This window comes from Pteropus medius, unplaced genomic scaffold (genome assembly GCF_902729225.1).
Source record: "Pteropus medius unplaced genomic scaffold, Ma_sr-lr_union100, whole genome shotgun sequence".
NCBI lineage: Eukaryota > Metazoa > Chordata > Mammalia > Chiroptera > Pteropodidae > Pteropus > Pteropus medius.
In genome coordinates this window covers 15201280-15345458 of record NW_024351729.1, presented here as the reverse complement: position 1 = coordinate 15345458, position 144179 = coordinate 15201280, and the positions used below count along the sequence as shown (strand labels likewise).

General features: G+C 35.5%; 1 protein-coding gene and 2 pseudogenes across 6 annotated transcripts; 2 read left to right on the top strand and 1 right to left on the bottom strand.

Moving 5' to 3' along the window:
* The first annotated feature begins 3643 nt into the window (after positions 1–3643).
* On the top strand, positions 3644–5829 carry LOC120587734 (lysine--tRNA ligase-like; annotated as a pseudogene).
* A 57842-nt stretch (positions 5830–63671) lies between these two features.
* PTH2R (parathyroid hormone 2 receptor) lies at positions 63672–142253 on the bottom strand. 6 transcript variants are annotated; one of them, XR_005649029.1, is made up of 14 exons: positions 142040–142253; positions 129192–129294; positions 122602–122712; positions 122373–122494; positions 114671–114768; positions 110659–110848; positions 109321–109474; positions 103007–103067; positions 97128–97194; positions 86975–87069; positions 80110–80248; positions 78616–78657; positions 76756–77522; positions 63672–63682 (listed from the first exon to the last, which is right to left on the bottom strand). XR_005649029.1 is itself a non-coding variant. In XM_039844609.1 (13 exons), the coding sequence occupies exons 1-13, from the start codon at positions 142112–142114 to the stop codon at positions 77145–77147; spliced, it is 1635 nt and encodes a 544-aa protein (XP_039700543.1). In that variant the 5' UTR covers positions 142115–142253; the 3' UTR covers positions 76755–77144. The 6 variants fall into 6 exon arrangements, 1 of the variants encoding a protein (XP_039700543.1); XR_005649032.1 differs by lacking the exon at positions 142040–142253 and adding an exon at positions 141801–141884; XR_005649031.1 differs by lacking the exon at positions 142040–142253 and adding an exon at positions 129724–130062.
* LOC120587788 (uncharacterized) lies at positions 113522–113640 on the top strand (annotated as a pseudogene).
* Positions 142254–144179: the final 1926 nt, after the last annotated feature.

Below are 144179 nucleotides of genomic sequence, written 5' to 3'. Positions count from 1 at the left end.
TGGACTCTTGGATCCTGTGAATGTCTCTGGAGGTTCTTTCATTTGGCTTCTGTTGTGGAACTGACATTCTGTGAGATTAATGGGCTGACCTAATTGAGGTCACTAATGAGCTATTCTTCTCTCTTGAAGGAACGTTTCATCCGATTTCTACACATACATTGCACAGCATCAGAGACATTCATTTTTCTAGCTTCTTTGCCTTATGATAGGATTGAGTGTCTTGGGAATTATTAAAAGCTTCATCATATATACATAGACATGTCATCTGCCTGGCCTCGGTAGGCATTTGCATCTGAGACTCACTATTAAAAAAGAGTAATGAGAAAGAGACAGGAAATTGCTAACCTGTAGTTTTTGACCTATTGATCATAGTAGATATGGAAACAAATCTTGGCTAACAACAGATATTCTTTTCTTAGGAAGAATTGGGTCAGTAGTGATCAATTTAATGGATGCAAAGGTTGTAGGGCATGAAAACCTTGATATCTTTTACACAATAAACCAAAGAAAGGTAATTGCATAGTAGCTATTATATTAAGTATTAGGAAACATACAAAGTACAATGAGTTGTGATTCTTTTATTTTAATAGTGGTATCTATGAGAAGAAAGAAGATATACGGGTATGAAAATTTATGCAGCAAACAGTAGAAAATAAAATAGTAAGGAAAGAAAACATATGACATAGGGAGCAAGAGAAAGTGATCAGTTATCAACAGGCAAGAATTTAAGTGTTTCAGGTTCACAAGAGAAACAGAGGGCTTCAAGCTGGGGGTGACAGCAGGTTACCTGTCAATCTTGAGAATGTATAAATCCCAAGTGAGAAGACACTTACAGGGGGAAAAACTACAATGATGAGAGAAAATAATTATATAAAAACTGTTATTCAAATAGTCCAGGAAATATTAGAACACACATCAGACTCCATAAGTGCACATCCGTTCATATAGAAAAGATTAATTTTAGAAATTCAGTATTTAATGTTGAAATTAATATTTGCAATATTAGGCACAGCATTGGAGAAATAGAAGATCAGAGATGATTAATAATAACAATCTTAGAATTGAAGTATGTGAGATTTAGAGTAATTTTGATGCAAGAGGCGTATTACTAGGACCATCAGTGAGACTTTACGATAGCAGTTCTTAACCTTTTTTTTTTTTTTTGCCAAAGATGTCTTTGGTATTCTAAAGAAAGCTTTGTTTCCTCTCTTTTTCAATATTTCCAAGTTCGTGCATACACATTTCATTCAATTTGGAGTGTTCACGTGTTCTCTGAAACTCACGCACATATTCAGGATTAAGGAATCCTGCTCATAAAATTCTGTCAAGCCACCAATGGTCTATCACCACAGAGATTCATTTTGACTGTGACATGCCAGCAGTGCTGGACTCTGCTTCACAAAGTGAGGGATGGGGGTGAGGCAGGTCCTGGACACATTGGTCAGATTCTAATCATAAAAAGCTTTATTGTTAAGCTATTTCCAGATAGTCTATATTCTAAAGAAGAGAGAAGAAATGCTTGTCAGGCAGCACCATTAAAAATGCTCAGCTCTGCCACTCCACTCATGAGCTATGGTTTCATTTCTGATGCCCAAATTTTCCCATTGTAGTTTACACTCATTTCTGTGACTATTTAAATCTTCAGTAACCATTAAAGAGTATACTTTGAGATGAGCATTATTTAACCTTTATATTTTTACTATTAATATGAGTACTATGCTCATATCAAAATAGTCTACTTGAGTAATCTTGATTTCAGAGCTGGCCAAACCGAAACTGAGTTTTTTTAGATTGTTAATAACAACTCTGTTTGGCCTGTTCTGGACTGGGTAAGGAATCCGTATCCTATATACCTTTGTACTGCCTTTTCCATTTTATGGCCACTTGATTCCCAGACCACAACAATATGAAAAGCTCTGAATGTACTTGTTCATGGAAGATTTTGAAACTAGGTTTTAAATGATTATTTAATTTATTTTTTCCACAATAAAAACTTATATTTTATTATTTTTTTAAATATTTTTTAAAATTTTCCCCCTCCCTCTCCCCATTCCCTTCCGGTAACTATTAGTCCATTGTCCCCATCCATGAGTCTCTGTTTGTTTGTCCTATTCATGTGTTGCTTTTAGGTTTATATCCTACATATAAGTGATATCATGTGGTTTTTCAACCTTTTCTGTATGGCTTATTTTGCTTAGTATGATTATTTCAAGGTCCATCCATGTTGTTGTAAATGACAGTATTTCAAGCCATTCTGAGAAAAAAGAACGAGGCTGGAGACATAACTCTGCCCAACTTCAAATTATACTACAAAGCAACAGGAATCAAAACGGCATGGTATTGGCAGTAAATCCATATTTATATGGGCAAATAATTTTAGACAAAAAAAGCCAAAAACATACAGTGGAGAAAGGAAAGCCTCTTCAATAAATGGTGCTGGGAAAACTGGAAAGCCACCTGCAAAAAAATGAAACAATTTCCACACACCAAAATCAACTCAAAATGGATTAAAGACCTGAACATAAGACCTGAAACTAGGTTTTTATAATTGATTTATTAAATCTTGATTTCAGTCTAGGAAATCTGTGTGTTTTTTTCTTAATATAGAGCATAAATTGATGGTGTTTGACTTTGTTGACCTATCCCTTCTTTCACATCTTCCTCCTTTTCAGGGCCTTCTTTATTTTCAGATCTCCTAAGATCCCATGCTGCCAAATTTTACCCATAATAAATAACCATGGGATAAACTCAAACTACTATAGAATAAGAATATTTAGCTTTTTGTGCTAGCTTGAATACTTACCAAGTGAACACCCATAGGAATCTGTCTTAAACTCACTATACTTCATCTGTAATATAGGGATTATAATAACTATTCTGAGAAACTTATTGTTGGGTTTCTGGTTTCCAGGTCCTCATGTAAGGAGCTTGGAAGTCACCACTCTGTCCTAATACCAAGTGAAGAGCTGAACAGACTGAAAAATTAAAAACTCTTCTTGGATCTTGATTATCATTTTAGATGAGTATATACATTTACTAAAATCCATCAAATAATATACTTATATTTTGTGCATTTCATAGTATAAACATTAAATGTCAATAAAATTAAGGAAAAAAAATTCTTCTTTTTCTCTATGCTGGATCTAAATCAGAATCTCTAATGTCATTATGTTTATCTAAAATAGAAATCTGAAGTATGACAGTGAGAGTGAATACGTAGTTTCAGCTATAATTCTTATTTATATGTAGTTTTAACAATAGTCATAGGGTCTTAAAATATCATGTTCCTTATTTTAAGAATCTAATGTAAGGAACTCATAAAATGCATCCTGAATCACTCAAGTTTTAGTGTCACTCTTAGGTTCTGTCTCAGCCCAACATGTGACAGCTGAATCATAACTATCTTCTCCCTAACAAATTGATTTCCTCTCTAGTATTTGACATTTGTATTTTTTAATTACAAATTTAATGATAGTTGCTACATTAGTGGAACCCACTCCCTGCTTGCCAATCTCTCTTTCACACACTCATATCAAACCAATGTGTCTTCTCTGTTTCATCGCTATTTGTCAACTTAACAGGTGATACAACTCTGAAGTTAAAATGAAAATGTTGCAGCTTTCAGGTCAGCATGTCTGGAGATATGGCTGTGGTATAGGAGGCTGAGGTGAATGTGGATGGCAGTGAGCCCAGGCTGAGCAAAAATGAGCTAAAGAAACGCCTGAAAGCTGAGAAGAAGGTAGTAGAGAAGTAGGCCAAGCAGAAGGAGCTCAGTGAGAAACAAACTAAGCTAAGCCAATGCTGCTGCCACCAACTACACCAATAACAGCAACGTCGGTGCCCAGTTAGAGAGCCTGGACCCAAACCAATACTACAAGATCCTCAGTCAATCAGCCCACCAACTAAAGGTTAATGACTGGTACCCATCCAGATTCCATATAGACATCTCACTCACTCGCTTCATCCAAGAATAAAGTCACATGTAACCTGGGGACCACCCAAGTAACAGCATCTTAAAGGTGGCAGGTAGGATCCATGCCAAAAGAGCTTCTGGGGGAAAGTTCATCTTCTATGGTTTTCGAGGAGAGGGCGCCAATTTGCAAGTCATGACCAATTCCAGGAATTATAAATCAGAAGAAGAATTTATTCCTATCAATAACAAACTACATTGGGGAGACATAATTGAATTCAGGGGAATCTTTGGAAAACCAAGAAGGGTGAGCTAAGCATCATTCCCTATGAGAATACACCAAGAACTCCTTGCTTGCATATGTTACCTCATCCTCACTTTGGCCTCAAAGACAAGGGAACACAATATCGTCAGGGATACTAGGAGTTGTTTCTGAATGACTTTGTGAGGCAGAAATTTATCATTCACTCAAAGATCATCACATATGTAAGAAATTTTTGGATGAGTTGGGATTCCTAGAGCTTGAAACTCCCATGATAAACATCATCCGAGAGGGAGCTGTGGCCAAGCCTTTTATCACTTACCACAATGAGCTGGACAAGAATTTATATATGTGAATTGCTCTGAACTCTACCATGAGATGCTGGTAGTTGGGGGCATTGACCAGGTTTATGAAATTGGACACCAGTTCTGGAATGAAGGAACTGATTTGACTCACAATCCTGAAGCACTATAGCCTATGTTCTACATGGCCTATGCAAAATACCATGATCTCATGGAAATCATGGAGAAAATGATTTCAGGGATGGTGAAGCACATTACAGGCAGTAAAAAGGTCACCTACTACCCAGATGACCCAAAGGGCCAAGCCTATGAGATTGACTTTACCCCACCCTTCTAAAGAATCAGAGTAGAAGAGCTTGAGAAAGCCCTGGGAGTGATGCTGCTAGAAACTAACCTCTTCGAAACTGAAGAAACTCACAAAATTCTTAACACCTGTATGGCAAAAGCCATTGAATGCCCTCCATCCTGAACAGCAGCCAGGTTCCTTGACAAGCTTGTTCTGGAGCTACTGGAAGTGGCATGCATCTGTGATCACCCACATATAATGAATGAGCCCTTTGACAAAACAGCACTGTTCTAAAGAGGGTGTAACTGAGTGCTTTGAGATGTTTGTCATGAAGAAGGAAATTTGCAATGCCTACACCGAGCTGAATAACCCCATGCGGCAGTGGAAGTTTTTCGAAGAACAGGCGAGGGCCACTGGCAATGAGAAGGCCATATACATAGATGAAACTCATATGCGAGATATAAAATTGAAAGTAACAAACAAAGACGAACAAATGAAAACTCATAGACACCGACAACAGTTTAGTGGTTACCAGAGCGAAAGAGTGGGGGAGGGAAGGGTAAACGGGGTTAAATGTATGGTGACAGAAGGAAATTTGACCTTAAGTGGTGAACACACAATGCAGCGTACAGATGACGTTATTAATTGTACACTTGAAACTTATATAATTTTATTAGCCAATGTCGCCTCAATAAACTTAATAAAAAAAGAATTTAAAAAAATGTCTACAGGAATAGTAGGAATGTTTGATTTTATGTAGCCAAACTGGAGTTATATATGCTGGATTAACACAAGCTTCATTAAACATGTAGAGATATGATTAAAATAATAGATACTTTAGTATAGTTTTCTCTGATATGCAGACTAATGATTGAAGCTCTGTAACAGATGTCAGAACAATATTTCAAGTATTCCATTTTCCTTTCTTGTGGAATTTCTAAATAAAAAGGCAAATTATAAAGAGAAAAAAAAGAGGAAGTACTTATGTTTCCTGCCATGAAACCTGAAGAAGGAAAATGTAGCAACTGCTAATACATTAGAAAGCACAACATGTGGCACTTTTGTCTAGAAAATAATAATTGCAAGTCACATAACTCAGACATCTTTTCAATTCTGTAAAAATCAAGAACTGCAAGTGAATTCTTGTATGTTGCTATTCATTTGGCTATAACAGTCCAGTCACCAAAAGAGAGAAAAGGAATTAAGAATTCTTTTTTTTATTCCTTGTTACCAAATAAACCATTTGTCTCTGAAAAAGAAAAGGAGAAGGAGGGGGAGGAGGAGGAGGAGGAGGAGGAGGTGGAGGAGGAGGAGGAGGAGGAGGAGGAGGAGGAGGAGGAGGAGACAGAAAAGGAAGGAAGAAAGGAAGGGGGAGGAGAGGTGGGGGGGGGGAGAGAGAGAGAGAGAGAGAGAGAAATGTTGCTTTTTAGCCAAGAGGTGGTTTTGTTCTCCAAAAAAAAAAAAGACAATGCATTTTTCTCTGGTGACTCAAAAGTTGTTTGTGTTAGGGAAATAGAGACAGTGACACGCTAAAACCAGGTGTGCTGTCAAACCCTCGCAACAGACAGAATAAAGCCCTTCATGGTGCTGGTCCATGTGCTGCCCTCTATGGGGGTCTCGACCAATTCTTCTAGAATTACTCCTGCTAGCTTGGGGTCCTATGACGATCATCAAATCCATTTTGTAGTTTGCAAGGTCTGTGCCTTCTTTTCATGAGGAAGTACTTGCAAGCAGTGGATAAAACTTCTAATTCCATTTGGATTTCTTTTCTAACACTCTGGGGCTAGTAGTCCACAACTGGTCATTCAAAATGTATCATATGTAGATATATTAAAAAACTACAATAAATCTGCTTGCTTTTCGAAGAAAATAAATAAAGACAATGTATTTAGGTTAAAGTTAACTTAGCATCCAAATATAATATAAGAAATTTTATTTACCTTCTTTGAAAAATAAGCTATTTTTGTGGTGTTTTCTTTACATCATTACCTACTAATTTAACATAAGAAAATAACAGATAAAAATAGGTTAAGTAATTGGCACACATTTTCCCTAGGCTTCAAAAATACTTTGATATTCTTGCTGATGTCTGTGTCATGGAGAAGATTCTTCTTTTTTTTTTTCATTTATTTTTTTATTTTTTTATGGTGACTTTGGTTAATGAAATCCAATGTTTCAGCCGTACATTTTAACAGTAAGGCATATATATGTTTACACTGTGTGTTCACCTTCCACAGTTAGATTTCTTTCTGTCACTACATATTTGACCCCCCTTACCGCTCCACCTCTTCCTTCCCCCCTCCCTCCACCCTCTGGTAACCACTAGTCTATAGTCCATGTCCATGAGTCTCTGTTCGTTTGTCCTGTTCATTTGTTGCTTTTAGATTTATATCTCACATATAAGTGATATCATGTGATTTTCTACTTTTTTGGTTTGGATCATTTCACTTAGCATGATTATCTGCTCACCTCATCCATGTTGTTGCAAATGGCAGTATTTCATCTCTTCTTATGGCTGAGTAATATTCCATTGTATATATGTATTACAACGTCTTTATCCAATCATCTATTGTAGGAGAAGATTCTTCCAAGGACATGAGTGCTGGTCGTTAAAAGAAGTGGACTGCCAGATGAGAACTTGACTTCTACTGAAATTCTTATTCACAGTTTTATTTCTCTTGAGCCTGACTACCAATCACTAATTCTGTTCTCTGTGCTTTTGTTTTTCTCGATTCCATAAAATAATATGAAATAAGATAGTTAAAATTTATTACATTTTGATCCTTTGGTTAAAATAGCTTAGCAATTATAAAATTGAATAAAAACATAATTTAATTTGTTCTCTTTTTTTTTATTATTATTCTCTGCCTTTGCCCCTATCTGCCATAATGTCAAAATTTCTTTTTGGTGAATATATTTTCAACACAGGTGCAGTTTGTTTTTCAAACACTAGAGTATTGTATGATCCAATGCCCTCATTCTGACATCTGATTTTCAATGGCTTGCAAATCAAAACTTCGTTTTTATTTTCATTATCTTTCTTAGTACACTGATGCAAAGAACAAGATATTATATACATTTTGGGGGTACTGCGTACTTCATAATGTTTATCATACATTAACTCAAGCAGGAGTTTGATGGTTAACCCATAAACAGTTCTGAGAAGTCTAAAGAGAAACTAGGATAAACCATGGAGATGGGAGTAGTTTACAAACAGTTAAGAGAGGCTTCTGGTGATCTAACTAAAATAAATTGATAAAAAAAATAATAACTAAATGGCAAACCAGTTAAAAATAAACATAGAGGAGGAGTTATATAATCTGGTAATTGTTAAAAGTTTCAATAGCATAGTAAGGCAAGAAATCAATTGCAAATGGTTAAGAAAACTCAGTGTCACTTTAACACGCAGCCTTCTTCCTCTCTGTCCACTGTACTCATTCAGCTACCATAACAAGTCAGATAAGGTGTAGTCCAATTAAAGACTCTTGGAAACGCTATAATTTTAAGCTTTGTGAGACCAGGAGGACAACTTGTCAAACTAGGAACACAAAATGCTCCCTGCCCTATTGCTTAGTCTAGCACATCTGCAGGCTTTGCCCAGTCCTCACAATGAATTCCCATTCCAAATGTGGAATGACAACAAAATCCTGCTTCTCACCCCAAAAGCAAATTCAAAAGGAGAGATTTTTTTCCTTTAAAGATGTGATATTTGGGATATGTCCCAGTAACTTGTGTGGTCTGAGATATTTGTCATATAGTTGGATGAGAGCAGTTTCTTATGGAACTTGATATATGAGAATTCGGCTTATTTGGGGAAATCTATGGGCAATTTATTTCCATGTTCATGTTGATAAAAACTTGAGTTTTTGGATGCATGAGGTCTTAATAAACAGTAGCAGTTTATGATTTGAACAAAGTGCTGATATAGCAAAGGCAAAGCAAAAAGACGTGTCAAAATGGGAAATTTTTTTGCATCAGCTGCTGGTGTCTAAAACTCTGTTCAAGTAGTTTATTTAACAAGATGTAGGCTGTAGAAAGTTGAAGGATGTTTAATGTAAACATGCAATTATTTTCTCCCTGTAACCTTTGTACCCTAGGGGGATGCTGTCAGACTTGCTGATTGAAGGAACTCTTCCCAGCCAAGAAAACAGGAATTTTGATGAATATTTCTTGAATGCTGCTAAATTATTTACAGCACTGGAGATGTAAATAGCTGACCTCTTGGAGACATGGCATTTGCCTTCTGACAAAAATTGGGTAGTGAAGTTCATTTTTTATTTCATTTTATTTCTTAGTTTTATGTAAAAATTCCTTTTTTTCTTTTTATTATAAAAAATTTGATACTTTAAAACTTTCCTGCTAATCCATCAGGCACTGCTTTGTTCATCTAAACATCTCCAGCCATTAGTTCAGTGCCTGAAACATGACAGAGGTCCAATAAATATTTGCTAAGTTGAAATAAACTAAAAGGTAATGGTTAGCATAGTTAAAATGATCCACCTTAATGGTAATTATTAATATAGAAACACAGTCGTATAACTTTCAGATCTTGCTATAAAAACAAGACTTCTGATTCAAATATACTTATGGGTATTAAAGACATTCTTATTAACATGTAATTTATACAATAATGCTAAAGACAGGGCAGCCTAATAAGGTCTGAGGAAAGCCCTAATTATTTCTTTTATAATTGCTATTTTACATTGAAAATGCCCTGATATTGACATCATATAAGAGAATGAGAAAGAGCATGCAGAGAGGAAGATGGGATTAACTCTTCCAAAACGATTAACACTTCACTTACTATTTTGCCTTTATGAACACAAAGGTGTGGAACATTTTCTGAACCACCTTCTCAGGACTCACATCTTAGCCTACGTGGGGAGAGGACATAACACATTCCTCAGTCTATAAATTTATATATGTCTGTTCCATGCCCTTGTCATTAATTGCTCCTAGGTGCTTTGCTATTTTACAAAATGATATTTAAGGTTATTAATAACTTAGTCCCAATAACAATGGTACATTGTAGTTTTGTAGTTTTAACTCAGTTGATGTAGCTTTCACATAGTGGAGCAAAGTGGGGTCAGAAGTATCTGGCTTTAATTCCATGCTCCTCTATTCACATCCATGTGATCTTGGGCTTACTACCTAACTTCTCAAACTTAGTTTCCTCCCTAGGGGGAAAAACGGGGAATTGTAAGATACCATATATGAAACTGGCCAGAATGTACCCGGTGAAAACTGTGTATTCAATAAGTGTGGATGATTTTTCTGTCCTCCCTGAAAATGATTGCCATATTAACCTGGGGATGCATGATGAAACACACTTAAAGCCATTGGAAAATTCAGCTCAGCAGGCTGTACGGACTGATACTGGTTTGAACTTAGGTGGGTTGCTTAACTTCTTTGAGGCTTGTTTCCTCATTAAGAAAACAGGGATATTGAGAGAAGTAAAGGGACCTGGCACAGTGTCTGGCACAGAATAAGTGCCCAATAAATGTTACATTAATTTCTTTTCTTTATTTAGAATCAGTGTACTTGAAACTTATAACTGACTGTATTAGTTTGATAGGACACTTGAAAACTAAAAATTAACCCACTATATAGTTAGTTTTCCCTGAACTGCCATCATGGACTGACACAATTTTAAAAAATGGCTCAAAGCAGAAATTCTTGGTTCCCTAAACACTGATAAGGCTTCACGAGATATTGATAGAATTTCACCCAATGCATTTCTATTTTAAATTCATTAGTAAATTATTTCACAGTCCAGGAAATGCTCTCATAGTACAATAACCTTAGGGTTTAGCATCCACTTTTAGAATTTCACTCATGCTAGCTCTATTCTTTTTTTAAAACCAGAAACATGATGGTCTAATCGGGGGAAGAAAAGGAAGGAAATAAGCCTGAGGAGTTCCACAGGGAACAGACAGTGAGCATTAGAACTGAAGCCTGGTTTCACTGAAAAACAAAATTCTTGTTTTTTTTGGTTTTTTGTTTGTTTGTTTGTTTGTTTTGGGTTTTGTTGGTGTTTTTTGTTTGTTTGTTTGTTTGTTTGTTTGCCTTTTAATCACAGACACTATTGTCGGTCAGTTTGATAAAATATAAAATGAGTACTAGAGTGAAAGGAAATTTCCTTTTTTCAGGGATCGGGGACTAAATACTGAAGAAATGACTATGCATTCAGCAGAAACCTCTTTCAGGACAAAAGTTGGGACTGAACACGGAAGAGCTGGTAATTACTCAAGATCTAAAAAAGCATTTCATTTCATCAGGGACTGTCAAATTTTGTTCCAATTACTCCTCTTAGGACTCACCAAGGTCAAGGGGAAGAAGTAGCAAGTTGGAGAGCGGTAAAAGGGTGTCTCTGCAACACAAGAAGGTCGCTTTTTGTCTGCCGTGTTTGTGCTCACTCCACCACAGGATCCAAGACTAAAAGACGATCAGTTGTAAGAAAACGGTTTAGACGTCATAAAATCAGATAATAATGGCAGTAAATACAATAATTTTAATGATAAAACATACATGGTGTATTATGTGTGTAGTTTATTTGTTCGAGGCCTAGTTACATTTTTTTCTCACTAATGTGTCATATCCAGTCTTAGCATGTCCTAACACTCAAATCAAAACTAGGTGAGTGGTGATTTTCTTTATAACTTACTTGAAATTGAAATGTTTAAGATTTTTTTTTAAGAGTGGTTAGTCTTGAGATTTCAAAATCTTCTAAGGTAAAATTTTATACTTATTACCAACCAAAACCTGATGTGAAAACCTACATTGTTGTAGGGCCATTTGTTGTCAATCTTCCCATTAGCCACTCGACTCTCTTCTCTGAATTTCCTGACTGTGCAGTTGCTAGCAGTGTAAAAAAGAACTCAAATTCTATTCTAGCAGTCAATCCTCCCCCTTTCTAACTGATAGGGAGCTAAAAGCATTTTTCTCAAATCTTTCAATATATTTCTCTAAAAATTTATGTCAAGTTTCTTTCTGAAAGTAAAAGAGATTGCTTAAAGATTGGAATACTGTGAAGTTAAAAAAAAAGCTTTTCTGGCTAAAATGGACTTGAGTCAATTTGACATAAAATAAATATATTGAGCAGATTTAACACATTTGAGTGATGAGTTTGGTTTCACTGTATAACTTTTATTTCTGACAAGTAAGAGCAGACTCAGGCATTTTTAGAAATAAATTGTTCATTAGAGTGACACTCCAGTAGGTATTTACCATGGGGCTTGTGTTTACAAAACGAAGGACATGGTGCTTTATGTGACTGACAGGGGCGTGTGGAATCTGGACACTAGGGGATGCTTTCCTTAGTCAAATAAAAAAACCCTGTGCAGTGACTCGCAGTCCTCAAACAGTACCATGATCAAAATCAAAGAACGCTTCTGAGTATTTTCATTACTTTTCTAAGGTCAAAAAGAGTTTGAGATTTACACACGTTATAATCCAACACAAACTTATTCCAGATAATCACTTTTTCATTTCTTCCTCTCCAAATTGATTCTTAAATTTGATCCTTTAGCTTCCTGATAATGCCAAGAAAGTTTACTTTCTGGATAAATAGAGGGCAGAATATATATGTGGCTTACACAAGATCCTACTTGATTTGTAACAGATGTGAGAATAAAGTACAAGTTTTCTGATTTCTATCCTAGAGCTTAGTGTCTAGCCACACTCTCCTTCTGAGTGCTACAGCAGAAAATCAAGCCACAAATGAAATGACCTCTACAGAAACATTTCTCTCTGTGAAATTATCATCTCCCAGTTGGTAAATTCACTAGGTGGCCCTTTCAGATGAGAGAGATTGAGAAGACACAGATTGATTGTAACAGTCGCCTAGGTGAAAGCAAGGCCTACCCCTGACTTTCCTCCACACCCACTGTGGTAGGGAGAATCCTAAAATGACCCCAAAATGACCTTTACCCTTGAATAACTTTCTCTCTGAGTGTCCGCAGAACATGTGACTAAAATTGGGGAGATTATCCAGGTGGGCCTAACCTAATTACATGAACCCCTCACAAGGAGAGGGTTTTCTCTAGCTGGTTACAGAAAAAGAAGTCAAAAAGATTTAAAGCACAAGAAAGATGTGACATATCTTTGCTGGCTGTAAAGATAGAGGGGGCTACATTGAAAGAACTTAATTATAGTTTCTAAGCGCTAAAAGAAAACCCCAGCCAACAATCAGTTAAAAGCAACAACAATAACAAAAACAGGAAACTGTCCTAAAGCCATGACAAACTAAATTCTGCCAACAGTCTGAATGAGCTCAGAAGTGAATTCTTCCTCAGATCCTCTAAATGAGAAAGCAGCTTGGCTGACATTTTTATTTCAAACTTTTAAGATCCTAAGCAGAAAATCCTGTCCAGCCCACCTCAATGCTGACCTATAGAACTTGAGCTATTTTAACATTTTGTTAAATGTTTTTTTTAAAGGTGTTATTTTAAGCCACTATTTTGTGGCAATTTATCAGGTAGCAATAGAAAGTTAATATACCTACTCTATTAAAAACATTGAATTTTAGAACCATAATATATATGTATTATATATTATGTAAATATATATTTAATATATGTTACATATTAAAATATATACACATATGTAATATACATTACTATGCGATGGAACACAAATATACTCACTCTATCAAAGACACTGAAGTGTAGATAAGGGTGAAGGGGAACAAATATACGGTGATGGAAGGAAATTTGATTTTGAGTGGTGAACACACAATGTACTATACAGATGATGTATTATTGAACTACACACTTGAAATCTATATAATTTTATTAACCAATGTTGCCCCAATAAATTTAATTAAAAAAATTTTTTAACCTCATATATATGTATACTGAATAGGTTTTTAAAATAAAAGCCAAAGAGTTTAAAAAAAAAAAGAGAGCCTGAATTTTAGAACCATATATATATTATTCTGTGATGGAATATGAATAACTAATAGAGAACTTAAATTTAGAAAGAAAACCTAGCTAATCAGAGGAGAGTTCAGACCCAACAGATCTGGAGGATTCGCACCTCACAAAATATTACATTTTAATATTTGAGAAAAATATAAATATGCATATGAATGCCTATCTCTAAAGAAGAGCTTGAAACACTTTGCTAACATTCTCTAACATCCTCCATACAAGGATTCTTTAATATATTTTGTAGTCTTTGATTTATTTTCTTTGGTTCTGATACCTACCTATTTTATAAGAGCCTCCACTGCTATAAAGAAATACCCAAACACCTTTATTAGGTCATAGTAATTCAAATTACTATATAATTTAAATTACTTATAGAGGCAAACTCTCAAATTGTGTCATTATGAGCTAACATTATGTCTGTTGGAAAGCCACTAAACAAATGGCTTCTTACCATTTGCTACAACATGAATGGACCTAGAGGGTAATGTGTTAAGTGAAATAAGTCAGACAGAGAAAAGCAAATACCATATGATTTCACTTACATGTAGAATCTAAAGAACCAAATAAACAAACAAACAAAAGAAAAACAGACTCATAGATACAGAAAACAAACTGATGGTTGCCAGATGATAGGAGACTTGGGGAGCTGGGTAAAAACGAGAACAAATTAAGAAGTACAAATTGGTAGTTACAAAATAGTCACAGGGATGTAAAGTACAGCATATGGAATATAGTCAATAATATTATAATAACTATGTTTGGTGCCAGGTGGGTCCTAGATTTATCAGGAGGATCAATTCATAAGCTACATAAATGTCTAACCAGTATGCTATATTCCTGAAACTAATATAAAATAATATTGAATGTCAACTGTAATTGAAAAAAAAGAATATTTTAAAAAATGGCTTCCGGAGTCCTGTGAATTAACTTCCTATTTTCCAAGCCTAGCTGTCATTTTCACTAGTTCAAAGAAGAAAATTCATTCAAGACAAAGCTGCATTTTCATCCATTCATTCGTCAGGCAGTTCATTCAATTGTTCATTCAACCCATAAGTATAGTATTAAATTAAGCTCCCCGTATATCCCCACCAGATTCCTCCTGATACTTCTGAGAACCATATCTTTGCTTGTATACTCCTATAACAGCACTCACTGACATCTTAACTGCCTAAATGCCTGTTTATGCCCTATCTCACATGTTGGGAATTCCCTGAGTATCTTGTTCATTGTGTATTTCATGGACCCAACCCAGCAGCAGGCACATTATATTTACTCAATAAATATTTGTTGAAAAAATAAATATCAACTGCTGTGTTCGGTGCTGGGGACTAAGATATAAGGAGTATTTCACTACCTTAAATACTTCAGTCTCCAAACATACATACTAACCAGAAGAACATTATCACAAGATGTGATAGTTCCTATGCAAGAACTATGAATAGGGTGATTTGGGAGCATCTAAACAGTCTGAGAAATGATCATAAACAGTGAGCAGCAGCTCTCCAGGTATAGGAAAGGGAAATGGGCATTCCAGGAAGAGGAGCTAGCATGCACAAATGTGGCAAGCAGGACACAGCTGAGGCAATCATAGACATATAGGTGTTCACTATGTCAGGACGGTAGAGTGAGAGGGTCACAGTGAGACACGAAGCTGGTGAGAAAAGTAGAAGACAAGTCATAAAGATTTTAGGAAGCAATAGTGAGGAGCTTAGACTTTGCTTTTAGGATAATAGGGAATCAATGACAAATTTTGAATTGGATACTCATACTCAGATGAGAATATAATCTAGAGCCCACAGTGAAAGACTGATGAAGCAACTGATGTTTGTGAATTTCTGCAAGAAAAAAGAGGAGGTACCCTGGCAGAAAGACAATGATTACCATAAGTCAGGGCCCAGAAATTACCATAAGTACAGGGACCCAGGCCACATGGCATGTGAGGCCCAGGGTCTGATAGTTTCGCTGTCCCACTCTTGGACTAAGCTTCAAAGTCAAAACTCCTGGCTGAGACTAGGCAGAGAGTAAAGAAAGATCCCAATTTGTCAGAATGAGTCAAGAACTCAGATTCAAAAGAAGAATAAATTAATTACTCCTATTCCTAGATCCGAATGAAGTACAAGGTGGGTGGAAGTGATTGTTCATAGGAGCAAAATAGCACTCGTTCACCAGAACTGAGCACATGAGCAGGATAGCATTCATAGCGAAGCTGATTACTAAGTCAAGATTATATTAATCCTCTCTAAATATATCAGGAACCTTAACACTGGGTAAAGAAAAATATCCTAGAGGTTAGCGGCCAAAAACAACAACCATTTATTTAATTTAATTCTATGGGTCAGTAGAGTATATTCTCCCACTGATCTCACTGGGCACTCTTTTGAGTCTTGTCAGTTGCCAGTTTGCTGGTTCTTGTTTCTGGCATGTGGTTGGCTTCTGGTTGGACCAAAGTTCTCTCACTATGCAAAAGACCAGCCCAGATTTGTTCTCATGGCAGCCCAGGATTCCAAGAGAGCAAGAAAAAGCATAAAGAATCTCTTGACAATCAGGCTCAGAACTCACACAATTTGTTTCCACCTCCTGGTGTCTAAAGCAAGTCAGAAGACTAGTTCCAATTCATGGGGTCAAGGAACAGGCAGCAATCATCTGATGGAAAGAGCTGCAAAATGTATTACAAGGGCATGAAAGCAGGAGAGAAGAATCTGTTGCTTTTTTTTTTTTTTTTTTTTAGTTTCCTTCTTTCCATTAACTAAGAGAAGAACTAGCCTCAGATGCGCAAAGAAGACTGCTTATGTGGCTGGATGAAGAGCAGAGAGTAAGGCGGTGTAGTTCAGACAAGCCTGTGTGCATCCTGAGTTGACATAACTCAAGGATGGAACAACTGGAAAACATCTAGAGATCTATAGAGCCCTAAATACGGTCTTCCTGGGCATATTTGAAGAAAAGTTAGGGGCTATAAAGAAAGTTCTTTCTATAAGAAAAACATTTTTTTTATTTCTCATAAGAGAAATATTTATAACTTTCATTGTCCCCTTTAAAAGAGCCTGAAAGGAATGTGATATGGAAAGAGAAAGCTTTGAAGTAGGGAAAAGAAGATTAGGAATGTATAGATATGTCATCCTAATGCTTCAATCCTCAATTAGTAGTAGTCCATCAGATGAGAAGCATCACCATACCTGGAAGTATATTAGAAATACAGAGACTCGAGTCCACCAAAGACCTCCCGAATCAAAATCTGTATTTTAACCTGATACCCAGGTAATCGATATGTACATAAAACTTTGAAAATCACAGATTTTATGAGATAGCTGACTAGATATTTTTAGTATCTGCAATATACTTAAAGGTCTCAGACTGTAATGTATGCGTGAGTGAGAGAGCGAGAGAGAGAGAAAGAGAGAGAGAGAGAGAGAGAGAGAAAGAGAGAGAGAGAGAGAGAGAGAGAGAGGCATACAGAGAGATGAAAAGGTGGTTATAAACTACTAGAAGGAAAGTCAGCTGAATGCCAATGCCAAACCATCTATTTCACAATTTTATTTAGCATTTGCACTTATTCTTGATCATATCACATTTTAGTTACATATTGATTCAAATACTTGGTAGAACATAAAAGGCCCTGGTTTACAATCAGAAGACCTTGTTCCAAAGTCCAGTTGTACAGTTTACTAACTATGTTAACTTATCTTCAAAGTCTTCGTTTAAACATCAGGTCTGTGTCCATTAGGATTCACTGCAAAGAAACAGGAAACCCTCTACGTTTCCAAGTATAATTAGACTTACAGCATATTGACTGATTGGCTCCAATTCTCCACATCTTTGCCATGATCTCGTCATTTGCAGAGTGTGTGTATTGCAACCTTGTGCTTTTCCCTTAACTAAACCTGAATAGAATACATAAACAAATGATTAGTGTAGTCCCGTGCTAAAGTCCAAAATCTGTAGGAGTCGGGAGACTTATGAACTCATCAATATTGCTTATAGAAAATACACATATTGGTGGTTTACACCTGGTTTTGGTTATGTTATCTGAGTTTCTCTCATGCTTGGTTTGATCAATGGAGTATAAAACACCTTTCTTCTTCAGATAAGACAGTGGCCTTTTTGAAATCAAGGTATCTCACATGTATTGTTAGTAGTTTATGATCCAAAGACCAAACTTATTCTATGCAGCTTGGCCTCTCTAACATGCCTGTGCATTCTTTCTCCTGCTTCACCATATCTTTCATCATTATTAAAGCCTCGCCCAAATATATTCTGCAGAGTCTCCTGAGTCTTTTCCATAATTTGAACACCTATGATTAACACTATTGGCAAAATTTCTCCACAAAGTATGCTCCACCAGCGCTTGGCTTTGAGCTTGGCCACATAAGTTGCACTGGCTAGTGCTATGTAGACAATAGTAACATTCTACTAATTCTGAACCAAGGGTTTAAGAGCCCTTGAATGTTTCTCCTTACACTCTTGTGCTTCTGCCACTGCCATAAAAAGACTTCTCCATCTAGGTAGCTGTTACCTCTTCTACCTAAACCCAAGATTGAACACACGTGGAATGCAGTTGCCCAAGCCCAGCCCAGCTGGACTGAGAGTGTGAAGCAGAAACACACTGCCAAAGCCAGCTTAGCTCAACCAACCTCATACCACAGATACATGAGACTAGGTGACTGTTGTTTTAAGTCCCTGAATTATGGGGTAGTTTATAAGCAGGCATTTGAGAAGACATAGCTAACTGGAACAGGTTTGAATGTAGAAATTAAATGCTTACAAACTTTTTGGAAGGCTTGGAAATCATTAAACTTTTAAGGAATGCTCAGAGAAGATGCAATGTAAAAATCAGGAAGCCGGTGGGGATATCCAGATGTCAGAAAGCTTCGGAAAACCACTTCTTTACAGGCCCCAAACCAGTAACTGATAGAAAAATGGGGCAGTTTTGTTGCTCCTAAAATCCACGTCTGCTAAAACCTACCAATGTTGGAGGGAAAGTGACTGCTACTTCCCTTCTACATACCAAATCTTGTGTAACTGCATCCAATTGGCACAAGCCTTCTGACAAGGGAGTTGGGAAAATGTAGTTCTTGGACTTTTAGCCCCTACACAATGTAGAGTGCCTGTGTACATTTACCAGCAGAAGTATTATAATTATCTTGTCTACAATTCTCTTGTAAAAATTTAATAAACAGTATATATAAACGGTAATTTAAATCACGTAAATATGATAGGAGGTTAAAACAAAAATGACACCATTAGAAATGGAACCTATCTTCAAACTGATTTAATCATTTCAGTAAATATTGCTTTTAGTTTAGAAATACTTACTTATGGGCATTTTGTTTGATAGTAAAAGCCTTGGACAAATATGGACATAAGAGAGTGAAATTTGAAAAGATAGTTCAATTGATTTGGACATAATAATACAGACTCGTAATTTGATTCATGAAGGCTCAAGAAGGAAGTTTCGGTTATTTGGGATTTGGAGAAGAAAATGTGTGAGAAAAGTTGAGAGAGTGAGGGGATGGGGAGAGAGCTAGAGCGAGAGCGAGAGCAAGAGCGAGAGAGAGAGATGCTGAGTAAAGAAGTTCCAGGAATGGGATAGCAGCCAGGGCTTAATAAAGAAAACCAATTGCAGTCGTCTGGGAAGGAACCAAATGGAAAAATTCAGAATATTTGATATTGTTTTCATTCGTTTCTTTTCTTTCTTTAAGTCCTTGCATTATCTACAAACCTTCAGCAAAAGATTATTACACAATAGCCTTGTATTAGAGGAACTGTATAGAATAAAGGTAAAGAGGCCACCTGAAGAATGAAACATAGTGAAACAGCAGCCTGGGGAGGTATCTTCACAAACAGGAATCGGGAACTAAGACAGGTCTAAGTTCCATCCATTTCCATACAATTGACCCCTTTCCTTTGGTGGTGAGCATGCTATAGCATATACAGATGTCAAATCATAATGCTATACACCTAAAACTTACATAATATTATAAACCAATGTTACTTCAATTTCAAAAAAAAAAAAGAATGATAGGAAGAGAAATTCAAGGCAAAAAGTAATGGAAAACCACAAGGGAAAGGTAAGCACCATCCTTAGAATCCTGAAAAATGTAGAAAAGGGGTTTTTGCTTTCCATTTTTACTCAATAAAATCTGAGTTATTTCATTTGGATATTGAATGTAAAGGATATTGGAAGACTTGGAGACTGTTGGAATACATAAGCAACTACTCAATTTACGAGTAATAAAATAGAATAGATTCCAACAAGTCAGAAGTGCCTAAGGATGCACAGACTATTATCTTTCATTTCTTATTAGCAAATTATATAGAAGAAAAATGAGCACATAATTAATATTCAAGTAATATTTAACTTAATGAGAATTTAAGCATGGGAAGTACCAGAGATATCAGAAGATATTTAAAATTTATCCCATGAGATATCCTGGACTAATTTAGGAGTCATGTCACAGATCCCCTGCCTATTAGATTATAGCCTTAATCTTATCTCATTTGATACTTTAAAAAGTCCTAATTGCCTTAGACAAGGCTTAAATTGGGAAAGGTAAATCTTATAAGATTTCAGATCTTCAGTGACTAAAAAATATGCATTTGTATAGAGAACAAGGGGAAGAAAGAAGGGAATCTTTAGCCATTTTTTAAAAGCTAGAAAATATAGCCAGAGGGATGTGCTATTAAGAATAATAATATGTGAATTATTACCCCAGATCTTTAGATAATATACTATAAGGGTCACAGCTCATTCAACCCAAAGTGAAAAAAATAATTCTTCATCCCAGTTTTTAATTTAAAAACGCTTTACTTCCTCTTTCCTGAAAGAACGATTTCTTGGAAGTAGATAAAGCAGTTAGGTGACAATCAGTTTTTCTCTGGCTTTCACTCATTGATATTAAAATTATATTTGGGCTCAAAAAATCTTGGTAAGAAATAAAAGGGGGAAAAAGAAACCAGAGTGTTTTCCAAACAGACAATGGGAGCTCAAGGTAAAATGGATCTTTCTGGAGAGATCCTTGTCCCATTTAGTCTTATTTCAATCAGTCCTTGTACTTTTAAATACCTCAATTCTAAATAAATTCTTTAATGTCATCTCTTTTCTGCAGGAGAGACGAAACTTTCTTTGGTTAAACGAAGAAAAGAAAAAGGTAATGTTCTATTTAGTCTTCATCTAAGAGTTACCACATACTGATTTTTCATCTCAGACATCCTAGTCTTCTACTTATATTTCTATTATCACCCCATAAAGGCATAGGATTCTATTTTAGATCTTTTGTCTCTGCCAATGTTCTGTCAATGTTTCCTATACAGTAGAGACTCCAAAAAAAATTTACATGATCTTTATTATATTGTATTAAGAATTCTTTCTGTCCTTTCCTACTCTTATCCTGCTCTTATCCTGGCCACTAAAATCTCAAAATTTCCAAAGTCCACATCTTGATATCCTTTATTTCTCTTAATAGATCTTAGTACCTCTGTACTAAAGAAGGTGCAATTCTATTTCAATACCATAGTTTGGTTTTTATTAAAACATGCTAAAAAGAACTATATAATATAAGTTTTTGGGGGGAGGGAGGTTGTAGTTGACCTATTGTGAGTGATCATAGGAGAAGATATAAAAATTAGGTCAACAGAGATGTCAGACACTCAGGGTTTAGAAAAAAAATGCTGAATGCACTCTACTTTTTCAAAGATTGTTTTATTTGGATGTCTGTTTTGCACTTATCTCAGCCAGTTTGGCAGTTAATAATACCAAGTTCTTTAAGGTAAATATCAGTGGCCTCTTGTGATTAGAAGAGGAATCTATGCATCTCTATTCCTAATGATCTCTTGGCCATATTATAGTGAAAGCAAATATTAGATACTAAGAAATCTCCATCCATATGCACTCCAACAAGCCCACCACAGAAGATCCTCATTATAAGGCATTTACAATAATATCCTGACAGACCATTCAATTTGGGGGGAGATAAGCAACAGGCAAAATGCAGGATATCTACTACCATTTGAATCTCTAAGACTTGTAATACTACATTGTTAAGTGCTAGGCAGCGAGGCTTAACGGACTCTTGAACCTGCACGAGGGAAGGTAATAGTGCCTATACCACTATTTTAGTCAATCATGTTTCTTGAACTTCACTCATTTTGTCAATGAAAAACTATTTCCGGTGAATTCCTTGGAGTACATAACTATAATATTTAAAGAATATATGAAAACACAATTGGATTAAAAATTTCTAAATAAGGTCTTTCAAACTCTGCTCTCATACTATAGTATATACCATATGTAAGATTATACATTCAAATTAAAATATTAACCACTTACATCACACATTCAAATAATATATTTTGAAGCAATTACCACATAAACAATATAGTAGCCTTGAACCCCAATCTGATTTTGATCACCTTAAAGATAGTAATCATGTTTTCTACTTTAGTATTCCCTCTATGTCCAAGCATCGTGTTAATATATAAATGACAAATGAGAGATCTTTGGAAACATGACAGATTGAGAGATGTCCCCAGATCTCTCCCCTTGAATAACAACAATAAGCTGAACATCTAAAACTCAACAAAAAACACCCAAATTGCACACCAGCATGTCTGAGCATAGGATCTGTGCATAAGAGCTACCACAGGTCAGAACCCTGGGTGTTGGGTGGTGGACTGGAAGAAATAAGGAAGCTGCCTCTGGCAGCTGCCGGAGCGCCACATAGGAGGAGGAAGAGGAGGGGAGAAGGTGCTATGAGTTACCTGAACAGCCCTGCCTGGGAAAGCTATGAGCTCCCTATAGCCAGTGGCTGGCGGCAGGACACAGTCATCAGGGCAGAAGGCAGAGAAGTGAGACAGCAGAAAAACAACAATTGATTTTTACTGGCCACAGTTGCAAAACCGAGGCTGAGCCACTGTCCTCAACCCCCAACCCAAAGAGCCCTTCCCCCCATAACCTCCAAGACTGTATGCTGCGGAGCCCCAGTGAAATCTAAGCAAACCCTACCAAAACTATTGCTAACAGTGACAGGGACTAAAACTGAGGGTAGTAAGTGTGATTAAATATCTATCAGAAAATGAAAAGGCATTTTTAAGGCTTTATGTAAAACAGGGATCCAAGAGACTTAGATGCCACCTACCAGAAACCAAAAGAAAAGCGCCTTTGTTGCAGCAGGCTAAAGAGAGATCTTTATATAATATTTGTTCTTTCTATAAAAAAAGCAGAATATATTTCCATTAATGCCCAGGTGGAGAAATAGTCCATTAAACACCACGAACAACCAAGAAAACAAAGGCATCTCACAAAGAAAGAGAAAAATCTCCAGAAAATAAGCTTACAGACACAGAAATATGTGACTTAAATGACAGAGAATTCAGAATGATACTTCTGAAAAAACACAGTGAGTACCGAAAAGAGTCATATCAACACGTTCAGGAATTGAAAAAACACCGAGATGAGCAGAGCAAGGAGATTGAAACTCTCAAAAAGAACCAAATAGAACTTCTGGAGATTAAAAAAAAAAAAACAAAACACAAAAACAAATAAACAAACAAAAAAAACAACACTGTAATAGTTGAAAAATGAAATAGCAAGCTTTGGAAATAGAGTTCACCAAATGGAGAAAAGGATCAGTGATATCAAAGACAGAAATCTAGAAATAAATTAGAAGGAAGAATAGAGAAACCGAAGAATGAAAAATAATGAAAGAGAAATTCAAGAACTAGCTGATACCATCAGGAGAAGAAACATAAGACTAATAGGAAATTATCAAAGACGAAGAAAAAAAGCAAGGACTAGAAAGCATTTTCAGACTAATAGTTGACGAAAATTTCCCAAATCTAAGTAATGAGCTGGAGCTTGGAATTCAAGAAGCCAACAGAACACCCAATTATCTCAATCCAAAAAGGCCTTCATCAAGACACAATGTATTAATATTATCAAAGATCAGCAACAAAGACAGACTTCTCAAGGCAGCCAGGGAGAAGAAAATGGTAATTTATAAAAGAAAACTCATTAGATTATCATCGGACTTCTCAGTGCAAACCTTATAGAACAGAAAGGAATGGAATCAAATATTTAAACTATTAAGTGAAAGGAACCACCAGCCAAGAATAATGTATCCAGCTAAGCTCTGCCGTAGACATGAAGGAGAAATTAAGACCTTTCTAGATATATAAAAATTGGAATTCTCCACTACGAGGCCTGTGCTACAGGAAATACTGAAAGGGGTCAGCTCACCTAAAAAGAAATGACAGGAAAAAAATAATAATAATAATTAGGAATAAAGTGACTATTAGGCAAATAGAAACAGAGGAGTACAACCCTTACTAAGAATAGGGCATTATAAGCTTAAACAATAAGAAGAGAATTGCTATAGCAAGATAGTAATGAACATTCAGCATACGTAGGGTCAAATTGAAATAATAATGACTGAAAAGGGGAGGATTCAAAGATCCAAACTTGCAAAGAGGAATAGAGATAAGGCACACACAGAAGAAAATGGATGACAGTATATATACACATACACACACACACACACACACACACACACACACACACACACATATATATATATATATAACTATCCTTTACATATTTGTAATGGTAACCATACACAGAAGATTCAGAGCTGAACTATATAACATAAAACAAGAAGAACCAGAGGCAAAACCCACAAAAGCCAAGCAAAATAAAGAAAACAGAAACACAAGGACAAGAAAGCAATGGAAACGCTGAGCTACCAGAAAGTAAAAGATAAAATGGCTATAAGGTCTCATATTTCAATAATCACCCTAAATGTAAATGGACTGAAATTACCAATAAAAAGGCACAGAGTTGCAGAATGGATAAAAGAAACAAAACCCAACTATATGCTGCCTCCAGGAGACACATCTCAGCTCCAGTGACAAATACAGGCTCAAAGTGAAAGGGTGGAAAATGATATTTCAAGAAAATGGCATTCAGAGAAAAGCAGGAATAGTGGTACTAATATCAGATAAAACAGACTTCAAAATAAAAAAGGTAAAGAAAGATACTGAGGGACACTTCATAATGATAAAGGGAATCATGCACCAAGAAGACATAACACTTATTAATATCTATGCTCCCAATTAGGGAGCTCCGAAATATGTAAAGCAATTACTAACAGAATTAAAGGGAGAAACAGACCAAAACATTATCCTAGTAAGAGACCTAAATACCCCACTGTCGAATAGGGACAGATCGTCCAAACAGAAAATCAATAAGGAAATAATATCCTTGAATGACACATTAGACTGGGCATAATTGACATTTTCAGAGCCATACATCCCAAAACAGCTGCTTATACATTCTTTTCTAGTGTACATGGAACATTCTCAAGAATCGACCACATACGAGGACACAGAGATAGCCTCAACAAAAATAATAGGATTGAAATCATACCAGCCATATTCTCTGATCATAATGCTTTGAAACTAGAGATCAACTGCAAAAAGAAAGCAGGAAGAACCACAAATACATGGAGATTAAACAACATGCTACTGAAGAATAACTGGGTCAGAGAAGAAATAAAAAGAGAGATCAAGAGATACACAGAAACAAATAATGATAGTATAACATATCAAAACTTTTGGGACACAGCAAAAGCAGTCATAAGAGGAAAGTTCATATAATTACAGGCCTATCTCCAAAAACAAGAATGAGCCCAAATAAACAACCTAATGCTTCATCTTAAAAAACTAGAAAAGGAAGAACAAATGAAGCCTCAAGTCAGCAGAAGGAAAGAAATCATCAAAATTAGAGCAGAAATAAATGAAATTTTAAAAAAGATAGAAAAAATAAACGCAACAAAGAGCTAGTTCTTTGAGAAGGTTAATAAAATTGACAAACCTCTGGCTAGACTCACTAAAGAAAAAAGAGAAAGGACACAAATAAACAAAATCAGGGATGAAAGAAGGGAAATTACGACTGACACTGCAGAAATACAAAGGATCATACAAGAATACTATGAAAAAGTATATAACACCAAATTTAATAACCTAGATGAAATGGACCAGTACTTAGAAAAATACAATCTTCTTAGACTGAATCAAGAAGAACTGGAAAATCTAAATAGACCGATCAGCAGTACGGAAATTGAAACAACCATAAAAAAAATACCTAAAAGTAAAAGTCCAGGACCAGATGGCTTCACCAATGAATTCTACGAAACATTCAAAGAAGATTTAATACCTATTCAAACTTTTCCAAAAAATCGAAGAGGAAGCAATACTTCCAAACTCATTTTATGAGGTCAATATTACCCTGATACCAAAACCTGGTAAAGATAACACACAAACAAAAAAAACTACAGACCAACATCTCTCATAAACACAGATGCAAAAATCCTAAATAACATACTAGCGAACCAAATACAGCAACATATTAAAAAGATTATACACCAAATCAAGTGGGCTTCATCCCAGGGGCACAGGGATGGTTCCACATATGCAAATCGATTAATGTGATACACCACATAAACAAATTAAAAAATAAGAATCATACGATCATATCAATAGATGCAGAAAAAGCCTTCAACGAGATACAGCATCCATTTATGATCAAAACACTTAACAAAATCCGTATAGAAGGAAAGTAACTTAACGTAATAAAAGGCATATATGACAAATCCTCACCCAACATTATACTTAATGGTGAAAAACTAAAAACCTTCCCTCTAAGATCAAAAACAAAGCAAGGCTGTCCACTATCACCACAGTTATTCAATATTGGAAATCCTAGTGAGTGCGATCAGACAAGAGAAAGATATAAAAGGCATCCAAATAGGAAATGAAGAAGTCAAACTGTCACTATTTGCGGATGACATGATTCTCTATATAGAAAACCCTAAAAACTCCACAAGAACACTACTAGAAACAATAAACAAATACAGTAAAGTCTCTGGATACAAAATCAATGTTCAAAAATCCACAGTGTTTCTATACTCTAATAATGAAATTTCAGAAAAAGAAGTGGAAAAAATAATTCCTTTTGCAATTGCAACAAAAAGAATAAAATACCTAGGAATAAATTTAATGAAACATATGAAGGACCTATATAATGAAAACTACAAGACCCTATTCAAAGAAATTGAAGAAGATACAATGAAATTGAAAGATATTCCGTGTTCTTCGATTGGAAGAATCAACATAGTTAAAATGACCATATTACCTAAAGCATTATACAGATTTAACGCTATCTCCATCAAAATTTCATCAGCATTTTTTAAAGAAATAGAACAAAAAATCATCAGATTTGTATGGAAGCACAAAAGACCCCTAATTGCCAAAATCATTCTGAGAAAAAAGAACGAGGCTGGAGGCATCACTCTGCCTGATTTCAAATTATATTATAAAGAGACAGTAATCAAAAAGGCATGTTATTGGCAGCAAAACAGACACATGGACCAGTGGAACAGAATCGAGAGTCCAGAAATAAATCCATATTTATATGGGCAAATAATTTTTGACAAAAAAGCCAAAAGCCTACAGTGGAGAAAGAAAAGCCTCTTCAATAAATGGTGCTGGGAAAACTAGAAAGCCATCTACAAAAGAATGAAACTAGACTGTTGTTTATCACCACACACCAAAATTAACTCAAAATGAATTAAGGACCTGAATATAAGACCTGAAACAATAAAATGAATAGAAGAAAACACAGGAACTCAAGGCCTTGGACTTAAGGAGGATTTTATGAATTTGATCTCAAAAGCAAGGGAAGTAAAAGCTAAAATAAATGAATGGGACTACAACAAACTAAAGAGCTTCTGCTCAGCAAAAGAAGTCATCGACAAGGTAAAGAGACAGCCATCTGAATGGGAAAATATATATTTGCAAGCAACACCTCCGATAAGGGCCTAATATCCAAAATATACAAAGAACTCATACAACTCAATAACAACAAACAAATGATCCGATCAAAAAATTGGCAGAGGACCTGAGCAGACACTTCTCCCTAGAGGACATACAAATATTTGGCCAACAAATATTTGAAAAGATGCTCAACATTGCTAGCTATTATGGAAATGCAAATTAAAACTATAATGAGATACCATCTCACACCTGTTAGAATAGTTTTAATCAACAGGACAAGTAATATCAAATGTTGGAGAGGATGCAGAGAAAAAGGAACGCTCATACACTGCTGGTGGGACTGCAAATTGGTACAGCCACTATGGAAAACAGTATGGAGGTTCCTCAAAAAACTAAGAATTGATCTACCATGTGATCCAGCAATCCCTGTACTGGATATTTACCCTAAAGACTCGAAAATCCATATCTGAAAAGATATTTGCACACCGATATTCATAGCAGCATTATTCACAGTGGCCAAGACATGGAAGCAACCGAAGTGTCCTACGATAGATGATTGACTAAAAAAGCTGTGATACGTATATACAATGGAATATTACTCAGCTATAAGAAGAGATGAAATACTGCCATTTGTGACAACATGGATGGACCTCGAGATAATCATGCTAAGCGAAATAAGCCAGACTGAAAAAGTTGAAAATCACATGATATCACTTATGTGTGAGATATAAACCTAAAAGCAACAAGTGAACAGGACAAACAAACAGAGATTCATGGCCATGGACTATAGACTAGTGGTTACCAGAGGGTACGGTGTGGGTAGGTAGACGGTTAAAGGAGGTAAAATAAAGGGGATAGGGGGAGGGTGAAGTGGTTAAAGGGGATCAAGTATATGGTAGCTGAAGGAACTTGGACTTTGGGTGGTAAACACACAATAGAATATACAGATGTCAAATTATAATGTACACTTGAAAATTATATAATTTTATTAACCAATGTTACCCCAATAAACTTAATAAAAATAAAAAATAAATAAATAAATGACAAATGATCCACTGACTCAACGACATTTTTTTTAGCAATGGAGTAACAATGAGTTAGAAGGAAGTGAAGAGCAAGGGTGTAGTAATTAGGCTGGAGAAAGAACCAGAGCCTATCAAGGGGCCACAAGATAATTTCTCATTGCAGCAATCTTTTTTCAAAAAAAAAAAGTTTCCCTTGGCAGTAAATAGGATGAAGTGCTTCTCCTCCTGACTCTCTATTATTTTATTCTTATGTTTTTATGTTGCTTTAGAACATCTTTGTTTTGTTTTGTTTTTTTTTGGTTTTTTTTTTGGTTTTTTTTTAGCGTTCACTGTTATTCAGTTTTAAATAATTTTTTGGAAATAAAGGATAAATGAATTTTTAAAAGATTTTGTATGAGGTATCCTAATTCTATAGTCAGAATCTAAATATCTGGTTTCCCTAATGAAAACTTTGAGCTAGTCCACCTGATGTTATTACCATCTAGAATGTGCTTCTCCCTTTATGTTAACAAACTGTGCGCTTCTCTTCTTTCAGCTTACATTCTTCCTTTTCCAAATTAACTCTTCCCAAATATTTTGTTTTTCTACTCTTGAATCCCAGCACCTTACTGCTATCTCTTATCTTTATTTAGCTATTTCCCTCAATAAACACGTTGAGGAAGGTGCAAATGTATTGCTTTGGTTTTCAATTTTATTATAGCAACCATACGTACTTGTAAAAAAAAATAATATTGAATGGCATTATCTAAACATAAGTTATTTGATTTTCTGGATGTATCATCAAAATGTCTGAAAACTATCTTTATATTTATCAAGGGTTTGCACTATTCATTCTGATGAAGTCATCTAATAATAGCTCACATTATTTTATATTTTTCCATAAAAATAAAAACAAGAGTTTAGCCTTATTATTTTTGGAGAAGCTAAAACTTATAAAGGTTAAATAATATTCCTAAATCACAGAGATAGCAAGTGATGGATGGGGCGTTGATTCTAACTCAGGTCTGTTTTCCTGCAAAGTCCATACTGCTAACCAACACTGTACACTAGCAAGCAGAGCATTTGAGCCCTGGGAAAGTATCATTTGTTTCTTAAATGAGAGAAATACAAAGAACTGAATACAGTTCGAAGACTACTCAGAACAAAATTAAATGCACTGGAGACAAATTGGAAGTCAGAATCCCAAGACCAAGTATCTCTAAACAGTTATGTAACAATAGGTAAATTGCTTAATCTTTGAATTTCAATAATTTTATCTACTTAAATGAGCTAGCTAAACTAGATGAACTCACTATGGCATGTAGCTCCCTAAATCTACGTGCATTTTTTCTCAAGAGAAAAATCTTGGTTACACAAATGTATTGCCTATGCAAAACCATATTATATTGTATAACTTTTGTTATCTGTCTAACCAGGCACTAGGTAAAGTTTGTTTACTACTTTAAAACTTGTATTTGAGTAAATTACCCATGTATGACTGTAAGTCCCTTCAGTCCAGGGAAAATGTGATCATATTGGCCATAATAAACAGCGTTTATGCTTCTTCTTCCTAAATATTATTTCAAGCCCTCTAGCTCTTCCTTAAGTAATTTTTTGGTAAGTTATTTAGGCACATTTCACGTGAATTCATAAATGTGACATTTGCCCCTTTGTTCCCCCGCTGCTGGGGATCTTCCTAGCCATGTCTGCCACTGAGGAATCTGCTGTCTGGGTTGCTGTGTGAGCCATCTCTCCATGGCCACTGCTTATGTCCAGAGCCCAAATGGCCATGCCAAGAACACTGTCCTATAACATCCCTGAAGCCATGCTGTGCCTACTGTTCCTAGTACTGCCTATCTCTTCTGTGGAACCTGGGAAGCTGGGTGCCTCTGTTATCCCCAGTGTCTAGAGGTCTCTCTGTCCAGGTACAGCTGAGCACTGGAGTCAGGCCAAGCTCGTGGTGCTCTTTGCCTAGTCGTTCTCCTTGCATGGTCATTATTCAGTTCAAAGGTTCTTAACCCTGCCTGATATTAGAACTACCTGGGGCACATAGAAAAATATCAATGTTTGACATGTGCCCTGAGATTCTGATTTAATATGTACAGGTCCCAGATGAGTCTAAGATACAGCTGGATTTGAAGAATCTCTGAGTTTGAAGGTTATCAAAACAGTCTTGCTTTCTTTCACAGAGTGCAACAGGGAGTTCAATGAAAGGGATGTAGAAACCTCAGAGCTTATAAAGCTTGAATCTATCCCTGAGTGGAGGGCATCCACTGAATAAAGTATCTTATTTGTGAGGCGTTATTTTGCTGCCTATTTGTTAGTCAGAATATACCAATAAGAGAACAAGTTTGTGTTCCCCAGCCTAAAACTAGTGATTCTACATATTATGGTATTAGTATATCATGAACACAGTAGACCCAACTTCCTGCAGACCTCTCTGGAATGCTACAGTATGTCATTGACAGCTGTCTCACATGCATGCGCGATCTCTCTCTCTCTCTCTCTCCCCTCCCTTCCTTCCTTTTTCTTCTTCCCTCCCTCCCCCTCTTTCTCTCCTCTCTTATACACACACCAGGTTATAGAACCTTGATACTGACACAATCTCCTAAGCCCATGAACCTATTTCTGGGTAAACAATGTAAATGCATCAATGCAAATTAAAAGAGAAAGAATGGGGGTCTTTGGGGGAAAAGGAGTTATCTCACAGAAACTCATTTCCCCACAGAAGAACCAAAAAGCACATAAAATATTTGATCTGGCCCTGGTAGGTAAGAATATTTAGCTAGCTCTTTAAATGCCCTGTTAGTCCTCCTGTGCTGGAATCAAGTTTCATGAAATTTATTTTATCTTTAATGTAATAGACTAGTGTCTTTATATTTTTCCTATTTTAACAAAATAAAATCAGTAACCAATTAGTGAAAAGAATAGTTTGTACCTCATTCTTCACTCCATTTCAACTATTGAAATATTGAACCAATGAGAGCAGTTCATTGTCTGAATTCACATCAATTGTTATCTTTCCAGCTGCCAGTGGGACTCATTAACTAAAAAGCTTATACAGGATATAAGTAAAAAATTTGTTTGTGTTCTACCGAACACTTTCATTTTCATTTATTTCTACAACATAGACCCTCTTCTCAAGATTATATATTCTACAGCAAAAACTGAGTAGTTAAGGAAGTGGCTTAATTCTTTCACCAGCCACACGCACAAAAAAAAGAGAGATAATAAAGTCAGAATTCTAGATTGGAGAGAAACTATGTCTTTTATATGCATAAGCCTATCTATTAGAGCTAGAAGTTGACTAGATAGTAGATAAACACACTTAGAATCCCTCCCAGAAAAAAACTCCAGGTGTTGTGGTAGTTATCAGCTTATTTAGAAAGTCAGATTTTTTTCTTTTCATTAATGTTGCATAAAGGACCATAGCAATGGAAGAATACAAGAGTGTTCGATTGTTTTACTCCATAAGAAATGTCGTGGAGATACCATTTTCTTTAAACCAAAGATGTCAGACTGAGAGGATTATGAGGTAATGCCAGCTTGACATTTGATTCCATCCTAACTTGGAACATTAATTGTGCCAAAGGAATCAAAGGATATTTTGTGATTTGTGACACTTTATGTATAGTTTTATAAATCAGAATTTAGTTCAGGGAAAAGTGAAAATTCTCTTCCTAGAATTGAGATGTTAACCTAGTACTGCAAAATAGAATGTCTTAAAACACCAGCAAAAAACATCGAAATAATCTGAATTATTCATTATACATATGATTCAATCCAGCACAAGTGGCTATGAAGTAAGTCTAGTTTCTCGTTAACTTCTTGTAATGTAGGTAATAGACACCTTTTTGTGGCTCTCTGTTTCTGGGTATTCTTATCTATAAAATGTATAAGTGAGTGGGCGAGTGAGTGAATGTGTGTGTGTGTGTGTGTTTGTGTTTGTGTGTGCGCGTGCATATTCGGAAAAGAAGTCGCGTCTCAAAGTATAAGCTCAAGATAAAACTCATTGGTTTATTCTATAGAGAAGATCTCAGAAAAGACCCAGACTGCTGCTCTGCCCCATTGTCTGGGGGTGGGAAATATAGGATTTATAGTGTTGGAGAATGTGACATTGTTTGTATATAATTGATTGCTTAAATTAACAATGTAACATTTTATCATTTCTATCTGTAAGCAAAAACAAAGCAAAACATAAAACAACCGGGAACTACCCATGGCTCTTGTGAATAACAAATAAATGGCTATCCACTGAAGTTAGGTCAAGTATTTCATGGTAATACAAGAATTTGGGTGGGGCTTCGTTTTCTATTGATATGTAACAGATTACTACAAACTTAATAGCTTAAAGCATCACACATTTAGTAGCTCATGGGTTTCCTTGGGTCAGGAGTCTGAGTAAGCTTAGCCGCTTATAAGCTTACTTAGCTGCTTGTAAGCTTACTTAGCTGCTAAGTGAGCTTGTCTGCTTCAGGGGTCTTACTACCTGAAATCCAGGTGTTAGCTAGGGCTGCATTCTCATCCAGAGCTCTGCTGGAAAAGATTCACTTCCTGGTTTCCTCAGATGGCTGAAAGAATTCATGTTTTTGCTGCTATAGGAGTGAGGTCTCCATTTTATTGCTCACTATAGGCCAGATGATGCTCTCAGTTCTATCCACTGGCCCTCAGATCATGGCAGTTTACTTATACAAAGCCAGCAAAGGGAATCTCTCTATCCAGTCTGCTAAAAGGAAGTCTTATATTCTTCCTAATTATATAATTTAACCTAATCCAGGGAGTGACATCTCATCACCTTTGCCATATTCTGTTGGTTAGAAGCAAGTCACAGGACCCACCCATATTCAAGCAGAAGCGATTATATGAGGGTATGACTAATTGGAGGGGTCGTTTTAGGGCGCATCTGCCACAAGAAGCAATAGACACACTCATATAACCAAAAGAAAGATATGCATCATGCTCCCATGGAAAGTCATTGACATTCCAATCTGAATGGATACATTGATATAACTCTTTTTCCATTTCAGAAAACACAAGCCAACTCATGTTTCTTCTAATACTTCATCCATCCAAATGTGTCAGAGCGTACAGCCTCTCTCTTCCTCTAAATTGCAGACACTGACTCAGAAGCTTAACTGTAAATTAATTGCGCCAGATGGTAGGTGCTGTCTACCAGCTGCTGTTGCAGCAACACCAAATACCCAACCACACTGTAAGAAATCATCTGTCCTTATGTTAGACATGCTTCATTTATAGTTTGGTAGATTTCCCAAACCCCACCAGCACCCCACCATTACCCAAAACAAACAAGCAAAGTAAGGCTTGAGAAGTCTAGCAAATGTAGGAGCCTGAAAGTTGTCATTTTTAAGAAGATGAAAATTCTTACTTTACCTTGTGTATATACTGTAGATACCATCAACCTTTCTATCCAAATGTGTTATTGATCTCTGAAAAGAGATTGAAACTCTTCATCAGGAATGCTGCTGAAGAGACCATACTGTGTTGAGAAATCATTTGGTTTTATCTGAAAACTATCTGGTCTGTCTACCACCAGTATGGCCTCATTATCTAAAAGGTCAATAAACATTTCTATGCCCTATCAATGTGGTGATGTCCCTTTTAGGATAATAAAACGAACGTTCAATTTTACCATGTTTAAATGCAATTGTGGATAATTAAAGGAGTTCATTCTTATCTTTGAGGAGTTTAAAATAATTTAAAAGTCGGAGAAAAAGACTTAGAGAAAGAATTTTAAAATGACATAAGAAGGAGGAATTAATATTTGAATCTTACTGCCAAATTATTGGGCTGCGATGGCTTAGCTGTGATGACTTAGCTATAACAAGCCCATGGATATAACACATAACATTTTAGAACTGTTCTTAATCTACACCCTCTCAGACTTGGAAGAGTTTAATTTGCATATTGATAAGGAAAAAACTTTTCTCTGGAAGTTTGCACCTATAGCATAACTTCGTTGTTGTTATGTTTTGTTTTTTAATGTTCTTAACTTTCACTTCAAAAAACTTTCCCATGCCCCCAAAAGTTGTAAAACTAGTACAAAAAAAATTCTGTATACCCTTCATCAAGATTCTCTAAATATTAACATCTTATATAACCACAGTAGAATTATCAAAATGAGATTAATATTGATACAATATTAGCTGATCTGGAGACTTCATTTGAAGTTTTCCAATAGTCCCACTGGTCTAGGATCTAATCTAGAAGCTCCATTGTATTTATGTGTCATGCTGTCTCATTTGTCTCCTTTAATCTGGAAAAACTCCTCAGTCTTTTGTTTTTCATAACCTTCACACTTATGAAGAATACTGGCCAATTATTTTATAACATGACCTTCAATAGGGGCTCATCTGTCATTTCACCATTATGAAATTCAGGTTATGCCTCTTTGCCAAAATCCCACAGAAGCTTCCCTGGTGCTTTCTACTGAGAGCAATTTGTTCCATTACCGGTAGTTACCTGCAAGCATTCAGTTAAGGTGTACTAATTTGCTAGAGTTGCCGTGACAAAGTATGGCAAATCTAAGTGGTTCAAACAGCAGAAATTGGTTGTCTCAGAGTTCTGAAAGCTAGCAGTCTGAGATCAAGGTGCAACCAGGGTTGGTTCCTTCTGAGGGCTGTGAAGAAGAAACTGTCCCATGCCTCTCCAATCTTTGTCACTCCTTGGCATGTAGCAGCATCATTCTAATCTCAGCTTTCATCTTTACATGGTGTTCTCCTTGTGAACATCTATGTCCAAATTTCTCCATTTTATAAGGACACCAATCATACTGGATTAGGAGCCCACCCTACTACGGTATGACCCCATCTTAACTAATTGTATCTGCAACAATCTTATTTCCAAATAAGGCCACATTCTGAGGTCCTGGGGGTTAAAACTTCAGTGTATGAAATTGGTGAGAAAGCCTACAATTCAATCCACAACAGATAGTGTCTGCGTAATTTCTCTATCATAAAATCACTATCTTTCCTTTTATAATTAATGTGTATTTTATGCGTAGGTAAATTAAGACTACATAGTCTCAGTATTTTGCTTTACATCACACTTCCGGATACTAATTTTAGCATCCATTGGTGATTCTTGCCTGAAGCAATTATTACTGTGTTTGCCAAATAAAATTTTTTTTTCATCATTCTCTACAATAATCTTTGGAATTCTACTGTAAAAAAGAGCTTTCTCTTTCTATTCTCTTGATTAAGAAAATTATTTATATCAACATGGATTCATAGATTCATATTTTATTCAATGGATTATAATCTACGATTATCATTATTTATATTGTTACTGATTCAGACATTGAGGGCTACTTCAAGTTAGCTCCTATGTCCTATAACATGTCTCATCATTTTTTGAGCATTTTCTTATTTTCTGGCACCACAATATATTCCAGACTAATCTTGTACTTTCCCTATTCCAGCCCTGAAATCGGCCACTTGTTATTCATTTAAATTCTTTTTCCAGGTAGTGCCTTCCACTAGTAAGACAGATTAGTAACCTAGTCACAGGAGTGAAATCCCATTCTATTCACAGGTGCTACCCACACTCAAGGAGAGGAGCTACATAGGGCATTTATACCAGGAAGCAGGGATCTTAGGGGCCATCTTAAAATTCTGCCTATCACAGGTGCTATCGCAGAATTTTATATACAACTGAAAACTGAATGAGAGGGTAAATGCAAACATCTTCAAACCATAAAGTGAATATTTTTTAAAAAATGATTGAAGATGAGCTATGGCGAAATACCTACTTACTACACCGAAACCATGGCTTTCGTGATTAGCTAGTCTTCTCTGCTTCTTCTCCCCTAAGCTATTCCCTTCTCCCAGAGGAGGGGCATGGTACCTTCTTTGCACAACACTGGAAGCCTCTCACTCTAAATTTTGATCCAGAAAATACCATAAAAATATGTGACATTAAGACAATGCCTCTCTTTAAAATAAAGTCAATATTTACTTATTTGTTTGGCAAATACATATATTGTAATCATGAGTAAAGTACAAAATGGTGAAGAGGAAATTATTTTAATTGACCTTTACCCTGTTTGTATAACTCTAGAAAGATCTGTTTTACATCATAAATGAAGTTTTAAGTAGAAAAAATTTGATTTGACTCTCACAGCCACTGAAAGGCAAATGGATAATATCCCAGCAACATGCGAGAACAGCGTTAGCTGCTCACTTTTTAAAAGTCCTCCATCTTCCTCATTACTATATTACATTCACCTTCAATTTCCTTATTAGCTTATAAGCATCAGCATTAGCTATTAATTGGCAATCAGAACTTCTGGTTGGACAGATCCTGTTGAATTAAATCTGGAAGTATTGACCTAATTTCCCAGGTGTTCAGAAAGCACCATTGTCTTGTAGCTTTCTAGTGTATGCCAGCTGTCATGGTCCCTTTCAATGCTGTCCCACTGTTTAGAAGAGCAAGTCACTTCTGCAGGAGCTCTACAGGGCTACAGGATAAAAGCTGGCTTAAGAACTTAAGCTTCCACAGTTTATGATAGAAGCTTAATTATTCTACAAGTGATTTCTGATTTTGAATCTGAAGTATCCATTATTCTTTGGTTGCCTTGCAGAATTGTGGTTCAAATTAGCCTGCACATTCCACACATGTGGTCTCAAAGCCATAATACTCACTCCAAAGTTCTTTTGCCAGAGAAACTGTGAGACACAGAGATAATAGCTTCTTTTCCATTGTAGGAATTAATGAGACTGACACACTGCTTTTCTGCTGGGAAAAAAACTTGGCGTAGTTCTCATTCTTCATATCTTTGCTATTCGCAGTGTGGTCCAGGGACTCAGCAATATTGGCTTCAACGTGGGTCCTAAAGCAGATGTACTGAGCCAGAATCTGCATTGTAACCAGATCCCCAGGTGAGTCTCATGCACATTAATGACTGAGAAGCAGTGTTCAGTAGGTCTCAAGGGGCTATCAACCAGCCCTTTATAATAATGATGATTATAATAATTGTAATTATTACTATTATATTTGTTAACAATAAACCTTTTTTCTGAGAAAATCTATATCTCTTAAGAGCTCATAGAGAGAATGATTGCTTCAAAGGCTGAAACTGAAGATATTCAAGGGCTATTCAGCTTTGTTCTTGCTTCTCAGAGTTAGGTAAAGGAGAGCCATCATCTAAGGCAGAAAAAGAAATGGATTTTCTATAAATCCCATTACAAACATCTCTCTCCATATAATGTCTTGCCTTAGTGTTGCCTATACACCATTGAGGGTCTACACCACTAAGACTTCAAGGGCATTTGCAGAGACTGTTTGGGAGTAAGAGCTGCCTCAAGATGACTTGGCTGGGCTGCATCTGGAGAGTGTGGGAAGGGCGGGGTGACTCACAAACCTTCTCCCTTAGAAAAGATGGATGTCACAAAGCTGGATGCCTGGATGCAATTGACATCTTTCCTTCCAGAACCTATAATCCCTCCTCATGTCATTTTTCACTTCTTGCCAAGCAAAAGATGATTTTAAACTGACAATAAAAGTTAAATATTTCTTGGTGTGGCTGCTTTTTCTGTGAAGTACATAAAACAAACTGGGGCATTTGTTTCCCTGAAAAGTCTGCTCTTTCCCATCTTATAAGGACTCTACCTACTTCAAGACTAAATCCCTCCTATTACTTCCCCCTAACCTCAATCAAACCTACTCTAAACTTCCACATTCCATTAATGAACATATGTCTGAGAAGTATCAGTGCTTTAGGTGAATGGGTCTGTAACTTTAGCATCAGAATCACCTGGATAAATTGTTAAAACACAGATTGCTAGGCCCCAACCACAGTTTCTGATTCAGCAGACATGAAGTGGGGCCCAAAATTTTGTACTTCTCAAAAGTTTCGGGTGATGCTGATGCATCTGGTCTGAGCAAACACTTTGAGAACCACTGCTCTCAAATGGAACTCCAGGTATTGGGAGTGGGATGAGAAGCTTTAGTGTAGCTGGATACCGCACTAATGTCTCTTCTCTGGATCAGGTTAACCCGGGTCTGCTGGTGTCCACTCAGGTCTGCCAAAACCTGGCTAGTCCAGGATTCACACAGCTAGAACAATGGTGTGTAGAAATACTCCTCTCACAACTGGTCTCCTCAACCAGTCATCCCCTTGTCTAGCCAATTTGTGCAAAGGCAGCAAGTCACTTGTGCAAACACATTTCCAGATAAAGAATGTAACAACAACCTTACTGCTATTTGTGTTTGAAAGTGACATAACTAGCAATATGGCTTCCTACATTAGATATTTAATGGGTAAAGCTGGCACACCAATTATGGAAAGTAGAGCTGAAACAGCACAATTTTTATATTGTTTGCTTAGTCTTGGTACCTATACATTAATCAACTATCAAATAAAATTGGTTTTCCGCACCCCCCCTCTCAAAAATAAGAAAATAAAGAAATTAAGGAAGACACAAAGAGGTGGAAAGATATCCCATGTTCATGGATTGGAAGAATCAACATAGTTAAAATGGCCATGTGACCCGAAACAATATACAGATTTAATGCAATCTCCATCAAAATTCCAACTGCATTTTTTAAAAATAGAACAAAAATCATCAAATTTGTATGGAACGACAAAAGACCCCAAGAATCTTGAGGAAAAAAGAGCAAAGCCAGAGGCATCACACTCCCTGACTACAAATTATACAACAAAGCAGCAATAATCAAAACATAGTAGTAGCAGAAAAACTGACACACAGACCAGTGGAACAGAAATGAGGGCCCCGAAATAAACCCACATATCTATGGGCAAATAATTTTCAACAAAGGAAACAAAAACATACAATAGAGAAAAGGAAGCCTCTTCAATAAATGTTGCTGGGAAAATTGGAAAACCATATGCAAAAGAATGAAACTACACTGCTAATTGTCACTATACACAAAAATTAACTCAAAGTGGATCAAAGACCTAAATATAATACAACAAAATACATAGAAGAAAACATAAGTACTAAACTTAGACCTTGGTCTTAGAGAGGATTTTATAAATTTGACCTCAAAGGCAAGGGAAATAAAAGCAAAAATAAATGAATGGGATTGCATCAAGCTAAAAAGTTTCTACACAGCGTAAGAAACTATCCACAAAACAAAAGGTAATGGGGAAAGATATTTGCAAATAACATCTCTGATAAAGGGTTAATATCCAAAATATATAAAGAACTCAAACAAACAAGCCAATTTAAAAAATGGGCAGAACCTGAACAGACACTTCTCCAAAGAAGACATAAAAATGGCCAAAAGATATATAAAAAAAATGCTTGACTTCGCTAGCTATTAGGAAAATGCAAATTGAAACCACAATGTGATACCATCTCATACCTATTAGAACAGCTATCATCAACAGGACAAGTGATAACAAGTGTTGGAGAGGTTGTAGGGGAAAAAGAACCCTCATACACTGCTGGCAGGGATGTAAATTGGTACAGCTACTATGGACAACAGTATGGAATTTTCTCAAAAAATTAAGACTAGAATTACCATATGATCCAGCAATCCCTCTTCTGGGTATCTACCCAAAAATTTGAAAACATTTATTAGTAAAGCTATATGTACCCAATGTTCATTACTGCATTATTCACAGTAGCCAAGACATGGAAACAATTCATGTCCTTCAATGGATGACTGGATAAAGAAGAAGTGGTATCTATATACAATGGAATACTACTCAGCCAAAAGAAGAGATGGAATACTGCCATTTGTGACAACATGGACGGATCTTGAGAATATCATGCTAAGTGAAATAAGTCATATGGAAAAAGTCAAGAACCATACATATGGGATATAAAACTGAAAGCAACAAACGAACAAGACAAAAACTCATAGATACAGACAATAGTTTAGTGGTTACCAGAGGTAAAAGGCAGTGGGGAGGAAGTAGAAAAGGTAAATGGGGTCAAATATTTGGTGACAGATTTAACTTTGGGTAGCGAATACACAGTGCAGTATACAGATGGCATATTATAAAATTGTGCAGTTGAAATCTATACAACTTTATTATTAACTAATGTCACCCCAATAAATATAATAAAACTAAAAAGATAAATTTAATAAAGAAAAAATCAGAAAACCATTTCTTCTCTTAGCAAAGAGACTAGAGCTGATCTATTGTACCATATGAAATATATATGTTGAAGTGTTATAAATCATTAAATATTTGTCAAGTTTTCTTTAATAACTTAAGAAATTATTGTGTTTAATGTTGGGGCTGATACCCTTTAACGATTCTACTGTATTTAATGGAAGATGTGAAACAACCAATGGGCATTCTTCCTTGAGGAATCAGGTTCTGCCTAGGAATGTGACAAGTAGAAAGATCAAGAGAAACACAACACACAGTGCAGACATGTAACACAGCGACCCTGCTTGCTGTAAACCAAAACTAATTAGTGGCTTGACTCAGACTAGAAATTCCTTCTCCCTTAGAAGGTTGCAGCTGGGGAGCAGATGGGCATGGGGCTTTTGAGATGATTAAAGAGGAAGTGCTCCTATTCTTGAAGATTAATATAATTAGTGATTGGGGGTTATTGATGTAAAAATTAGTTTTTTTAAAAACTCAGAAAAAGAAAAGAATGGTTATTTGTTTAAGGTACATAGCTCAAAAGGTAGAGTTGTCAAATTCTGTTTCTAAATGTTGCTGTCCTAATTTTCTCTTTGGAAATTAAACAAAAATCTGTGTTCTGAATAGTAATCTTTAAATTTTTTTGTAAATTAGGCAAAAGTCTAAAGTAACAATTCAGTAGACTGATTTTTAGAAATAAACAATTTCAAAAACAGCAGAACTAATCCTGTCTACATCAAGAATAATTAGAAGAAAACATTTATTTTCCACAATGGGTCATCGATCCAACGAAAACTATCAGTCATGTATGTCAAGCAGTAAGAAGCAGCAATTGAGGATGAAACATAAGGTTAGAAATTAGCTGATCTTTGCTGTGCTGACTCAAACCTTATATTATAATTCACTCTCCAAATAACACATTATTATTAGCAATAATGATGCAAAGTGAGTACATTAAAATTCTATCGAAAAGGAAAGGTGTGTGTCCTATCTTAGGTAGGTTTATAAAGATTTGTCACAGGGAGAGAAGTCCATCATTGGTCCACAAATTCCCTCTCAGAGGCCATACCCACAATGTAAAAGAAAGAATGTATACAAGCATGATGCCTCTTTGATACCCAGGGTGGAAATGGCAATCTACCTCCTTTGGTTTTGGTGATGAAAATTTAGAAGGAGGGGAAAGAACAGAAGCAGCAGCAGGTAAACTGACTGAAACAAGCAGTGAGGAGCCTTCCTCTTAACGTATCCCTGGGGGCAGTATCTCATTTGTACCTAAAGCCTTAATTATTTAAAACAGTCTAAGAGCATTTCTAGTTGGGAAGTTAGGCAGCGAGAAGGAGAAAGGATGACTTCCTGTGAATCTCCATCAGACTCCTGGGATCCTCAATGATCTCTAGCTCTATATAATTAATTAAGCTCTAATTATATGTTGCCAGCACAATCCAATTGGCTTCTATTTGTTGCAATGGTGTTAGTGTGGTTTCCCCAAACTCTTGAAGACCAGAGTTAAGTTTACAACAAGTATAGATCCAGCCATCCCCCCACCAGAAAACTTAATGGTTTCAGACACAGAGAGAATATTCAATGATTAAATCTGGATTGACGTGAATTGGTCCTGTACTGTGACCAATGAAGGCACCTGGCCAGGAACGTAGATTTGAGAAGAGCACAGCTGGCCAGAAAGGTCTGGGTTCTGGCTGCAACTCCGTACAGAGACCACAACACACAGTCTGTGTACCAAGTCTAAAGGGCATCTTTCCCCTTTGAGGGCCTACCAGGTAAGCTTTCGTAATTGCCTGTGGTCAAGTCTGAAAAAGCACACATAGATTTTTAACAGGAGCCAAACTCTTCGTTACTCATGTCTTAATGAAAGTGCACTTTGCCATTATCCAGCCAGGCCTAATTTGGTGAGATTCAGCCATCCATGACTGGATTTCTAGTTCCTCTATTTTCTACACTGCCTTTAACCAAATATTGACAGGACTAGTGTGCAAATAATAGTAATCATAGTAACCATAGCTGAAGAAAAAGAATAATGGTGTATGTGTTCACAAACATCCGTTTATTTAAAATAATCAATAATTAAGAAATTACATAGCTGGGGAGCAAATGAGATGGCAAGTCTCATCCTTTCTATTTCTTTGTGTCTTCTCATATTTACACATGAATCATAGACCAAGTATGGTTAGAAATTCTGTTCTAAGTGTGAGAGACCGAGACTGTAATAGAATCTCAGCTCTTAGGCACCAGCATGTGGATATGTGATTAAGAACTAAAGACGCCTGTTCTGTGCAGAGCAAACATCAGAGCTTCTGGAATATAGGAAATTTTAAAAGGGACTACCAAAAGAAAAAAAATAATAAAAATGTAAGAGCTTTGCCTTTAGACTTAATAATGTAGGGAGGTAACTTACATGTGTAGTAAACAAAGCCTTAAAAACTTTTCAGAAATTCTAAGTCAGTTCAAGCTATTTGGGATACAATCAGTTATTTAGATTATTTTAACATCGGGTCTGCGTAGTTTAGGTAGTTTGTGTAAGTTTCTAGCTTAGAAGCATATTAATAACTCTCTTTTATCTAATCTTACATAATAAATAAATCATTCTAATTCTGCCTTTGAGAAATTTCAGAAATCCCTACCTGTATTAGTCAGAATAGGATATACTGTACTGCAAAAGCAAGTAAACCACAAATCTCAGTGGTATAACACAACAAAGTTACATTTCTTATTCATATCATAATCTAATGTTGGTTGGGTAGTCCTTTTAAATCATTCTATTCCAAGTGGTTAATCACCAGGTAGCTCACTTCTTGCAACTCTATGCCTTGAAATCCTTCTAATCCAGCAGTCTCGACAAGAAAGAACAAGAAGGCACAAACGTACAGTACTTTCTCAAATTATTTCAATCTCATTTCATTGGTGAGAATGATTCACACAATGGCACCTTGGATTGTGAGGGAGCACATGAGAAGTCTCTGAGACCTAAAAGACTCAGCCACCTTCATCAAACCTTTTCTTTCCCACCAGGTACAGGGAAAAGCTCTGAAGGGCCTGGAAGGAGCTGATCTACAGGGAAGGACAATGTTATCTGTCCTTGGTTCTAGACTTGGCTCGCTAAGCTGAGGAAATGGGGTTAGGAGGCCCTCATACAACTGAATTCTCTTTTTGTTTTCCTGTTTTTTCTCTACATCTTGCTGCTTTAATGCAAATTAGATATTTGTGGAATTTTAAAAACCCAATAGCCTAAAGAGAGAACCTATTTTACATTTTAAATGAGATTTGGAACATTAGGACAGTTTGGGCCGCATCAGTTTATGTTATTTATTCCCCTCTATCCTACTTTTTTTTATCCTTGTCATACATAAACCACTTTTCAGACATACTGCTTCTTCTTCGTGCAGTGTTTGCTCAATGTTGGGGATCCTGTGTGGCTCATGTGTGAATGAGCAAGCAATGAAGTAAGAATTGACAGACGTAAAATAAAGCGTTTGGAAAATATAATTACAATCAAAATCTCTTGCTTATCCAGAAAAACTCCTCCACAAAAGTAGAAGAGAAAGAAAACAGTTTTATTATTAAATAAGAATTAAACCACTATGTGATGGGTGTCATAGTGTTAAGGGTGGAAAATTTTCAAGTGAGCAAACTAGCTAAGTCAGCTACAGGGAAGAAATATCTTTAGATATCAGGAGTTGTCCTACTTGCTTGTGTGTGGTTTAGGAAGTGTATTGTATAAAATATGTAGATGGGCAATGTCTGCTTCTGTAATCCATTTACTTGTTAATTAAGGGTGTTGTTCCAGGCAAAGATATGCTAAAAGCCAACTTCCACTTCTGTAATCTGCTGGCTTGTTCAGGAGACCACCAGGATATGGTCTTGAGCTTTATTAGCTGCCTGCTCTGAAAGCTCGGGGCTGATCTCCTCTAGCCCTGCGTGGTAGAGAGTCAGTCGCCGGCCGGCTAATAAAGGCTCATAATTAATCTCAATTGGCTCCGTGGGTCTCAGAATCGTTCGCGCCATAACAATAGGCAACCCACTAAAGAGACTGCAAAAACCAAGAGAAATCTTACTCTCTTATATTGCCAGGCAAATACATCTTACATACATGTTCTTAAGATAAACTGTCAAATGGTATCTCTTGCCTGTCACCAGGAGTGGAAGTGCAAACACTTTTGCCCAGTGCATCTTGGTATTAGAGTCACCAAGGAAAACACAAGACAGCTATTAAGAATAGGCCCTAGATAAAGTTACTCATGCTAAGCCCCACATCAGCAAACCAAAACTTAGATTCTTTAGCTCAGCTCTTCCAGAATAGGAAGGCCTAGGTCAACCAATCAGCACTTGCCTGCTTAGCATAAGTTACCACACCCAGCTCTAAGATGTCCCTTTGCTTATATAAGGAAAATAATGCCACTTTAACCAATCAGCAAATGCCCAGTACAATAAGTCCTTACTTAATGTTATTTATAGGTTCTTGGGAAACAAACAAACAAACAAACAAACAACAGACTCTAAACAAAATAATGTATAATGAAACAAATTTTACCAGAGGCTAATTGATACTAAAATAAAAGTCAAGTCCCTGTGGCATATTTCTGGTCACAAAAACATCAAAGTTCCAGATAAAGACCCAAATCACTTCTAATATTAAACATTGAAATTAATGTAAACTATACATTCATTTAAGAAAAATTAATAAAATCATCTCATTATTTTCCAACCTGCTTATTTCAGTTGAGGGTTGCAGGTGGCGGGAACCAGGAGCTCAGGGTGAAGGCAGGTTCCACCCTGGACAGAACACCCTTCCATCGCAGGCCACACTCACCTACACCTACCCACTCACTCAAGTCAGACTGGCCAATTCACTTCACTACACATCTTTGGGATGTGGGAAAAAACCACCAGAGCAAACCCACCCAGACATGGAGAGAACTCCACACAGACAGTGGGCCCAGCCAGGAGTCAATTTTTTTCTCATCAATGTTACAACAAAACAATATTGAACAAAACCACATTATTCAAAGACCTGCTATATGACTTCCTTGAATGCTACCCAAATCATGAACTGCTAAATAAAGCCAGTAAGATATTTAAAATATACTCACTTGAATTTTGACTATATATCTAGTATAACCAAAAATGAAAATCCTCTGTGTCTTTCTTATCATTTTTTTGTATGAACTCAACTGTGCAAAAAAAAAATGTATAGAACAGAATTCAAATCATAAAAATATTAGACACAAATAATACAAAGAGAACATAGGTTTCAGGGTGTTCTCTTCTAAGGTTCTTTAAACCTTCTGTTATTCTGCAGTTTTTTAAACAATGATCCAGTTCATCCAAATTAGGATTAATTAAACTGTGAAGTCACATTCTTTAGTTCTTACCTGTTTTCTATTTTGAGGTAATCATTCTTTTGAAAAAGAGTTGCATTACAAAAATGAAAAGAATTTGGTGATGAATAGGAGAAATAATGTCACAATCAAGTCTGATATTTATCATCTGAAATTGTGTGTGGAAAATTGGTACTTTGCGATAAATTTTTAAAAAAAAGAAAAAAAATGCTGTGATCATTAAACATAGGGAGTGGCCCAGGAATGAGAAGATACTAAGAGTTTATAGCTAATTTGTTCCATTTAACTTTTGATTACACCATTTACCTAGCAAGTAGAGTCCAATTAAGGTATGAATCATAATGCACCTGGGGACAGTTGTCTAAATGCCTGGAGCTCTCTGCTGCCACGTAGGATTTTAAAGGCACTGCAGGCATTGCCAAGAGACAAGCCAACAAAGGCTGGGAATCTAGTAAGCAAGATTCACAAGCACTCCAGTGTTCTCCTGAAGACCAGAGACTTAGTCCAAGGGTGCTGCTTACTCATTCATATTATTAGGAGCTTTCAAGAGCTCTTTCTACCAGACTAATAATAATACCCTGAGGTCTAGAGTCTCTCTGTGAGATGCCAGGGAGAGGGGCTTCTCAGATTTTGCTCACACATAGCCACCCTCTGGAGTTGGTATTTTATTTCTGACACTGATTTATGTTTATCCTAGGGTGAGGCTCTGCATTAGGTTTGATGGAGATGCTGGCAAAGGGGCCACCATTGTGAGAATTTTGCCTTTGCTCAATTTCTTACATGCCTCAGCCTGTAAGGTTCTCCTCTGGTTCAGGCTTCTGTAATGCAGTATGTAGAAACGATAAGGAAATAGACAGGACTGTGGAGTGCAGAGAACAGGCAGAGGGAGGCAAATGCAAGGGGGCATATCTGGGTTTCCAAGGGTGGAAGAAGAGAGTTCAGAGGAAGGGATTTGAAAGGCAGGCAGCCCCACAGCAGCCTGAGGAAGTGATATACTGTGAGAAGGGAGGCGAGGAGGTTTCAGCAAGAGTATGAATGAAGCAATATGCTTTGATAGATGCAAAGTCATGATGCATTTCTTTAAGTGCAACACTGCTCTGAGACTGGGCCACATGAAGGCAGAGTTAAACAAGGTTTATTTTCTCATCGTGCAGAATATAAGGTGATGATCGCTGTACTTAAATTGAACACTTCAGTAGATTGTGCTCTACAGAGGAGCAGACAGCAGACCTTATCTTTCTTAGTCGTTCATTCCAGGCACAGGTGCAAGGAAGGCAGCTCAATTTATGGGAAAGAAGAAAGGAAGGAGGGATGAATAAACATTTCAAGATGAATGTGATAGCCCTGAGCCAGCAACGTAGCACTCAGGAAAGATCTCAGAGTCCTCAGTTAGAAGTCCTAGATCACTTCAGCCTGTGCCATTAACTAGTGTAGGAACAAGAACAAAGCATTGCTGATACTCAATTTTCTCATCTTTAAATTGGGATAATAACATCTACCCTATATACTTTTTACTCATTGGTTTTTGAGGTTCAGGTAAGGGGTTTTGAAAATCTTTGTAATTCATTAGCATGCCTATTCGGACTGAATGACAGAGGGGGATAAACTAAAAAGTGCTATAAAAATAGTTATAATTGCAGTGAGCAAGAGTTAATTTTCAAAGTTTAGAAGTTGGTATAAATGTTAATATTATTTAAAAATTTCATTACTGCCATAAGGCACACTTAGGTGTATGCTTATTAAAATTAACAGACTAACTTCAATGAAAAAAAATATAAATTGTATAAACATGCTATTATTCTTTAGGATCTTCACTATGCATATATATATGCATATATATATATGTGTGTGTATATATATATATAATGTGAATGTTGTACATTTTCTAAATATTACAATTTCTCATATTTTTGCTTTTCTGGAATTCACTTGACAATTGTAGTTTTGCCTGGAAGGTTTCCAGGGCCTAGGCTGGCTGCTACTTTTGCTGCCCAGGAGCAAGCACTCTCTCCTTGCATCTTCATTTACACTAATTTACATATGCATGAGACAAATTTCTACAAATAAAGTGGAAGTATACTGTTTAAAAATTGTTTTACTTTTTTAAATTTAGCTATGTATTCTAAACATCTCCCATGTTAGTACTTAAAATGTTCTCATTTTTATTAATTACTGAATAGAATTTCAGTGTTGAATGGTCCAAATTTAGTTAACCAATTCCCTGTTGAACATTTTGCATCTTTCATTTTTTATTTATTTATTTTTTTTTAACAATACTACTGTCAATATCTCTGCACCTATATCCTTCGCATAGATTCCTATAGAATAAATTCTTGGAGTTGAAATACAAAGATTAGTTAGGACACTTACTTTATATAACAGTGTCACAAATAAAAAAAATATTACTTCCCTCTTTTACAAGAAATTTGGAAGTGGTTCTAGATTATTCCAGTGGCTTAACAATATCAGGATCCTGGATACATGTCTCTGCAATTCTCTCATCCTTCTCTTCATGGTGTCAAGCTGGCTGCAGCAGAACCAAATCTCTCATCCATACTTAGCAATCTCTCAAACAGGAAGCAAGCCAGAGATGAAGGTGTTAAGAGGAGTTCTTTTTGCTACAATGTGTGCTCTTATCAATAAAGACATTTATTGCCCAGAAGTTCTCAGCAGATACTTTCTTATGTCTCATTGGACAGAACTGGGTCTCATGGCTAACCCCACTTATAAGACAGGCTAGGAAAGCTACTGGGAGTCAGGCATGAGACAGAAGTGTTGGTGAATAGCCAAACATCAGCACAGAGATCCTGCATACGTTTGGTTGTACACGTCACAGTTCTAGGGGCATTGTTCATATCATGTGCATCATAATTTTCTAATCAAGGCTGTAAAATATTTTGAAGGCCATTTTTTTCTTGTCTACATGAAGTCCTCATATGAGTTAGCAGTAGCATCAAAGCTGTTTCTGCTACAAACTTAATAGATAATTCCAAACTGTCATCTGAAAATGTTGTAACCTACACTACTACCAACAGCATGGAGAATGCTATTTTCCTTACACAGTTGTCAACACTGAGTATTACCCATTCAACATATTTTCTCATTTTTTTACTTTACATATAGCTGCAAGAAATATTTTTTGTCATGTGAGCATGGAACAGGGTGCAGCCTTTAGATAAGAACGACCCCCCCAGGCAACATGTTGATTGCAGCCTTGTGAGAGTCCCAAAAGCAGAGGTGGATCCCTGATTCACTGAATCTACGATATAATTTATGTGTGTTGTTTTAAGTTTGTAGTAATCTGTTGTGCAGCAACAGAAATCTAATACACATGTAAAATTTAAATGTTAAATTTGATAAGAGCATCAGCCTAAAAATAGAGTTGAAATATTTCTAAATTATGGCTCCATAAGGGAAAAATAACTACGTGGCAAAAACTAATTTCAAATTTAGATCAACTATTAAATGACCATCTATATATTTTCTGACCATTGAGTAAGAAAAATTGAAAACAGTGGCATCTTTTGATTTTAAATATTTAAATAATTTTGTAATGCTCATAGCAGGTAAAATATTTTAGAAGTCAATTAGAAAATCACAAAGCCTCTAATAGATCAGTATTGCAATGAACTCATTTCTAATGAATTTGAAAACATTACAGACTGAATTGAATATGGAGTAACTAAATACAAATCTTATAATAATTTGTGAAAAAGTGTGGCATTATCCCAGGACTGAAAAAAAGAAAAAGTATTTTTGCTGGTGATAATTCTCTTTGGGCAGAATTTATATTAGTATTCTCACCTGGTGGAATGTCAACCCACATGGCAGGCTTGCCAGATGGAATGAATTACTTGATTTTAAATTTTTTTAATTTAAATCTTTAAAAAATGTTTTTTTAATTTTAACAAGTCTACATTTAAATTTTTAAAATTTTCAATCTTTACAATTTTAACTTTAATTAAGTCTCACTTGTTAAACAGAATCCATTTTAGAATCACATATAATTATATACAGTGCAGTTCATGTGACAGACATTACACTACATAAAAGCTTTTACTCTCTAGAGAGCTGGAGTTAATTAGGATCAACAAGAAAGTTAAATTTGACAGGCCGCCCAGATTCTAGCTCATGACCTAATCAAAGGTGTTATTAATGGCCCAGCTCTCACATTTATTTGAATAGTTCTAAGAAATTACTCCTGGTGAATCCACTCGATTTAAGACAGGCTAAGTGAAGTAACAACACAGAATAATTCAAGAGGAGAGACTAGTTATAAAATAGAGCTGTGACTCTGACTTTTTAACATAAAATTTCCCTTCTTGGCCATCTATATATCTTTTTTGGAGAAATGTCTTTCCATATCCTCTGTTCATTTTTGGATTGGATTGTTTATTTTTTGTTATTTCTCCAAAGAAGACATTCAAATGGCCAACAGACATATGAAAAGATGCTCAACATCACTTATCACCAGGGAAATGCAAATCAAAAACACAATGAGCTACCACCTCACACCAATCAAAAAGTCAACAAACAACATGTGTTAGTGAGGATAAGAAAAAGGAACACTTGGGCACTGTTGGTGGGACTGGAAGTTGGTGTGGTCGCTATGGAGAACAGGATGGAGATTCCTCGAAAAACTAAAATCCGATCTACCATACAACCCAGCAATTCCACTTTTGGATATTTATTTGAAAAAAAAAATGCAGCATTATTTACAATAGTCAAGATATGGCAGCAACCCAGGTGTCCATCAGTAGGTGTCCCTGAATAGATAAAGATGTAGAGTATATCTACAATGAAATATTATACAGAAATAAAAGAGCATGAAATCTTGTTATTTGCAACAACATGGATGGATTTAGAAGGTATTATGCTAAGTGAAATAAGTCAAAGACAAATACCATATAGTTTCATTTATGTGTGGGAATCTAAAAAACAACAATAACAACAACAATTGAACAAACAAAACAAAAACAGACTCGTAGAAACAGAGGCCAAAGGGATGGTTACCAGAGGGGTTGGTGGAGGGGTATATAAGGTGAAGGGGAATATAGTCAATAATATTGTGATAAAGTTGCACAGTGACAGATGATTACTAGACTTAGTGGGGTGATTACATTATAAGGTATAAAAATGTCAAATCACTATATTGTACACCTGAAACTAATATAACAAATACAATATTTTATACCAACTATACTTAAATAAAAAATAAAATAGAATTTCCCTTCTTACCTTTGCCACTTTTCTGACTTTGTACTAGTTACTGATGGATTGCATGTGAAATAGGTCTACTTTTCTTATAGAAGCTTGTACTTGCATTTTGCAGCACTTTGCATACTTGTTATTATTCAATTAATAATTTGTAAATATTTACGTATCATGCGTCTTCTTGAAGACATTCTCAGCTTCATGCAGGCAAGCTCACCTCTCTAGTATCTACCAAAATTTCTGGTGCCCAGTAAAACACCCAGCATAGAGGAGATATAAAGATTGTTTATGGATTAGTCTTTAAGAGCTGCTTTTCTATGATTTGATTTTCCATGCCCCTGATTTTATCTCTATAAAAGATTTCAGCAGATGAGAGAAACACAAAAGTGATTTCCTCAGGAACTCAGATTCTTCTAGGACAGTGGTTCTTAAGCAAGAATCATTTTCTTTAAAATGCCAGGCCCCATCAGATTAAAATCTCCAGGGGGTGGGATTCAAGCATCAGAAATTTTTAAGCCCTCAGATGACAACAGTGAGAGCCACAACACTAAACTTTTAAGTCCCAATTTTTAGTATGCATAATATCAGCTGTGGTGGCTGTTAAAAAGTTATATTTCTCAGTCCCAATGTGATAGGCTAGACAACTATCTCAACTTCTCTCCCTCCACACCTTTGCCATTTAAGTGTGCAGTCCTTCCCACTGTAGATGCAAGCATACTTCCCTACCCCTTGATTTCAGCTGAGCCACGTGATTAGCTTTGGCCAATAGGATATAACCAGATATGACAAAGGCAGAGACTTGAAAAGCACCTGTGTTGTGAGGCCTGATGACTGGCACTTCTGTCATTGCCATGAGAAAAATATGCTTGGCCTAGCCAGCTGGTCTCAGGAGGAGAATGCATGTGGAGCAGAAGCAAATTAATCCAGCCAAGCCCAACCTAGATCAGCTGACTCCCAGATGAGTGTGAAAGCCCAGCCAAAGTTAGCAGAGCTGCCAGCCAATCTCACCCTCAATTAGCCAAACACCTCCAACCCACCCTATCAACCTACTCATATGGTAACTACTTTAGTCAGAATCCTTGGTTACAGCTAACTAAAAGCTAACCCAAACTCATTTAAAAATTTAAGAGAATGTTCTGACTTACAAAATAAACAGGAATCAACATAGTTTTAGAAATGACAAAATTCAAGTATTAAATGGTATTATCAGTAATTTGTCTCTCTGCACCCTCTGTGTTGGCTTCATTACCAGGGAAGGTGTCTGGAAGTGACAGGAAAAATGGACACCGGTAGCTACCGGTTGGCTTTCTATCAACTGTACCTTGATAGAGAAAAGATACATCTTTCAAAATAGTGCCAAGGGAAGTCCAAATATGATCATTTACATAGGTTCTAATTGGATCACTTGCCAATTCCTGAAATAATTACTATAATTCTGATTGTCTCATGATTCTTCCTCATGCTAGAGTGGCATTATTCAAAACAGTTACATGGACTGACAGTGTAGGAAAGGTTCTGCAAAGGAAAACCTGGGTGCTAGTACTGAAAAAAGACTGCTGAATGGCCGAATTTAAGAGTTCCACAGCAGTACACCTCAGTTGGGGCTAGCACACTAGGTGATTCTATTTTGAGGAACTCTAGTATAATAGGGTATTGGGAGAAGAGAGAGATCATTGCATGTGAGGACAGAGTTTAGGTGCATAGATTTAGTTTGGTCCTGGAATTCTAGCTGGTTTTTAGGATAGAGTAAAAATTTTGTGTTATTCAAATTGTCATCTGATTCAGTCCCTAGAAAATTTTTGCCAGTCTCTGGAGGAAAGTGGAGGTGGAAACAATGCAGAGAGAGAAAGTGATAATGAATTATATCAGTGGTTGAAGAGAACAACATCATGAGAAATATTTGAGAAACTGAGAGCTCAAAAGCCAACTCTGTTTGGGGCTGTGAAGCAGTGAGCTTTATACAGATGGGGTTAGGGGAATGGCCCCCATACACTCCGATGCAATACTGTTGGAGCACTGTATGAAAAGAACAGCTGCCATAGCAGTGAGAGGAAGGTACTGAGGCACTATCAGGAAGCACACACCAGTGATTCAGTGATTGTTGGGAAAGTAAGATGCTCGAAGGTGGTAAGGACTAAGGTGGTATTCAACAGCACAAGAGACACCTCCAAGACTCTAAATGGCAGAGACTAGTGGTAAGAGACGGGCATGAGTCAGATAATTTTGAGGTTCTGGTGACATTGCCAATTTCCGCTGGGCCAGCAGTTGGTTGATACTTAATTACTACTGCTCCCATCTGCCTTATTTGTATCCCTTGCTTGAGATCACTGTGTAACTTTTAATTATTGAAAATGGGTTTTATTTTAAAGTCTGAAACCATTAGTGTAAAGAACTATAGGATTTGGTGGTGTTCTTCTCACAGCACACAAATGAGAGTCTCATCAAACTCAGAACCATCCACCATGAGAAAAGGATAATAAGCCACCAAACAAACTAACCTTAGAGATGCTGTGATAGAGTAAGAATAGTTCAAGATGAGATTAGGTAATTATGATTAATAGGAATTCCATTATTTTTCATTGGAAGAAGAAAAAGGGAAAAAAATCATAACATGACCTACTTTACTCATTGTGAAGATAATCTTTTATAGTAAGGAAAAAGGTAGTTGCAGCATCTCCACAAGGGAATTGAGAATGGTGTTATAATTATGTACAGAAGAGATCCTTTACAACTGTTCACAGACTTTCCCTCTGACACGTTAACCTTGCCACACTCATGTAATATTTGATTTAGAACTGCTTATAAATGAAATAAGCCGTCAGCTTCAAGTCCACTCATTAATTTTTTTTGAGATATTTGAAACATCATTAGGCTATAGATTAGAACAGACCGAATGATGACAAGAAAAAATGAAAAGAAAGGTGCTAATAATTCTATTAGCCTGGGTTTCAATTCTCTATTCAGACAAAAACAGAGATAATACCTGATCCAGATATACAAAACCAGCTAAAGGTATAGGAAACTTAGCTTGTCAAAGATCACTAACTCAAAAGTCAGTAATCAATGTTGCCTACCAGTAGCCCTAAGATGTCTCCAGCAATTCCTTACTGGAGCCTAGACACCAAACACATGAGTTAAAATGTTACTGTTCCTTCAGAGAGACAGCATGGTGAGATGACATGAGCCCTGGTCTGGACCCAGAGCCTTTTCCTAGGTCTGCCACTTACTCACTGCATCATCCTGGACAGCTTGCTTAATCTCGATGGTCCTTTTTTGCACAACTGCAAAACGGCAATGACACAAGAACCAGTCTTGAGATAATTTATGTACAAGTACTCATTCACATAAATGAAAAGCCTAAATTAGTTTATAAATAGGGCACAGAGGGAAACTAATGGAAGGTAAACTGAAAAGACTAAATTGGATCTGATGAGAAAGAATTTTTAATTATAAAGAATATACAAATTGCATATTATTTAAAAATTCTATAGAATTATAAGCTGTATTATTATAAAGAATTATTTTAAAAATAACTACTGAATAAAGATTTTGCAGTTCCTCTTATTAAAAAGGCTGTATTCCCTACTCCTTGTTTTGGTCTAACCTGGTAACTGTCTATGACCGATAGAATATAACGGAAAAAACTTCAGGTAATGGTAAAAAATGTTGACAATATAATTTAAGAAAGTGACTTGATCTACTCATATTTGACTATACACATAACTACATATTGAGTCAATAAATTAAATCATTCTAGATTTGGATTATTTATGTTAATCAGAAATACAAAGATTCGAAAACCCTTGCCTTCAGGAATTGATTATATTACACTGTGTGAAACTTTCTCTGGACTCTTGAAATGATCCATTCTATTTCCCTTTTTCTTTTCTTTTTTAATGGAAAAAAAAACCACAGAGAACTTTGAATCAAATTTCAAGTGAAACAGTGGGCTCAATTAAGGAGAAATCATCTCTTTGGTATAAAAACTCACTGATTTACTGGGTATCAATTGCTCAAGAGATAAAGTAGTATTAATGTCTCGAGATATATGGCCTGGCTTACATTTTTAGAGAATGATAAGGAATAGCTGTATCTCTGTTTTGTTACAAAATAAAGAATAAAAGGAAAGCGAATGTACCAGAAAAAGTCACTGCTAAAAACTCACTGATGAAAATAATAGCCTTGCTTTTTATTTCAAAAATGGCTCATTAACAAGCCATAATTGAGCCTTCCTACCTGCACTTCAGTGTTTATGAATGACCTTGACCAATCCCCTTTATAAACAGCTGATATGTACTAGTGTCAAGTCTCTATCTATAAAATGTTCTTTAAATATGGTATTCCTGGATTTCTTCATGTAAATAAACCTGAAATTTATGGATTCAAGGAGCATACATGGTTGAAGAATGTGATAGTCACATAGGCTGTGTAAATAATGAAGTATAAGATAGAAATATCCCAAAATCATAATGGTTCCTTTGGGAAATAGCATTTCTATATACATGGCTCAAAACTTCTGAAATCAAAATAGATATTAATATAAAGAGGCATTTTTGGAAACAGGGCGATGGTTCCACACTCTTCTAAGAAATAATTTCATCCATGCCCTATGTTTACCTATACCTAGTTAATCATTCTAAGTTTTGATGTTAATTAAGTTCAAGTTTCATATGAATCTACTTTGACAATTCAACATATTATGGTAACACAACAGGCAATTTAAGAAATATAAGTTAATTAAATATAACTTTCAGCACTAGTCAAGGTATCATGTAAACATGTCTTATCTTTGTATTTTCTTAAAGTTATCAAGGAAAGGGCTATCTATATCTTTCCTGACTCTTTTGGGGAAGTATCCAATTAAAACTTTATCTTTACAATTTTATATAATTTTGATTTCACGTATTATGAAAATAATTATTAACAAAAATCTAGGGGAAACATTCCACAATGTCACATTTGCTAGTGGGCTGTTATAAATTGTGTTTGATCAATACAAAATAAGGAAGGAAATAACAGGGTTTTTAAATTGTAGTTGAAGAATATATAATTAATGCCAGTGTATAATTGCAATTACACCTAATGCAAACAACATCTGAAATAGTGAGGTGATTTATTAGCAAGGGAGGTCAATGACAGCAATAGTAGAAAGATTTTGATTTAAAAACCTTTGAGAGAAATGAAAATATAGGATACCTTCTAACAATAAAATGTCAACAAGATCTGGCTTTCTTGCATTTTAATTACTAAGAACTTATTTTTGTAAAATGCAATAGCATCTTAGTCCTTCAAAATATATTTTGCTTTAGAGAAAGACTGAGGGTCATACAAAAGAATCCCTAGGTTGGTAAGAGACCTAGGAATTTTATTCTTGTCTCAGCTGCATACAAGATGTGTGTTCTTGAATGAGCTGTTGTCTTAGTTGAGTTCCCCCAGAAGCAAACCCTGAGAAAAGAATTTGGGACTAAGAAGCAAAAAAGTATGGGGAAGTGTGGCAGGGAAGGGAAAAAAGTCAAGGCGTGTTATTAAGCAGGTTACTACTTTGGTCAATTGGGCTCAATCCTGCTAAAGAATTCTGAGAGACAGCACAACACACCTTGAAGTTTTTGCACCAGAGGGTGAAAGAGCTGGGTATGTATCCACCAGTTCCTATTTATCTTTGGTGAAGTGCTGCTCCTTGGGTGAATTTACTCCCCAGCACTTCTGGTAGCCAGAGAAAGTGTGAAAGCAAACAATTGCAGGTACTTCCAGTTGGAAGTCATAGGATCGGTGTACAATGGAATGCTAACTCCACAGGAGACATACACAGGGAACTAGGACTCTCTGCTACCTGTGTTGTCTAGTTTCCTCATCTGTAAAGTAGTGATACTATTGCTGAGTGTACCTATCTTTCAGTTAATGTGAAGATTAAAGTGAAATACATGTGGAAAAAAAACTTTGAAAACTTTCGACTTAAACATTAAATATTATTTGCAGTATAAAAATAGACTAGATAATCCCCAGATTTCTTTCATGTTTACATTATATGTCTTTTCCCATAAACTTCAGATGACTAGGACTGGTATAACTAACCTTCAGAATTATAAATACTAAATTGAAAGGGTGTAGTGTATGGTTCTTGCCAATATGTTTTTAAAGTTTTTTAAAATTAGTAATCCATCTTTTACATGTAGCAGCTGGGACTGCTTAATTACTCCATGCTGGTCAGATGAAGGCTATCTAAACATTCATGATTTATTCCCTACAACTTTACACAAAATTAAGGTAAAAGTCTTTACCAAAAGGATTGGTGCCTTGAGTTGTATTTCTACTGCTTATGCAACACACATTTAGCTCTGGAAGAATGTTATTTCTAACGAGAAAACTCAATTTCTGCCATAGTTTTTTGCAGTCTCAGAATTTTAGACATAGTTGGCATTAAATAATGTACTTTCCAGTACACGTATGGTGCCAATACCAGATGAAAGATTTTAGGATTCTGAGCCTCAAAGCAAGAAGCACCGAGAATCAACATTTAACATGGCAACTTTAGCTTATTTTCCATCAAAATAGGTTCCTTTTATTTATTTAAATAAATAAGAAGACAGAATGTACATCATTGTTTAGTTGGGTTTTTTTCATCTCCCACTTTAAGTATGAGCCACTGTAGTGATCATTATTGTTGACTGTTACAACACTCATTAGATGATCAAACTAAACCCAATATGCCAAACCCTTTTTCCTTATTATCGATAATACAGGCACATGATTCCATTGAGGCCAAGACAAATGGAAGTCTGCAGGAAGCTTCTGAAAAATATTTCCTCACTCTTAGGAAGTAGAAGAGATGGTTCTTACTCTTTGCCAATTTTTCTATTGCTTTTTATCTTTTTCTTGTCAATTAGTTGGAATTTTGTCTCATATTAGGGGATATATAAAACTGTAGGGAGCTAAAGCTCCCCAAATTCAAAAGAGTGCATGGATTGTCTCGGGAGGCCTGCTTGCATAAAAAAGAAAAGGCTGGTTCTGTGGAATTCCAGGAAGAAGAAGATTAAGTATAGCCTAAGGGAGTGTCGAAGGGAGTGTCGAAGGGAGTGTCAAAGGGAGTGTCAATTGTACCTCGATCTTCAGGATGTTACTTTTATTATGTTATTTTGGGATACACAAAGGAACTGATTATGTATAAAAAGAAGCATAAGAAATAAACTCGGAGAGACAGTTGTGAGATCTGCTCTCCCTCCTGCACCCTGTCTGTCTTCTCTTTTTTCTCAGTCCCCGCTCCCCCATTCAGGTACCCGGTTTGACTTGGTCGGCTGGCTTCCGACATAAAACTAATTGGAGAAATTAGTTATTTTTCTTTGATATAAATTACAAATATTCATTTTTTATTTATAGCAGATTTTGCAATGCAGCTTTTTTAATATAATAATCAGTCTTTATATGTTCTTGCTTTTGTGTCAGGAAGGTCTGTCATGCTCTGAAGTAATAAAACTACTACTAATAAAACTACTACTTCTATGCTTCAATTTTTCAAAAATATTTTATCGATTTTGAATTTATCCTGGGAGAACATGAAGTAGGAACACATGTGAGGTAAGAATCCTATGTTCTTACTGTTTTTCAAACCCATAGTTTTAAATTTTGTTTCTGTTGATTTCACAATTGAATATACAATTACTCATTCTAAAAGCAATAGGATAAAAGATATACTATTTTCAAAATTTTAATGACCCCCATCTTTGTCTTAATAGTATTATGATTATGAGACCTGTGCAACTAACCATTAGTATTAGTAGTCATTTTTTTTCCATTTTTTATTCATTTTCACTAAACGCTAAGGAAAAATGAACTAAAATATTCAAAAAGTTTGCATGAACACTGCTATATCAGTATGGCAATGCTTCCACAACTGAATTGTTCCCTGGCAGACATGCTGCCAGTATTGTAGTTTGAAATGTTTATTTATGAATGATGAAATGTAACTTGGGCAAAAAAAAGAAAAGATAGTTTAGAGGTATCATTGTCTAATGTTTGAAAATTAAGGTCACACAAAAACTACCGAGAGCAAATCGATATCTACATAAAATAATCTATATGATTTATAACATAATTTTTACTTTTTCATAATAATTTAAAAGTACATCAGAAAATCTTTAAAATTGTAGGTACAATCAAACAAAACCCATTATCTCCACAAATTCTGTCAGATATGAGTCCTCTATATCAGACAGAACTGAGTCTCACACATTTCTCTGAAATTCACATGTCTCAAACATACCTACTTAGTTGAACAAAGGCGCCTCTTATACCACTCAAAGTACCTGTGTTCTGAGTTATTACTTTCCTCCTATTAAGAACACTTCGTTACTACTTCTTCCAGTGTAACTGCTCCCTAGTTGTTCTATCTAGATGTTTAGTCCATGGATTCCCCTGAGCATTGTTTCTGGACATTTAGTCTCCATGTTAAAAGCAGAGTTTCAAATTCTGGAATGATTCACATATCTTTAATTCCACTTTTAGAACGACTTCTCCATTTCTCCTCTCATCCTATTGAAGAAGACTTTCTGAGGAAATTAAACCACTTCAACCCAGGCAAGAGAGACAGAGAGACAGAGACAGAGAGTGGTAAAGAGACAGAGAAAGAGGAAAAAATTCTAGTCCTTCCCAGTTTCATCTTCCAATAAAGGCAGAGTCAGTGTTCCATACTGAAATCTGCAAGTCAGCTCCACTTTCTCTAGAAAACGCATCTCTTTCCAAGTTCTTTTTCTAGGCAACCATGATCCACAGAATTTAATCAGCAGGTTTGAATTAAATTATGTCTTTCTTTAAAAATGTCTTTCTCTGCTAATATATAGAAAAATAAACAGAAAAATAAATAGACTGGCTACCACTACATGCCTGTGCTATAAGAAACTATCCATGGAGCTGTATTATAATCTCCATGAGAAATATCCATGGAAGAGTGGTCATAAAAACTCAAATTTCTAAGAACATGATATATTTTTTAAATCAGATCTTTAAAATCCAGAAATTGCTAAAGTAGTATAGATGTTTACTCTAGAGAAATAAATTGTCCAAAGTATTTTTCATTAATAGCAGAAATTCAGTTAACACACTAGAAAATCCATACAGAACATACTTTTGCATTGGAGCAAAATTGCCTCAAGTGAGTGAAAGTTGTGGGGGGGTGTCTTATATATTATAATGGTTTGTAATCCTTTTAATGAACAGTTACTGTTTGGAAGGTACTTCTGGAAAAAAAAAATCAGCTTTTCTTAAACCACAGTAAATTTTCCCCTTGAGATGACTTTAAAATGAGGGTAATAGTATAACAGTCTACACTTGGGCGATATTACTGACATTTTAAGAAAAGTTTTGCTAACTCCTTGATTTAACTGAGTCATTCAGTCTCTTGGATACCGTAATCTTATTTAAAATTCATGAAATAAATATTTCACAGATATTTTGAATTTTTTATTGTGTCTTGAGAAAGAGGGAACTCAATAAGCAATACACACACATATAATTTGAAATTATAACTCTTGATTTTGGGAAAACAATAAAAAATTCAATTCTGAAAAAGACAAAATTCTATTAAGTATAGAAAGCAAGAGGACTGTAGAAATAATCTAGTCACACAAGTCTTACCATTGTTTATGCAACTTCCCCAAAAGAAAGTAATTAGTTTATTAAAGTTAATGCTAATTGTACCAAACAAGTTTTATAACACCTGTTAATTCATTTAATAAGCATTTGTTTTGCACCTTGCATTATTATCTTATTTTGTATTTTAGGAAAAACATATTTGATCATAACTCTTTCTACAGAGTATTTACAATCCTTAAAAGAAACAAATACAGACTAGCATGCATTAAATGAAAGATAATTTGATGAAAAATGAATTTGGATGCCTAAATGCAGTAAAGATATAGTAAATGGCAACTTCAAATGAGGATAGAAATAGTGTGGAAATGACAGTGTATCAAAATAAGTTTGGGCCCATCATTTTGAAAACTCATGTCCTTTCACTATCCAATTCACATAACACCAAGGAAAGTAGAGCTGACACGTGAACAACGCAGGGGTTAGGGGTACCTATGCATATCAGCCCTACACACGGGGAGAGTCTCAGATCAAAAATACTATATTTGAAAATGTTATTGTTAATTTGACTTATATAAAAGTTTAGGATAGACAACTAGGAAAAATATATATACCTTAGGTTCTAAATATTTTCATTTGTCGATTTTCAGCAATTATATTCTCACAGCTTCATACCATTTAGTTCCATGAAGACGACTTTAAACCATATGCTTGAGACAATGAACCCAGAGTTTATATTTACTCAGATTTTTATTTCAAAAATAAAAATATATTTTTCTTCTACTTTAATTGGTAGAAGGTATGCCCTAAGCATCGGTTCTCAAACTTTTTGGTCCCAAGTCCCCTTTACACTCTTAAAAATTAGGAACCCAAAAGAGCTTTTGTTAATGTTAATTATATCCATCAGTATTTACTATATTAGAAATTAATACTATAGCATTTAAATATATTTTACTTACAAGGAATTTTAAAATAACGATAGTCTACATGTTACATATAATATGCACAACAGTAAACATTTTTATGAAAAATGACTATAGTTCCCAAAAATAAATTGAGAATAGCATTGCCTTTTATTTTTGGAAAATCTATTTAATGTCTGGTTTAACAGAAGAAAATTAGATTCATTGCTGCTTTCGCATCCAATTTGTTGTGTTGTTTTTGGTTGGAGTAGATGAAGAAAATCCAGCCTCACCCAGATACTTAGTTAGAGAAAGAATCTCATGGACCCTGAAAAGAGTCTGAGGGACATTCCAGTGGTCCTCGGAACACTTGAGAACAAGCACCCTAAAGCAGATCAGCTGAAGTGAAGGAGTTGCCCTAGTTATACAAAACAAAAGAATATTTTCTGTACCTGTAGTTCCGACTAACCATGTAACATTCTTTCTGGCAGGGCAAATTGTGTTACTGACTGAAAAACTGGAAAGCCTTGTATTTGCCTACATTGTAATTTTAGTCAGGAACAAATTTTGCATAATTCCTGCCCTTATATGCTTTCTAGTTTCACTTACTTTTCACAAGAATGGGAAACAATGTTGGTGTATCTGAAAAGTGCACAGAAAAAAACAACACACGAAGGAAACTATAACCTCTAAATTGAATTATTGGATGATTTTTCTTGTTAGAGAAAGTGCATTTAGGAGCATGATAAAATATTGTAGTAGGTTTATGCTGAAACGTTGGACATTTCCAACCCTCATAATATCACAATTGTCTCTTTGTAATGCAATTTCTGTTGAAAATGATAAAATAAACAGTATTATACCTAAGAGTTATTTAGCTGGTTCACAATTAAAAAAAAAATCAAAATATTGGCATACACTTAGAAAAAATGAGCATTAAAAGCTTACATCCCTGTGCTCTAATTTCATGAGAGATTTTTCATTTTTCCCCACACTTTAAAATCACTTTCTTCTTTGATTTAACAAACATTCAAAATATCTACTTCATTTTAAAAGATGAGACTTTTAAAAGAGGGAGAATACATTTAGTTTTCTTTCATTTTTTAAATAAAATATCACTGAGGAGAGCAACACCAAAAAACAAATGAACTTCTTTATAATACAGAACACATATAATTACACACATATAACTTGGAGTTATTATTAATTCATCTACAAAATACCAAGCTTTTATTTACCAAGAACAGAATAAAATGCTAATTGGGTATAATTCAAATTGATAACAAAAATAAGGAAAATCAAGCTTATCTTTACCCCTTAGAACCTAATATTAAACATACCACTTTGCTTCAAAATGGAATCTTGATAGCCCCATATTCTAGAAAATGGTGACAAAGGTTTTGTCAGTGAATTTTTACTACATATTAGTATCAAAAGATTAGATTCATTGCTTCAACAGAAAATGTATCAATTATAGGTACTATTACTATCACATTCATATCTGCAAAATTTCCTTCGATTCTTTAATCAAGAAATGTTCTAATTAAATTTGTATTTTTTCGATTTAAGGAAACCAAGTACTCATCTATGGAGCACCGAGTAGCATAAAAACTAGATAAATAACTACATGGGGGCAAACCAAATATTTACAACCTCCAGAGTTATTGTGCAATCGCCCAGTGCCTGGCAGAGCCAGAGTGCCCTTGGCTGCTGCTAGGGGTGCACTAGACTGTGCTGCATGGGAACTCCTGTTCAAAGCTCCCAGAGGATACCTTTATTCCACTCAGCAGTTTCCCACCACAGTAACAGGTATAAAAATCAGGGCAGGGAATGAGAATAGTATCTCAAGAATTAAGACGTAACATGAATAAGAAAACATAACAAAAAAGTACACTGCTAAGTTTGGTAATTTTCTCAGATTATTTCTAAATAGAAAGATTAAATATCACCCAGACAGAATATTTTTAATCATGAAGATTTCAGGTGGAAAGTTTGAATATTTGCCTACCTATTTTAAAATAGAATACCTTTCAACCTATGGGGGCCGTGTGGGGGGCTTGTGCCAGAGATGAATGAGAACAAGCCTTTTGGCTCCCAGTCCTGTATAGCTTCCACTCAAATAAGGTTAATTCCCTCATTTTCTGGTTTAATTCCCAGTGAACAAGGCAATTATAGCAAATCAATTATCAATATGAACATTATTTATTAATAACGTGGATAATGAACTTTAAATCCTTCCTGGTCACATTGTGGGCACTAATATCATTATGAACCCAGGGAGAATCCAAAAAGGTCTGATTAAAGCAAGATGATAAAAATATTGTTTTCCTTTTCCATTATGATAAGCTGTATGATTTATGGACTTTCTGCATTGGCACTCATTAGTCAAATCTTTTATATTTAAACATATTTCATATTATATCCCCATTCATGTTCATTTCATCCTCATTTCACCTAGGTTTCATTATTTTCTTGAATGAAAGGACAACTTGAAAAGAAGTAACTTACTAGTTCTCATTATATACTCTTCATTCTGCAATGTTTTAATTAAATCCCATTACACTTATTCAGGGATAATGACTCCATTTTTTATAGATTCCTAATGTCTCTGTGTGTGAACATATACATATATTCCAGTATTCTGTTTTAAAGTTTTTTCTATATTTTAACAGCACCATTCAACAGGCCATTAATTTAACATTATGCACATTATCTGGTGAAGACAAATCATTTCACAGTACTGTGTCATTGAACATATTCCAGGTGCTTCGGATTTTTAAATCTATGCAGAAATTTTAAAACTAATCACAGTTACTGTGGAAATACTCTCACTGGGTGTGACAGCTCTTTAATTAATTTGAATGTATTTTTATGTTAATTAAGCTTTCTTTGGTTCACTTTCAATTTTCATTTCTAATAAAAATCACTATATATTTACTGTTTACCTGACACCAAGTTTGATAAATTACATATGACTTCATTATCTGTACCCATAACTTTCCCACCAACTTGATTCAAAAGCATACAAATACACACACACCTATACCTACACACACACACACACACACACACACACACACACACACACACACACACACACACACACAGTAGAAATGGAGGAAAGGGAAATGGTTTATGCCTTTTCCTTTATATATGAGTTTAGTTCTTACTAATTTAGGGTCATGGCTTCTTTCCTTTAATATAATGATTATGTGTTCTTTTATATTACTCATAAATAAGTGCATGGACTTTGGATATAAGATATCACTAGATATAGAGAGTAAATGAATACTCCTTGACATTTCCCCAAACTTCTCATTCATCCAAGTTCCTTACTGACACTGAAATCACCATTCAGTTTTAATACACGATGTACCCACTCCAATATGAATTATACATCCTATGTATATGAATTATATATCCATGTTCATCCTCAAATTCTAAATGCATCAGAACAAAGTTTAATTCTTAACTTGAATGTAGCTCAAGACACCTTCTAACTTATTACTAATTAATCACTGTAAGTGACAGTATATTTGAAGAAAAAAAGAAACCATGCCTTATCTTAGCATGCCTATTATCCCTGAGTGAAGGTTGTATAAGAGATTACAACAGACAAATCATGTTGTCATATATTTTCTTGAGTTGAAATTCTGTGCCTCGCTATATTCAATTCTTCTCTTCAAAAAGTTTTCATTTGGATGTTTAAAAGAAATTTTATTGTTTACACAGCCATTTTTGCTATCTTCAGGAAAATTGCACTTTTAACCATGGCTACACATGAGTCAGTATTCAGTTTATTTTTAGCTTGCTATAAACCAAATAACAATTGGATTAAAATTTACCAAGTGGAGATATCCTCACATCTTAGAATTTTAAGACAATACTGTTTCTCTACAAAATGGATGTAGCTGCTTGTTGATCATTTAATGATTCCTATTCTCCAGCGCCTACCTCAAGTTCTACTTTCAGACAGTTCTTCCCAACTACTACAAACCTGACATGTCTCTCCATAGATCTCTCTTTGGGATATTTTCTGTCCATTATTCTTCAAAGTGTGAGCCACTGGGTTATCTCCATGAAAAGCACCTGGAATTGTTGCTGAGCATGCTAACGCCCAGGTTTCACCCCAGGCCTAATTAATCAGAACCTCTCCAGGGGAACATGATGATCTACATAGTTGACAAAAATCTGGAAAATTAATGCACACAGCAACATTTTAAAACATATTTTCAATCATTTTCATACTTACATTCTGAAGTAAAATTATACATATATGTCTCACAATATATTATTATATTTTGCTTTAAACATCAAATATGTTTAAAAAATCTTATATGTACAATTTTAATAAATGTATACATCTGTATGACTTATACCTTTATTGTGAAATAAGACATTTCCATGTCTCCCAATAATTTCCTCATAACCATTTCTTGTCAATCTCCCCTCCCCCAAAGCACTGCTCTGGTCTTAGATTTTTAAAAATATTTTATGTGGTTTATATTAGTACATATACCACCTGATACTTAAAATGAATACTCTCACAATTTCCAAGCATGTGGCCTTAACTTTTCCATGGCTGGTAAAAAAAAAAAGCTTTCCATTCAAAATAAAATTTAATTAAGAACTAAACTATTTTTAGCAGCTGTGGTGAATTTGAATGCAAATTGAATGTATCTATACTACTCTTCATAAATTCTACCATGCTTGCTTCCTTAATCATTTCCAGATGAAAAATCACATGGATTATTAATTATGGAATGGGTGTATCATAAGATTACAAGGCATTTCATGTAAGATCCTCAAAAGTCCCATCAATAGTGTTAATAATGTGTACCTCAAGAACAATATTCTATGGTTACCATGGAAATGTTGATAAAACTCTATATTAATTATAATTTTTTAACAACAGCAGAATATACATTCTTTCAAATGGATGTGGAACGTTGACAAAGATAGGCCTTATGATGTTTCTTGAAATGTCACAGTAAATTTAAAAGGGTGAAAACGGTTCAGCGTATATTTACTGACCACACCGGAATTAAATTAGAAATAAATAACAGAAATATATCTGAAAAGCCTCCCGAATATTTGGAAATTAAAAGCATATTTTAAGTAATCCATCAGTCACAGAAGAAATCACAAGAGAAATTAGAAAATAATTTGAAAAGAATAAATTCATTCTATAGACCAGCAAACTTCTAATACCAAAACCAGAGAAAGATATTACAAGAAAAGTATAGACCAATATCCCTTGTGAATATAGATGTAAATATCCACAACAAATATTAGCAAATAGAATCCAACAATGTATAAAAAGAATTATTCATCACAATCAAGTGGGATTTATCTCATATTCAAAGCTAGTTCAACATTCAAAAATTGGTAATCCATCACAACAGGCTAAAAAAGAAAAATCACATGATCATATCATTAGATGCAGAAAAATTATTTGACAAATTCCAATACTCGTTCATGATAAAAATTCTCCATAAACTAGGAATAAAGGAAAACTTCAGCTTGATAAACAATATCTATAGAAAAACCTACAACTAATGACATACTTAATGGAAGAAACTAGAAGCTTTCCCACTAAGATGAAGAATAAAGCCAGGAAGTTTCCACTCATCACTACTTTTTTCATCATACTGGAAATTCTAGCTAATGCCCTAAGACAAGAAAAGGAAATAAAAGCTGTGCATACTAGAAAGAACGAAGTAAAACTAGCCACAGCTGACATGACAATAATTAAGAATTTATTTAAAAAAACTACAACTCTTAAGTGTGTCTAATAAGGTTGCAGAATACTAGGTTCATATTCCAAAACCAGAAACAAAACTATTTCTAAAACTATCAAACTATTTCATCAATCTACATCAGCCAAAACAATTTTGAAAAAGAACAAACTTGAAAGATTAATATTCCCTCATTTAATATTTATTATAAAGTTTGTAATAAAACTTATTACTAGGATAAGAGTAGATATATAAATTCATGAACACAATAAAGAGTCCAGAAAGAGACCCTCACATCTACATTTTATGCAATGGCGCCAAAGTATTTCAATGGAGAAAATAACAGTTTTTCAATCTTATATGGACAATTTTAAACAACGTTCCTGTAACAACTGGATATCCACATGAGAAAAAAAATTAAGCCTGAATGTTTCCTCATACTAAATGAACTCAAAATCGATAACAATTTTAAACATAAACCCTATCATAAACTCTTCTAGAAGAAAACACAGGAGAAAATTCCTGTGACTTTGGAGCAAGCAAAGATTTCTTAGGCCACAAAAATCATGAATCATTTAAAAAATTGATAGATTGCACTTCGTCAAAGTTGAAAACTTCTGCTCTTCAAAAGTTATCATTTAAAAAACCAAAGAGCAAGCACAGACAGAGAAAATATTCACAAAACCACAAATCTATATCTCAACATGAGTTCATATTACAATATATTAAGAGCTCTTACAACTCAACAGTTAAAAGATGAATAATCTAAATAAATGGTAAATAATATATGAACAGATACTTCATAAAAGAAGGTATATGAATGGCCAAAACATGTAAGAAAAACCTCACTAGTCTTCATGGAAACTCTAATTAAAACTACATTAAGATGTCAATATATATCTACTAGAATGACCAAAATTAAAATCTTTCATGTATGGCTAGTGTGAGTGTAAAGTAATATAACCAAATTTGAAACACAGTTTAATAGTTTCTCATAAAGTTAAACAAACACTTAACATACTACCTAGTGATTCCACTCCAAGGTGTTTACCTAAGATACATAACACACGTTCACAGAAAGACTTGTTTACATATGTTAATAGTTTCATTCAATGAAAAAAAAAAAAAACCATGTCCACCAACAGGTGAACTAAGAAAGAAAAATTATCGCATATTTATGCAATGGAATACTCCTCAACAATAAATGGAATTACTGATACCTCCGCTACATAGATGAATCTAAAAGCATTATACTGAACTAAAGAAATCAGAATAGCATATAATTGTATTTACATGAAACACTAGAAGGCAAACACAATCTATAGTGACCGAAAGAAGATCAGTGGTTGCCTGTTTCCAGGAGTGAAGGGGCATCGATTGGGAAGAGCCACGAATAAACTTTTCGAAGTAAAGAAAATATCTGTGATTTTGTGATAGTACTCAGGTGTACACTTTTGTCAAAACTCACTGAGCACTATAGTATAACTAAAATAGGTACATTTTATGTTAACACAATAAAGTTAATTTTTGTTTTTAAAACAACATGGAGTCACTGGGGAACTCAGCATGAAAAATGTGAATTTTCAGGTGTCTTTTGTAATAGTATCTGCTTTCATTTACAGGAATATTAAAACAGACGTTTTTAAATAGAATGATGTTATTGGTGAGAATACCAACTGGATGACAAAGAAAATAGACTGTAGTAGCTAACGAGTAGTGTAGGATGGGGTTTATTTTAGATCACTCAAATCTTCCCTCAGCCTATTAGCATATCTCCCCATCCCCATTCCCAACCATGTCAAGTCACAGGTAGAACCATGATTATAGAGGCATAGTCCAAATATCTGAAGCAGTACTAACAGATCATGCTATGAGATGGCTTATCTTTGTTTATCTTTAATTTTTCCTTCTATCTTGACACGCATTTTTGATGTTTACACAAAGTCAGTACATATTAAACTTTAGCTTATGTTTCACACTGTACAGGGTTCGATTTATATGCTATTTTTCATGCTTAATTGCCTTGTGGAGAGATACGTGTTATTTATTTCTTTTAAACATTCCAAAGTTGCATTTTGTGGTGCCTGTATATGATGTGCTCATTTTCTCATGCTATTCTACTAGAATAAAAAAATAAAAGATGTGGCATTTAAATTAGAAAAAAACCTGTTCATTAAATATGTTTATCGGCATACATGTACAATCCATAGTTACATATCTATATGCATATTGCTATTTGATGATATTTTCTTAGAAATCTAAGGAAAATTAAATAATAAATGAAGAAAAGTAAAGTGAAGTTAATTAAATTTATATTCATTTTTCCCACTGGGACAACAGTTAAAGTTGGTATAAAATATTTGCCAATAAAAATTACCTTGTTTGCCTTTATCATCATTTTTCTGGTATTTTCTCTGATATTAATATATGAAGCATTTTCTAGCAGACATAAAAATTTAAAGCTACTTCTCCTAGGTTTCCTAATTTAGATGACAGATTCATGTTTGTGTGCAAATTTCTCTAGCTATTTTTTCATAATCTATCTGCCAATCTGGCCTTAAGTTCCTAAGAAAATTTATTTAAAAATCCCATAAACACAATCTTCATTAACTTCATTAAAATAATTTTAGATTCTATGCAGAATTCCTGAATTTATTGTTACAAACTTGAAGCAATGTTAAAAAGACATACATATAAAAGTTATGTTGACAAGTATGCATGTGCTAAGACCACCAGCAACTATGACAGAAAATTACATACCATATTTGATGCTATTTGTGCTATTCAAAGCATATATAGGTTTGCATTAGAAAACTGCTTATGACCTAAAAGGTGGAGAGAGTCACTATAAGGGAAAAGGTTTGGGTCTGAGAAGGTCACATGACAGAAGTGATGGCTACGAACCAAGAATGAGAGTCCTTGGTTGAACTTGTGATGAACATGAAGAGACAGACTTCAAGCTCAGAACACTGGGATGTCAATACAGAATGGGGGAAGTGCATGAGATTCTAGAGGTTGTGGGTGAAAAGAACTCTCAAAGACTTGTGAAATCTTCTGAAGTAGGAATTCTGAGTTATTCATCCCTTGATTTCCTCTATATATCACAGAGCCTGGCACATAAAAGGCATAAGTATTAGTTAAATAAATAATATGTGAATGAAGAGGAAGTCCATCCGAGTTAAAACAGGGGGTAGGACTTGTCATGGAAGAGGTACACCAAGGTCACGTCACCAGTCAAGTCTCTCTTTCTTGTTTGTAATCTTCAAATAATATTGATTTTCATTATATTTTCACAATACTTTAAGATCTTCTTAGCTGAAGAATTTTCCCCTTGCTGTGCCATCTGCCTCAAACATATTTCTCTCATAGCTGGATTTTTTGTCTCAACCAAGAAGCTACATCCTGAGAAAAAGGCTCTTCCTGACCTATTGTATCTTAAGCATCTCCTCCAACATTATTCTCTGTCACATCATCCTATTAATTTTCTTCATAGAAGCTAACTCAATCTGAAATTATCCAATCTATGCAAGACTTCATTTGTTTATTGTCTGTGCTTTCTTTTCCTAAAGAATACAATCATCTTGACAATAAAGACGCTGCCTGTCTTGTTCACTGCTTTAATCCCAGCTCCTAAATGCAGCCTGGCATATGTTAAATCTTTGTTGAATGAATGAAATTCTAAATAAAGTGTGACTTTTTATATCAATATACCTTGAGTTGAAAATGGCAAAAAAACCTCAACTGGCAAAATATTAATAATAATAAGGAATTTATTGGTTTCATCGTTAAAGAGTTTATACATGAAGTGAAGGGATTCCTATCTCAATGTCACCAGGATGCATGCATCAGCTTTGCCTTTTGGGGGCTGGCTCCATTGTCAAGCTCATTGTGATGGCAGCTTAGGCATACATCTGAACAATCAGTCCAATAAAAGAGAAAGCTTCTTTTCCCCAGGAGTCCGATCTATTTTTCCTTGGTTATACCCTCATCATCAACCCAGTAACTAGCCAGAGGGAAGAAATAAGTTGCTCGATTGAAGCCTAAGAAGTCCCACCTGGGAGTTACAAATGGAGTCAATCCCACCAAATTACATGTTTGAGAATGGGGGATGAGCGGTTTCTTAGAGGAAATTTGGAGCATCATCATCAAAAGGAAAAAGAACAAGCACTGGGCAGCAAAAACAAGATGCCCTCTATTGTATCTTTCTTCTAATCCCTTAATTGTCACCAATAATAGCTTGATTCAAATCTATCCTTGTATTAGAATGTTATTTAGCTTTACGCAGTCCTGCTATTTCTGATCAGAATGAGGAAACAGAAAGGCGTGCAGAGGCTATGTTACTTAACATTCCTTTAAGTGGTCATGAATATTTCTTTGCTCCTACTTAACCTCTTCTAGCTCATTCTTATACAGCCTAAGAGTTATTTCAAAAACACACACCTGCCTTTTCCTGCTTTCATGTGTTAGAGACTCCTTACTCCATTCGGATTACAGCAAGGGATACAAGCTCTTCCCAATATGTTCCCTGCCTCCCTCTCCAGCCTTATCTCTTACATCTCTTCCTTCACAGCTCACACGTCATCACGAAACCCTGGCAGTTCCCTGAATGTACTGCTTTCTCCCACACTTTTATAGCTTTCCGCCTGCAGTTTCAACTGCCTGGAACTCCTTTCTCCTTTTTCTGCCTGCTCACTTCTACTCTTCTTTGGAGATTCTGCTTTACCTCCCCCTCTTCTTTTTACTCCATGTCTGAACCAAGTGCCTCCCCTTTGTGCCCCCATAACTACTTTTTCTCCTAACAGTCTTTAAATTCAACTGTGAGCTTCTTGAGAGTAAGGACAAAGTCTGTTATTTCTGTATCTTAAACTTACAGTTTTTAATCAGAGTTCAATAGATGTTGGTTAAACAAAAGAATGAGTTGACATATCACTGTTGCTTATTGGAAATTTCCAAGATTGTAAGGGAATAGTGTAAAACTCTACAAAAAAAAGAAATTCTACACATTACTTTAACTCTAATCAATAAATGTATATATGTATAAAAAGATGAAAGGAAAAGAAAGGAATTATTGTGACTATTTCACTTACAAAGGGCAATGTGTAAGATAGATTACATTATAGAAACTGATATCTTCACAAAAGGGAAATTATCAAAAAGAAAATGAGCAGAAGAATTTGTGTTATATGCTTGATAATGTTACAGCTAATATAATAAAACTACAGGGACTGAGCTCCAAGTCTGACCTTTTACAAACTCTCTTCAGTGTTAACAGAAATTCAACTATAATAAAAACAACATTCAAAAGATAAGGGGGAGGAGATTTTATCAGACAGGGAAGAGTGACAAAATGACAACTCTAAAACCTAAAGCCTCCAGACCACACTTTCATCGTTTACTATTTTTTTCCAAAAGTTTCAAAAACTTTAAGGTTAAATTATAACTAGAAAATTTGTATTATAATCAGTGAATGTGAAAGAGGTAGAAAGTTTGCTATGAGAACAACTAAAACCTCATATTTAACATTTTCAGATAAAGGCAGTCAGTAATTATTACTTATTCTCAAAAGTGGGATTAATATTAGGTATATTTATAAGCCAAAGTATCCTGGTGTATGTTTTTATTAATATGTCAACTCAATTATATCAAATATTTGACATGGAAAAATTCTAGTGGAGTTAGGTTATAAAATTCATACTGATTTCCTACATTTATTCCTTATTTGATAAAAAATAAGATTTTTTTTTGAGACTTTTTATTTTGGAATAGTTTTATATTTACAGAAAAGTTGCAAAGATAGTACAGAGTTCCTGTACACCCCTCACCTAACAATGGGGTCCTCCCTTTAACATTTTACATTACAATTGTCCATTTATCAAAATTCAGAAACTAACATTGGCCTATTTACTATTAACTAAATTCCAGACTTTACTTGGATTTTACCAGATTTTACATTAATCTCATTTATGTTTCACGATTCCATTCAGGGCGACACATCGCATTTAGTTGTTATGCCTCTTCAGCCTCCTCTGACCAGGATAGTTCCTCAGCCTGACCTCTCTTTTCATGACATTGTCAGTCTTGAGGAGTACTGGCCGAGGATGCTGTCAAATGTCCCCAGTCTAGGTTTGCCTGCTGTTTTTCTCATGATTAAACTGAGGTAAATGAGATTTGTCAGGAAAATAGCACTTGCTTTATTTACATAGTCCTATTTTAAAGAATCACGTTCCTTGTGCGCAAAAAAAAAAGCCTGTGAAAACTTTCTTGGTTTATTCTACCCACAATCAGATCCCAAAACAAGATCCAGCAAGATTTAAGCACACGTGGCCATTTTTGATGCATGTGTACATTTTAAAGAGTTCCTATGATTTAGTGATGCATTCTTTCCAAATTATGGTAGCTTTGGAAATGTTAGCTGCTCTCATTGCTGACTGGAATAAAATTGGGAGTGCTTCCAGCACCCCTTGACAAAGCCGAATTGGGGTGCCTGCCTTTCGCCTGCACAGATTGGCATATTTCTGAGGCCCTCTGTTGCCATGCCCTGGGGCCGTCACGGTGGGTTGATGTTGGAAATGTCTTTGGTCAGCAAGAATCTGCTGTATGTCCTAGAGATGTGGGGGAAAAAAAAAAAAAGTTCCACAAGCTCACAGTTTCATGAACCAAATTTGTTTTCCAATTTAGCCATTAAAATTATTAAGCAAATGAGCCATATAAGCTCCCAAAATGAAATGTGGTTTTGGAAGAGATTAGGGGTCTACGTAGAAGCTGGATTTAAACACTAACAGCATTAAATTAAGAGTCAGTGAGAGATAAAAAATGTTTACTTTTTTGCCTGGTTCTGCACCATTTACAGATGCTTCCATTGCTCTGAGTGATTTTTATAATAGTGAATAAATGGAAATCTACCTAAAATCTATCTTTGAATGTCATAGAGATGAGTAATCTAAAGATAAAATTGTTCAAATTTTTGCAACATGTGGGTAAATTTTCCATGGTCTCATGAGGGAGCTTAAGAACAGGATTTAGATCTTTATATCTTTAGATATTTAGGGTGGAATTAAAAGAAGAGTTTAGATTCAAGTTATTTTTTACTCTGATAGTCATGAAATACTGGGAAATAAAAACACTTTTATCCAAACTATAATCATGTTTTGTTGTTTTTCATATTCCCATAACTATTGATAATTCTATTATCAAAATAGTTGAAACTAATTCTTTATTGTTTTCTCATTGACTTGAGATACTATTAGGCTTTGGATAAAGAAAGAAAAAAGAACATATAAGTAAGAAATAATCAGGGGCCCTGGAGTCAACCTAAACTAGGTTTGAATCCTGGCTCAGCCACTTTGATCTGGGGCAAATCTTCTAACTTCTGATTATCTCAACTTTTCTTGAAATGCTGATAACTACATCATAGTGTGTTCTAAAGATTATATGATAAACATGCTGAAAACACTGAGAGCAGTTCTTAAAATAAAGTCGATGTACATTAGTTATTTATCTATGTTATTCCTAAACAACCCAGAAGGAAGTCATCTTTTCAGCCTAGAATGTCCCAGGATTAGCAGGTAAAAGCTTTCCTGAGCAAGTGATTGCCTGTGTGTCTTAGAGAGTCCAAGACTAAAAGACACAGGCAGAGTAAGCCTAATGAGAGAAAAAGACTGAAATCCAACTTGTAAAACAAGATATGTAATAACTCTTTAGAAAAGATGAGATTGTCCTTCACTGATTTTGAATAATCTCAACCATATAAATATTTACATCTCTAAAATGAAGCAACTGCTGGTAAGAGTATGAGTTATAGTTAAATGGCAAGCTAGAAAATGCTCCTCCTTGTAAAAGCAGCAAATAGAATACCATAAACACTAGCAAAATAATTGATCTCCATGAAGCAACCAAATAGCAATTATACAATCTAACTAATCAACCAATGCAATTATTTTCATATATGCAATCAATATACATCTTTGTAATAGTTTTCTATGAATGTCATAACAAGTTAGTGGCTTAAAACACAATTTTTTAATTTTACAGTTTTGTGGATTAGAAGTCCAACAAGCCTCTCACTGGGCTAAAATCAAGATATCTACAGAGATGTATTCCTTTCTAGAGGCTCTGAGGGAGAATTCATTTCTTTGTCTTTTCTAGCTTCTAGAGGCTGCCCACATTCCTTAGCTTACTGCCCCTTCCTTCTTCTTCAAAGCTAGCAACGAGTGGCAGTTCTTACATACATCACTCTAATTTCCTCTCCCGCCTCCTTCTACTTTTAAGGACCTTTGTTACTACACTGGGCCTACCCAGATAATCCAGGATAAACTCCCTGATTATCAATACTTAACTACATTTTTAACCTTTGTTTTTGCCACCTAACCTAGCATAGTCACATGTTCTAGGGGTGGGGAATGGGGACTGTGTACATTATTCTACCTACCATAATCTCTAAGGGAGATCACCTCTGAATTATATAACACTCTCTGCGTATAAATAATATATTGCACTCACACATACTTTATTCATTTTCTTCCAATGATTTGAAAAACAGAGGGTTTTTTTTTTTGACAACTTTAGAAACTGCAAAGCAACGATATTCCATGTTATTTAAAAAGAGCAGAAAAAGAAAATGCTATGACAGTAAGACTTATGTGACCAAAATCATTCCTGTTTACACGAGGCAGTGAAAATTGATTATCTGTGTCTGAAACCATGCTCTGTCAATGACTTACTGAGACTTTAAGCAAATTACTCCACCTCTGTGAGTCGCATTATCATTTGTAAAAAGGGTGACAATGATAAAACTTACTCCATAAATTTGTAGTGAGGACTAAATAAATTAATGCTTATAAAAACCTAGCAAGATGCCAGGTACCTGACACACATTCAATAAACATTTTACGACTGTGACTGCAACATAATAAAATTTCAAGTTCAGAAAAGTCCTGGAGCTACATGCTGATCTCTATAGATGTGGAGAAAGGACATTTGGTCGGTTCCCAAAAACAAAGTAAAATGCTGAAACAAAATTTTAAAAAGTGACCCAAAATATAATTTTAAAACAAACTTTTAATTTATCCTACATGCCATTTGAAATACAGTAATAGAACAAAGAGGGGAAAAGTATGGGTGCGATGTGATTTACTATAAATATAAATGATTACATACAAAAGTAGTTTGCCAACACAAGCTCAAGACAAAAAACTTTGTGACAGGTCAAGGTTTACAAAGGAATGAATTCCTGAGATTTGGCTCATCGCAGAAGGGACATTCAAAAGAAGGAATATGTGCAATATTCTTTTGGGGAAATTTTCCTTGTTCCTAGAAAGAAACAAGTTTAATTGCCGTAAAGGTATTATCAAGGTCCAGATAACTAGTTTCTTAAAAGGAAAATGACATACAAAATGCTCTCTATCATACTTAGAGTGATATTTATAAGAAAAAAATAAAACCAAGCACTTGAAACGTTTTCCACCCAAAAGTAGCAGAAAAATGAAAAATCGCAGAGCAAGTACCACACATAAATTTAGAGGAGAATTTGATGCCAAAATAAGGTGATAAACTACACCATTGATACTTTTCCTTTTGTGTCTTCAGTATTGATAGGAGCCAATTCATGGCACCTGAAAACTTTTGTAAAGTAACACTTTAACACTGAATTGTCAAGCTCTGGGGATCAAGCAGAGGAATGGTGGCTAGGTGCTTGGACCATCGGCTCTTGGAAAATCAGAAGGACCAGCTCTTTAAAGCCACAGATGTCAATTCAAAGAACATCCTCCATTTCTTCTTTGCTTCCTTCCAACGGCCTGGAAGACTCTCCCATTGGAATTTCATCTCCCTGCCTCCCGTTACCTTCCTCGGTCTCCTCATGAATCGAGTGTTGCAGGCAGTCCTGCTCTGAGTTACTCCAGACATAGCCCGGTAAAGTCACATGACTGTCGGGCTGTAGGCTGGTCATCCTAGTCGCTTTGCTAGAGATGAGAACCATGCGAGTGCTAGCCGCCATCTGCGACTGGCTGCTGGTGCTGTGAGTCACGGTGGTGAGCACGGAGCCGTACCTGTGGCCGCCGCATGGGGGCGTCCTTTTCCAGTCAATGGAGAGATTCCACCTACTCCACATCTTCTTCACTTCAGACTGAACCTAAACCATAAGAACCATATTGTGCATCAGAAACCAACAGAGACTGAAACTTTGTTAGACAAATGTTTGCCTTGATTTCAATGATAGTAATAATCATTAATTAAGGGTCCACTCTGTGCCAGGGACTTTTGGTGTGTGTGTGTGTGTGTGTGTGTGTGTGTGTGTGGTGGGGGAGGGGCGAGCGTTCTTCCTCAATCTCAAAAAAAACCTTTGAGATAGGTGTTATTACTGAAGATGAGCAAACTGATGCTTAGAGACAGGTAAGGGGATTTGTCCAATGTTAGTATTTTAATAGAGGCTGAAATACAACCAGTAGAAATATATGACGTATAGAAGAGAAAAAAGAGGACTCAGGTTGGAGAAAGAGAGATAAATAGTGCCGGCTATGGCTGAAGAACGGTGTGGAACATAACCTGAAATGTAACCACCACTCTATCACTTTGCATAGGCATACTGAAGGAGGAAAAACAGGAAAGAGAATTAAACATTGAAAAGCAGATTGCAAATGCATTCTTAATAGGGTGGGGCTCTTCTTTCCATTCCTTCAACTGAAGATTCCATTCTACTGCTAGTGCCACTTTCCAGAAAGGAGTTTATTTGGAAGTTCCATGGACAGCAGCGAAAAACCTGGCAAGCTGATGTCACCTAGAGGAACAGCCCAATTATTTCTCTCCCGCCAACTCCTCAATGAACTGAAATTGTTCTATCACTATTCTATAGTTTTAAAAAATGTCAAAACATTCTAATAGACTCATTTCAGGAAAACATGGTTGGGTTTCTAATAGGACTTGAAATTTAATAAGTTTAAGCATTAACTGGAATATGAAGTTTACTGACCATCCAAGTCTCAGTTTTCATTCCAACAAGTTGTTTTTTTAATATCAAGGTTTGTAACTAAATTGACCTTAACTTGTTAGAATTAATTCTTGCCTTCTCAAAATAATGTATGATTAAAATATCTCTCTTCTCCCTGCCCATTCTGTCCTATAACTCCTGGGGATCCTACAGAGAATCAGGTCACACTGCGATGGCCATTTAAAAGTTTACTCAGAGCTAGATATGTGGGACGTCTAGGGTGTTCCTTCAAACCTACCTCTCCATTGCAGTAGCAGTAGATGATAGACACAAAGAAACCCTGGAGACAAAAAGGCATGTTAGCGTGCTGACAATTCATGAAAATCACAGCACTAAAGTGTCTTGTGCCAAAATGTGTAAGTTGAAAAACGTTTTTTATGATTCCTTCAGAAAATTATATACATCCCTAATTCTCCCAAATCTTTAAGTTTACATGAAATTTGTCTGAGATCTTTCCTTGGTGTCAGCTGACCCAAACAAGTCATTGAATAAAATAATCCAAGATACACAAAGAACTGATTTCTATTATATTCATTTCATTTATCTTGCCACTCAAGGATCACCAAATATCCCCTGGTTGGTGAGAAATATTTATACATTGTGAATGCTGAAAACTATAGACATAGGATATTATACAGTAAAAATACAACTGTTTTTATTCATTCGAAATATTTATTGAACTTATACAATGCAAAATGCTCAGCATGCAAGGGATATAGTTTAATAAAGACAGACAATCTCCCTAGTCTCTAAGAGCTTACACTTCAGAAGGAAATACAGGTGAATAAAATATAAGCAAATAGCAACATGAGAAAAATGTAAGATGATAAAGGCTCTGCAGGCAAAATAAGTGGTGTTAACAGAGAAAAATGGAGAAGCTGTATCAGATGGGGAACTCAACAAAGACCTCTCTGAGGAGGTGACGTTTAAACTGGTTCTAGTGACAAGAAGAAGATAGCCTTATGAATATTAGGGGGGAAAACGATCCAGGCAAAGGGAACAGCAAGTACAAACCCCTAAGGAAGGAATGAGCTTGAGGAACAGGAAGCATAGAGGCTCTAGTGCGGCTTGACCTTAGTGGGCAGCAGGGACTGTGGTGTGACATGAGGTCACAGCCAGAGCCCTGCCACATACGATCGTCCACACCAGGAAACAGGGTTTGGATTTTATTCTAAGTGCAGTGAGAAGCCTCTGGATACTTTTGGCAGATAAGTGACATGATCAAATTTATGTTTAAGATCCTTCATACAATTGTTTGGAGACAGGATTGAAGACGACAGGAGGCGTCAGCAAATGAGTATTCAGGAAGAAGGGCTGGGAGGCATCTTCAGTGATCCATGTAAGGGATGATGGTGGTCGTATTTCCAAATCGAAATGTATAGAAACCACCTCTTCCTCATTTTTGTCCCCTCTTTCCTTCCCTCTTCCCTGCCTTCCCCTTCTTTTGCTTGACATACACACTCAGAGGTCCCTACTCTGTAGGCGTTAACGTATTTTACAATATGCTGCCTTGTCTCATCACCTAGGCTTGTCTGTGAGAAACAGCTCCTGCTGGGGTTAGACGGTAACCTAACCTCTGCAGGATGGAAAAGCACAGGGACCAGAGAAGAGCGCCCTCGCCTGGCCCTCGGGAGACAGGCGCATGAAAGCCCGAGAGAGGGGCGGAGAACGAGGTTGCAAGGAGGGAAGAAGCAAAACAGGAGAACCGAAGTACGAGACGGCGCTTTTCTACCTGAAAGGAGTTGAAGAACAGCTCACAGTGCATCCGGATCTCCCACCCGAGCCCCGAAAAGGAGTGGGGCAGGCACACGAACACGATGTAGTGCACCCCGAAGACCAGCACCAGGACCAGCGTCGATTTGGCGAGTTTCCTGAAAGACAATACCAGCCTTTTTATGAATCAACTTAGAGTGCCTTTCAGTGGAAACAGCTTGCTGGGGGCAGCAACAAGTTTAGCAGAGCTAACAGGGCCTGAATTTTCCTCATCCCTTTGGACCCCATGGCTTCTGCTAGTTTTTCTCCCCTTCCTCCTCTTCCTGTTGCTTTTATACTAAATCAGGTAATTTATTCTCACCTCCCATGATTATTATCCCCTAAATCTCTCTAATCTACTTTCTGCTTTTCTTACTTAAAAGATATTATATTCATAAAGCTGTAAAATGCCTTTTTTTCTGTCCTCGGTCTTCTTTAACTTCTGTTTGAGACTTAAAGAAGTATTACCTCCATCATGTTAACTTTCATAGGCAGCATTTTGGAGTGTTTTGTTCATTTTAAAATCAGCTATTCCCTCGTTTCTTCTTAAACTTGGATCTCCATTATCATATCATATTTATGAACTACATGTAGTCACCTTCTCTAAATATTCTGTCAACTAGTCTATCTCCAATTGTCTATAGTTTTAGGTTTCGTTTTGGGGGGTGGGTTTTAGGTTTTGGGGGATTGCAAACTAATCAATTTTACTTTATTTCCTTTAACTATCTCTTTACATACATTTTCTTTTGTATTTGGAGGAATCCCAGGTTTTCCAATTTTATGAGTTGACTTTAAAATAGCCCCAATGATCCCCACCTCGTAGTACTGGCACCCTTGTTAATCCTCTCAGCTTGAGTGTGGGCATGACCTGGGACTGCTTCCAATAAGTTCATTAAAGCCAAGATGACAGCACGTCACTTCTGCGATTATGTTGCTTAAGACTGTAATTTTCATCTTATTAGCAGACTCTCTCCCTTGTTTTGGTTCAATAAAGCAAGTCATCATGTTGTGAGCTGCTCTACTGAGAGGCCCATGTGTGGCGAAGTGGCATCTGGCCAGCACTCAGCAAGAAACTGAACCATCACATAAATTTGGAAGTGAATTCTTCCCCAGTCCAACATTAAGATAAGACCACAGCCTTGACTGACATCTCAATGGCAGCCTTGTAAAAGATCCTGAAGCAGAGGGCCCAGCTAAGCCACGCCCAGATTCCAGACCTACAGAAACTATGAAATAGCAAGTGTGTTGTTTTAAGCCACAAAGTTTTTGGTAATTCATTTGCTCAATAGATAGCCAGTACATCCAAACACATCATTTTTCTGGTGTTTAGTTTGGCTATTTATATGGGGGGGAGGGGGGCGTTGGTTTTCTTTGGTTTGGTTTGGTTTGGTTTTGGGTTTTTGTACTTTTTATCTGAAAAAAATGCCAAATCTGGCTTCTTCTTTCTCATCTCTCGAATATTCCTTTTTCTTTGTGAATCATTTATGCCCTGGTAATCTCAAACGATTATAACCTTCTTCCATACTAACCTTTCCTCCAGCTATGTTATTTACTTAATTCCTTACTTTCTTACCTATTTGTTATTAACTTACTTATATACTTTTCTTCTTGGAAATAAACCGTGTGGGTGAGTACCAATCACACTGCACTGAGACTAAAGAAAACTGGATTTAGGTTCCAGATTTACTATTAACTACCTGTGTGATTGTGATTCAGTTTTCTTCCCTCTAAAATGAGGGAAGGGGGCCCAGAAGTCCCTAGGAGCTCTAATATTCTAAGGCTTTACACATCCACTATCCTATTATAACCACGTTTTCAGTGCCTGCAGGAGTTGGAATGTCCCACAAAATCATATTGAAATGCCCAGTTTAGACATTTGGAGTTGTACATTTGCTCAACCTCATTCTCCTCTGCCTCGGCTATCTCTCACTAGTGCCTGGATGATCTGCCCCTCTTGGCTCAGGGCCTTCTGCTCTCTCGCACATACTTTCTCTGCAGCTTATGGGCTTTCTATGCTGCTCCTAGTCTTCAGGCCTCGTTACCTTGAGTCCTACGGTCCACTTAATTTGAAAATTCTACCTTAAATCCATTTCATTCAAGGCAACATCCTCAATAAGACAATGGGTTTCTCTGACCCAACTAATCCTTTCAATTTCAGAGGCTCCTTGGGAGGCATGTGTCCTCTTCCTGAATCCTGACTAGCGAGTATCCTCTTTCCATAACTGCATATATGGCAGGACACATTAAATACCTTTATAGCATTTTAATGTAGTCTAATTAAACAATGGGGAACAACGCTAACTACACTTGCAGAACCTTGGAAGTCTTGTCCAACACTCTAAAAAGAAAATTGCATTTCCTCCTTTAAGACAAATGGGTAAATCCCCCTAGAGACTATTCTCAAACCCAGACTTTGTTCCTATTGTGTGTGACCAGGAGCCAAAACCTAGGTTAAAACAAAAAATAAAGCAGAGCAACATGTTCTGAAATGACCACAAATGTAAAAGTTTAGGGACAGTTTGGTCCAATGCAGAGTAAGAAAAAGGTGTCATGGACTAAAATTTAGTGGATATCCTGCTAGCCCAGCCATCTGGGTTTTCTCTCTTTTATCTATGACTAGGCTCTTCTGCAACTCTCTAGAGATAGAAGTTAATTTGTAGGAAAAAAAATAGTAATTGAATTCACTTTCTATTGCAATATAACGAATTACCATAAACTTAGTGGCTTAAACCAAATTCATTTATTTCTCTATTCCTCAAGTCCAGGCACAATATAATTGGGTCCTCCACCCAGGGTATCGCCAGGATAGAGTCAAGGTGTTGACCAGTACTCTGTTCTCACTTGGGCCTCTGGGTTCTCTCCCCAGTTCATTCAGATTGCTAGCAGAGCTCAGTTCCTTACAGTTGTAGGACTGGTGCCTGGCTATTGTCCAGGGGTAACTCAGTTTCTACAGACTACTCTCAGGCTGTCCTCAGGTCCTAGCCATAGGCCTTCACAACATGTCAGATTACTGCTTCATAGCCAGCAAGAGAATCTCTCTCCAGGATGCCAGAATGGGGTCTTATTTGTCCTAATCACAGGAGTGACTTCCCATATAGTATAATCTAATCAAGGGAGAGACTGTTGCATCATAGGTCTTGCCCACACTCAAAGAGAGGTGTGGGCGGGTGGGGACAAGGCATGTACACCAGGGAGCAGAAAACTCGGGGGCCATCTTAGAAATTTGCCTACCACAGCAGTTCAAATAATTCCTGTACATAGAAATACAAATCATGCCCAATCGAATGCTACTAATTATAGCCCTATGGATATAGACATATATTTTGCTAATTTGCTTCCATTTGTAAGTTTGTTCCAGCCTTCATTATTCTCTTTTAAGCATGTATAATACCTTACCAGTTCCTTCATTAATGAGTTAAATAAAATCTTTGAAATGTGTTCATATATATTTGTATAAAAGTTATAATTATATCCTCTTTTTAAATTTATCCTTCAAAGACAGTGAACGAGTTAAAGTTGTGGAGTACGCCAAACCAGTGTATACTTGGGTCATCTGTCTGTCTGTTCACTCACATCAAATCATTTAGCAATCCTGGGCACTGATTTGTTTCGGTGTCCATCTGGTCACCCATGCACACTGGATCTCTGTGCAGCCTGGATCTCTGTCTAATGAGATGACTTAGGGATACACCAACTGAAAGTGGCCTTCTGGCTTGCTGGAAACATGGTGGTGGCTCTGTGTCTAAGGACAAAGCCATGAGAGGAATACGAAGGAGTCAAATGGTTTGCTGATCTCAGTGTCCTATTTAGAGAATAGGTATTCAATTCACATGGTGTCACTCCCCATGTGATCTCTCCTCAGGCAAAAAGTTCTAGAAAATTTCTACTTGTCTTATAAGAGCCAACTTAGCTTTAATATGTGTGTGTGTGTGTGTGTGTGTGTTTGTGTGTGTGTGTTTACATATGATTCTTCATAGCCTTTTCCACTCCCTTCCATTAATCTTTTCCTTTTTGTACACATATGACAATTCCTTCTCCCTCTCTCTGTCTCTCTGTCTCTGTTCTTCTCTCTCTGTCTCTCTCTCTCTCTCTCACACACACACCACACACACAACACACACACACACGCCAAGACACACACACACAACAACAACCATGTGAGAGAGCTTTTATTATCCCATGTCCAGGTGAAGATAGAGGCTCAGAAAAGGAAACTATTCACCCAAAGTTACAGTTAGTCATAGATTCAGCCTTAAAATCTGTCCTCTTTACTATCATACTACATAATAAATATTGGTTGGATTTATTCCAAAAATAATAAATATTAAATATAAATTTTGTGTAACATCGAATGGAAAGTGAATTAGTCAAAACATTCAAGTGTTCTTTTCCATTAACTTTTGCATTTTTCATAACTCTCATGTCTTTCTAGTCCTGGCAATCTTATCTTATTTCACAAAGGAATTGAGTTGTAATTTAAACAAGGGAAAATGTATTAGCTTTGTTGTTAAACCTGATTGATTAATTTGCTAAAATAACTAATTATAAGTTAGAGTTTTGCAAGATGTCATCTTCAGGGGAAACTGATAAAGGGTATATGGAATGTCTCTGTATTATTTTTATAACTGCATGTAATTCTACAATTATCTCAAAGTAAAAAGTTGTTTTAAAGCTGATTGTATTAATTCATTTCAATTTTAAGCCACTAAATCAACAAAGTGATATCATATACTCTTCGGAAGTCTTTCCTTGTATGCGTGCATGCTCACCTGGAGAGACTATCTCAGCTCTAAAAAATGTTTTCAGTTTTTCAGAGAGCGATATGCATAGAAATGTATTTAAAAACTGTTTTAGATGCCACAATTTGGAAATATTATTTTCATTGTTTTATTTCAACAAGAATATTTGAATATTTGTTTGACAAAGGTAAGAATCAAATAAAATATAAGTTTAAAGGTACAAATATGAGTGGGTGTAAATTTAAATACTCGATTAAACCTCGGAGGAAGAATATCACTCGGACAAAACACAGATTATATTTTCCTAAATCTCTGTATTTAAAAAGTGAGAAGCTATTTAAACTCATAATCTAAGGCTTCAGAAATTGAATACTGAATTGGATTCCCAAATCCCTGCCAAGTAGGTTCCCACCCTTTTCTCAACAAAAAGAAAGTCATTTTCCACTACATTTTTATCTGTACCTAAACTTCAGACATTACTAAGAACACTAAATCTGTCTCAGCTATAAAAAAAAAAAAAAAAAAAAAATGTATTTGGCTGAAAAATAATATTCCTGACTACTATTCATCTAGACCATGTTCTAATTAATCACTTCAAACTTAAAGAACTTCTGGGCACCAGGTTATTCTAAATAGTAGATGTTTTCCATTCTTGATAAATTATTCTCTTTAATTATTCTGAGGAATAATTCCCCATGAACAAACTCAAATATTGACTATTCTATCTAGTTTTTTAAGATAATCCACCCTTTGTTCTCTCTAGAGTTTCTCAGATCTCTTGGGCAACTTTTTACTGCAAGTGCAAGCTCACAATATTCAGAACTATAGAAATAAGTAGATTTTTATTCAGAACTAAAGAAATAAGCAGCTTTCAAACACCACTGTGCTTCTTCACTTTCTGAAGAAGAATGAAAGACGATTATATTTTTCATTGTTCTGTCATCCTTAGGCCTTTGTCTTCATCAATGGAATGTGACATGAGACAAGCAATATTAGTATAACAAAGGTCTGTCACTAAGTTCTTATGCATGATTTATATTATAATACTATTACTTGCAGCACATTGAAAATAGCTGGAACTAGCAGCTGCTAGTTTGTTCACACTGTGTGTCCTAATCTAGACTCCAATCTATAGCTGTAGCCTTTTCTGCCCGACAGTAAATGCTGCCTCAATGAAGGTGAATGATTCAACAAAGAACTTGGAGAACATTTATGAGAAAGAATCGAAGCGCTGACTATGATTTCTTCCTTTTTTGTGTCTGAGACAGTATTTCAGAACAATCTGATGTAGAAGGAAATAGTTACCTGCTTGGGGATTATAAAGATCAATCTACATCTACCTGGCCACCAGATATATGCATCCATTTGGATAGAGGCCACTATTATTCAGAACTTCCAAAATGATCATTGGGAAAAATGAACACACCCTTAAGATAGTTTGATAATAATCATAAACACTTAATTTTCTCATTTATTCATTAAAGATTGAATAATGGACCTCACTCAATCAGTATATTTTAAAGTTAAAATTTTGTATTTGGTAGGTACCAATCTGATGAAAAGATCGACTTTTTAATTTTTTTTTTTTTTTAGTTGTGACATTATTTTAAGAATGCAGATAAAATTGTCTGCCAAAATCATCAAGAAGAGATGTTCTGGGGGGGCGGTAACATAGTTTATGGGAAAATGCCAATCTACTAAAAACAGATAGGAAGCTAAGCAGGGTCGAGCCTGGTTAGTACCACCTAGGAAGACCAGGTACTGTAGGCGTAAAAAATTTAAAAAATAAGGGATTGTAAACTGACAAGGTCCTTGCAATCTGTGAGATCAACCAAGGGTTGCCTCACCAAAAAAAAAAATATATATATATATATATATATACGTATATATATAAAATCAGAATTTAAGGACATTGGGAAAGTTTGGGGTTATTTATATGTTCTTAAGTAATATACATTCTTTTCTGATAAATCACAAATGAAACCAAATGAAAATATACTTTCATAAATTTATCTCTTAGAAACACTTCAGGTCAATCAATATCTGTTCCTTATAATAAAAGGTAACCAAAATACTTCCTCTGATAGATGTCTGTCCTAGAATTACCTGTATTGCTTTCTCGTGTCATGTCCAACTGCATTGGTCTCCCAAATTTTGGTAGCCAAAACTCTAACCGTATTCAGAAACAGGATAAAATTCAGCTGAAAGAGAAGGTAATATTACAAAGAATTATTAAGTTCATCTTCAAGATATTTATAAAATTTACATAAATTGAACTTTTGTATTCAAAGACTGAAAATTACCCATTCTATAAGTGTGAATGAGGGACTCTGAAATAAGATATTGGAAAGGTAGTGACTCTTGATTTGCCCTCATGAAAACGCAGAGATAAAAAGTTTTGACAGCACTGTAAACTAGAAATATCGGAGGATGATCTGCCAGGATCCACAGGGAATTTCCAAACCAAAGTTCAGAGCAAGTCCTGTGGCAGATCGGTAGGAGAAGGATGATAGTTTTTATATAGGTGTAACTAACTGCTCTTTTAAAAATGAATTCCCATGTTCTGTAACTTATTTAGGTTGAGAAATAATAGAGTTGTTTGGAAGATGCTCTTTCTTATAGTATATGGAAAATATGGGGTGAAGTACATAAGTTTGGCAAATAAGACGAATAAGATGCTGTGTAAGAAAACGCCCCCAGTGTAGGCAATTAAATTAAATTTGAAATACAGGTGTGGACACCACCAAAGACAATCAAGTTCTGGCTATAAAAAAAAAAAAAGGAAGGAAGGTATTGGTAGAATAAACCTTTCATGTCCAAGGGTCTCAAGGATCAGTGAAGAGATTCAAAATGAAGGCAAAGAATAAGGTCTCCAGGTCTGGGGTAATACGAAAGTGGAAGCCTGACTCCTTGAGACCCTTCATTTGAGGAAATGTCCGCAGTCTAGAAAGTGCTGGTACTTAGGAGTGATAGAAACGTAGATTTCCCAGAGTAGAACCGTGTTAAGGCCAGAGCAACAGCCAGGAGAGAAGACTCATCGAGTGCCACATTCGTGGGAATAACTCGTCTTGCAGTGTCTTCAGTCATCTCCAGAATTTGGAGAATTTTGGTTATTGGGTGATTCATGTGCCCCACTTCCCAACCCAGCTGATCATCCATCCATATCAGCCCTTAACTCCTCGTCACCTTCTTTGCCATCCTACCAGTGACTACCCTGTAGGCACCTCTCACCAATTTCACAGCTTTCTGTAAGAACCGGGGCCTGGGTCTTGAACCCTATACCCTGGAGGAAGGCAGAGGTGTACTGTGAGCTGGTGGACAAGAAAGATGTTTTCAGGCCAATAAGAGCTGCTCTCTATTGAGCATTCTCTAGTTTAAATGTTCATATGAATATGGGACAAGAATTTTATTATATCCATTTATTACAAATGAAGAAGCTCTAACTCAAAGAAATCAACTGATTTGGCCTAAGCTACCAAGCTGTCAGCTGTAATTTGAACCAGGTCTATATGAGTCTGTATTGTGAATTCTTAACCGCTATCTTACACCTCTTAAGGAGGATAAAAAGATGCAAAATGTGAGAGTTGAGGATTTCCATTCATCCTCACCCACTACAACACCTGAGTCACAGACACAGAATCTTTTTCCATAAGGGAGTGATAAGCTGCTCATCTATCACATGAGTGTTACGTTCTGAATGGTTAAACTTACATCATGCCCCATTAATTCCTCTCTCCCTAAGAGTACCATCCCTGGCAATACAGGGTAGCTGGGAGTGAAAATAGTGGGAAGCAGTGCTGTGTAACTACTGTGTGAAGGACAAAGTGGCAGGAGCTAAAGCTGGCAGAGCTGTGGAAACAATGCTAGCTGGGGACTGTCATTGGTCATTCCCCATTCCTGAAAAAGAAAGAATTATAGATGGCTACAGATGGGTCAGCCTGAAGCTCCATCCATATTAGAACGCACATGACTCTATCCTCAGGTCAGTAGAAATTTGACTAAAGATACACACAACGAGTTCATCAGCTTAATAACTAAGAAGATATGCTTGAAGACAATGAAGTGGATTATGGAAAGAATTAAAAACTAAGACTGAGTGGGACTTGCTGCCTTAAAAGATAGGTAAACAACATGCACACATACACACACATATTGATACATGCAACAATAGTTGGGTGAAATTCCAAATAATTATTCTGAATAATTTAGGAAAGTATAAGATAAAAGTTAATTATAAATTAAGTTCCTGATTATCTAGTATTCTAGGTGTTTTACAGAAATTAACTTTTAGTCTTTACAATAGCTCTATGAAACAATCATATTATTGTCCCCATTTTATAAATGAGGAATCTGAGTCACAGCTTGCACAAATCATTCATGGTCACACAGCTAGCAAGGCAAAGCCCTAATGAGGTCCATGCAGCCTCGATGCACAGTGTAGACTCTTAACCATGGCACTATACTGCCCACAAAATAGAGTTAATAGCAGATTGAGATGGAGACAGAAATTTTTTAAAGAGCAGAGTGGATTAAGAAAAGATTGTAAAGAATCTAAAATATAACAAAGTTTAAAATCAATATTAGAAAGAGCAAACAATAGATCTGACAAAGCAGAAAAACAAATTCAGCAATTTCTTTGGAAGGCCCTTGAAGAATCTCCCCAGATAGAGGGATAAAGAACAAAGACCTCTACGATAAGACAGGAAATGCTTATATGAAGGACATGGAATTAAGAGTCATTGTGTAGATTATTTCACTTTCTGAAGCAAAGATACTGTTAAATTGAACAAATCAATAAAGGCCCAAGAGAGAAAAATTTCTGTGCCAAAGAAAAACCTGAGTCTGCAGATAGAAAAATGACATTATATTACTCAGCAAATGGAATGAAAAAGAACAAAACTGAAAGCTTCTGATGATTTTAAGAATGAAGAAATAATTCTAAGAGAAAATCATTTAGAGTTTTTACATATCTCATGTAACCTTCTTGGAAGAAAAATTTTACTTAAAGGTCTACTTCAAGTAAATGGCTGATGAGACAAAACAAAGAAAAAAAAACATAGAGAAGGTGAATAAAATGACTTTCATAAGCATTAAAACCAGTAACACATAAAATGAATTTTATGCAAATGTGGCTTTAAAATAATGTGAATATAAACAACAGATGAATTGAAACAAAAAACTCAAAATTTCAGCCATGAAACTTTTGGCTCCTCAGGCTATCTCTGAGACTTTGTTCTTAGAGTCACCTTTGTCTAGATCTTTCTCCCCTCTCCCTGGGTTAATTCATTCTCAGGTTCAGGCTGGAAGTCACCTTTCGCAGAAGCTATTCCTACCACCCCAAACCAAACTGCACTTGTCATGTTTAAATGTTTGCCTCATCCACGGTGCTTAAGCTATGTGAGGAGAGATTGGTGTTCATCTCAGGTGGATAGATCCTGACTAATTATGGGGTCTTCAAAAGCCCCACTTGGCCAACAGACCTAAGATCACACTCTCCAAACCAGCCTCCAGCAGCTATGAAAGTTCTGTTTTGGTTCTCCACCCGCTTTGTTTTACATTTCGACTCATTTAGAATTTGAGCAACAAAGGAGGCTATGTATGAGTTCCCCTCAGAGGCCCTCTGAATACATCACGTCTCACTCCATATGCTGGCTTATTTTTCACCATCATGGACATAAGAAAAAATTTTGCTTCGTTTATATGTATATTAAATATCTAAATAATAGATAATAAAATCCTTAATCTATACCAACTATTATAATTCAATTATCTGTATAATAGATATGAAGAGAAAATATGTAGCTCATTTCTTGTCAGTTGGAATTTAATTTGTAATTTAGGACAGCATTTACGGTAAATGGTAGAGTTTTAATTTCACTTGATGTTTTATATCTAACTGATTTGGAAGAGGAAAGAGATTCTGGAGTGGAGACCTTCCTCTAGGGAAGAAATCAATTTGGTATTTGCAATTCTGTCAAAATTAGAGATTAAATTTTATCCATTTAACTTAAATTCCTCCCTTACCAGTCATCCCTCTCACCGCCATCCCTTGTTTTTCATAATTGAGCCTCCTTTACCTACGGCTGGGGGGGAACCACTGACTCGACAGCCGCTGAGAGGCTTATATCTTGTTTGTTTCCTTCTTGAATTTCATGTTTTATATAGCAGACTGGATGTGATATTTTAAAATATCATATGAATTTTTTCTCAAAGACCTTTATTAGAAGTACTATCTTATTCCATCTACCAGAATACCCTCAGATATTTTTTGACAGGTATTTGGGGGAGGGAGGGGACATTTAAAACAAAACACATTGAAAATCTGGAAGTCTCTATTTAACGCACTCTAAGAAGCGTAAAGTCTCTTTAAGAGCCACTTCTTGGCTAGGCATTCGAATTAGATCATTGTTCATACAATGAACAAGCCCATGACACACGCCACAAACTATTTGTTGAATGTAGAGATTAGTTTTTAGCTTGGGTACACAATGGTGCTGTGAGTTATAATAAATATTTAAAAACAAATAAATATACCAATAAAAAGTGACCAAAAAAAGAAGTAACCATTATTGCCTCATATTTTCCTAAAATCCATCAACATTCGTAATGCAAACCATAAGCTCTCATAGTTACATCGGTTCTCTGCAGGGTTATCTAAGGGTCAAAATCTTTGCAATAGTGTTGTCAGATTAACATCACACAAGAGACCCCCAAAATGCTTCACAATTTGAACATCCTTTGATTCTTTGGCTCATTTTTGAGGAGTTACCAGAAAAAATGAACTACTGCTTGCAGAAGAACAAGTATATAAATTCTAATCTCTAAATGAGTGACTGGCCCTGATTTCTAATTGAAGTCTCTTTAATAAAAGCTTTGAATTGCTTTAAGACTGAGTCTTAGATATTCTATTTCATCACTCCCATTGTACAGACATTGCTTTGATGTATATACTATAAGAAAAATGACTTAAACAAAATTTCTATCCTTCAATTATGAAAGATATGTCATTAAATTAGTTATACATCTACATTTTTTATGAATGACAGCATTTACCTTTTCTTGGTTCCTTAAAAAAGAAAGGTGATTGTTCTTATTGCACATTCACATGTTAATTAAGCTAAGACAAAGAAGCACATTGTCCAGGGAACCATTTTGAGGCTTTATAACATCTCCAAAGAAATGAACTTATATGAATGCAATATGTGGAACTGATTCCACCAAAATAGGAAAAAGCCATGGATTGCCATCACATGGCCCATGGTCACTAGCTGCTGCAGCACTGAATGTCCTTTTGCTCCTCAATTTAACAGCTTACAGTTGTTCAATTTTAAAGTGACTCTAATTCCTGTATCTTTCTTTGGATGCCTGAATCAAGAGTATGATCTCTCATATAGAAATCCGAGGACCCTCAAAATATCATAATTTAGTCAGACAGTCAATCAGATAGGACTATGCACTTCAAAATGAATGATTAATATCTCTCTAACAGATATCTACACCTCCAACGCAGTTCATCAATCCACTGCCATAATGCCTTGAGGGTTTTCTTTTCAAAACCTAAATCTAGTCAGTTCACTATACTGCTTAAAATTTTTTTTAATGTCTGACCATAATTTTAAGGAAAATTCCAGTGCCCTTTGGCACAGAAGGGAATCCAATCACGATTCAGGTCCCCTCTAACATTCAGTGTGATCTGCATTTTGTGCAGATGAACCCTTTATTCCAGCCACGGAAGACGCGACCTGTCCATTTATGCCTTGGCGCATAGTAATCTCTGCCTGGAAGACCTTTCACTCTGCCTAATTATTACTGCCTCTACTATTACCATGCCATTACTATTGCTAGTATTACTACTACTCCTACTGCTACTGTGACTACTGGCTATTGTTTACTGAGTGCTTTTCATAGATGAAACACCATAATTATTTAATTCTTATAATAACCTTATGAAGTAGATATTAGATCCTCCAATTTCCTTTCCAGAAAACTGCAGCTTACAGGAGCTAATTATAGTAAGGTCAACAGCTAGAAAGTGTTGGCACCCGGATTCATACACTGTTCACCGCACTATCAAGGAAACTATAGTACACTATTATACGTTGTATCTCTTCCACCAATGAGTGGTATGACTTTGGTTATAATTCTATTACTTGTAGCCAATAAGACTAGACTAAACCGAAGAGCCCCCAAGCTCTGAAATCCTATGATTTTAAGTCAAACACTTCTCTGCATGCTACTGTCACCAGTCATACCTACAACTAGAACAATAATATCAATATACTTATTCCAGTTATCTATAAGGAAACTACATTTTAAATGATTATAAGGTACATAAATCTGGAAAATGCTTTAAATCTTTGGCATGTTTATCAAATAATATTATGATCCCCTGTAAGTAACCTTATCAAACGTATATGTGTATTTCCTATTCACTCAATATTTGCTAAGCACCTAGAAAAATAAAAGAATTAGAAATGGTCCCCCTCTTTAGAGGGGCTCACAGGGAGATGGAGACAGTAAGTGAAATGCAATATGATACACTTTTAAAGTACCTGATCACAGGAAACATAACTAGCCTCCCATAAACCATGTGGACATCCCCAGTTACACTGGTCAGCCCTTTTGCAGTAATTCTAAATTTCATTGTTAAAGAAACCTATCTAGTTCAGCATTCTCCAAAAGGCAGTCACTTAGGGTATCACCACTGTGATTTTACCATACCAATTATTCACCTACTATTATTTACTTAATATTTTCTTTAAACAACCCATTTTTATTAAATTATTAAAATTTAAATTCCATATCCTTACCATAAATGGAAAACCAATAGAAGCTGCTATAAACAAGAGGCAACTGTAAAAATAAATACAATGGAAACGAGTCATGTGAAATTTTATCTAGATTGGGTTACCTGTACCCCATCCCCAAACCCCAAAGAAGGATACCACACGTTAGCATTGTTTTTGTTAAAGACCAGTACCAAAATGAGACCTTCTCTTTGATGTGTTCAGAAGGGTTGGAAAGGGACCAATGATCTCAATACATGACTCAGTGTTACTTAATGACCTTGCATGCACCACTTAAACCCTGTTGTGCACCAGTACATATACCCCACCTTGGGAAACACTGGCCTAGCTTAAATCCTATCACCACAGACAGGGAAACCTGTGGGCTCTGGAACCACATTGCCTGGGTTTGACCTCAGCTTCATTTTCTAAATTATATAAATATTTCTTGGACTCAAAGTGAGAATAATGAAAAGACCTATCTCAAAATTGTTTGAGGATTAGTGTAAAAAAGGTTCTGGGACATTCCTGCCTGAAGCAAAAAGACATTCAAAAATATTTACTCGTCAAATGATAAATGAAAAGTAAAAATAAACTCTGTCAAGGGACAAATGAAAGGGACTTTTTGGTAAGGATGAAACTGAGCTGGGACAAGACCATTATTGGATTGAATGATGAAAGGATGAATGGATGCAACAGACTAACAAAGGATAAAGGAAACAGTTAAGTAAAAACCAATACCACAGAGTTTCTCTTTTTCTTTTCCCTAACTGATAAATTCAATATCTCAGCTTTAAGCTAGTACCAAACCTCTCTCCTCTCCATATTGCTGGCATCTTTGAGGCTATCTCATAAGTATTTATGAACAAGCCTGCTCAATTTCACAATCTACATTCTTACGTCTGTGGCTTTATTTCTATTTAGTTATTATGGTGTCTCTTGGCTGAGGCCGGTGTAAATGCAGGTCTTCAAGTCTCAGAGAGCAGTCCCCTGCTTAGTCAGGATTTATCACATGTGCCAACTTGACCTTCACCACTTCTGGACTGTGCTGCCTCACCTGCTGCTTCTCCCGCTCTTCTGGCCAAACAACCTGTTCCTTCCCATGGAAGGCCCAGGACCAAAACAATGCTTTGTGCTCTGCTGTCAACTAGGAAATATTCCTCTTACACTTCAATGTTATATAGAATTTAAAATTCATTCTTACATCAACATCAAGATGTTGCAGGTGAAAAATAAATTGCTATATTTGGAGATATTTATTTTCAGGATAAAAATCAATGTTTTCTAATGATTAATTCTCTTTAAAATGATTTTAACATATGTAAACAAAATACAGAAAACAATAGTGTTATAATTTTAGAATCTATGATTTCAAAATCGAGTGGTTCCTTCCAAATTTGTACTGAAGTCTGTGATTATCTCTAAAATTCTATTCTCTTAATATGACTTCTTCCAGTTAAATCTATAAATGCTCATCCTTTACAAACTCCTTTATTCTCTTAAATTTAGTTTGCTTCATATATTGCTTAGAAATTCTGATGACATTTTATCAAATTTCAGTCCCAGATATAGAAAAATCCAATTCATAGAATCTATGCTATTATATTCAAAGCCCGAACTAAGAGAGGGATCCAACTTACATTTAACATTCTTGGCAAATAATTTTGACAGCCCATATGAAGCATACCGATTTACATAAAACCATGCTACATGTAATATAAGACTAAAAACAAACCTTTTATCCTAAAGCCCATATATTAAAACACTATTGTCATAAAGATGGAAAGATCTTTTTCCATAAATTCAAGAAACAATCTTGACATTTTGGAGTGCAAGTGAAAAGAAAATAGTCAAAATTGCAGGTTATAGTTTGTGTTTTGTCACACGAGCCATGTGTGGGCTTTAGTTTCCTTCTCTAAAAAGAATGAAAAGGTTGTGTGAAATGGACTCAGAAGTTCTGTAATTACATTTGCTTTGTGCTCTTATGGCACCTCTTTCCTCTTACCAGTTCCCCAGGAGATCTAATTTGTATGCATGTTTTATTTTTTCAACAAATATTTACTGAGTAATTACTATTTGCCAGGAAACTTGCTAGGCACTAGGAATACAGAAGTTTAGAAAAAAAAAAAATGGGTTTTGTTCACTTAACTTTAAAAGTTAGTGGGCAAGATGGGCATTCGGCAGTCAGAAGCATTAAACATTGTGATCATCTTGAGAAAGAAAAACCTCATTGTATGCTGCGGGTTACAACAGGTGACCTAATTTAGATTAGGGGCATCGAGGAAGCCACAATGAAGTGGCATTTAAAGTGAGAAGTAGAAGAAAATACGTCCAGGCCTTCCGGGGGTACAGTGCAGAATGAGAGGGCGGAGGTGGACAAGTTCAAGGAACTGAAAGGCTGCAGGCATGAGTGACAGCGTCTTCTCTGGACTATCGTGAATGTTAGATTTTATTATAAATGCAGGGAGCTCCTTGGGTAGGGATATTGACCCTGAAGTTAGAATTCCAGCTCCACCACTTACTAGTTGTGTGACCTTGGGCATTTCCTCATTTAGAGTGATTGGGAGGATTACATAAATCAATGTAAATAAAGCCCTTAAAACAGTGCCCAGCCGCAGTAAGCACTAGGCAGTGTTTGTCATTTTTAGCATCATCCTTCCTCATTTCAGAAAACAGAACAGCTCAGAGGAAAGAGCACCACAGAGTACTGACGTGGGGGTCCTGGACTCATCTCTTTCCTTACAGACTGGTTCTTCAGTAAAATAAAAGAAACTTAAAGGGAATTATGATAACCCTGAGTGTAATAATGAAACAGAAAGGCAACTCTAAGTGAAGGGAAAACTGTTCTAGAATCTCTTCTGATTTTTGAGATTAAGTGGATGTTGTAATATTGGAAAAATATTTACAAATTCTTGCTTCGTAGCTACCATAATTTTAATTCAAGAAGCTAAAAATGGTTTTCTATCTAAGTTTTCTTCAAAATTAACTGAGTGTACCATCATTTCTAATTCTCCTTCACCAACGGTGAATCTTTTAGAACCTCTGTAATCACCTAACTTTACTGTTTTGCTTTGCAAGGTAGAAATCTCAGCAAATAGACTTCTTGGTGTCAGCCACATATAAGGGTCTGATCACATGTGCCAACTTCAACTTCACCACTGCTGGACTGTGCTGCCCTGCCTACTGCTTCTGCTGTTCTTCAGGCCAAACACCCTGTTCCTTCTCATGGAAGGTCCAGGACCAACACGATGCTTTTGCTCTGCTGTCAGCTAGGAAATATTCCTCTTACGCTTCGATGTTATATAGAAGAATTTAAAAGATTCTTCCAACAGCTATTGCTGTAATGTGAGAGCTTCCTAAATCTTCATAGAACAAAGTGACAGACAAACATTCTCTAGGTTTTAGCAGCAGCTTAATTATACATCCTTTATTTACATTTTTTTTTTTTTAACTATCCTGGCTTTTAAACTTACCCCAATAGCTGCCAAGATTGGGGCTTGATAAATCCACTTGATGTCTCCAGCACTAAGTTCCCAGCATCTGAGACATGAAAAAGAACTTTCATGAATAAATTGGCAAAGCAATTAAGCAGTGAGAACTAAGTAGCATTTTAAGTTTTATCAAAAACTCCAACCCCAAGCTTTTGATTAAGAAATAAATAAACCAAAAAAAAACCCAAAAATTTCACTTAGAACACCCAAATCAGTGGAAAAAAATGGATGTTGGGCCCTAGTGTCCATACTATTAGCTATTGGTGAATTGCTTTAACAGTAACAAGAGTCAAACCACTTTTCCAGAGTCACGAAAAATATTATAGTCTTCTAAATGTGGTACAACTGATAGTTCATTTTTATTATCACTGCAATGGTAAATTCCTCTCACTCCCAGAAGCTACAGAAATTCTATTTTATAATTTTATATGTTGCAAAACACTTAAAATAATGCAATTCATTCTTCTTCATAGAAAGCAATAGAAAACTTACAATAATACAAATGATTCTTGTTGATAAGAATGTAATAGAAAACTGAATAAAAATGATTTTTGTCCAAAGAAATGAAAATTAGCTGCGTTCAGTGGAATGTAATTGATTAATGTCTTATGAATAATGACCAGTTTTGCATTTATTTGCATACTTATTTCAGTGTTCATTTTACTAAATATAAATATGTGACTCTTTTGTTTCTCCTTTGAACCAGTTATAACATCTTACTGGTTCCTTCATTAATTAGTAAGTTAAAAAAAAAAATCTTTGACAGCTGCTTATTTTGTATTTGCGTAAGATCCATGATTTTATCTTTAATTTGAAAAAGTTAATTTTTAGGAGTATTTAATTAAAACACTATCTAATTTATCTATTTGGTATCTTTATCTTCTGCTTCCCCTCACCACCCCAACTAGAATTTAAGTTCTACATGAGCAGGGATCATTTTGTTCTTGTTTTCTATTATATTATAAGTGCTTAGAATAATATATAACATGTCACTAGTCAGTAAATATTTGTTGGATTAAACTGAATTCAAAGTAAGTTTGACTCAACTTCACTCACTGGTTTGTGGTAAAGATCTTATACTAGAATAAATAGCACAAAGTTGATAAAAACTAGTTTCACTTGAAACTTTAGCACTTTAGATGGGTTTTTAAAATTAAAGATACATAAACGAAAGCCTTTGGTTTGTTTCTCCATAGACAAAAGCTACCATTGATTGTGGCAACAGTAAATGAAATCTTATAAAGAAATTTTAGGGATATAATGATAGTTTTTAAATTTCAAATGATAAATTTATCGAGAAGTTACTTTTAAATTAACGAACAGTTATGGATAAATAGAAGCTATTTAAATTATTTCTTGAAGGCAAAACATTTTCAGTACACATGTAAAACTATATATTTTGAAATTTTGATTTTTTTATATAAGCGATACATTCTTATTTCAAAATCAAACTGTATAAAAAGACATTGAGACATTTCAGTCCTCCTCATATTCCTGTCTAACTCTGCCACTGCCCCTCTCCTAATAGGTAATATCTTTCATTACTTTATTGTCTATGCTTCCAGTGTCTCCTTACAAGACAAGGAAATTTTATACTTGCACATTATCGAATGCTTCCTAGCATTGTTTGCATGCATCTATTTTTCATATTATTCAACCAGACAAGAAAGAAGAGCATTAGTTACTGAGTTGTACAGAACGTCTATCACGCTATCCCCGAGAGGTTTTCTACCATAAGGAAAGTGGCATTTATTGTGTGAATATAAATTGAACATTGATTCATCAACTACGAGACTTGGATTCCATAAATTTTCTTTTCGGTTTTGACATTTGGTAATATATTCACAATCTTCTATCTTTGCCTCAATGACATTTCATCATAGTGTCTCCTAACACATTGGAATTCAATTATCCAGTTCCAGCTCTACAAAATACTTGTATTTGGAAGTAGGTCAAAATGAGCTACCTCTAAAAACAGGAAAAAATTGACTTTGATTATATGCAATGTTAAAGTTTCAAATTTGCCCCTGGATATGAGAGGCAACTTAGATTTCAGATTTTCTTATTTCAGAAAATGCTATTAATCCTTGTTTTTCATTAATTCGTAAATGTCCCAGCTCACACTGTGTTTGTTAATAAGGCCCAGAAACCAGCCTTTGTTCAGATTTTTAAAAATAAATTTCATATTCTAGGAAATGCAGAAATCAATGTCAGTAAAAATGCAGTTGCAAATTGTGGAGCATGAGGCACAGAAGTCTAACTAGAAAGTAGGACTTCCTGCAGCCAGGATTGCAGACAGATGAGGCATTGTTTTGCCAGAGGGATCCAGAGAATTATATAAACTGAATACTGCATTTTCTCCACAATTCAGAATCTGATCAGAGTAGAGGAAGTGAAGAAGCCCTGAAAGCCATGCAAATTGCCTAGGAAAGATAGAGAGTAGTTTTTCTTGGTCTTTTCCATTGCAGGTCCCACCTTTCCTGCTGGCATTTCTTATCTCCTTTGAATGAGCAAGGAATAGATAATAGGATATCTTGTAAGGTGTTTTGCTTTTATAATTAAAAAGACAGAGAAACAAAAATATTTACTTTTAAAGTTCATTTGTCCAATCTAAACTACTCAATTATCATATCCTATAGACAAATTAAAACTTTAAAAAGAATTTTAGAACTGAAAGAGACTTCTTTTGTATATTCAGTAGAGTTTAGAGGATCTTCTAAAACCAAGTCTGATCTGCTTATCGCTAAATGGCCAAGATGCAGAGAAAATCAGATTTCTAGTTTTGAAAGGCCGGATCTGAAAAAAGGTGACTCCACCCACCTTTTAGAGATGCTCAAGTCTGCTCCCTGCACCTGAACTTGGTGACATAGTACTACAATAGATAGGTCAGCTTATGCTCAAGAAAACTCACAAGAACTTTCTATCTATGGACAAGCTGAATTTCATGAGAAACCAACTCAGGCAATTTTGAAATCATGCCCTTGATGTGATAATACAGTTTTATTTCATGAGCAAAATAAATGTAAAATGACCCCTTAACCCAAATATTGCTCAGATCAAGAAACTATAAAATTCAAGTTTATATTCTGAGTAAGGTAGGAATAAATACTGTGTACAGAAGAATCGCATGACCTATCCTATATGTAATTTCTTATATTAATTCATCTGTTTTAGAGCAAGTATCAGTTGTATTTTTAAAAATATTATTTTACCTGATGGATTCCTTGTCGCAAAAATAATAAACACGTATTTCTAATTTTTTCAGTGAACAGACTTATGATTATTAATGGTCTTTGATTTAGTTTATTGTTTTTAAGAATGCATGATAACTAAGAAAACTAATTACTTAACTCAATATAAAATGCATTATGAATATATTTGCTTTCTTTCCATGCTCAAGGCCTAGAAGATCTGTTGAATGAATGATGAGTCAGAATTGCTCCAAGTTGGCTGTAGGCTTTGGAGATGCAACCTGTTATCTCTGGGTCTCATTTTATTCATCACTCAAATGAGGGGATTAGACCAAAAAATGCTTTTGGTCCTACTTCCTCTAAAATTCCGAATTTGAGCTATATGGTTACACATCTCATGGTAAAATTATTTAGCATTATTTAATACTTCTTTATTGACTCAACTCCCTCCCTCCTCCAAGATATCAAACAGGCAGATGCTGCAAGTTTTCTCTGAGATTCCTAGTATCACTGTGTAAACATAGCAATGATGACAGCAGTGGAGATAACATTAACCTTCAATTGTTAACAAACCTGAATAGTATGAAGAGACAAAGTCAAGTAAAAATGCAAAGACAGTAAGTTCTAGAACCGAGGGAAGCTGATGGATGGGGAGTTTGGGAGCAAGTAGTAGGAAGGCTGCATCTAAAGATAATGATCTGTAGAGTCCAGATTTTTGAGAACAGTGGCAGTTTCTCTAGAGTTCATGTGCTCACATAGGGTAGCATTTTTTTCACTGCATAGCAGACAAAATGATTTTGGAAGAAAATACTTAGTAATGCAAAGCAAACATATAGGATCAAATTAAAGGAAGGGCCCCAGGAACTAACAAAAAGGAATTGCTGTCATGAAACGTATGCAATCCATGAGTATCAAATTGCATTCTCTTAACAGAATGCTCAACATAACTGCAGTTGAGTTCAAGGTGTCTCTCTTTAAATCCTTTTTTTGTATAGGTATATTAGTCTGCTCAGGTTATCATAACAATATACTGCAGACTGAGTGACTTAAAGCAGCGATCCCCAACCTTTTTGGCACCAGCAACTGGTGCTCCTCTGAGAATCTAATGCCTGATGATCTGAGTTGGAGCTGAGGCAGTGATGCTAGCACTGAGGAGCAGCTGCAAATACAGATGAAGCTTTGCTGGCTCGCCCACCGCTCACCTCCTGCTGTGCAGCCAGGTTCCTAACAGGCCACGGACTGGTATCCATCCGTGGCCCTTGTGTTGGGGACCCCTGGCTTAAACAACAGATATTTATGTCCTCACCGTCTAGAGGCTGGAAGTGCAATACCAAGATGCCAGCATGGTACATTGCTGGTGAGGCCTCTCTTCCTGCTGTCTTGCTGTGCACTCATAAGACCTGCACTTCATGTACACACAGAGGGACAGGAAGTGCTCCGGCATTTCTTCTGATAAGGATACTAATCCTGTCATATCAGAGCCCCACCCTTATGACCTCTTTCAACCTTTACCTTCTTATGGACCCTATTTCCATGTTCAGCCACATTGGGGGTTAGGGCTCCCATAAATGAATTTTAGGAAGACACAATTCAGTCCATGGCAGTAACTTTGACCATGATAGCAAACAGCAGGCACCTGAATGTTTTTCCACCTTCTACTTTTCTTTCTTTAACTCATCATTACTAAAAAATAGAAATAATATGAAAAAAAAAAAGCATGCTTCAGGATCCATTAATCATGCCGCCCCTAAAGGGAAACAGACAACCAGAGTGGGGTGGGGTGGCATGGGCTAGTGATTCACCAGGATGGATTCCACTTCTAAGGTGCATTTGTTTTATTATTTAAAAAATATTTAATTATGCAATAGAAGACAAGAAAAATGGGATGGATGAAACCATAGTTTTCATTAAATATATATAAGTAGGAAGTAGAGCACATTTATATTAAACATAGGTACTAAATACATATGAGGCAACTGGGCATGAAATATTCATAATACACCAAATATATGATAGGTGCAAAATATCCCTGATACACAGGAAGTGCTTAATATGCTTGACCTCTTAATTCAGCCACTGCTTGGTGAAACCCGTGACCACAAGGAACTCAAATACAACCCAGAGCTGTTCAGCAGGCTGACTGGCAAGCTACAGCTGTGGCCAGGCGTCCTTGTACTTGCATCTCTCTGAGACAGTAAGTACGTGTCATTGGTCTGAGGCACCTTCTCTTTGTGGGTCCCCGTGCTGAAACCTCATCTCCGGTGCTCATAACCACACCATCAGTGGTGAAAGTTGATGTAGCAGGAAGAGCAAGAGAGGGGATATGAATATTGCCTATCCCAGGACTTAAGTAGTGTTGACCTTCCCCCTGGTTGAACTGTATCCTAAGTGTGTTAACTTACCCACCTCTTTCCCCTTGCTTCTCACAATATGTTTTAAATTGATTTCATAAGATATGGAGTTCAAACATCCTAATTTGGTCTGTGAGTCTTTCAGTTCCATGACCTTTGGGATGGATAGTTTCCTATACTATATCAGAGGCTACCATTACATCACGGTAATTTCCTGCATGACATCCCTAAAGGGGGATGTCGCCATGTGTGAATTCCAAGCCGGAAGTCAGAGTCTTGAGAAAATCAGCTCTCTCTTCGCCTCTTCTTTTCCACTCACCTTGCATCAGCCAGAGTTGCCCGTGCCACAGCCCAGGCTGCAACAAATGCTGCTGGGAACCCTGCAATCAGAAAAGGATTCAGAGACCATATTTCTTTTAAAGTTAAGGGACTTTTTTCCTCTTCTATTCACAACACATAAAAATATGCTATTAAAAGGTGAGAGAGAAAAAAACAGACATGAAAAATGTTAATATGTGAACAAGAAAAGTCCTAATTTTCATCTTGTCCATTTGAGAAATGGACCAGTACGTTGATGTTATTTGTTCCCAAAAGCCTGTAGATGAAGGTTGGCCCAATTTTCAATTGAAGGATGTAGGGTCAAGCCATATTGGGAGTGGAACAAAGTTCTTGGGGCCAGAAGAAGATAGTGGTTGATGCACGCTGACAGCTACATGGTTTCAAGAAGTGAAGCAATAAGAGGAATTCATGAGAAGCTGAGGGGAATTTTTCATTTTAAAAAATTAGAAGATTTTCATTCTAAAAGTGGAAGGCACCGAGAAGCTATTTTATGTTACAAAATTGGAAGGTTTTGATCAGTTTAAGCCTCTTTTTGCTCATATTAGCTCAAGACAGAAGCATTTGCATGCGTTAGTAACTTAGCGAGGGTAGCTGTTATATTAGCTTGATGATTTGAGCATGAGATATTTGTCCTTCATAAGTGGTAAACACCTATGAGCCTGCAACATCAAGTCTATGATACTGAGTTTCCATGAGTCCTTTGCCCTCAGGAAAGTGTGACTGTTCAGCTCATAGTACAGTTGATCGGGCTCTGATATCACAAAAAGAAATCACATTTCATGAAAGATTGCAGTAGAGGACCAAAGGATTTAATAGATAATTTTCATTATGTGGCCTTTATAAAAGAGATTTAAAAAACGAAAGAGAGACCATAATGAAAACACTACAGAAGCTAGGAAGCACCTTACAAAGGGAAAGAAAAAGTTTTAATCTGTTAAAACTTTTTTATTAAAACATTTTACTATAACATTTTTTATTAAAAACAATATTAAATTCTTTACTTTTTACAAATTAAAAAACATGAAAGTTAAATTACATCTGTAACTTTTCAGATATTCTTTCTTAGAGAAAAAATGAATAAAGAAATAGATTCAGATGAAAAAACTTTCATGAAAAAAATAAAAATAAGATACCCTAGAATAGAGAATTTCTTTGGTCTCCTCAGTGATCATCTATATGGATTTAACCTCAACCTGACTGTGAGACTATTTAATTTTGTATATAACTCCTATTCTTTAAAAGTGTACTTGAATTGTATGCTCTAGAAAATTGTTTTTGTCAAACTAGATGTACCAAATTCTGGTTATTTCTTAGGTTCAGCTCACATATTCTATCTATCTTCTATCTATCCATCCATCTACCTCCATCCATCCATCCAACCATACATCCAGTCAACATTTATTAGGTGCCTATTTATGTGTCAAGGATTGTTCTAGTCTCAGAATATAAAACAATAAACTGATAACTTCACTGTTTTCCTGAAACTTATATTCTGGTGGGGGAGGCAAAATTAATAACAAAACTTCAGAATGATACCATATAATGGAAAGAGCATGGCTCCTTCTGTCAGGATGGTTCAAAAAGTCCTAACACAGATCCCTTTGCCACTCTTCTGCCTTGGTTATCTTTATGAAGTGTCTGTCTGCCTTTGATCAAAATTTCCAGATTTTCTCATTCACAGGTCTTTATCTTCTGCTTCCTTTACAATCTCCTGATCAGGAAATTTCCTGAATGATGTTCTACAGGCATTGATTAATGGTGCTTGAGTTGAAATTATGTTTTAGATGATAATTATAACAAATACCTTCTATCAGGCACCATGAAAAGTGCTTTTCTCATTCTCTTGGAAGACCCTCATTCACAAGACTAGCATAGAGACAACCACAGAGGAATGAAAAATAGAAACCGCTTTCAGGCTCTTTAAGATATTTGATCACTAATCTTAGTATTACATTAGTACATAATCGAGAACACATAAATATAGAAAAAAATGTTTGAAATTCAGATGTTATTTTAAATTTAAATGTGAATTCAAATAAATTTAATGTAAATTTGAATGTTACTCAATACATGCATTTACCTTGAGATCTGAGTTATTTTCATAAAATATGTCAGTATAAATAAGTGACTCTGAGAGGGAGGCAATCTCTTTATTTTACTCTCCTGTAAAATAAAGGTTTGGACAAATAGTAGTCAAAAACATTTTATCGATTAAACCCTTTCTTCAAATAAAAACTTATGCAGCGGCCGACTGCATAAAACAGAGCTGCCCTGAAGCCGAAGACAGGAACTAGGGTCTCCTCATTTTGGTTTATGTAGGTACATCTTGTTTTTGACGCTCCAGAGGCTTCGCAAAGCCCTACTTCAGCCTACCTCTTTCTGCGGTGCTACTGGAGTACTGTAAAGTCGTACTTGATCATGAAGTGTAGAGTTAGTCCTAGAAATTAGTGACCCATCATGACATGGGGATTCCTGGATTTGCTACAGACATACAGTGTCTTACTAACCAGAAATTTTGTTGCCCCTGGGAATCAAGTCTATATTGACTGTGCAGATATGAGACTCCAGGCTGTGCCTCCGGTTCCCGCACTACTATTGCAGGATGCTGGAAATTATCGCCTGCTGACTTATTCTTTAAGGAACTTAGAAGTCTCTCTATAGAATTTTGACAGAATTGTTCTCAACTCTCATAGGACTGTAAGCCAATACTGAATAAACACATCTCTCTGTCAGGAAAATTGCAGAGCCTTTGAAAGCCTTTCGTTGTTACAAAGAAGAATGTTTATGAAATTGTAGGAGACCTACCTCCTCCTGAGATGGAATCACTACAGGAAACAAAAGAAATCTTTAAAAAACATATCTAATTCATAGTCCAAAAAATGCTCTAGAAGAATAGAGCAAGGCATTATAAAAAGAGCTATGGAAAATATGTTTACTGAATTAAATATTGTCAGTGGGCAGAAACTGTAAAAACTCAAATTAGTGGAGAGGAGGTAGATTCTCGAAACCAGGTAAACCCACAGAGATAAATCTACACAATTGTTACAAATGTGAATATAAAGTTGACTATTATTTATTTTTTTTAAAGAGGTAATAATCTATATAATTTTAAATGATTAGAAGTAAAATCCTAAATTATGTCTTAGAAGTCTGGAAAAAGTGATAAGCAGAGAGAACTAAATTTCTTATCTTTCATAAAGCAGGGTCAAAAGATAGATCTTTTATTGGCTCTAATGGTTCAATATAATTTTAACTTTAAGGTAACTTTTAGTAGAATTAATAATTCCATTAAAAATCATAGGAGAGGGGGGAAATAGTTTTTCTAGATTTTTAAATTATGCTTGAAGCAAACAAAGAAGACTTTTAATTGGACAAAGCTGTTATGTTGACTATCATAAATAATTGTATGAAGAACAGATTTTATAAATTAAATATTTTGAATATAATACATATAATCAGAACAAGCGAACAGAAAAAAAATAACCTAGAGCGTCAGACTTCATACTTATAGTGTGCGGGAACTCTACACATATCTCTTACTGGATTGAGATCATTTTATACAGAGATAATAAAAGTGGAAATTTAGTACTTTCTCCTGATTATTTTCAGAGAAAACAGAACACGAAAATATTCTACATGAAAGCTTGGCAACAGGGACATGACTTCATGGTATAACTAGGGTAGGTGTTTTTAAATGATAGTATGTGTATTCCACCATCTCATCTGACAGTTTAAAATTAAGAATGGTTGCTGATATAGAGGTAAATTACATTCAACAAGGATAAAGAAACAAGACTGACACCTTTTAAATATAGAACTAAATATATACATATATTTTTTTAATGTGTAGTTGAAAGAAAAAATGGAACCAAGAATAAAGTGCCTTATTTATGAGAAAATTGAAGGAGAGATAGGGAAAAATAAGAATGTAATTGATGAAAGAGGGGGAAAAAAGCATTATTAGAGTTTACCTTTACTCCTCTATACATCTCGTTTTGTAATAAAGATGTGTAAAAACAGTCATTTAAAATATGGTATCCATTCCTCTTTAGATTGTAATTTCCTTCCCTTCCAATTTATTGTTAAAAATCAGCAAAATTGGTATAAATAACGTAACTCCACATATCACTACAATGTAGGTAATAAAGTTCTGTGTATTTACCCAGCTGAAGAGAGCTGAAAGTTATAATGAATAGGTCCAAATGAGTAACAAAGGAATCCAAGCAAGCTCTCTTCTCTAGTGAAGCCAATAAATCACATCATTGAAAGAGAGTATGAAATTGATTCACCATGAATTATAGCAAAGGATCCTGGCAAAGCAGCTGTAATGTTTTTGATCATTATTTTTCTTATGGAAGTTTGGAGAAATGAGTAGGAAATTAAAATATTTTAAAATCAGACTCTCAGCATTGAGATGAGAGAAAAATAGTTTACTAATCAAATACACTTTGATATTTACTATGTTAAATAATAACTGTGTTTTAGTAACAGAGAGATATTCTTTAAAGAATATTACTATTCTTTTCATTATACATGCCCTAGATTAGAGCATTTACTTTTTTGAAAAACGGAGTTTGAGAGTGTCAGAAGATAAACCAAACACAGAACCATAACTCTATAAAGATTAGTTATTAGTGTTTTAGATTGTAGTTAATTGAGGGAACATAACATTGCATGTAAAATGTTTTTTCAAAGTGAGCTTTCACGTGAATCCTATTTGCTTTCATGTATGTTCTTAAACCACTTGATAAAATAATTTCAAATAATGAGGCTTATCTACAGTAGTCATTACTATGCCAAAATTAATAAATGTTGTAAAAAAAAAAGTAAGGAATTCGTACTTACAGAGAAGCTTACTGGACTTTTTAAAAATTTTCCTTTTTATAGAAAGATTTAAAAACTAGTTTCCTGGGTTTCATTGAGACAAACTCCTGAGTTTAACAAGAGATAGATTACCGAAATACAAGTTGATTGGGAGTTAACTATCAAAACGAATAAGTAAATAGAGAAAAATAAAATTATTAGAAGTGTGATCAGTGTTTTAGAAATCCAAAAAATTAAATTTAACTCAAGTGAATATTTACATTTATTGTTGAATTTTCTATCAACACTTTTACCAACTTCTAGTAATTATGTAGGTACACAGATATAATTTTGACTTGAAGACAAACTTCTAAAAACTGTCAAAGAAATTTCCAAAGTATCCTAAAAAAATGAAACATGTCTTTTTTATTTTTAGTAATTACTAAAGATACAGGAGAGCCTTAAGACAAGCTGTCTTTAGAAAGAAAACTTTAATCATGACAACTATTATTTCATAATACATGAAGTGTTACAGTAAATTGACCCTTTGTCTTCTTAAATGTTATTAATTAACTAGCAGGAAATTCAATGTTCCTTATTTCACATTTTAAAATGTTAAAACAATATTAAGGCAAAGCAGTCAAAGGAGAATTTTTTATTTTGAAGAGGGGAAACCCCTTCATATTTAATCTTGAGCCACTTAGTTGATCTTTTCCTATGTGAAGGGCCTCATCATTTGGATATTAAAATAGCAACTGACATCTGCAATTCTTAATATCAAGACTTCTTAATTTAACAACATATGATTTTTACTTTCTCTGAAATTTTAACAAACAACATCCTTTTCTCCACATCATGTTGAGTTAGTGCTTAGTCCAGTAATCCCTCTAGTACTGATAAGGCATTTTTGGATTGTAAGCTGAATATCTTCTTCCTTATTACTTATCACATAAGTAATTTAAATTATTTTCTTCCAAAAGACATGGTAAATCTACATAATTAGTTTATAATTTGTATCGTTAAATGCAGTCAAGATGGTCTTATAAATTCCTTTCTGGCATTCTCATTATACAACCTAGAAATACAAATCAAAGATGTGTCATTACAGCTTAGACATTCAAAAATCAAAATTTTTAGGATGAAATTACTGCTAAATCATAGGACAGTAACATAAGACATGAGCAGGGTAATTCTAAATTGTGCATGGCTAACAATGTTCTCTTATATTTCCTCCAAAGAATCCTCTCAAGAATCTGGTCTAAAAACACTAGCCATAAGTTAAATGTGAAAAGTTCGTTACCACCGAGAGAATTACAGACTTGATCTTAATAATTTTCCTCAATGAACAATGAATGAGAAAGAAGGAGGGATGAAGATAAGAGGAGGAAGGATTATTTCAGTAAAATGGCTGAAAGAATGTTAACAACAGGCATGACAGAGAGCCCTAAAATCTATAATCCAGTTTCTTAAAAAAGGACATAAATGCCTTACCCCAGCCTATTAAGATGAAGCCCCACAGGTATTTGGTGTCAGAAAAGAAAGCCACAAAGATTAGACTATGCAGGTAGAGACCTTCCACCAAGATCCAATAGTAGTTTGTAGCCAAGAAGTAAATAAACATCACAACAGCAATCTTGCACCCAATCTGTTACGAATAAACAGGAATTACATCATATTAGAACTCTTAATTGTACTGGATACCAACATTAGACCACAAAAAATCAATTCTTCAGTTTCTTTTTTATAATCTAATGTTTCCTGAACATGGGGAGTCCAAGACTGTTGAAAGAGACCAGAACAAAATTATTTTACCATAGCATTTTTAAGACTATGGGTTTAATTCTATTTTTTAAATAAGATTATTTTCCTTTAGATGTTACAAAAATCACTTTTCATTAATTTTTACTGTTTATAAAAATTACACATGATCATTAGGGAAAATTAGGAAAGTAAAGAAAAGCATAAAGAAGAAAATATTATTCATCATTTACCACAAATTTATTTTATTCTGGTCTTTTTCTTGCCCCAAAAGTAGCTTAAAACAACAAACTTTTAATACATCTTATGAATCCATGGATTGGCTAGATGATTCTACTGATCTGGGCCAGGCTACACTAATCTTGGCTAGGCCCACTCAAGAAGGCCTAACGTCAACTCGTACACTATTATATCCGCTTCATCCTATTGTATAAAACAAGTCACGAAGTCCAGAATCAGAATCATCAGGGAACACAAAGTGACAAGGCAAAGGGCAAAGATACAGATAGGGCATTAATTTGCACCAATATGACAATTGATCTACTATACTGAACTTCCAGATGGATTGTTTCAATAATCTAATCAACCAAAGTATTAGGTCATCCTATTTACTAAATAACACCAGGACCTTTTGAGCAGAATCAGGTCCCATGGAATTTTATATTGGAACGAGTCTTGGAGTCTACAATAAAGGAACTAACTGTCACGGGCTTTTAAGTCCCAAGCTTCTGGTTCTGCAAGCGGGCTTTTTCGTTTTTCAAGTGGTGACAGCTACAATGGGCAATAGGTCAAATGCCATTCCAATCATGTGCTTTTTGAAGTTCCCATTCCAGAAAATTCTTGAGGAAAAAGTCTAAGCATTTTTAATAATTTAAGATGACAAGTGATTAGGCATGAGAGTTGAAGACAGAATTGAAATAGTAAACATCAGTATACAAATTGGTCATCTATTTCGGTTAGTTCAGAGATAAGATAAGCCAAAACAAGTTACATATTTAGTGAACCATGAAATTTTACTTATTTGCAATGTTACATGAATCAGTAATGAGAGAAAAAGGTGAAAACACTTACATATTGTGATTTGTCCATAGAAGGCGCTTCCATGAAATTTTGTAGGTCATCCTGCATCATCAGGGACTGCAGCTCCTTTACTCCTATATGAGCATGGACCACTCTGTCCTTGACAAAGATGCTTGCAGCTCTCAACATGAAAGATACAAATAAGTGCAGGTGGATATAGTTCCTAGTGCAATGCAATCGTCTATGGAGAGAAAATATTCAGTATATAGATTTGGATAAAATTAGAAATGAGGAAAAAAATACATAAATGAGCACAAAGTCCTCCCAAATAAAGAAGAAAAAATAGTAAACCTGAACAAAGACAGAACTCTATTATCAGAAATTTCCAATAAAAACAACTAGGATCAAAAACTAAAATATAACTTTATGGAAATTAATTTCAAAGTTATCTTATCTGCTAGCCTGTTCATCCATATTTTGCAGTGTTAAATATTATACTGCGTTATACTATAGCATTATATTAAACTGTATATTAAAGTTATAAATGGTTAATGTAGAACCACCTTGAACAGAGATAAACATTATTAAAACTAGAATTTTCACATTTTCAATACATTCTTTATAAGAAAGATATTTTGATAGCATTACATAATTTTATTTTCTTGGAGCGTTAAGAGTAAACAAGCTTACTTTAACATAAAAAGCTCTGGAATTATAAAAAGGATTGCAGATACAAGTTAAGTCAGTAACATACTTAATAGTAGATATAGTACCACTAATTTCCAGTACAGAAAACTAACTCCAAAAAAGAGGGGTTTTTTTTTTTTTCAAGTTTAATGAAAAAAAACACTAGGAAAAAGGCTATATAATCTGGTCAAAAGGCCCAGCTCTATCATTGCTTAACTATGAGAAAGTACAGCTTTCTATACAGTGAACATACTTAATATCACTTCTCTTCCAGAAAAGACAAAGCACCTAAGTGTAAGGGAGTAAGACTATGTTTAATTCAATAATGTATTTTTATATTTCATAATATAGGAGTGGAAGGTCAAAGGACAATGTGGATATAGTTTAGACATTTGGGAAGAGGTGTTACACTGTTAGTATGTTAGAGACATGTATTTATATTCATTGTGCCTAGATGGTCCTCTGGGATTGACTCTTTAGTGGGAATGTCTTCACAGGTGATCAGTATTTGGCCAGACAGGTTATCAAGTGTACATGGCAATTATTTATTGCAAATAGTGCCATCACAGTATATAAGTAGGTTTTGATTTTTAAGAGACTCAGCACTATTTACTATCCTAATAAAGGAGTATTTTGTTTTGAGAAATAGAAGTGTTTCTGAAATTTTTGAATAACATTTTGCTGTATAGCATAGCAATTATATAGAAAGGAACTGTATATAAAGAATCCACTGTTAAATACTGTGATGAACTATTACGTAAATTAAAGAATTATTACTTAATCATTTGTATCCTAAAATTTTGTTTTTCATCAATATTTGTCTATTATTCTGAACAACCATAGCTAAGCTTGGTGTAATGGAATGAGCTCTGGTTAAGAGTCAGAAGATCAAGGTTCTGTTTCCAGGTGAACCACCTCTCTAACCTTGTGACCTTGGAGATCGAGCTTCAGTTTCTTGTTCTCTAAATGGAATAATACCTGCCACGCCAATTTCATAAGGCTATTTTTGTGATTGTGTTACCTTTCTACTTAAAAACTTCATTAGCTCCCCCATTACCTACTTTTATAATTCAAAGCCCTTGACAAGGAACTGCAAAACCTAGTGCTACAAAACCTAGCATCTTCCTGGTCATTTCGATATGGCCACTCCTCCCTATGCACCAAATGCTGCATTTCCCCGGGACTCCTCCACGTTTCCTGAGTGTACTCTACTCCTTCGTGCCTCTGACCCTTGCACATTCTGTTCCCATCATTTGGAATGTGCTGAATTCCTTCTCATCATTCAATATCAGATAACATGTCAGTTGTTCTAGGAAGTCTCATCTTGTCAGTTTTGGACTGCCTTTTTGGTATTCCAAAAAGCCCTTTGTAGAAACCTATATTACAAATTTTATTTGTTAATCATTCAGTGGGTGGTCGGTTTCTCTCAATGATGTGTACACTACTTTTCTGGTCTGCAACATATCTTAACTTGGCCTCCATCAATACCAAAAAGGGTCTATCACATGGTAGAGAAAAATGTTTCTTGAATAAATGAGCTAATTAATCGATAAAAAAAAAAAAAGCTTTGGAAATATAAACTGTACCTCTATAAAATGGGTAATTGTATTAGAAGAAGCAGTTGGAATATTAGAACTAGTCATTATTTATTAATTCAACAAATATTTATTGAGTTCCAGGACATATCAAGTACATTGTAGCTACTGAGAATGCAGCAATGAGCAAACAGAAAAAAAACCAAATGCCTACCCATGTTGCTTTACATTCTAGAGGAAGAGACAAAAAATAAAGATAAATAAAGAAATCAATTGGTACACTAGATAGTGATAAATCAAAGGAAAAAGCAAAGCAAAGAATAGGTAATATGAGAAGTTTCAGGAAAGAGATGATTATAAGATAATAGGAAACAAAATATAAAACTTTTTCAGTGGTAGCTTCTGTTAGCTTCTAAAGTCTCTCTTTTAGTGTTCTAAATTTGTCATCTACCCCTGCTCCTTCTTTTCCCACACATAATTTAGCACTAAATTCTTAAAACTGTTCTATCTTAATTAATATATCTCAAAACCTTCCATTTCTGTTCAATCTCCAGGCCACATCTTCTTGTCCTCGGTTACTCTAACAGCCTCTTCCAATGAGCTTCCTATCTTGTTTCCTAACAGCTCACACTACACCTTGCAAGGCAAGTGAACTTTCATGCCACTCCCCTGTTTAAAATCCTTCTGTGGAGGTCAATGGCCATGCCACGCTGAACAAACCCAATCCCATCTGATCTCGGAAGCTAAGCAGGGTCGGTCCTGGTTAGTACGTGGATGGGAGACCACCTAAGAAGACCAAGTGCTGTAGGCATAAAAAATTAAAAAATAAAGGATTGTAAGCTGACAAGGTTCTTGCAATCTGTGAGGTCAACCAAGGTTGCCTCGCCTAAAAAAAAAAAAAAGGCTCCTCATGGCTCTCGGGGTATTTCAAATTCCTTCATATAATCTACGGGCCTTGATACCTTCTCAACCCTGCTTACCACTCTGGTCTTAATGCCAATCACTTACCTATACCAAAATTCTGAATTCTCAAATAGTCCATGCTTTTTCTTGATCTAAACTTAGGTTTAGAACTCTCTCTCCCTGTCTCCTCTTTTGGTTAAATCCTATTTATACTCATGCATCATTTGAGATTTCACTTCATTTGAGAGGCCTTCCCTCACCTACTTCCTCTGCCATCCCAAATACACACCATCTAAATCACAGCACTTCTCAAACTGTGTACTAATTGTTTTCTCAGCTATTTATATGACAAACCAGCTGCAAGCATCATGAGTATATATATCATATATATATATGTATATATACACATATATATCTTATATATGTTTTTTACTGTTTTATCTCCATGTTGGTAATCAAAATTTTGTGTTAATTTAGATTAACTTGAATTAATTTAGAAAAATAAGTGGATAAAAAATAAACCACAATAAATGCAATAAGTACTATTTCTTTATATATGACATCAGATAATTTGGGAGATTATTTTAAATGAATTTCTGTCCTCTGGCACCAAAATCATTTGGGAAAAGTGACGTAAGTCTTTACATCATGAATGAAAACGTGTGTAACTCATTCAACTGTATTTTGCATCACTATGTAAACAAATACACTGTAATGAAGATCTATTGGCTTAACGGTTTCATATCGCTTTGATGCTTTAAGTTTTTAAATAAACGAACAAACAAACAAAACCCTGAATTCCTCATAAAAAATAAATGTCAAAGTCAAATAATATAACACTAGACTGAATTCAAAAACTTAGACTGGGAAAACTGTTTAGGGACACAATTGTGAGTCCTTTGTCTTTGATGGATAAAAATGTAAATGGAATCATTCACCTGAAGTAACCAATGATGAGAATAGCCACAGCCAGAGAACCAAAGGAGATGGAATATCCAATAGTGTACATGACGTAGAGGCGTTCAAAGAATTCTTGCTGCACAGGAAAGGATTTAATTAGAAAAGCAGGTTTGAAGAAATTAGTTGATGTACATAAACTTAAAAACTATGCCTTTACCTGTTTAGAGATAGGCAACGTATTCCCACATTCATATAATACTATAGGTTATTCACCTGGTCTTCCTTTTATTTCCTAAATTCAAGTCGGAGTTAAAGATGTATTAACAAAATATTTGGCATTTCTTATTGCTTACGTGAGGTCGAATTAAATATTGCAATATTTACTTCATATATTTTTGTACTGTTCATTTTAACTAATTGGAATTGTACATCTAATGTGATATATAGGGTAAACTAAACATGTGTTATAGGACTATTTTAAGAGGAAACTAGTAAAAAGAATATGTCATTTTGGGAATATTATTTCAGTTTTCTTTAACTTTTTATTGAGCTATAATTTATATGAACTAAAATGTACAAATCTTAAATGAGTTTGATGGGTTTTGACAAAACAAGTTCATTGTGCTCCTTGGAAGTCAAAAAAAACCACCCACTATCCACCCCCAGCTAACTACTGTTCCAATTTCTGTCACCAAAAATTAGTTCTTTCTGTTCATGCACTTCTTGACTATTTCTGGAGTTCTTAGAATTATACAGTGTGTAACTTTTTGTCTACATACCATTTTTGATACTCAGTGTTATTGCATGAATCAATGGTTCATTCCTTTTTAATTTTTTTATTTTAAAATAATAATTGATTCATAAGAAGTAAAAAAAATAGTAAGAAAGGTCCCATGTACGCTTTACTTAGTATCTTCCAAAGGTTAAATCTAACATAATTATACTAAAATATCAAAACTAGATATTTGACACTGGTACAGCTTATGTGTTTATAATTCTATGTCATTTTATCACATGTGCAGATTTTTGAAACCATCACTGCAATCATAGTTCTCCCTTATGCTGTCTCTTTACAGTCACACCTCCTCTCCTCCCCACCATCCCTAACACCTGGCAACCATTAATCTGTTTTCTATTTCTATAATGTTGTCATTTCATAAATGTTATGTAAATGGAATCAAACAGTATGTGACCTTTCGAGATTGGCTTTTTTCACTCAGAGTAATGACCTCCAAATCCATTTAAGTCGTTGCATGTATCAAGTTTATTCTTTTTTATTGGTAAGTAGTACTGAATGCTACATATGTAACCTACTTATATCATTATATTTGAAAAGAATTTCAAATTTTGTAGACAACACATTTCTGGATTATGTTTTTTAATAGACTCAGTCTCTGTTAATTAGTATATTTAAACCATTTGTTTTTAATACAACAGTGATATGTTAAGGCTAAATCCATCCTTTTATTTATTATTTTCTGTTGTTCTAGTTTTCATTTCTTTTTTATTTTTCCTGCCATCCTGTGGGTTACTTGAACATTTTGTAGAACTTCATTTAGATATATCCTCTTGTATAGTGCTTTTGGTGGTCGCTCTAGGTACTACATCATATGGCTTAATATGGAACCTTTGATCTTTGAATTTTCACCTTCCTTCTTTTCTAAACATTGAAGACTATAAAGCTCCCTCTACACTCTGCTTTAACTGTTTCCCTCAGTTTTTTGATATATTGAATTCCCATATTCATTCAGTTCGTACTTTTGACATGGGTCACCAATTTCCAACTATTGTGAACTGTCTACATATTTTATTTTAATTGATTTTCAATTAATACTTTGTGGTCAGAAAATATACTCGGTATGATTTTAATTTTGAGATTTATTGAGACTTGTTTTACAGCCCCATATATGTTCTACCTTGATGAACCTTCGGTGTGTGCTTTAAAAGAATGTGAATTTCGTAGTTTGGAGGTATAGTATTCTATAAATGTCATTTTAATCAAATTGAAAGATACAGTTACAGATGATTTTGTCAAATTGTCCTATCAATTACTAGGAAAACCATATTTTTAAAAATTCCAACATCATAGGATTTAGCTGTGTCTCCCTTCGGCTCTGACAATTTTTGCTTCATGTAACTTAAAGCTCCTAAATGCATGCATATTTCTGTCCTGAAGTCTACTTAGTCACATCTACTTTCTTATCCTTAGAGTATGAATAGCATATACCTTTTTCCACCTTTTTAATTTCAACATATCTTTTATCTTTATATTTTTAAATATAATTCTTAAATTTTATTTAATATTTTCGTAATAGCTACAACCCCAGTTCTTTTCAAACATCAGCAACTTGTCTATAGTTCAATAAGAAATATAAAATACATGTAAAATATAACTCATTTTCTGTGTCATTTAGGGAAAATTTATGACTGGGCATATAAAAGAAAGCTTTCAAGATGGGGTTGAGCTTTTGGTAGTGGTATAAAGTATTTGAGTGGTCAAGGCAACAGTTATATCTTCCAGGTATTCTATTAAAATCTGTGAAATCTCAACCTCAGTGCCGAATTCTTCATAATTTAGAATGTGAATACAAACTCTGGGCGATTTTTAACCACATTTCTACTTGACAGATATGATATCCTGACTGAGAATCCAATCTTTCTTTTCCTCTCTCCTCTTTCATTTCTTCCCCTCCTTTCTTTTTGTTTAACTGACATTGGCAGTTTTATCTTTACATTTATCTGTATGTTTATATTTAGAATACATTAGTTGAAGTTAGCATATAAGTGAGTTGTACTTTTATTATCTGTTCTAACAACTTAAGTGAACTGTTTAGTCTGTTTACATTTAATACAATCATTGCTATGTTTGGGTTCAAATCTACCCTATTGGTATTTGCATCCTATATGTCCTATCTTTTCTTTGTTCCCCTGTATCTATTTCTTTTCCTTTTATTGGTGGGGGGAGGATGTCAATCAATTAATTTTTAGTATTTCACTTGTATTATTATTTAGCAGTTACTTTAGAGACTTGATTACGCATCCGAACTTATCAGAGCCTACATTTAAATAATATTGAACTATTTCACAAACTATATAAGAAGTTTACAATCATATACCCAATTTCGCTCCCCCACCCTTTGTCCTTTTTAGGTTTTCTTCTACGTAATTTATAAATCCTAATATAAGGCTATTATGTTTGCTTTAAGCAGTCAATAAACTTAAATGAATCATATTTTAGACATAGTTTAAAAGATAGGTATAAATATAGCAATGAAAAAGAATAGGTATATAGTTTTTTTAGTCTATCATATTTATCTACATATATACCTATTTTGGTGTTACTCATTTCTTCCTGCCAATCTATGTTTCCATCTGATATATTTCTCTTCTGCCTAGAAAACTTTGAGTATTTCTTACACTGAAGGTCTAATGAAGATGAATTCTCTCAGATTTTTTTCTGTCTGAAAAATATTGTTTTACCTTTATCTTAATGCATATTAATTACTTTAAATACATCATTCCATTGTATTCTGGCTTCATTGTTTCTGAATAAAAGGTATGTTTTTATTGTTTCCCTGAATATAATGTGCCTTTTTTCTCTCATTACTTTTAAGATTTTCTTTTTACCTTGATTTACATCAGTTTAAATATGACGTGTCTAAGTATGGTTTTCTTTTATCCTGCCCAGAGTTTGCTTAATTTCTAGGACCTGTGCATTGATTTATTTCATCCATTTAAAAAAATTCTTGGCCATTGTCTCCTCAAATATTTATTTTGTCTCATTCTCTCTCTCTCTCTCTCTCTCTCTCATCTCTTTACCTCTAATTTCAAGTTAGACAATTATATATTGTCTCACAAGTCTCAGCTGGTTCAGCTTTTTTAAATTTTTTTCTCCTAAAGCTTAGTTGGATAATTTCTATTGGCCTCTCTGCAAGTTCACTGATCCTTTATCATGCTGTGTTCAGTATGCTCTTGAACATATCAACTGAATTCTTCTTTTCGGAATTATTTCAATTCTAGAATCTCCACTGGGTTATTTTAAGTTTTCATTTCTCTACTGATTTTTCAATCTGGTTTTTTTGGGGGGTTTTTTTGGTTTTTTTTTTTTTTTGCACTTTTTTCACTAAATCATCTAACATATTTATAATAGTTATTATTAAGTACTCATCTGCAAATTCCAACCTCTGGATCATCTGTTTCCTTCTGCTCTTATTTTTACTTTAGATTTTGGGTACCTGCCTTATAGTTTTTTTAGTACATTCCAGGCATTGTAGATAAAAGAATAGTTGAGACTGAGTATGTAATATTAGTGGCCTGAAAGGGGCAGATCTCTTTCTCTACCAGGCTTCTTGGGTGGGGTGGCTGGATTTCTCTGATGTTAAACTGGAGTTTTTGTTTTTGTTTTTCATAATTCTTTTATCCGGGTTTTGAGATTCTTTTATCCTGGTCTTTTAGGTTTTGAGAGCAAAATCAAGACTTTTCTTTGAGCAAACCAGGATCTGAACATCACGACCTCTGATGGCCATTATATGAGTTGTAGTCCATCTGACACTTTTCTAAGCCACAGAAGAACTCTTTCTGCTTTTTGAACCATCCATCAGCTTTTCAAGTTGCTAGTGTTTCACTGTGCCCTCCAGCTCTGCCCTGGGCTTTCTGAATCTCAGGAGATTTCACTCCACCCTGATGCTCTGCCCCAGTTCTTAGCTTTAAATGAAGGAACGACCTTTCTCGGTTCTATTTTGTCAGGATGCTGCCTTTCACACAATGAAATCTGTACATTGTAGGGGTTCTATGCCCTTGCCTGGCCTGTAGGCTGCAGCACTCATGCACTTAGTGAGGCTCTGTCTCTCAGCTCCTCTGTTCTGTCCATGCCCTCAGCTAACTGCTGCCTTTCACTCTGTGAGGGCCCTCTGCACATCTTGGAGAATTTTCCTTAGCCCACCTGTACTGCCTCCAGTCTTTGGCATACTGCCTCCAGGCACTCAGTGAAAGCCCTATCGGAAACCATTGGTTGGTGAGTAATAATAGCTCACTGGGACTGGGACTCACTCCTTGGAATTCTAAGCCCTCAGGCCCACCCTCGTCTGTTAAAAATTGGTTTAAAAGTCAGGCTCTTTTCTTTTATCCTTTTCTATGGTCTGGTTGCACCTCACATGCTGGAGATTCAGGGATAAATGCACCCATGGGTCTCTTCTCTCATAGAAAGGGCTTGCCTACCTCTGAAATTTGGTTCGTTTTAATTTCTTGGCAGCAGACTTTTGGAAGACTTTCTGGAAGCAGAAGACTTTTGTTCCTTTTTATTTTAAACATTTACTACATATTATTTTCTGTTAATAAAATGTTAAAATTTTTCATAGAAAATATCTAGATAATGTGTAAAACACAAAATAGAAGAGAAAAAACTCCTGAATTCTCACCAACCAAAAAGAAACAGTTAGTATCTCATGTATTTCTCTTCATTCTATTTTATTGCATAATTTCCCATCGTTTTGAGCATCTTCATCCCCAATTTATATCTATTTATTATCCGACTTTTTTTTCAGTTAGCCGTATAAAAAAAGAATTTCCCAAGGCCACATCTCATTACAAAAAATATGTATTTAAGCTTACTTAACTAGTTCATCTTTGGAAATTTTAATTCTTCAGAATATTCAGAATAATTATCGATGGTTCAATGAATATTTTTTCCATTCAGTTCCCCCCACTCCAAATCCTTATGCATGAATTTTACAAGATTATAAAATCAAAAGATATGACCCTTTGAAATTCCTTAATATATATTGTTAAATTGCTTCCCAGAAATGCATATAATCTTTAGACATGAAGTATATTATATGGTAATTTATATAATATACTACTGTTTTAAATGTCTCTAAAGAATTTAATAATATTGTGATCTATCATAAGAGTTCTTTTCCTTCTTTTTATTATAAATAATTATCTCATTTAGTCAAGGCAATGACACGGAAATTACTTAAAGAACAGAACAATAATTATTTAAAAAGTCTTATTTTCCCTCCAAAGATGTCCTATTTATTCTAAATGTATACTTTTTTAAAATTTTTGTTTCTTATACAAAAACTCTCTTTATACCAGTAATAATTAATATCTCATAAATAAGTAATATCATCTTTCCCTACAGAATATCAAAATGTCAGGAGATATCCAGTTTTCTTATATTAGAGTATATTTATTTTTCTTAAGTCTTCTCAAATTATTTCTTAAGAGTTGTTACCAATAGAAACATTCTTTGTATTTTTAAATAAAAAGATAAAATTATTTATGCTAACAAAATTCTTCAAATTTTTCAGTTAACTCTTAAATCATTTTTATATGAAATAATATATGTATCTTGGGTATATTACCATCCTTTGCTATCTTGATTCTTAGAATACATAGTAATCACAAAGAATGGTTATAAAATTAGAGTTCAGAATACATAAAACCATGATTTAATTTATAGTCCATTTAAAACCTGTAAAAGACTTGCATTTGTCATCATTTAATGCACAAATTCATCACAGAGTACATTAAATATTGTGAATATTTATGTCAATGAAATTAAAATAATTTTGAAGCATTTTATATTAAGTCATTGTTTGCTTTAATTCCATTGTAAAGTATATAGCATCTCCTCACATTAACTAATTTTATCTAAGAAGTTTGTCAACAATGAAATACAAACTGAAGGTCTTTCAGCAAATTACTAAAGAACTCATTTAAGTGGTAGTGCTTTGTGTTAGAAAGAAAAAAAGCTAAGAAAGGAAGTTCTGACTATTAATGCAAAATCAAAGAAATTTTCAGTTCACTATCTCTCCTTTTCTCCCACTCCCCGAAAAAACCAGCATGAAGAAAAATGTCTAACATTGGGAGAGTTTATGTATTAGAACTGTTCTCAGAGTCTTAACAAAAATCATTTATACATCAATTTATCAGGTTCACCTCTAGCATCATATGCATATATCATCATGTATTTTACTCAGGAGGTCTGAATGACAGGAATTTAAGCATGATTCTTAAAGTAATGCATATAACTTAAAAGTAACTAGTTTCGAAAGTTTACATATGATTATTACCCTAAAAACAGCACTGATGAGGAATTTGTAGATCAGGGCTCTGCTTTAGACCCTGCCATTAGTGAAATGTGTCACTCTAACCAACACTTAATATCTGGTTCTGAGTTGAATCACATGTATAAAATTAAGGTATTATGCTAAAAGACCAATATATATATGTAGAATGCTTGCTCCTCCTTAATTCTGCAACTCTAATATTTCACATACTAATGAAATTCCCTACTGACAAACCTTAAAAGATGGGAAATACATCTCTAAAATGCAAAGCTCCTTCTAAGATCTAGAGTGAGATGACATGTAGCCACTTATAGGTAATCAAAAGAAATTGTGAATCATGATGCTGATTACCTATTTAAATTTTTATACATAAAACGGCATAATATAATTTAATGTAAACAGAATGTAACATAATATACACAGAGATACATATTTATAAGTATATATCTCAGCCAAGTAACCCTAACCTAAAGAAAATACCAGAATGGTATTTTCCTAGAGCTTTCCTTAACCAGTTATCTGAAAAGATTCCAACTTGCTTTTATCTTTTATCATCTTCGTGTCATAGAATAAAAGGTTTTAATTTATAATGGTTGACAATCAAAAATTGCATAAAATCATTATTCTGCTTTCCCTTAGGAGTTCACAAATACAAAATTACCATTACCTTTCCTATGCTGATATCTGGCTGCAGAAAGCGAAGGCAGTCTGAATAATTAGCCCATGTTTTATTTAAACTGTGCATAAAATCCCATGTTCCATTGGGGTTACAGTGTCGGAAAGCAACTCCTATAAAGACATGAAGAAAAACAGTGAGATTGCTCAGGTGCCTTAGAGTCCATTAAAAAAAAAGTAAATTTCTGTTCCAAATTAATCATTTCAGAAAAATTCAGTACCTTTATGATTGAAGTCATAAATATAAGGAGGGCATGGGACAGCCGATATTTTCCCCACTGTTCCTCTGGGCCAACAAATAAGTCCATCCCATTCTGGAAAACAATTTCCCTCTAAGAAAGAAAAATATTAAAAAGCAAATAAACAAAAATGCTCTTGGAACTACAGAGTAAATTCAGTCAAAATACAAAATTTTGGATCACTGCCTATAGCAAAATGTAAAACAACTTGATAGTTTTGGAAACTAGAATACAAATGTCCCAAAACTCACCCACCTGGCTTCATCAAAGGCCCATTGATAGGAATATTTGACTTGCATAAATTAAAAGTATTTTAGTGATTTCAATAAGTATGAATTATAGCACTTAATACATAAGAAACACTGTCAGAGCATTTGAGATCTTGCTTCCTGGCACGTTGTCAGTTTGCCTCAAATAAAATCTTATTTTAAAAAAAGAAAGAAACATTGAAATTCATTGTGAACAATTTCTGTAGTAAAATTCTACCAACTATCATAGTTGTAGCTACATTTTTTACCCTAGATTTTTTAACTGCTGTTAAATATATGTCATATGAAACAGACTGAGCTTCACAGGTAAGCTCCAATGTTTGGGTTTGCTTTTTTACTGACAATTTTAGTGACTTCTTTGAATCTAATACTCATCTCAAACAAAATTCTCATAAGCTCTACTCTCCTCAAAATGCATTCAGAATTCCGTCACTTCTCAAAACCTCCATTGCCACCATAATGGTCCAAGCCATCTCCTCTCCAGCCTCATTTACTGCAATAGCCTCCATCTGGTCTCCCTGACTCCATGTTCCCTCGCCTTCCATTTATTCTTCACACAATAGCCCCAAATCTTCCAAAGTCTTCCCATTCCACTCTGAGCAAAAACCAAGTCACAATGTCTGAAGGCCCAATGGGATCTGTCTTCTCCCCAACCCTTTCTCCCCGACTTCAACTGCTGCTAAGGTCCTCCTTGCTCTTGTTTGAATGCAATGCCATTCCCCCAGATAGCCTCAAGGCTTATTCCCTTACCTCAAACATCAACTTCTGAGTAAACTTTCCCTATTTCAAATTACAACCCAAAACACTTCTTATACCCTTTCCTGCTATATTTTTCATCTGAGCACTCATCACCTTCCAATATTGGGTTGTTATTGTTTTCTTAAACTCCAAGGCTTATGGTTAATGAGGGTTGGGAATTATGTCTGTTTTGTTTCATGCATTAGCCACCTGGACGTTGTCAGGAGTTTAACAAACATTCAGTCCGTGTCAACGCTCTGTGTTCTTCCAGACTCCTCTCCATTAGTTTTGCATTTAACTTCCAAGAGAAGAGCATATCGGCTATGTCATACTCCGACTTCCCAAAAAGAGACTACTTTTAATGAATGCTGTTTTCATTTTCTATTGCTATCATAACAAATTATCACAAATTTAGTGGTTTCAAGTAATCCAAATTTATTTTCTCACTATTTCTGTAAATCACAAGTCCAGTAAGCATGGCTGGATCTCTGCTTATAGACACACGAAGCCAAAATCAAGATCTTGGCTGGCCTGCATGTCTTTCTGGAGGCTCTGAGGGACAATCTGTTTCGTTGCTCATTCCAATTGCTAGACTTCAGTTCCTTGCAGCTAGTTGTAGGACCGAGGTCCCTGTTTCCTTGCTGGGTGTCAGCTGAGGGCTGTTCCCAACTTCTAGAAGCCACTCGCATTCCTTGGCCCATGGCCTCCTTCCTCCATTTTCAAAGTCAGCAAAGCAGGTTGAGTTTTTCTCACATTTCGAGTCTGTTCCCTCCATACTCCTTTTCTGCGACTCTTCTGCCCTTCTTGGCCACCTTTAAAGGCCCATGTGATTATATTAGGCCCATCCAGATAATCCAGGATAATCACCCTATTTTAAGACCCATAACCTTAATTCCATTTGCTATGCTCCTTTGTCATGTAACATAACATATACAGGCATCACAACATATATTCACGTGTGGACACCTTTGGGAGGCCATTATTTCATTACCACAAGTATCATCCATTATAGTTCCCTCGATTTTTTAGTTACCAATTACACTAACTATAGCCAAGGATTTTTGTTCTCACTAATGTTCATGATGTCAAGCTGTCTGTTCAATTTTGATAGTCAGCATAATAGAACCTCACACAAACACTGACCTCTACAGAAAAGAATTCAGCATAACCCTGAAGTTAACCTTTTTTCTTTTTTTCTTTTTTTAAGAGCACAAGTGGCACAAAAGTAAATTTGTGATCTAATAAATACCAAAGAAGGCTAACTCAGGTGATAATCCACGGTAAATATATATAGTTAAGTCCACCTTAACTCTTTGCCCATTATTCCACACAGAGTTGAAATTAACTTCTTAATATCACCTGGAAACAAATACATGATTTGCTCTGTGGATTGCTGAAGCAATAAGAAAAAGAAAATGCCTTCCCTCGCCCACACTGATTTTCTTGGAAACAGCCTCACTTTGTTCACATAATAAAAGCCTGGGCTTTACTTATCACAAGCAAGCCAGGAACTCATCGCACAGGCTCCTGCTTCTGGAGGTGCACAGCTCCACCTGCTTATCTCTACCATTACCTTCTTCTTGTTTGTTTTCCCTCTGGTTTAAACCGAGTGTAATGAATCAATCTCTCCCAACAAATTTGCCCCAGACACTCTTCTCTATCTTGACAGCATTCCATATGGTTTCCCATCCTTTCATTTTGTCTGGAACAAGTCAGGCATCCTTATTTATCTGGACTGTCCAATCCTTTACCATCTATCTATTGGGTAATATACATAAATTGGATCTGAACACATCGTCTTGTGTTCTTGTAACTAGCTGTCTCTCTAAAATTCATGCTGCATTGTCATGTGAGGTGTTCAGGCAAGAGTTAGTCACATGATGGAATAAGATCTTCATATGTCTAAAATCCAATGACCATTTTATTCTATAATTACATAATCTTTATTTTTTTATTTTTGTTTTTGGGGTTTCTGCTTCTTTTTTTCTTTTCTTTTCTTTTTTTTTGTTTTTTGTTTTTATTCTATAATTATGTAGTCTTTAAATTTCTATGGAGAAAATCTGATGATATTTCCTCATTCTCTGAAAGGGACAGTTTTGTAGTACCCTCCATGATACCACTCCACACATATATACACATAGACATACCCCCAAAATTTCAGAAAACCAATATTCCTCCAAAATAATGTTTCTATAGATCATGTTCATCTCTCTGGTGGCTCTTCAACAATGAGAATGATATATATTCACAAAAGGTTGAAAAGATTGGGGAAGCCATGACCTCACAGATAATACAGAAATCTAAATTAACATCTATTCTTTGATCATCATTCCACCTCCTATGTGAGTAAATACTTTAATGATTTAGCAAGAAACTATTTAATTGCCTGGTGACTCATCAATCTCCCATTATAAATTAACACCATTAATCACATTCCCTGTAATCTTTTGTATGTGCCAGGTCAAACTAATTATTAGTGGGGCTTGAAAAACCATGATATTTACACAGAACAATCAAAAATTTGAAGGATCTAACTTTGTCTCATTTCAGTTCTACAGTTACCCATAATACAATGCGATGACACATTCGTAAAGCAGAACCAAAATCAATACTTTCTTGGTTTTTATTTTTAAATCCTTGAATAGTTTTACAACTGGGTATTTGCATTTATATTTCCTTTGCTTTCTTTCACAGACATGAAGAAAATTTTTAATTTTTATTATAAAATGTTTTGCATAAACGAAACAGAATATCATACATCCATCATCTAGAATTGACACGTTAATATTTTGCCATATTTATTTCATATAATTTATTTTTTTGCTGTGGTATTATAAAGTAAATTGTGGATAGGCTAAGAGCTCACTTCTAAATATTTTGATAAGCATCTCTTGATTTTCAAAAAATTTTTAAATGAAAATTTCCTAAATTGGCTGGTGATTTCAAAATGTGATTCCACTTTTTTATACAGAAAGTGAAGAAAATTTGAGTCAATTTACGTATAATTAGACATTTTTCATTAAGATACAGACCAAAGTTTGACCAGATTTAATCTACCTCATTTGTACGGAGAAAGACCTCAAAGAAAGTGTCTTTTCTCTTTTAATATTTTTATTCATCTACATGTTTCACATGATTCACTCCTTCAAAAATTTTGGATGTTACATAAGTTTACATCCAAATCATTGACTCATTTTATGTGTAAGTCTTGTGGTGTATGATGATTCCTACTTGCTTGCCTTTTACCCACCCTATTCCCTCTGCCAGAAATGTTTTACTTCCTCCTCTACACATCTAATTTCTAACCTTTTATTTTAAGGTGAGATGATTATTCCTCCAGGAAGCCTCCTCCAATCCCTCTCAAACGAATTGATGCTTTTTCAGTGATTCTGTTGTTAATAACACCCTACTGGTAGGTGTCAGTCTCCCTTACTACATCATCGTCTCCGTGGGGCAAGGATAGAATCTAATTTATTTCTCCCAGTGCTTACAACACACTGTGGGCACATAATATATCTGTCAAACTGTCAAAGGGACACTGAAGATGATAATGTTGGACGAGGTAATCTCTGAGATATCTTCCAGCTTAAAATTTCATGAGACTTCAGAGAAAATAGTACATTTAACCTTCATAGATAATAATCCTTATAAATTCCTTCATGGTGACGCTGCTCCTTCAGTGTTCTTTAGAGATAGAATAAGTAATTCCCCTTGTTGACACTATTTGGCTATTCAGAAAACTGCTTCCTAGGACAAGACACCTACAAATGCTGAATTAATACAAACATTTTATTTCTTAAAACATGGCTTAGCTGGCTGTAAATTAAAAGAATAAATCTGAGGCCAGCAATTCTATTCCATAGAGTCAGCAAGCACTGAATTTGGGGCTTCCTTAAGTTAATCACTAAAGGAATTAAATATAATATATAGTTTCAAACTAGTAGGGGGAGAAAATATGAAATAAGGAAAAAAGTCAATCAATTAAAAAAGAAGCTAAAAGAAGGTGGGTGTGGGGAGTGGAAGGGACACACAGGAAGAGCTGGTGAAAAGAAAACCCAAATAAAATAGTAGAATTAAATGCAAATACTGTATATTAATAATCACAATTAATGTAATTGGGATAAATTCTTCAGTTAATAGATAAAAATTATCAGAATGAATAACAAGAAAAAGTCCACGTTTGCCTTGTTTATAAGAGACTCGCAAACGTAAATATATAGAAATGTTTACTAAAAGATGTAAAAAGGGAGCAATTTAACGGATACACAGTGTCAATTTTGTAAGATGAAAAATTTATGGTAACTGGTTGCATAACAATATGAATATGCAATAATATTAGACTGTACATTTAAAAATGTTTGAGATGGTAAATTTAATGTTATGTGTGCTTTACCACAATTAAACACTTTTTTAAAGGATGGGGAAAGATATGTATGGCAAATATCTACCAAGAGAAAAAAAAAACTAATGCTGTTTTTTAAATATTGTTATCTTTAATATAATTTTACATTATATATTATTTAATATTTAAAGCAAAAGTATACTAAAGATAAAGAGGGCTGCTTCATGCTGATAAAAAGGTTTAATTTACCATGAAATATAGCATTTCTAAACTCATGTATGCCAAATAACATATTTTCAAAATACATGAAGCAAAATATTTACCATCCAAAAATGGGAGATTTTAAAATATAACCTCAGACAAGGATAGGTCAAGCAAATGGAAAATCATTATTTATACAGAATATGTGAACCATATAACCAATAAGCTTAATTGAGTGGGCACTGTAAAACAATGTACTCAGATGAAGAATACACATTCCTTTGAAGACCACATGGAACGTTATCAAAAATGACCACTCTATAAGCCAGTAGGTCTCAACACATTTTTAAAAACCATATCATGCAGATCATATTCTTTGATAATAATTGAGAAATCAATCACAAAACTTTTTTAATATTTGGAGACTAGAATGAAGCAGATATCAAACTACATATTTTACTATGGGGCATAGCTTTATCTGCTGCATTCAGATTGCTGGGAATTTAGGGAGCTTGGTATATAGTACTTCCCTTCCCAGTTGAATTTAGAACTATTTGAGAAATTACATAAGGAGTCAGGCAGATGGAGATCAAATAACCACCTTATTAAGAAAAAAGTTATTTGGAGAACATGGCCTAGGTACATATCAATGGACTTTCTTGTTTGCTCCTCTGACTTTTACATACTACTGAAAATTGCAGGCAATACCCACAAGGACAGCGCCTGCCCTTCCAAGGTTATCGCATGATCAAGGACAGATTGCAGGCGGACAGATCCCAAAGACAGGCCAGATAAAGAGACGGATATACACAGTTGTTATTCCCAAACTCACAAATCGAGCAAGTCATTCCTTCCATAGGTAGGGAAGTTAGTGGCTTAAAGAGACTCTCATTCTCTATGTGCACTTCCACATGGAATGACTGATCAGGGTCTTCCTACTGCTAAGTAAGGAGGGAAATCTGCAATCTTTGTGAGGACTGGGGCAAGGCACAAGGAGGATACAATTTTCTTGGTATCTTTACCTCCTTCCTGGAGCTCAGCTGTGATGTTGAGTTCACACTGTATTTTAGCTTTCAGCACCAGGACGATCTGCTCTTCTATAGTAATGGTGCCATCAGAATCCAGCTGTAGAAATGAACAAAATGTAAACAGTGAAAAACATTCTCATAATCTTTTTTTAAAGCCATGATACATACTTTCATTATTTTACCTAATACAATTGAAAATTAAAGTTTTCATATCAAGCTATCCAAAATAATCCTTTATCTGAATCAAAATTCAAAATCCATCCATGTAAAAGATTTTAGAATAATCTTACTTTTACCTTATTTGCCTAAAGAAAAAAGAAAATCTCATACAACCATATACTAAAAAAAATTAATATAACTAGGTAATTACATTAGATATAATTAGAAAAAATAATAAACAGTTTGAAAATTTCCTAGAATGTATGGAGACCCAATATTTTATTAATTCTCTTGCAATATGTCAGTTATGGCGCATATAGAAAGAGAATGGTCTAGAAGACTAAATTTAGCTCTATTGAAAATTTACCATGGAACCATGGGCAAATCACTAAACATTGGAGGTTCATCATAGACCTTAACAAGCATTTAGCCCAGGAATCAGAAGTTAAAGGAGGATCTGGGGAAAGGTAGAACAGTTGCAGGCCTGGCTGCTGCCCCCCTCTAATGAGATGAGCCAGCAGATAAGGAATAATGTGTGTGAGATACAAAAGTGCCTGCCTTGACCGTGCGAGTGTAAAAAACTAAATGGCTGCTACTTCACCTCTGCCCTCCAATGCTCATGAAAAATTGTTTCTTGTGGCTCACTCTAACCAGAAACTTAAAGGGAATTCCAGGAAATATAGTTTAACAAAGCCAAATTGACACATTACAAAGCCACCAAAATCCACCTCTGTGAACTTGGCATCCATACACATTTCTTTAAACCATTAAATTTCAAAAAATTCAACAATGAAGTCATGCTTTCACCTAACATGATACAATTCATTTGCTACCAAAAATGACTTCAGAGGAAAAGAATTTTAAGGAGGGAAAAATCTATATTTGTCATCTATGGTTGTGTAGCAAATCAACCCAAAACTTAGTTGCTTAAAACAACAAATCTTAATTATCTCATAGTTTGGGAGAGGTCTAGATGGGTGGTTCTGGCTCAGAGTCTCCTATGAAACTGCAGTCAAGACTTCACCTATAGATACTGTCATCTGAAGACTTGACTGAGACTAGATGATCCACTTCCAAGATGGCCCACTCACATGATTACCGTCAGGGAGTCTTAGCTCCCCAGTGGCTGATGGGAGGAAGCCTCCATTCCTCACCACATGGTTCTCTCTTTACAAGTGCTTCAGTGTCTTTACATGTTGCTGGCTTCCCACAGAGTGAATGATTCCAGAAAGGAAGCAAAGAGGAAGCCATCATGCCTTTTACGATCTAGTCTCAGATGTCACTCATGATCAGTCCCATCATATTCTTTTTATTAAAAGCAAATCACCAACTCTCATTCAAGGGGAGAGAAATTAATCTCTACCTCTTAAAGGGAAGTATCGAAAAATTTGTAAATATATTTTTTTAAATCACAATTTTCTGCAAGTGATCATCTATTTTCTAGAAAGAGAATACTGGGTATTTTGTGTTCTGTAGATTTAACAATAATAGGGTTCAGAGATTTGCATTTCTGTTTTCAGTTAGGGATTGAGAGATTCTTAAATCAAATGACATCATATCACCTATCAGTCTGTCTAAGTGACAAACTTCCTATAATACAATCCTTTGCAAATCCAAATCTTTAATTTTAGACTGCAAAAACACTTATTCTCTAGAATCATTATTTAAGGAAAGTGGGGGGAAAGCCTTTTTTATGTTGTGCAATAAGACATTATGAACTGAACATTACAAATCAAAAGATGTTTACATCATTATCCATAGGCAGTATACTTAGAGATTATTGATAATTATGATTTTAAATGACACAGAAAATGATAGACTGGCAGGTTAAACTAAAATGAAGGATCTAAAAAATATGTCTATCATAAGAACTAATTTTAGTATCAAAAAATTATGTTATTCCTGAAAATTATGAGTTTATTATTTTCTGAGTTTATATATTTATAATATAAAAAGTAGATTAATAAATAATCATGTATGCAGTTTTGGAGACTGCTGGAAAATATTCATAACTCAATGCTCACATTCATTTTAATGATTTTTTTTCATGAAAAGAGAATAATCAAAATCTAATTTGGGTGGTTGGCACACACAACAAAATTTAACTATAAGGTTAGCACAATGCAGATTCAGAGTTATAAGTAGCCACACTAAATTGAACCATAAAATCCCACGTAAAGGGAGAATGAAATGAAAACAGATGAGTCATTTGAATGGGCATGGAAGGAAAACTGACTTCTTTCTCATTCATTCTTCAGAAAGTCAGGCACCATTCAAATGGGTCTTTTTTTTTTCTGGCTGTTTTTTCAGCTCAGTAGTTACTTTCTTTGACTTAAGTCATAGAAAGCACTGGGTAAATCATGACCAAGTTGCAGAACTATAAATTTGATTAAGAGACATTTGACTTCTATATCAAATATGAACATTTCAAATCACTCATACCATTTTTAGTTGAACAAATACATTTTTTGTTTTATTTTGTGTATATGCGGCCCTTGTAGATAGCCTTTCAGGAGCATAAGCATTATATAAACTACAGCTTCTAAAGATATTGTGTTCTTAAAAAAGTAGCCAGTTTAACCCAGGAGCAGGTTTGATTAGGATGTCCTAATTCATAATCTGTTAAATTGATCTTTAGACATTTCAAGTGACAGTAAGAAAATGCTTAACATCTTTTATGTTGCTTTCTTTTCCTCCTTTGTTACAGATACAAATGTTTTGCACCATAGACATTAAAACAGAAGATCACTTCTCATACTCAATATCTATTTCAATGTTTCATATTCAATGTCCACTATTCAATGTTACTCCAAAAATAATAATTGCATCCAAAACAAAGTGGTACATTTAGAAAAATAGATGTTAGTAATTTTTCCTGTGCAAATGATCATTTACAATTTGAAATAAAATGCTGATTTCAATCTGTCACATACTTGATAGCTAAAAGAAGCCCTAATTTGATCATATCTACCTTATTGAAAGTACACAAAATTGTCATTATAGACACTGTTAATGTCAGAATATGTGAATCTTCATAATTATAATATTCACATTTATTTCATTTTAAAGTAATTATGAATCTATAAATTACATGTGTTTAAAAATAAGCATTCTGGAACTTCTCTTTCTGGCATGATAAAGTAGATGTACTTTCCTCTATTCCTTCCAATAAGTACAACTACAAACTCTGGGCATTATGAATAAAACGAACATAAGATGATTCTGAAAGGTGAAGAGCAGAAAGCAGAACACCTAGGGACCTCAGACCCTGAAGAATAATACAGTGGGAAATCCTCTGGGTTTTCTTTTTGTGTCATATATTCCCAACCTGTATTTGTAGAAGCTGGAAACTCTGAAACAACAACAGGTGCTAACCAAAAAAGAAAAAAAGTCTCAAGAAAACCCTGCTCTCTACAGCAAAGAAAGGAAAGGCATCCTGACAAGACAGAAAACTTTTAGACAATAACAGTTCAGCCCAAGCACCACAAAAAAAAACGACAGTCCTGCCCTGATCCACACCAGCAAAGGCCAGGTGGGGCCCAGACTTCCACACTCCCCAGGCTGTAAGGAGATGTCCCTACGCCCTCCCCAGAGTGCTTTCAGAGCGAAGTGGAGAGCTGGGACTTTCACCCACACTGGTCTGTAATGAGGCCCGTCAGAGTCCCCCGACCCTGGGTGTCAGTGGAGACCATGTGGGCCTCCTGGACTTCCACACTGGCCTGACAGTAACAAGGTGTCCCTGCATGTTCCCCCTGGGTGGTGTCAGAGAAGACAGTGGAGAGTCAGTCCAGCAGCTCCACTGTGGTGTCCGTGAGACCACCCCCCGCCCTTCAGGAACCAGGAGCTTCTCACCTTGGGTGTCAACAGAAGCTGGTTGAGGAACCTACACTGTTACCTCCACTGAGCAGTTACAAGGTGAGATTTCTTAGATCTGAATCCGCAGGTAGAGCAGGCTTCAGGAGGATGAGTGAACATAAAAATTCATCAGGGCAGGGGTTTGTGGATTTGCATTTTTTTCGGTCAATCCTTGCTCTACCACTTGCTACGGAATTGGTGAGGAATGGAATGGATGTTGGAGAGGCCATGCTCATTTCCTTCATAAGGTAGTTGTGAGAATTAATGAAAGGAATGCATAGAGTGCTTAATTGTTTTATATAGTGAACACTGTATAAATGTTAACTGATATTACTGCTGTTATCACCAAGTCTATACTTTTATTACCTTCTAAATATATTTGACCAAAATAAATTTACTAAAGCAAAAGGAAAAAAAATGCTAAACACGAGAAACCTTGGGCAAAGATCAGGCAGGTCTTTTCCATTTCCATTTGAATATCTACCACCTACACTGCACAAATGTGGAAGTAAAAAATAAACTAGATATAGCAGAAAGAAGGAAAATGAATAGATACTGCAGGCGGGGAGACAGAAGTCAAAAGTAGAGGCAAAGAACTCATCTGTGCATTATTGGCATCGGTCTCCTCTAGAGTGGAAGCTTCTTGGAGGGTAGGACCTTGTCTTAATCACTTTAAGAGCCTGCATAATAAACATAAAATACATAGTAGTCCAATGCAATTTTATTGAATTGAAAATGAAAAGATCTAGGGAAGAAGGTTTTTAATTTAATTTAATTTAATTTGATTTAATTTTATTTAATTTTATTTAATTTAATTGGAGGGTATCTCCTTTGTTCACAGAAAAGCCTTCTACTCATTCTACACTGTTTGTTCTGGTTTAGCAGCAAGGAGTGTCGAGCATATTTATTCTACAAGTATTTGTTGAGACCTACCGTGGAGAAGACACGACCTATAGACACTACGGCAGAAGACAGATACAAAAGAAATCCAAGCCATGGATTTGGCCTTTGGATAGGTCAGGAGGTGCAATATGGCTCTCAGGTACCCAGTACACATTTATCATGAGTAGTGAAAAAATACAACAGACTCACAAACAAAATGCCTTTACTAATATGTTAGCAATTGCATGGGAAATAAAGTATGCTGTATCTTTTGGACTGATTTTAAAAGGCTTTTCTGATGCTACAAGAAACCCAACATATCTACTTAAGGTTCCTTTCAGTTTTTAGATAGCTCTAAGTTCAATTAATCAACATGAAAAATGCGCTTGAGTTTTGCTTATATGACTATCAAGAGCTTCTGGATGTTATGTCTTACAGACTTTAGTCATCTAGAAAATAAGATGCCAGAATATATGTTGAAAGGAGAAGTTCTATGTTGGCACTCATTATATGGATGAGTGCTTTTCTGAAGGCAGATTCCCTGTGGTGTAGGCAGAATAATATGCAAGCTTAGACATATCTCATGCCCACAAAATTGGTTTAAATCATTGTTAAACCAATCTTTGCTCTCAGAAAAATGTATTTTAAAAAATAACTGGAAAACTTTTCTCATAGAAAACAGCTAGTCTGATTGTGTAAGTAGGAAATGAAAATAAGTTATTTTCATTTAGGAAATTTCATCCAGTTTGCAATTTGCTGTAAATGGTTTCATAAAGGAGAAGCAGAAGTTTGCCTTTAGGAGCTTTTCGTTAACACCTATAAGTCTTGTCACACAAATATTTGGCCAACTAGTATTAAACAACATTTTTGTTTGTTTGCTAGCTATTTTAATTTCTTATTAATCTGTATGTTATTACTAACAAGCATATTTGATGTATTTGCCAATTTGAGGAGCTATATTAGTAACCCTTCTAACTTCATCATGCAAGCATTTAACCAATATTTAATGAGCATCTACTAGGTACCATAACACTGTAGAAAAATGATTAAGAATCAGTTCTTGCCCTCAAGTAGCCCAGTATCTGTGGCAAGAGCTCAATACAACTAATATGACATGTTAAAAAGAAATAACCTATCAGTCTATGGCCATGCCACCCTGAACATGCCCCATCTCGTCTGATCTCAGAAGCTAAGCAGGGTTGGACCTGGTTAGTATTTGGATGGGAGACCACGTAGGCATTTAAAAAAAAAAAGAAAAGAAAAGAAAAAAGAAATAACTTATCATTTATGACTTTAAAATAAAAATCAAACATGGTCTCATTCAAAATTTCTGTGCTAGTCTTACATTTAACAACAAAATTAGCAATGATGTTACATTTATTAAAAACCTAGAGCAAATATCATATTTACTGATAAATCTTTAGAAACAGTTCTATTGAAGTAATAATGAGATGAGATGCCTGCAATAATTACTACCACTCGATGTTATACAGGGAGTTACGGCTAATGCAATACAATAAGATAAAAGATAAAAAGAAATAACAGAGATAGATATTGGAGAAAATTGTTACTGTTCAGAAATAAACTTGGTAGGTATAAATCAATCAATAAAAATAATAGAGATTCTCTATACCAGTCATAACTAATTAGAAAAAGTAATAGAAATTATGATAACGATGATGATGATGATGATGATGATAACGACGGCGATGACTACAACGATGGCTCACTCTGTGACAGGCATTACATTAAATGCTTCTCCTGAGGTTTTCATGTGATCCATACACCAACACAACGAATCTGGCATTAGGTCACCCCCATTTTGTAAATGAAGAAACTGAGTTTTTGAGACGTTAAGTAACAGCCAAAGAGGAGGAAACAGATTCTAAATTCAGTTCTAATAACACAGTCTATAACCTTAACCATCTTATGTAGTTCTCTCCCGCTCCAGAAAGCTGTGATTTACTTTCTTTGAGAGTCTATAAAATTCCATGAGCCAATGGAATAATTGCCAAACTCAGCACTTGGCCTGCTTGCCAGTGACTGAGGTGAGGGAGCTCTGGAACTGCCGAGCTCTCCCAGAGGCAGGCTTTCCCAGCTCTGCTCCTCCCTCCACCTTCATGACCAGACGCAGGTTCCGCTGCATCCTTTGTACCCAGGGCAGCCACCTCTGCCCTTCAGAATAGAACGACCTGTTTAAAATTAAAACTGGAGTAAATGACTAGAGACTGGAGTTCCAAGTGAGATCAAAAAGGATGAATTTTCTTGGAATGAAAGAAATGCAAATTAGCTTATTCAAACATTTATGGAGAACCTACCACCCAAAGGCACCATGCTAATTGTCACCGTGGGTTCCAAATTGCTTATTAGCCCCTTTCCCCTGTGAATTTATAATCCAGAGGTAATCTTATTGAGACTTATAATCCAGAGGTAATCTTAAAACCATCTGCATGCTCTTTTTCAAACAAGTTAGCCAGCCCTTTCAGGGCCACTATGCTCTCACTGAGAATATTAGTCACACGTGTGACTTTAGGTACTCCCTGTGAAATGATGGTGCTAAACCCAGAGCTTTTCTCAAGCTCCATAATCCAATATCCAACCTTCTACTAAATATCTCACAGGCTGCTCATACTCAGCTTAGCCAAAAATTTAATTCATCATACTTGCCCCAACCATTCTCCTTTTAGTTAAATGTATCTTCTGCCTCCTAATTCCGTCTGCCTCCTGGCATCTCCACTTCTACAAGGACACACTGGTGACTATCGAGACGGCTGCAACTGCCTGCTGATTAGTTGCTCTATCTTCAGAACTTCTTCAAGGGGGGGAGATAGATTTTAATCAAGCACAAATATTAATAAATATAAAATTAAAACATCTATTAGTACTATGAATAAAATGTCCAATTGGGCTCTGAAGGAGAAACCGTAAGGAATAGAAGGAAAATTGTTGCAGGCAGACAGAATAGCCTTGCAAAATTCACACACACACACACACACACACACACACACACACACACTCCATTTAAAAGCTTTTAGTGGCTCCCAATCATGTTTAGAAATAATCTCAATCTAAATCTAATAATCATTCCATTAAAAAGTCCTTTACTAATTGGCTAATAGAAGGGGCGGGATGCTGATATTTTCATTATCAGACACCTTAAGGCTTTTGTCTGTTTGGGTATTTTTAAATTCAACACTCCCATGTTCTGTGAGATAAATGCCATTATTGCCCTTATTTCAGAATGGAGGAAATGGAGGCTCAAAGAGGTGAAATGAACTGCCTAAAGTCACATTGCTGTTAAACGATTTAAAGAGAAATTCAGAGAAATTCAAAGAAATTCAGCAAAAACTAACGGAGGGAAGAGAAAGGAGACAGATTCTAATAGATGACAAAACCAACTGAAGCTCAAGATAGGAAATTAAATGGAATGTATGAATGTAAGTTTAAAATGCTCTATTTTTCTTCACAAAGAATTGAGGAAGTTCTGAGGAAATGAGACCCACTCTACATTACTAAGAAAGAGCCCCATCTGGCTCTCATTTTTCTTGCTGCTTCTGGGCTCCCACTGCTGAGGGGACTATCCACAATTAGTGCGGCACTGAGAAGCCCATTGCCCAAAACTAGAAGACAAATGGAAACAGTCCTGGCTGTCAATGGGAAAGAACCAACCAACCACTGGATCTATGGCTACAACAGTGCTTGTGGGAATAAACACAATACAGAGATAACCAGCCGTCAAGTTTCAATGTGCTTTTGCTAAGGGTAGTCCTCTAGCTTACCATCTTGGGGAAGCGACTCTGTCCCCATTATGTCTCATTCTTAAATCTACCAATAATGGCTTGTTGGTAATTCCATCTATTATCACTGTAATTTCCAATTAACACAAGTGTCTGAGATACAGAATGTAGTTTTACTTATTTTATTATGTATCCCCTTTTATCTCTATACCTCACTCCTACTTCTCTACCTTCCTATGTGCAACCTTCTATGTGAAGTATATAGGAATATATATCTTTTATCTGAATATGTTAATAAGTGTTGCTGTTTTATGGGCATGTATTTAATGTGTGTAAATGGTATTAAATCACATCTCTCATTATTTCTATGCCATATCTTACCCTGTTTTAAAGATCTCATTCATGCTTCATTATGTACATGAAATCCATTGCTTTTTATTACTGCATAATACCCCATTATGAACATCCAGATTGCCACTAACACCACAGAATTATGGCCATAACCATTATAGGTTTCTGTGAGAAACTGCTTGGACTATGTATGTCCAGGGGTGGGTGCTGCTGAGACAGAGGGTGTGTGTATACATAATTTAGCTAAGCGGTACCCAACTGCTCTTCATAATGAGGGTCTCGATCTGAGGGGTGGGTTCCAGAGTAGAAGCCAGAGTGTGAATCATGGCTACTCTACTTGTTAGCTTGTGTGACCTAAGAATATTATCTAACATCTCTTAGCCCCATTTTCTCATTTATAAAGGATAAACAAGTGATGGAAGGAAATCTAGCTTTGGTGATGAACACACAATATAATATATATATGAAATTATTGAATTATATACACTTGAAACTTATTTGATTTGATTAATCAATATCACCCTAATAATTTTTAATTTAAAAAAAGTTTAAAAATAAATATAATAAAGTGTGAACAATTACAGTGCCTATCTCATAAAGTTACTATGGTAATTAAATGAGATAATAATAGATTAAAATGCTTAGCGTGATATTTGGCACATGGTAAGAAAATAAATATCATTGCTGATTATCTTTTTGTTTTTTTCCTACCAGTAAGAGATTTTGGATTTTCCAATAGACTCTGAATCTTCACACTGGAAAGTCAGTAAGAGCTCATCCTCCACACTGCAGAGTAGAGAGACGAAGTTTCCTACCTGAGCAGATCACGTGTTATCAGAGGAGGAATTTGAACGCAGCTTTCTGGGTGCCCGGGCTAGTGCTCCTACCCCCGACTCCAGAATATTTGTGCCCGTGTTGGGATTGCACATAAACAAAAATGCATAATAACTAGAAAACAAAACCTGCCCATTGGTATCTGCTCACACATGGCACTCTATGGAACTTACGTAGTTCCACTCAGTATGTCATGAGCTTCTGAGAATTTTTTCAAGTTGTAGTGATGGATTTGTTCTCACTTCCTTGCACACACACACTGTCTGAGAGCCACACACTCTTGCAGCTGAGGAGTTTGGAGAAGGTGACTAAATCACATGGGGTCAGCCTACTCCCAAGGCCAGCAAAATCAGTGTTATTCCTTGATAATTTTTGTAAAGGAGGCAGCCGTGGAGGTATACCACTGAGAAAGTCCTCTGAGAAAGAACCAGCCATTTGTCTGTAAGGAGTACAGTTGGCTGACAGCCTCCAGCTGCAGTGCTTTCAAGCATCTGTCGCAGCTTTGCAGCCAAGTCTATGAGTTTATAAATAACCAACAGCCAATGACCGAGCACAGTGGGAATACTAGGACCTAGCCACTTTATCACCATATGGGACTCCTCCGATGGGCAACCTTTACCCAGAGCTCTCCATGGGGTGGGCCAAGATTTTGTCAGATTTGCATCCTGGTCTGAGGCTCTTCCTATCCAATTCTGCTTCCTCACCCTTTTATCTTTCACAGCATTACCCTCAATAAACCTTCTGCACCCCTGATTCCATCTCAGTGTCTATTTCCAGAAGGACTCACTGACACAGTAAAGAAAAAACTACACCTATTTATACAGTGGTCTACATTACCATGTGACAATCTGGCTTTAGGAAATGTATTGCTCTGCTCTGTAATGATGCATGAATGAATGAGTTTTGAACTATGCATCGAGGCAAAGGCAGCATCTTTGCCACCACAGAGGTCTTTAAAACAGTTGATGAGTACCAGTCTATAGTATCTATTTTGTGATGTGAGTTAATGTTTATCAAATATTAACAATTATTCTATGCAAGCTAATTCTGCTTGGATGTGTACTCTTTGTTGTTCTATCAATATATTTAATTTTTTTAATATACGTATATATTAGCTGGCAATGAAGATGAAGAAAGTGAAGATCAGAGAAGGTGTCAGTGTGTCATTGTAAATCAATTTAACTTTCAGATTTTGTTTAAAGCGTCAAAAATGTAATATATTATTATAAACTGTCATTTCTTATCATTCTTAATCTATAAACATAAATAGAAGTCATTTTAAAGCAATGAGTCTCAACCAGAGGCAATATTGCCTCCCAAGAAACATTTGGCCATATCTATAGACATTTTTGGTTGTTACAACTGGGCAGGGGTGGCAGAGGCGATGGTGGGGGGAAGGGTGCAAATGGCATCTAGTGGAAAAAGGACAAGGATGTTGCTCAATATCCTACAATTTATAAGACAATCCCACAACAAAGAATTATATGGCCCAAAATGTCAATAGTACCTTGGTTTAAAATTGTAGAAAATAATGTTCAATGACCTAATTGTTTTATTGAAAGCTAAAAGTAAAGGAGATATTCTGCTTATAATCCCATGGTGATTTTTTGTTGTTGCACTAATCAATATCTTTCCATTTCCTTAGAAAAAGTAATCTAGAACATTGAGTAAAATAAATAGTTAATTTGCCCCCAAACAGGATTTTTAAGTATATTATTCAAATATCTTATGAGATAGAAATACAAGAATTACATTAGAGATCAGCAGAGTTCTGTAACTGTCACCAAATTCTTTTGAGTTTCGTCCCATTCAGTCATATTCCTTCATGCTGGTAAAATATTTTTAAGTTTGAGCATACCCTATTCTTAAGGGCCCATTGCTAATCTTTTAGTCAGTTATAACACACGTACTGTTTGATTTTTTTAAAACAGAATAAGTTTACGTGAAACATCCTGGTCGTGTTAGGTAAAGCCCAATATTTAGCAGACCATTTCCTTTAATTTAGGTCTTTATGTGATTAAAAAACTATCGCACTTTTAGAACGACCGAAATTTAAATTGATCATATGAAAGCCAAGAACATAGTATTAAGTTTAGATAGTATCAGTACATACATCAATGCCTAATTTTCTCACGATGAAAGAACTTAAAAAAAAAAAATCAGACTTCATTTGACGGTCAAGGTGCGCCCCCTGCCGAACAGAAGGGAGAAATAATGTTGATTCAGTCTAAATTCACAGGGCTCTTAAAACTGAATTACACCCACCAACACATCTCTTTCTAGCTCATCTGAAGAGATGTGTACAAACTCTATACTTTATTTTACACACACACAAAAAAAAATGTGTGGATGAATTGTGACCTACACATTTAAGAAGCTCAATTGCGAAAGATTCCCCAGAAAATCTCTAAACGACATTAGCAGTACGAAATGACAACTGCCACGTATTCTTAACGTTAACAACAGAGCTATATTTAACACGATTTTTCTTTCCATCTAGTCTCTTTGCTTTGGTGATATCAAGGAGAGTCGGTTATCCTTTCAGACAGTGGTCACAATCGATCCTAGAAGTTTAAGTTCTCATAAGTGACGGTAAATTGCCAGCAGACAAAAATAATTTGGATTAATTAAATGGCACCAAGGAATCTAAGAGTTGAAGAATTAAGTTCCTTCCCCTCCCAGCCTTACCCTCCTGATCCAGAACCTCGTTGCTTCTAAATATCGTCTTACTTTGCAGATACCAAGATGCTGATCTGAACAGTGCCTGCCCCAGGACATCGCTTACCTAAAGCACATCTTTGCAGCTCCACTAAATGTCTGTCAAACCCTGCCAGGTGCACACGTGTGTGTGTGTGTGTGTGTGTGTGTGTGTGTGTGTGTGTGTGCGTGTGTGTGTGTGTGTGTGTGTTAGTGCGTGGATGTGTTAGCGACGCGTCCGCACGCCTTGGTCTCATCTTGGTCTCCCTCGTGCCGTGTCCAGCTGGAGGTTCGGGGAAGCAGGTGCCGTGGGGCTCGGCTTCTTACCTGGGCTCCGACGAGGAGGCAACTGCCGAACAGCAGCCACCCCCAGGCGTGAGGCGACACCCTCGCCCCTGCCATGCCGCGACCAGCTGTAGCGAGAAGCAGGGGACGCTCTTCCCGGCCCGGGAGAAGCTCCGCACTCGCAACTTGGAGGGCGCGGGGCAAACTTGTGGCGGGAAGCGCGGTGCAGCTGGGGTGACGGGGCCTGGGGCCACCCGGCTGGGGATGCCCGGAGCCGGGCTGCCGACGCCCGCGCGCCTCGGATGCGGGTCCTGATGCACAGTGTCTCGCCGCTTGGTCCGGTTTTCAGGGAAGAACTGTTCGCGTCCCGGCCTTGACTCACTGCTCCCGCGACCCCTGGCGGAGAGGGGCAGTCCCCGCGCCCCTGCAAGAGCGGCGAGGAGGCAGTCGCGCTTTTCTCGGAGTCACTGCGTCCTGAAGCCCAGGGGACCCGAGGGCGACGGAGCCAGATCGCTGCTGTCACCACTCTCGACTTGCACAGTCTTTGCTTCCCTCCAGTCTGTTTGTCTCTAGGGGCGCCCTTGGTCTTCGGGGAGTAGTCCAAAAGTTCCCTACTGTCCAGACACGAGCCGACTGCCAGCCCCGGAGGCAGTGGACCTTGTGGTTAAAGGTTTCCGCTGCCAGGCGTTCTGCATCTGTGACTGTGTGCCCAGGACAGCCCTCTGTAAAGTTCTCTGATTGCTTTTCTCCTAACCATAATAATACGGAGTATGTGTGTACGCACGCACGCGACCATGCCTTGTAATGTGTGTGTGTATTATTGTGCAACAATGTGTGTGTGTGTATGTATGAAGAGAGAGAGAGAGAGAGAAGAGAGAGAGAAGGAATCCTCCACCAGAAATCCAGAAATCTCTGGGTCAAAATTCTTTGTATCATTTTGTGAGTTTTGGATCTAAGCATTATAGAAAGACAATTAATATTCCTTAATAATATTTTTGTGTAAACACCTTTATTAGGGGCAAAGCCTGTTCCTTTATTTTTCTTAGAAGCATAATCCTCTAGATGCCAGAGACCTTGCTTTACAGATATTGAGTTGAAGAATATTCGGTCTCCCAGGATCCAATACAGCTAGGAAGGAATAATTCCCATGGGTGAGGCACAATAATTCCCTGATCTCCTCTTGACAATGAAGATCTGAGATTTGTGACCTCTGGCTTTCATTTGCTTGCCAAAGTGAAAATTGGGTTTTCTTTTAAAACGTGGATTATTAATGGCTGGCTAGCTCTAAAACACCAGAAAGAGATGTCTATTTCTCTTTCTACATGTCTGAAAATGCCCACGCCTATCTCTACTTTAATAGCGTTGTTTATATTATGTATTGTATATATTGTAAACAATCTCATTCTTTTTGGAAGTAGCAAGATCTAAATTATATAACATACGCTTATAGGCATACACTTGCAAAATTACCAAATAAAGTTTACTTTCCATTTACCTATCAAAAATGTAAGGTTTTGTGGGCTTTGTGTGTATGTGCGCTCTTTTCAAAATAGAGCTCTCTATAGTCTCTATTACCTAAAATCTTCGGTTTGATTAAATTGGAATTATTACCTGTTACATTATCCTACTCAAGCAAGAAAAAAATGATACTAATAATAACACTGACAGATTACATTTATTTGGTGCTTTACTACATTCAGTTTCTGTTCCAAGTACTTTACATAAAATTAATCTTTACATTAACTTGTGAGATAGGCATTATTATTACATTTATAGATGAGGAAATAAACACTAAGTCATTTGCCTAAGGTCTAGATATTCTATCATTATGGCACTATTTATCATCTGTTCTCCTATTTTTACAATAGTATTATTACAATTTTTTTTTTTTATATTTCTTAGGCCTCACAAAACCAGAAACACTTTTCCAGCTTGTTTTTCCTTTTATTTCTTTGTCCCCCCTCTCAAAACTCAAGAATAATTTATTGTTCATTACAGCAGTGGTTTTGAGCCAGGGACAGTTTTGTTCCCCAGAGGATATCTGACAATGTCTGGAGACATTTTTGGTTGTATCACATTCTGGGTGTGCCACACTACATGTTAGCAGGTAGAGGCCAGGGGTGCTGCTAAACCTACAATTCACAAGACAACTTCTCAAGACAGAGAAATCTCTGTCCCACAA

Bases quoted from the DNA above. Each gene is read 5' to 3' on its own strand.
- PTH2R (XM_039844609.1), bottom strand. From the start codon at position 142,114: ATGGCAGGGGCGAGGGTGTCGCCTCACGCCTGGGGGTGGCTGCTGTTC. The intron at 110,849-114,670 runs GTGAATGATTCC...TTCTCTCCATAG, and splicing joins CTCATCATTGGTTACTTCAG to ACGATTGCATTGCACTAGGA. The intron at 80,249-86,974 runs GTAATTCTAGGA...ATTGTCTTTCAG, and splicing joins GACACGAGAAAGCAATACAG to GAAACTCGCCAAATCGACGC.